This window comes from Erythrolamprus reginae, chromosome 7 (genome assembly GCF_031021105.1).
Source record: "Erythrolamprus reginae isolate rEryReg1 chromosome 7, rEryReg1.hap1, whole genome shotgun sequence".
NCBI classification, from domain to species: domain Eukaryota; kingdom Metazoa; phylum Chordata; class Lepidosauria; order Squamata; family Dipsadidae; genus Erythrolamprus; species Erythrolamprus reginae.
In genome coordinates this window covers 80,255,389-80,373,467 of record NC_091956.1, presented here as the reverse complement: position 1 = coordinate 80,373,467, position 118,079 = coordinate 80,255,389, and the positions used below count along the sequence as shown (strand labels likewise).

The window sequence follows — 118,079 nt, the reverse complement described above, 5'->3', positions numbered from 1 at the left end:
AAGTAATCGCCGACAGGCAGGACGTTACAGCATATGATCTTGTGGGCAATACTTAGATCTTGTTTGATTGTCCACTAAGATTCCAAGATGCCTCTCACAGTTACTGCTATTAAGCCTGGTTTCACCCAGTCTAAGACTTTACTTCATTATATTGAATATCATTTTGTTAGGTAACAGATATCTCAGGGCTTTTTATTTACAATTTTGGGGATCAAAATAATTAATTGAAATACGAGCACAGCCGATTAATAAATCTAGACCCAACATATAATTCAAAATTTCTTTATTTGGAAAAGCGCCTACATAACAAAGAAAAATTTAAAGATCTAAAACCATGTATGTAGCCTTTATTTATTTAGAAGACAGAGAGATCTATGATTAAAAAATAAGAGGGCAATATTTCTACACCTGCAGACAGTAATCTAATTAGCCAAATATGAATATATGTTTTAAAGTTTGTGCTCATAAAACTTCCCATACACTAAAATGAGTTTCTTTTATATCCATTTGGTCCACGAAGATAAAGTAGAAGGACAAAACACCATCATATGTTGTTATAAAAATTGCAGATTGGTACATCAGCAATTTCAGAAAATATTCTGTAATTGGTTTTCTTCAGCTCAGCAGCTTAAAATGTTAAGACAGTCCGGATGCTGAAATAGAGAAATAAGATAAATATGAGTTTTGTTCTTAATATTAAAGAGCATTACTATCATTTCATGGTCTCCTGTAGTGACCCAACCTGTTTGTTTGTTTATTTATTTATTTATTTTGTCCAATACACAAAGAGGGTTTAGTGGGTATATATCTATATACACATAGTAAAATACATGATGAAGGTTATAGAGGAGATACTCATAGTAAAATATATCTAAGAAAGAATAGAAAAGAAGATATAGGAATAGAACGTATCAATGAAAGAATAGAAGAAGAGATATAGGAATAGAAGAAAGGTATAGGAGATATAGGAGAGCAATAGGACGGGACAGAAGGCACTCTAGTGCACTTGTACTCGCCCCTTACTGACCTCTTAGGAATCTGGATAGGTCAACCGTAGATAATCTAAGGGTAAATTGTTGGGGGTTTGGGGATGACACTATGGAGTCCGGTAATGAGTTCCACGCTTTGACAACTTGGTTACTGAAGTCATATTTTTTACAGTCAAGTTTGGAGCGGTTAATATTAAGTTCTAGAGATCTTTCATTTATATACTTAAAAGTAACTGCATATAATCATTCTGGGAATGAGATCGGCAGATCCTTAAGTTCCATGGAAATTTCTCCAGATATGTCCAAGTATTTTCTGTTTTTAGTGATCACAAGTTACTTACCGTTTACCGCATTACACAATTTATTCACCTACGCTTATTCATCCTTCCTTGACAGATATGATTCACGGGTTTAGTGTTTCCTATAATTTCCTTGCTGAACATGTTTTCTTAATGTCAAGATTAAATCTAAGATTCTATGTGCAAATCCTATCCCTGAATGTAGGTGGGTGCAGCGACTAATTACCTAATTATTTCCATGTTACCACTCTCCACAGAACTTCCTTTCTTGGATAAGAAGTGGAACTATTACCACTTCCTCTTCTTCTTCTTCCTCTTCCTCCTCCTCCTTGGAAAACTCAATTGCCCTGCTGTCTGAAACTGCACGACCCTAATTAATTTCACCCTCATGGTCCATCTAGTCTGCCCTTATACTATTTCCTGTATTTTATCTTACAATGGATATGTGTTTATCCCAGGCATGTTTAAATTCAGTTACTGTGGATTTACCAACCACGTCTGCTGGAAGTTTGTTCCAAGGATCTACTACTCTTTCAGTGAAATAATATTTTCTCACGTTGCTTTTGATCTTTCCCCCAACTAACTTCAGATTGTGTCCCCTTGTTCTTGTGTTCACTTTCCTATTAAAAACACTTCCCTCCTGAACCCTATTTAACCCTTTAACATATTTAAATGTTTCGATCATGTCCCCCCTTTTCCTTCTGTCCTCCAGACTCTACAGATTGAGTTCATGAAGTCTTTCCTGATACGTTTGAGGCTTGAAGGGCTGATAGTAATAAATAGCAAAAGGAGGACAAAGAAAAGAAACAGAAGGGCATTATTACCTTTTTCCTGACCGCAGCAGATCCAGCCCTTCATTGATTTTCTCAAAAGGCAATGTATGAGTGATCAATGGATCCAAAACGAATTTCTTCTGCATGAAATCTGAAACCAACTTGGGGACAGAGTCTTTGCTCTTCCACCCTGGAAAAAAAGATTGATCACAATGCATTATTATTATTATTATTATTATTATTATTATTATTATTATTATTAGTGTCTGTAAATGATGTACAGGGGGTGGACAAAGAAATGGAAACCCCTTGGAGATCCAGATTTGGAATCCAGATTTGTGAAGCTCCCTTTGAACAGTTTTTGTGGAAACTGGGTCCTGTACGTGTCTATTGAGCTCTGCAGTGATTTTAGGAGCTGCGGGCTTGCGATCCCTTCTAACAATTCGCTTGAGAGTCCGACGGTCTCTCTCAGACAACTTCGACTTTCGACCAGACCTGTGCTTGGCTGAGGACATTTTCCCTTCTCTTTCAAAAGCAGTCATTACTTTTGAGACATGACCTCTTCAAACGCCAAACATTCGGGCACTTTCTGTTACACTAGCGCCTGCCACTCGAGCACCAACAATTTGGCCTCTTTGAAAGTCTGAGAGTTCTGCAATTTCTAGAAGGTTATAACCAATTTCCTTACATTTCTGTTAAAGATAGTTTAAAAAACATATGAATTAACAGAATTTTAAAAAACATTAAAATATGTCAAGTTTTGATTGATTTGAACATGTTCAAACATTATGATGACCAAAAGTCAAGTGTTTCCATTGTTTTGTCCACCCCCTGTATGTTACAAGCAGCGATACATCATTACTCCATCCACTCTACAGCCCTGACATAGCTCCCTCAGACTTCCACTTGTTTGGGCCATTAAAGGATGCCATTTGCGGAAGACATTTTGAGAATGACGGAGAGGTGATTCGCACAGTGCAGAAATGGCTTCGTGACCAGAACAAGGAGTGGTACCGACTGGGCATACACGCCCTTGTGTCTCGCTGGTGGAAGGCCATAGAACGGGATGGAGATTACGTGGAAAAATAGGGAGTGTGGAAGAAACACCATTATTTCTTGTGTGTAAGTTTCACTGTGTTCAATAAATAATTGTTGAAGAAAAAAAAAGTGGTGCATTACTTTCTAGGCGACCATTGTATATTTTATTTATTTATTTTGTCCAATACACAATGAGGGTTTTAGTGGGTACATATCTATATACACATAGTAAAATACATGATGAAGGTTATAGAGGAGATACTCATAGTAAAATATATCTAAGAAAGAATAGAAAAGATATATTAATAAAACATATCAATGAAAGAATAGAAGAAGAGATATAGGAATAGAAGAAAGGTATAGGAGATATAGGAGAGCAATAGGACAGGGGACGGAAGGCACTCTAGTGCACTTGTACTCGCCCCTTACTGACCTCTTAGGAATCTGGAGAGGTCAACCGTAGATAATCTAAGGGTAAAGTGTTGGGGTTTGGGGATGACACTATGGAGTCCGGTAATGAGTTCCACGCTTCGACAACTCGGTTACTGAAGTCATATTTTTTACAGTCAAGTTTGGAGCGGTTAATATTAAGTTGAAACCTGTTGTGTGCTCTTGTGTTGTTGTGGTTGAAGCTGAAGTAGTCGCCGACAGGCAGGACGTTGCAGCATATGATCTTGTGGGCAATACTTAGATCTTGTTTAAGGCGTCTTAGTTCTAAACTTTAACATATTTCACGTGAATATCCACATATCCTCAAATACACAATGAATATAATTAGGCCTTGAACTGACATGGAGGAATGTTCTCGTATAATAAATTAAATAAATTTTTGTGTTACATTTCACACTTTTTACCATACCTCCAAAGACACATCCTTTCCAGGTGCGGCCGGTGAAAAGCATCAGTGGATCATAAGTGATCTTAGATGCATTTGGGGGCACCCCCACAAGGACGCTGGTCCCCAAATTCTGATGGCAAGAAGCGAAGGCAGCTATCTAAGAGCAAAGAAACAAACCAAAGATGCACACTTTACATATTCATTCATATTTTTACATTTCATATATTGTTCTTCAACTACTTCCATTTTTTGTACAGATTACAACCACGCATTGTAATTGTTTACTGTGAGTCACCCTGAGTCCCAGGAGAAGGGTGACCTCTGAGAAAGGAGGAGAGATCAATTGTAGATAGTCTAAGGTTAAAGGTTTTGGGGTTAGGAGTAGAAACCACAGAATCAGGTAGTGCATTCCAGGCGTTGATTACTCTTTTGCTGAAGTCGTATTTTTTGCAGTCAAGTTTGGAACGGTTGACATTTACTTTAAATCGATTTTGTGCTCATGTGTTGTTGCGGTTGAAGGTGAAGTAGTCGTTAACAGATAGGACATTTTGGTATATGATTTTATGAACTATAACTAAGTCGGAACAGAGACGACGGAGTTGTAAGTTGTCTAAACCAAGAATTTCAAGTCTGGCGGTGTAAGGTATTTTGTGATAAGAAGAGGAACGAAGGACTCTTCTTGTGAAATATTTCTGGACTCTCTCAATTGTGTTGTTGTCAGATATGCAACGTGGGTTCCATACAGGCGAGCCGTATTCTAGGATTGGTCTGACAAATGTTTTGTAAGCTCTTGTTAGCAGTTCAAAATTACCAGAGAAGAAGCTGCAAAGGATTAAATTAACAACTGTAAATTGTTACGATAATTTTTACTTACCATGGTTTCAGTGCGTCCAACCACTTCAAAAGAATAGTCTACCCCTTCACCGCCAGTCATGTCAAAGAGCACTTCATTGACGGGCTTCTGGAAATCAAGGGGGTTGATACACTCCGTGGCTCCCATTTCTTTAGCCTTAGCAAATTTATCTTTGTTGATGTCCACTCCAATGATTCGGGAAGCTCCAGCTGCTTTGCAGCCCATGACCACCGAGAGACCAACTCCACCCAAGCCAAAGACAGCACAGACAGAACCAGGCTCTACCTAGAAAATCATAAGGTCAATACACATTGAACAATTTTTTAAAAAATTATCTGAACAAGACTTAGAAAAGTAGAAAAAAATACTAATGCAAAATACAAAAAGGAAAATAAACCACAGTGATTCATTTAAACGTGGAATAAAAGGTTGTAAAATTGGGCATGACTCATTTAAGAACCACTTTGCCTAGCAGTGGAAATTCTGGTCCCAATTTTGGTCGTAACTCAAGGACTATTGCAGGTAAGCATCCTTGCACAGTGGTACTTCTACCTACAAATGCCTCTACTTACAAACTTTTCTAGATAAGAACCAGGTGTTCAAGATTTTTTTGCCTCTTCTCAAGAACCATTTTCCACTTACAAACCCGAGCCTCTGAAACTGTAACCGGAAAAGACAGAGAGAAGCCTCCGTGGGGCCTCTCTAAGAATCTCCTGGGAGGAAACAGGGCCGGAAAAGGTGGGGAGAAGCCTCCGTGGGGCCTCTCTAAGAATCTCCTGGGAGGAAACAGGGCCGGAAAAGGCAGGGAGAAGCCTCCGTGGGGCCTCTCTAAGAATCTCCTGGGAGGAAACAGGGCAGGAAAAGGTGGGGAGAAGCCTCTGTGGGGCCTCTCTAAGAATCCCTTGGGAGGAAACAAGGCCGGAAAAGGCAGGGGGAAGCCTCTGTGGGGCCTCTCTAGGAATCTCCTGGGAGGAAACAGGGCCGGAAAAGATGGGGAGAAGCCTCCGTGGGGCCTCTCTAAGAATCTCCTGGGAGGAAACAGGGCTGGAAAATGTGGGGAGAAGCCTCTGTGGGGCCTCTCTAAGAATCTCCTGGGAGGAAACAGGGCTGGAAAAGGTGGGGAGAAGCCACTGTGGGGCCTCTCTAGGAATCTCCTAGGAGGAAACAGGGCCAGAAAAGGAAGGGAGAAGCCTCAGTGGGGCCTCTCTAAGAATCTCCTGGGAGGAAACAGGGCCGGAAAAGGTGGGGAGAAGCCTCCGTGGAGCCTCTCTAAGAATCTCCTGGGAGGAAACGGGACCAGAAAAGGTGGGGAGAAGCCTCCATGGGGCCTCTCTAGGAATCCGGTTCTTATCTAGAAAGGTTCTTATCTAGAAAGGTTCGTAAGTAGAGGCGTTCTTAGGTAGAGGTAACACTGTATATGTTCTCGAAATCAATGCTGTAGGGCAGAGGTGTCAGACTCAAAATCTGAGGGCTGAATCCGGCTCGCGGGGTGCTTTGAGCTGGACTGAGGAGCTACCTGGAAACAGTGAAGGACTGGGCCACGGTGTTTATGCCATTGGGAACAGAGCTCAGCAGGGCTGCACATGGCATTCACAAACTCCATTTTCGCTGGCAGAGGGTTTATTATTTTATTTATTTATTTTATTAATCAGATTTCTATGCCACCCTTCTCCTGGGACTCAGGGTGGCTCACAGTAAACAATTACAAAGCGTGAAGAAATCTCTAAATACAGTAGTACCTCTAGATACGAGCTGATCTACATGCGAGGATTTCATGATACGAGCCACGAGGGGAGAGACATTTCTGTTCTATTCCCGAGCTCAAATTTGGGATACGAGCTGAGCGTCCACTAGGTGGTGCAAGAATCCTTGCTTTTGGTTATCTCGGAGGGGAAAAACAACTTGTTCTAGATACGAGTTGCCTCGAGATACAAGCTCCCTTATGGAACGAATTAAACTCGTATCTAGGGGTACTACTGTACTCTAAAAATCTCAATACTAAAAACACATAGAAATCTAAGTTAAGTTATATTCTAAACTCCCTATCCATTAAAAAAATCAATCATCCGTATTCATCCTATAATTCTTCAATCATAAGCTGGGGCAGATGTTAAAATTTCTGTGGCTCCGGGCCTGTCGGCAGAAATGCATTTTCAAGGCCTCACAAAAGACTAGGAGGGTGGGGGCGGTACAAATCTCGGGGGGGGGGGAGTTGATTCCAGAAGGCCAGGGCCACCACAGAGAAGACACTTCCCCTAGGCCCCACCGGATGGCATTGCCTGGCTGATGGGACTTGGAGAAGGCCAACTCTGTGGGATCTAACCGGTCACTAGGATACATTAAGGCAGAAGACCATCTCGTAAGTTGCAGGTGGCAGCCAAAAACAGAGCTAGGGCCCATTTTTGCTTGCAGAGCACTCGGGCCACCACAGGCGCCCCTGACAGTGACTTTATTTATTTATTTATTTATGTATTAGATTTGTATGCCGCCCCTCTCCGAAGACTTGGGGCGGCTAACAACAATATAAAAAGACAATGTAAACAAATCTAATATTAAAAACAATCTAAAAAACCCCAATTTAAAGAACCACTCATACATACAAGTATACCATGTATAAATTCTATAAACCTAGGGGGAAGGGAAATTTCAATTCCCCCATGCCTGACGACAGAGGTGGGTTTTAAGGAGCTTGCCAAAGGCAAGGAGGGTGGGGCAACTCTGATATCTGGGGGGAGCGGGTTCCAGAGGGTCGGGGCCGCCACAGAGAAGGCTCTTCTCCTGGGTCCCGCCAAATGACATTGCTTAATCGACGGGACCCAGAGAAGGCCAACTCTGTGGCACCTAACCAGTCGCTGGGATTCGAGCGGCAGAAGGCGGTCCCAGAGATATTCTGGTCCGATGCCATGAAGGGCTTTATAGGTCATAACCAACACTTTGAATTGTGACCGGAAATTGATCGGCAACCAATGCAGACTGCGGAGTGTTGGTGTAACATGGGCATACCTTGGGAAGCCCATGATTGCTCTCGCAGCTGCATTCTGCACAATCTGAAGTTTCCGAACACTTTTCAAAGGTAGCCCCATGTAGAGAGTGTTACAGTAGTCGAGCCTCGAGGTGATGAGGGCGTGAGTGACTGTGAGCAGTGACTCCCGGTCCAGATAGGGCCACAACTGGTGCACCAGGCGAACTTGGGCAAACGTCCCCCTCGCCACAGCTGAAAGATGTTTCTCTAATGTGAGCTGTGGATCGAGGAGGACGCCCAAGTTGCGGACCCTCTCTGAGGGGGTCAATAATTCCCCCCCAGGGTTATGGACGGACAGATGGAATTGTCCTTGGGAGGCAGAACCCACAGCCACTCCGTCTTGTCTGGGTTGAGTTTGAGTCTGTTGACACCCATCCAGACCCCAACAGCCTCCAGGCACCGGCACATCACTTCCACTGCTTCGTTGACTGGACATGGGGTGGAGATGTACAGCTGGGTATCATCCGCATCCTGGTGATACCTCAGCCCCTGGATGATCTCACCTAGCGGTTTCATGTAGATATTTGAGCTGGCGACGCCCACTCTGCCCCCTGAAGGTCAAACCCAACCCTGATGCGGCGCTCAATGAAATTGACTTTGACATCCTTGCTTTAGGACTTACCTTAGCTGTCTGTACGGCTGCCCCATAGCCAGTCGAAAACCCACAGCCAATCAGGCAAACTTTTTCCAGCGGGGCTGATGGATCGATCTTGACCACTGCGTTCTCATGCACCACAGTGTATTCGGTGAAGGTGCTGGTGCTGATGAAGTGATGGAGGCTCTTTCCTTTGCACGTGAATCGGCTGGTGCCGTCCGGCATTAAGCCACTGCCTGAATTAAGGCTGTAAAACAACAACAACAAATAAATAAATATACACAGAGAAAATTGATGGCTTCGGCCTAGGTTTAACAATCATTCAATTCAATTCAATTTATTAGATTTGTATGCCGCCCCTCTCCGAAGACTCGGGGCGGCTCACAACAATAATAAAAACAGTATATCAATGGAACAAATCTAATATTAAAATTATATTAAAAAACCACAACAATTTAAAAACCATACAACACATACATACCAAACATAAAATATAAGAAAGCCTGGGGGAGGTGTCTTAATTCCCCTATGCCTGGCGATATAGGTGGGTCTTGAGTAACTTGTGAAAGACAAGGAGGGTGGGGGCCGTTCTAATCTCCGGGGGGAGTTGATTCCAGAGGGCCGGGGCCGCCAGAGAAGGCTCTTCCCCTGGGGCACGCCAAACGACATTGTTTGGTTGACGGGATCCGGAGAAGGCCAACTCTGTGGGACCTTATCGGCCGCTGGGATTCGTGCGGTAGAAGGCGGTTCCGGAGGTATTCTGGTCCAATGCCATGAAGGGCTTTAAAGGTCATTACCAACACTTTGAATTGTGACCGGAAACCGATCGGCAACCAATGCAGGCCACTGTATATTTTCACATGCACATCTGTCCAAGTTGAGTCCTAGCTGAAGCAAAGGTGAGTTTTAAAAAGGCAACCGGACGGTGCTGTTATTTTTTTTCCTTTTCCCTTGAGGAAGAAGAGGTTTTGCTTCCCATCTAAGAAGCTTCATCAGTTCAGCCCTGATGTTTGTGTGTGTGTGAAGGTGCTCTCTAAGGACACTCACAGAGAGAGTGACAACAACCAGAGGATTGCAAAGAAATATAATTCTCCCAGCGCCACCAATAGTGGGGTGCTACCGGTGTGGTAGTGGATTGCGTAATGTGCACGCAACCGCTCTGGTGGCAGTCCTATGGGCATCGCCATCTTTTAAAAAAAAATTTCATATTTTTTGCTTCGTACGCAGGCACATTATTTGAATCAAAAAGGACAAATGATAGACGGCATTATTTGTTGAGGAGCACAGTAACATTTTAAAGTTTCGTACTGAACCCACAAGGTTCAGTATGATAACAGATTAGGCAAGTTGCTCAATTTTCTTTAATTGCTGCAAAATGATTTAAATGATTAAAGCGTTTATGGGTGAAAACATACTATTTAATTTTCTTATTTTAAAAGTAATTAAGGATCATACTAAGGTATTAGAGAAGGAAGGACAAATTAAAAACTATTAAGTATTCAATAAATAGTGCATAAATTTCTTAGATCTACTTTTTGATAGTTTTTATGACTGGTTTTTAAAAATCATATTAAAACCTAACATTTTAGTATAAAAATACAGTATGTTTTACCAGAGAAAACTTTTCTTTTAATTAACTGTCATTAATACCTGTGCCACTTAATAAATATGCCTTTTCCAAGGTTGATTAGCTACTCTTGAGTTTTCATTAATATCAAGTGTAAATAACATTGATGTAATCTTGTGGTAAGGTTTAATAAAGATATCAATTATTTCAAGGAAATAACATTTGGATTAGAGATAATTTTGTTTACTGTTCATCGGTAGTACATATCAGCCTTATCTGAATAATAATGTGATAAAATATTTTCTGTCGTCTCACCTTAGCTGAACTCCTAATGTCATAATGGCATATAGAATTTTCATATCTTTTGAGACCAGTAAAATATTTATTTATTTTACTTAGACAAGAGAACGATTGTTCATGTCTTATTCTAGTATTAAAATATGCACCACTAACATTCTAATTGTGTTCATCTATAAATTAATGAATGCAAGTTGCATATTAGCTGTTTTCACATAAAAATATCTCAAAGTGGTTTACAGAGTCGCCATGATGTCCCCAACAATCTGGGTCCTCATTTTACTGACCTTGGAAGGTGGAAGGATAGGTCAACCTTGAGCCTGGCGAGATTTGAACTGCCAAATTGCAGGAAGCCAGCAGTTAGCAGAAGCAGCCTGCAGTACTGCACTCTAACCACTGCGTCACTGCGGCTCTTAGTTCATTCCTAAATAGAATTTCTGAATCTGCCGGGGTAGATCATGCAGAATGCATCTGCGAGAGCTATCATGGGCTTTCCTAAATTTGCCCATATTACTCCAACACTCCGCAGTCTGCATTGGTTGCTGATCGGTTTCCCGTCACAATTCAAAGTGTTGGTTATGACCTATAAAGCCCTTCATGGCATCGGACCAGAATATCTCCGGGACCGCCTTCTGCCGCACGAATCCCAGCGACCAGTTAGGTCCCACAGAGTTGGCCTTCTCCGGGTCCCGTCAACTAAACAATGTTGTCTGGCGGGACCCAGGGGAAGAGCCTTCTCTGTGGCAGCCCCAACCCTCTGGAACCAACTCCCCCCGGATATCAGAGTTGCCCCCACCCTCCTTGCCTTTCGTAAGCTCCTCAAAACCCACCTCTGTCGTCAGGCATGGGGGAATTGAAATTTTCCCTTCCCCCTAGGCTTATAGAATTTATACATGGTATGTTTGTATGTATGATTGGTTCTTTAAATTGGGGTTTTTAAGATTATTTTTAATATTAGATTTGTTTACATTGTCTTTTTATTGTTGTTAGCCGCGCTGAGTCTGCGGAGAGGGGCGGCATACAAATCTGATTAATAAATAAATGATTAATAAATTAATTGTAAGATTAATACAATGAAATCCTGGAGGGAAGATATCAGAGAAGGGGATACTCCGATTTTTGTCCAGCCAAGTTTTTGTATACTAAATGCAGAGATGCTATTCAATGACAAGAGTGGCTGGATCTACAGACTGGTAGTGGGAAGAATATTACTTTTTAGTTCGGAGCTCAAAATTTTTAGCCAGCTGCTGTTCTTCAGCTCCTCCTCAGGGGATTAATTCTCTAAGACTCTTAAGTAAAATTAGAGGAATGTTACGCAATAAATCAGAGTTATGAAAGTTAGCAAAGGAATTCTTACTTGCGGAGACTTGCAACATCCTTTTTGAACAATTGCCTGTGGCACATGCTGTTGTTGAAAAACTTAATTGATATGTAGAGCGTGTTAACGGCTTTGATTTCCTTTTGTATATTCAGAGTGCGTGTTGGATAAGAGACAAAAGAAGGTCACTTTGGGTAACATTCTAGAACAGGGGCGTCAAACTCAATTTCATTGAGGGTTGCGTCAGGGTTGTGTTCGGCCTTGGGGAGCTGGGGTGGGCGTGGCCAGGGTGGGCATGCCCAACTCAATACAATTTATGACGGGAACGTCGGTGGTGGTCTGTTGTTTATGTCTGTGAAAATGGGCTCCTGATCTCCATTTTCGTGTGCGACGACCTCCCACCCAGCCCTCTACCAGTGAAAATGGAGAGCTCCATTTTTGGCTCCGATGGGCAACTGCAACCTTTTGCCAGCGAAAATGGAGCTCGAGAGGGCCACAGCAACCCTCCCAAGCTCCATTTTCACTGGCAGAGGCACCATGGGCTGGTCCTTTGCTGTTTCCAGGGTAGCCCCTTTGGGCCAGAACAAAGCACCCTGCAGGTGGCGTCCAGCACCCAGACTTTGAATTTTGCACCCCAGTTCTAGAACAATTTGAGATTGAGCCTTGGTGGCGCAGTGGTTAGAATGCAGTACTGCAAGCTGCTTCTGCTGACTGCTGGCTGTAGTTCACCAGTTCAAATCTCACCAGGCTCAACGTTGACTCAGCCTTCCATCCTTCCGAAGTGGGTAAAATGAGGACCCAGATTGTTGGGGGCGATATGCTGATTCTTAAACCGCTTATAAAGGGTTGTAAAGCACTGTATTATTATTATTATTATTATTATTATTATTATTATTATTATTATTATTATTATTATTATTATTATTATTTATTGGATTTGTATGCCGCCCATCTCCGCAGACTCGGGGCGGCTAACAACAATGATAAAAAACAACATGTAACAATCCAATTTAATAAAACAACTAAAAACCCTTATTATAAAAACCAAACATACACACAAACATACCATACATAACTTGTAATGGCCTAGGGGAAGGAATATCCTAACTCCCCCATGCCTGGCGACAAAGGTAGGTCTTGAGTAATTTGCGAAAGACAAGGAGGGTGGGGGCCGTTCTAATCTCCGGGGGGGAGTTGATTCCAGAGGGATGGGGCCGCCACAGAGAAAGCTCTTCCCCTGGGGCCCGCCAAACGACATTGTTTGGTCGACGGGACCCGGAGAAGGCCAACTCTGTGGGACCTTATCGGCTGCTGGGATTTGTGCGGTAGAAGGCGGTTCTGGATGTATTCTGGCCCAATGCCATTTAGGGCTTTAAAGGTCATTACCAACACTGTAAAGCAGTATATAAGCGTTATTGCTATTGCCCTGGATTTATTTTGAAGCTACAGTTGATTTGCTGTTGTTAAAAGTCACAACTCCCCCTTTAAGTCTCTCATGTTGTACTAAAAGCAATTGATCTCTTATATAAATATTGTTCAAAATTCAGTTAGAGGTATATGAAAAATGTATCCATGTAATGAATATTAAATCCAGACTTAGATTAGACCCACCAAAGTCATTGAAGTATGATATAAATTAGTAATTAATAACTAAAGCTCCGCTGATTATAATAAATCTTTGCTTGGGAGCCAACCCAAAGACAAAATATTGATTCCATTTAGAATTATTCTGAACTGGGCCATTTAAAGTAATTTCAATCATAAGAAAAAAAAAGAATATATTAAAATACTGGTTTTGATAGAAAAAGAAAAGAAATGGAAGCTCACTCGTTTGAAGAACACAAGTTGCCTTTGGAACTCTTACAGCATCTGCATTTTCCACATTGTGGAACAAAAAGTGGAATTACTGTATCTCCTAAAATAAAAACAAATACTTAGAGTTAGTGTGATTCAAACCCAGAGCTATATCAATGAAACAAAATACTACTGAATGGTGGTGGTATTTTCAGTTGATTTGGGATCCATGCACAAAATACTCTGAAAATAAGATGTTTAGAAACATAGAAACATAGAAGACTGACGGCAGAAAAAGACCTCATGGTCCATCTAGTCTGCCCTTATACTATTTCCTGTATTTTATCTTACAATGGATATATGTTTATCCCAGGCATGTTTAAATTCAGTTACTGGGGATTTACCAACCACGTCTGCTGGAAGTTTGTTCCAAGGATCTACTACTCTTTCAGTCAAATAATATTTTCTCATGTTGCCTTTGATCATTCCCCCAACTAACTTCAGATTGTGCCCCCTTGTTCTTGTGTTTGATTTTGATTGGCTATATTCTGTGGTTACACTTTTATGCATTTTTAAGTACAGTAATATATGTCCTCTAGTTAGAGATAGATACCAAAGATTAGGAGATAAACCAAATGCTGATTTATTTTCAAAGAAATGCTAGGATTAGCATAACAAAAACTTTTTCAATTATTTTTTAAAAAATTCATTTATAAACTTTAAAAACAGCCAAGCAAAACAAACAAATAAAGCACTATACGATACAAGATAAAACAAAACGATACATGTACACATTTATATGATAAATGTTATTTTACAGTACTGTACTTATATCAACAAATATGCTCATGCCCTCATCACCTCGAGGCTCGACTACTGTAACGCTCCCTACATGGGGCTACTTTTGAAAAGTGTTCGGAAACTTCAGATCGTGCAGAATGCAACTGCGAGAGCTATCATGGGCTTTCCTAAACATGCCCATGTTACTCCAACACTCCGCAGTCTGCATTGGTTGCCGATCGGTTTCGGGCCACAATTTATGACCTATAAAGCCCTTCATGGCATCGGACCATAATATCTCCAGGACCGCCTTCTGCCGCACAAATCCCAGCGACCAATTAGGTCCCTCAGAGTTGGCCTTCTCTGGGTCCTGTCGACTAAACAATGTCGTCTGGCAGGACCCAGGGGAAGAGCCTTCTCTGTGGTGGCCCCAACTCTCTGGAATCAACTCTCCCCAGATATCAGAGTTGCCCCCACTCTCCTTGCCTTTCGCAAGCTCCTTAAAACCCACCTCTGTCGTCAGGCATGAGGGAATTGAAATTTTCCCTTCCCCCCAAGGCTTATAGAATTTATACATGGTATACTTGTATGTATGATTGCTTCTTTAATAATAATAATAATAATAATAATAATAATAATAATAATAATAATAATTTATTGGATTTGTATGCCGCCCCTCTCCGTAGACTTGGGGCAGCTAACAACAATGATAAAAACAGCATGTGACAATCCAATAATAAAACAACTAAAAACCCTTATTATAAAACTAAACATACACACAAACATACCATGCATAACTTGTAATGGCCTAGGGGGAAGGAATATCTCAACTCCCCCATGCCTGGCGGTATAAATTAGTCTTGAGTAGTTTACGAAAGACAAGGAGGGTGGGGGCAGTTCTGATCTCTGGGGCAAGTTAATTCCGGAGGGCCGGGGCCACCACAGAGGAGGCTCTTCCCCTGGAGCCCGCCAAACGACATTGTTTAGTCGACGGGACCCAGAGAAGGCCAACTCTGTGGGACCTTATCGGTTGCTGGGATTCGTGTGGTAGCAGGCGGTTCCGGAGGTTTTTTAGATTATTCTTAATATTAGATTTGTTTACATTGTCTTTTTTATTGTTGTTAGCCGCGCCGAGTCTTCGGAGAGGGGCGGCATACAAATCTAATAAACAAACAAACAAACAAATATTTAATGCTTATTTACTAATTTAACATAATTCTACTATCGTCATGTAGAAATTAAACAAAAGGAATGCCCAGTCAATGCAAATGCAGTTTACTTGATATAAAGACTATAAAGAAAGCTAATCATATGTTCACTCTAGGACAAAACATTTATAAAAGCTGTTTTGTCTCATAAAACAGATTTATATAATAATCCTGGACACTGTTATTACTTTTTCAGAACATCGCATAGCAGAACAGGGTGTTCTACTAAGAAGGCTGTGTGAACATGCCAAGGGTGTGATCTGGGCCAGATTTCGGTGTCTTTGCATAACTCATCCCTTCTTGGGCCCCAATTTTTCTCATACCGGGTTTCACACAAGTTACTCCTTCTCCAATACTCTCCACAACCCCAGCGGCTTCGTGGCCCAGCACCATTGGCAGAGGCATCGCAAAAGCACCACTGATCACGTGTTCATCGGAGCGGCAGACCCCCGTGGCCAAAATCTACGAAACGTAACAAGAAAACAAAACAAAAAGCCATGAATTTAAGTTTCTAGATCAGGGGTGTTGAACGGGATTTCTCTGAAGGCCGGGTCAGCACTGTAGATCTGATGGGAGAGACAGGGCAGATTCCTCCTGCAGCACCCTGCTGGTCAAAATGGTCTACAGGGAGGGCTGTGCCCTGTTTTGGGTTTGGACGGCCTCCTGTAGCACCTTGCCAGCCCAAATTTTTTATTTATTTATTTATTTATTTATTTGTTTGTTTGTTTGTTTGTTTGTTTATTTATTTATTTATTTAGTCCAATACACAATGAGGGTTTTAGTGGGTATATATCTATATACACATAGTAAAATACATGAAGAAGGTTATAGAGGAGATACTGATAGTAAAATATATCTAAGAAATAATAGAAAAGAAGATATAGTAATAGAACATATCAATGAAAGAATAGAAGAAGAGATATAGGAATAGAAGGAAGGTATAGGAGATATAGGAGAGCAATAGGACAGGGGACGGAAGGCACTCTAGTGCACTTGTACTCGCCCCTTACTGACCTCTTAGGAATCTGGATAGGTCAACCGTAGATAATCTAAGGGTAAAGTGTTGGGGGTTTGGGGATGACACTATGGAGTCCGGTAATGAGTTCCACGCTTCGACAACTCGGTTACTGAAGTCATATTTTTTACAGTCAAGTTTGGAGCAGTTAATATTAAGTTTAAATCTGTTGTGTGCTCTTGTGTTGTTGTGGTTGAAGCTGAAGTAGTCGCCGACAGGCAGGACATTGCAGCATATGATCTTGCGGGCAATACTTAGATCTTGTTTAAGGCGTCTTAGTTCTAAGCTTTCTAGGCCCAGGATTGAAAGTCTAGTTTCGTAGGGTCTTCTGTTTCGAGTGGAGGAGTGAAAGGTGAAGCAAGACATTTTCAAGGGTGTTAATGTCTGAGATGCGATATGGGTTCCAAACAGATGAGCTGTATTCGAGGATGGGTCTGGCAAAAGTTTTGTAAGCTCTGGTAAGTAGTGTGAGATTGCCAGAGCAGAAGCTACGTAGGATTAGGTTTACAACTCTTGAAGCCTTCTTGGCTATATTGTTGCAGTGGGCTTTGGCACTTAAATCTTTTGTTATTAGTATACCAAGGTCTTTAACCGTGTGGGGATTATCTGTGATAATTTGATCATTCAGTTCAGATTTGGAGTTTAGATTCTTCTTCCCAATGTGTAGGACAGAGCATTTGCTAGTTGAGATTTGGAGTTGCCATGTGTTAGGTGAGGTGGGGCATAGTTTTGATTGCCAGAGGCAGAGTGAACCGGTCCTTTGCTATTTTCAGGTCAGCGCCATAGGCCAGACTTAAGCACCTACTGAAAAGCTGAGATCTTATGACCCATCGCAATACTCATTATTTTGTAGACGTTTTCCCCCACAGCTCGTTACAGTTGTTTAATCCAAAAAATTTATTGCTTTTTGCAGAGCACAGTTTGCGTAATAGAATAAGGAAATTGGGAAATTAAGATATGAAAAGAGATTATAAATCTTGGAATGAAAACCTGATAATGAAACTTTGCTTGGCACTCTTTCTATGTTTGAAAGTTTTCAAGTGGAAAAAAACCCTGATAAATAACAAAGTTTTAGTTTACATTCCAGTCTCTCAACTTCTTGACAATCCGGTTCATATTGCAATCATATAAAGTGAATTTCTTACTTGAGTGTTCTGTATTTGAGCAAAAAAACACCATTGTCTCATTGTGACAACGGAAGACAGTTCCTTGCATTTTTAATAAGTTGCCATATTAAAACATCCCAGACATAGAAAAATGTCAAAAATGGAATGACTGCAAATACAGTGGTACCTCATGATACGAACCCCTCGTCTTATGAACAACCCGAGATACGAACCCGGGGTTCAGAAATTTTTTGCCTCTTCTTACGAACGTTTTCCTTCTTATGAACCCGCCGCTGCCGCTGCCGAGAAGCCCCGCCACCCGGCCTCCTGAACGCGGAACCCAGAAGTTCGACAAAAGTTCGGGTTCGGGAGGCCGCTGAGAAGTCCCGCCGCCTGGCTGTCACCTTTTAAAACAGCCAGGGGGCTTCTCGGCAGCCTCCCGAACGCCAAACCCGGAAGTTTGGGTTTGGCGTTCGGGTTCAGGAGGCCGCTGAGAAGCCCCCTGGCTGTTTCAAAAGGTGACAGCCAGGCGGCGGCTGTTTTTTACGGGTTTTTTTTCCGTTGCACGGATTAATTGATTTTACATTGTTTCCTATGGGAAACAATGTTTCATCTTACGAACTTTTCGTCTTACGAACCTCCCCCGGGAACCAATTAGGTTTGTAAGACGAGGTATTACTGTACTAGAAAACAAAATAGAATTCAAGAACTTGTTTATCTTGGTTGAAATCATGGTTGCACTAAGCTGACCGTCACAAGCTCACTTAGAAAATTAGGTGTGGTATGGCATCTTATTCTTCCTATTGGTAATAATATCATTTGGATATATGCTAAATAGAGGAGGAGAGGATGGTGGAGGAGGAGACTGCGAAGTTGAAAATGGGATTAGCATCCATAAATTAGCGCTATTACAGTGGTCCCTCGATCATCGCGAGGGTTCCGTTCCAGGACCCCAAGCGATGATCGATTTTTCGCAAAGTAGCGGTGCGGAAGTAAAAACACCATCTGCGCATGCGCAGATGGTGTTTTTACTTCCACCGCCGCCCGCCCTTCGCCCGCCCACCCCGTTGCTCGCGCCTGGAGTTTCCCCGCGCGCGTGCCGCCCGCCCGCCCACGCTGTTGCTGGGGCCGCTTCCCAGCTGGGGAGCGGAGCTGGGGTGTCCCCAAGCGCGCGCGCACCGCCCGCCCGCCCACGCTGTTGCTGGGGCCGCTTCCCAGCTGGGGAGCGGAGCTGGGGTTTCCCCAAGCGCGCACGCGTTGCTGGGGCCGCTTCCCAGCTGGGGAGCGGAGCTGGGGTTTCCCCAAGCGCGCGCGCACCGCCCACCCGCCCACGCTGTTGCTGGGGCCACTTCCCAGCTGGGGAGCGGAGCTGGGGTGTCCCCGTGCGTGCCGCCCACCCGCCCACGCCGTTGCTCGCGCTGCCGCTGGGGTCTTACCGGGGCAAGAGGGGGAAGACCCAGGTAAGCCGCCCAGCTTCCCAGCTGGGGAACTCCACCATCTACGCATGCGTGGCCATAGAAAAAAGGCACGCATGCGCAGATGGTGGAGTTTACTTCCGGGTTGAAAACTCGCGAAATAGCCCTTTCGCGATGCTCGAGGACGCGAAACTCGAGGGTTCACTGTATTTAGGTTTACCTTAATTCGGACTTCATGTGCCTTTGGAGGTGCTACTTCAATCTCCTCAATGCTCAGAGGTTTCTTTAGCTCCCAAGCAATAGCAGCTTTGCATTTTATTACCTGTAAATATATATATATCCAGAGGCATGAAAGGATTGACACTGTAACATTTAACCAAGCTTTGGGATTTCCTTTGTTCCATTAATCACTGATATCAGAATTACAACATCTACCCCTTGTAATTCCTAGCCAAAATGACCATTGAGATAAGATAACACACAAGTTTTGCCGGTTGTCATCCAATTTCTTAGACTAGAAGCCAGTTGCTAAACTTAACTTGCATTTATCCATTCTCGATTGTATGCAATCTTTTTGGCTTGGCATTAATACTTTCATACTGTATAGCTCAAATGAATGACTATGGATTTCATTTTCATTTATTTATTGGATTTGTATGCCGCCCCTCTCCGCAGACTCGGGGCGGCTAACAACAATGGTAAAACAACATGTAACAATCCAATTTAATAAAACAACTAAAAAAACATACCATGCATAGCTTGTAATGGCCTAGGGGGGAAGAATAACTTAACTCCCCCATGCCTGGCGACAAAGGTGGGTCTTAAGAAGTTTGTGAAAGACAAGGAGGATGGGGGCCGTTCTGATCTCTGGGGGGAGCTGATTCCAGAGGGCCGGGGCTACCACAGAGAAGGCTCTTCCCCTGGGTCCCACCAAACGACATTGTTTGGTCGACGGGACCCGGAGAAGGCCAACTCTGTAGGACCTTATCAGCCACTGAGATTCGTGCGGTAGAAGGCGGTTCCGGATGTATTCTGGCCCAATGCCATGTAGGGCTTTAAAGGTCATTACCAACACTTTGAATTGTGACCGGAAACCGATCGGCAGCCAGTGCAGGCCATGGAGTGTTGCAGATACGTGGGCGAATCTAGGAAGCCCCACGATGGCTCTCGCGGCCGCATTCTGCACGATCTGAAGTTTACGAACACTTTTCAAAGGTAGCCCCATGTAGAGAGCATTGCAGTAATCGAACCTTGAGGTGATGATTTGAGCATTTATAATTGTTGAAACATGCTACTTTGAAAGACATCTTTGTTTGTTTGTTTGTTTGTTTGTGTGTTTATCTTCAAATCAGTCTTGACTCCTGGTGAATACGTGGTCAAGTCTCTGCAGTTTTCTTGGTAACGTTTTTTAGAAATGGTTTGCCATTGCCTTCTCCCTAGGGCTGAGAGTAACTGACTGGCCCAGAGTCACCTAGATGGTTTTGTGCCTAAGGTGGGAAATGAACTTGTGGTCCCCTGGTTTCTAGCCTGAAACCTTAACTATTACATATAAATTGCTCTCAAAAGGCCTTATGATATTATTTTAATATGTAACTTCTCAGTTTATGCATTTAGCAAGGCTCAACATAGAATCATCTCTTCTTATTCAGGGATGGAAAAATACACTGCTCAAAAAATAAATAAAGGGGACACTTAAACAACACAATATAACTCCAAGTAAATCAAACTTCTGTGAAATCAAACTGTCCACTTAGGAAGCAACACTGATTGACAATCCATTTCACCTGCTGTTGTGCACATTCAACTTTGTACAGAACAAAGTATTCAATGAGAATGTTTCATTCATTCAGATCTAGGATATGTTATTTGAGTGTTCCCTTTATTTTTTTTGAGCAGTATATATAACCGGTAGCTCTCCAATAATTTGACTTTGAAAACACAAATTACGGAAAGGAAAAGTTAGCGTTCCAAAATGGATTCCTTTCACCACAAATCCCTTTGGAAAAGTTTACCCCTGCAGTAAAATCATTGGAAATGTTAGCTGGATCACTGCCTATTATTTTTGAACTTTCACTCTCAAAAGGCTTGGTTTTATTATTGCACAATCAAAATGTTAAATGCTATATTCTTCTGCAAATAAACTTTTTCTTGTAGCGTTGCATTTAATTTCACAATTCAGCCAGCTTTTTCTATCTCTTGCAGCATGCAAAATATGTATTTCTAATGATCACTTAGCTCTTTTCCAGAATTCCATTTCAATCTATTATTTTGGTTTCGATACAAAAGTTATAATCTTTCTACTTTACACATTTATTTTCCCATATTTTATAAACCATGTATATAATTGCAGTTGAAGAGACTACAAAAGCTAACGAAATACAGTACAATAAATAAAACGGTGTCTTTCGCCCCAATGAAAAACTTGTACTGTGAAGGAATCAACAAAAACTTACTTTGCCTGCAGTACTCATGATTCTTTTTTTCTTTTTTTTGAAGTTTTGCTGTTGCAATTGTTCTCTGCCTTCTGTCTGTAGAAGATCAAGAATGGGCACAGGGAGTTTTAGAGAGCTTGCCTTTGACTTATATTGAAAGCTTCAACGGCATAGAGGGTGTAGCTTTTCAATCATGCTCATTAATTCCCAAGGTCCACCCCCGAGCTAAAAAAAGAGTTACTCTTCATTCAACATTCCTTCTCTTGGTCTCTACTCCAACTCAGGAACTGGGTTGCCTGAAAATATTTGACAGCCTTGTAAAATACCCAAATTTGCAAATATTCAAAAAGTCACCTCTTGATTTTGATTCATCTGTCTGCTTTTCTTTTGGGTGCTCTGCTCTTATAATTTATCTCCCTTTCCCTTCCTCAGTAAAAAGCTCCTATGGGTACAGTCAGGCACCCAGAACTGGTAGAAAAAGTTTGGTCAAGTACGCAGAACTGGTAGAAAAAGTTTGGTTAGGTACCCAGAACCAGTAGGAAAAAATTGATTTTTTTTTCTTTTTCTCCCCTTCTGGGCTCTGCAGTAAATGAGGTTGAATGTGTATAATTTTAGAAGAGCTCTCTCTCTCTCTGTGTGTGTGTGTGTGTACATATACATATACATGTACATACAGTTTGTATATTTGTTTGTTTGTTTGTTTATTTGTTTGTTTATTTATTAGATTTGTATGCCGCCCCTCTCCGCAGACTTGGGGCGGCTCACAACAATAACAATAAGAATACACAATGTAACAAATCTACTGGTAATATTAAAAGAAAGTGTCTAAAAACCCGTCATTTAAAAAAGCATACAACACAAACATACCATACATAAACTATATAAGCCTGGGGGGGGGGGGGGTTATCTCCACTCGCCCATGCTTGGTGATATAGGTGGGTCTTAAGCAATTTACGAAAGGCAAGGGGGGTGGGGGCAGTTCTGATCTCTGGGGGGGAGTTGATTCCATAGGGCCGGGGCCGCCACAGAGAAGGCTCTTCCCCTGGGCCCCGCTAGACGACATTGTTTAGTCGACGGGATGAGTACCAGGGGTGGGTTCTACTGGTGCGGTCCAGTACAGGTGCTCTGGTAGCAGCCCGCTGATGATGCAATTTAGGCATGATGGCTCCAGTACCATCTTTCCCAGTCTGTGCACGCCTCCACCTCTTTTTATAATTTTCAGCACTTTTTCCCTGGTTTGGTTGGCTTCTCAGTGTTTTGGCTTGAAATGTTCTTCTGCACGGAAATAGAATTGTGCGGCAGGAGATAAAATGTTGCGATGTGCACCAGTAGCAAAAGGTAAGTGGGACCCACCCCTGATGGGTATAAATGGTCAAGTCAACCCCTGAAATAAACTGAAATATGCCCTTAATTCTCTAGTAGAATATTTACAGGAAGTTATGAAATGTCAGAACTAATAGCTAATATTAAGATGACATTGAGAATAACACTGATGGTATATCCACTTGTTCAGCAAATGCCTCTTTACTAAATAGCATCAAAGTATAACCAAATAAATGATTAAACCTGAAATATCTCCCTCCCTCCGTAATGGGACTTTGGCAGCCATACACCCAATGTAATTATCTACATATTGCAGTAGAGTTTTGCAAGGATCATTCACTTTTTCCTTATTTGGACTGCCATTGGCTGCTTGCCTACTGTGAAACTTAAAATCTACTGAGTTCTTTTTTTTAATGTGATTCTTGTTGAAACTTTTTTTAAAAAAAAGGTTTCTATTTTTTTAAAATAGAAAGAAAGGAAAGAGGAAAAAAACAAGAAATGCAAGAAAAATTGTATCATAGAAGAGAAAGGAGAAATATATATATAGAAAGAAGTGGCTTCCAATATTCTTCACATAATTACTAGACTTTCAATCCTGGGCCTAGAAAGTTTAGAACTAAGATGCCTTAAACAAGATCTAAGTATTGCCCACAAGATCATATGCTGCAACGTCCTGCCTGTCGGCGACTACTTCAGCTTCAACCACAACAACACAAGAGCACACAACAGATTCAAACTTAATCTTAACCTCTCCAAACTTGACTGTAAAAAATACGACTTCAGTAACTGAGTTGTCGAAGCGTGGAACTCATTACTGGACTCCATAGTGTCATCCCCAAACCCCCAACACTTTACCCTTAGATTATCTACGGTTGACCTCTCCAGATTCCTAAGAGGTCAGTAAGGGGCGAGTACAAGTGCACTAGAGTGCCTTCCGTCCCCTGTCCTATTGCTCTCCTATATCTCCTATACCTTTCTTCTATTCCTATATCTCTTCTTCTATTCTTTCATTGATATGTTCTATTCCTATACCTTCTTTTCTATTATTTCTTATATATATATTACTATGAGTATCTCCTCTACAACCTTCATCATGTATTTTATTATGTGTGTGTGTGTGTGTGTGTGTGTGTGTGTGTGTGTGTGTGTGTGTGTATATATATATACACACACATACATTCCCTGGTACAGAGCTGAAGGGATTGGATACTGTAGCCTAGAGGATAATTCTCTGCCTTACAAGGCAAAGGTTGCAGGTTCAAGTCCCAGTGGGTATGGCTAGCTGATGAGGCCAAAATAAGGCCGAAATAGATCTATCCTAGTCTCCCTTAATTTTCAAATTCAGCTTAAACATGTGACATATATATATATATATATATATATATATATACCCCCACTAAAACCCTCATTGTGTATTGGACAAAATAAACAAACAAACAAACAAATAAATAAATAAATACCGGTAAATAAATAAAAATTATGCTTTAATCTCTCTCTGCAAAATAGCATAGTAACACTCTTCTTTCTATAATCTGTCCTATCTAATTATTAAAGCCATAAGTCCCATTTTCTTTAATAGAAACAATCCATAAGAGGATTCTGGTCACTAATAAATGTAAATAGTGCTTATTTTAATCAAATAATTTACCGGTATTTTAATATATCCATCTCAGCAAGATCTGTCCGTTTCACCAACCAATCGTGAGCAAGAGTGAATCTTTCCATCTGTATGCATATAAAATGTTTTGAATTATCCAGTCTATTGTATAACAACGTATTTAATATGGTGTTTTAAAGATTAGAGTTGTGCAATATGATGGTTGAATGCTGAACTAAAGTCTATAAAGAGGAACCTTGCACAGGTCTTTGGAGATTCAAGATGTTGTAGGATCAGTAATGGGCAGCCAAATTTTTTACTGCCACACTGTGGGTGCGGCTTATTTTGTGGGTGTGACTTAATGGTCATGTGTACACAGCGCACTGGTATGGAAGTAGGAGGGCACCCCCCCACATGGGTCTTCACAGAAGCTGACATATGATGTTACAGTATCTGTGAGTTTATCCAGGTCTGCAGAGGTATCTTCAAAAATATTGCAGTCCCTGCAGTCAAAGCAAGCCTGTAGCTTTAGAAACATAGAAACATAGAAGACTGACGGCAGAAAAAGACCTCATGGTCCATCTAGTCTGCCCTTCTACTATTTCCTGTATTTTATCTTAGGATGGATATATGTTTATCCCAGGCATGTTTACATTCAGTTACTGTGGATTTAACAACCACGTCTGCTGGAAGTTTGTTCCAAGGATCTACTACTCTTTCAGTGAAATAATATTTCCTCACGTTGCTTTTGATCTTTCCCCCAACTAACTTCAGATTGTGTTCCCTTGTTCTTGTGTTCACTTTCCTATTAAAATCACTTCCCTCCTGGACCTTATTTAACCCTTAAACATATTTAAATGTTTCGATCATGTCCCCCCTTTTCCTTCTGTCCTCCAGACTATACAGATTGAGTTCATTAAGTCTTTCCTGATAAGTTTTATGCTTAAGACCTTCCACCATTCTTGTAGCCTGTCTTTGGACCAGTTCAATTTTGTCAATATCTTTTTGTAGGCGAGGTCTCCAGAACTGAACACAGTACTCCAAATGTGGTCTCACCAGCGCTCTATATAAGGGGATCACAATCTCCCTCTTCCTGCTTGTTATACCTCTAGCTACGCAGCCAAGCATCCTACTTGCTTTCCCTACTGCCCGACCACACTGCTCACCCATTTTGAGACTGTCAGAAATCACTACCCCTAAATCACTACCCCTTTAACTTTGCCTCTTCAGTCCAAGCCCTCACTGATTCAATTGTTGGTTTTGTGTCTTTAAATCTTTGTCTGTAAGCAGGTGCAAGGTGAGTGATGGAATGGTCAGAGTGGCCCACAGCAGATCATGATAAGGACCGATAAGCATCTTTTGGTGTTGTATAGCGGTGGTCTAAAGTATTCTTGCCTCTGGTGGGGCAATTAACATGCTGAAAATATTTTGGAAGCTCTTTCTTTCAAGTTACCTTTGTTAAAATCACCTCCAACATTAGTGAATCTGGGTATTTGGCTTCAGGCTCCATAATCTGATCAGCTAAAGTTCATAGAACTATATAGGTAAATGTTACGTCTATTTCTTAAGCGACAAGTGCCTGATCTGCAAAAATCTCTATTTGTTTTTTCCCCCCTTGTCTAAATGCTTTCGTAACTTGCAAGCAGCCTGCAATATTGACACAGCCCTTGTTGCTTACATAATGCTTACTCAATGAAAATATCTATATCTCCATAATGAAATGTAAAGGGCGAGAAGAAAGGAAAACAACAAAAGAAAGATTCTTGTTCTGACCAGTTGCAACATGATTTATTAGATCATATTAGCAGCTACAGATGATTTAAAAAATACCAAGAAAAGGGCAATTGACAGTCAGCTATTCAAACTAATCTAAGAGGTTAGATTCATTTTATTTATGTATGTATTTATTTATTTAGTCAAGCATGTACAGTACAGTGATACCTTGTTTTACAAACTTATTTGGTTCTGGGACGAGGTTCTTAAGGTGAAAAGTTTGTAAGACGAAACAATGTTTCCCATAGGAATCAATGGAAAAGCGATTAATGCGTGCAAGCCCAAAATTCACCCCTTTTGCCAGCCGAAGCGCCCGTTTTTGCGCTGCTGGGATTCCCCTGAGGTTCCCCTCCATAGGAAATCCCACCTCCGGACCTTCATAGAATAGAATAGAATAGAATAGAATAGAATAGAATAGAATAGAATAGAATAGAATAGAATTTTATTGGCCAAGTGTGATTGGCCACACAAGCAATTTGTGTTTGGTGCAGATGCTCTCAGTGTACATAAAAGAAAACTATACATTTGTCAAGAATCATGTGGTACAACACTTAATGATTGTCCTAGGGGTCAAAAAAGCAATCGGGAAACAATATTAATAAATCATATACAGTGGTACCTCTACTTAAGAACACCTCTACTTAGGAACTTTTTTAGATAAGAACCGGGTGTTCAAGGGTTTTTTGCCTCTTCTTAAGAACCATTTTCTACTTAAGAACCCGAGCCCGGAAAATTTTCCCAGGAAATTTGAGAGTGGCATGAAGGCCCGGCCAGTTTTCTGCCATTTCCCCTTTAATCCCGGCCATCTCAGGCTTTTCTGGGCCGTCCAGAGCGAACGGAGCATTTTCCTTTCTCTGGGCGCTTGGACAGGGAATAAACCTCTGCCAGCGCCCAGAGAAAAGAAACGCTCCCTTCACTCTGGGCAGCCCAGAGTGAACGGAGCGTTTTCCTTTCTCTGGGTGCTGCCTCAGAGTCCCTCTTTTTTTTTTAAGCCTTAAAGTTTTGGATTTTTTTTTATTCCTCTCACCTCACCTTCTTCCTTCGGCAGCAACTCTCCTCCTCTTCTTCCTCCTCCTCCTCCTCCCATCCAAATTCCGAATTTTTTATTTCTTTCCTAATGGGTTTGCACGCATTATTTGCTTTTTCATTGATTCCTGTGGGAAAAATTGCTTCTACTTACAAACTTTTCTACTTAAGAACCTGGTCATGGAACGAATTAAGTTCTTAAGTAGAGGTACACTGTATGTTAGATTAAAGGTTGCCTCCTTGGGAAAAGATTGACTAAAGATTGTAGTTTTTTGTGTATGATATGACTGTATGTATGTATATTGTTTTTTTTTTAAATATATATATTGGGGTTTCTTGTTTTTTAGACTTTTTAAATGTATTATTGTTATTTTAGATTCTAACTATTAGATTTGTCATTATATATTGTTTTTATCATTGCTGTAAGCCGCCCCGAGTCTACGGAGAGGGGCGGCATACAAATCTAATAAATAATAATAATAATAATAAATAATAATAAACTACTGAAGTTTGCAGATGATACAACAGTGATGGGACTCATTCGAGACAATGATGAATCCGCATACAGACGCGAAGTTGAACAACTCTCCTTGTGGTGTGACCAGAACAATCTAGAACTGAACACACTCAAAACTGTAGAAATGGTGTTAGACTTTCAGAGAAACCCTTCCACCCTTCCACCTCTCACAATACTAGACAACACAGTATCAACAGTAGAGACCTTCAAATTTCTAGGTTCTATCATATCTCAAGACCTAAAATGGTCACCTAACTTCAAAAACATCATCAAAAAAGCACAACAAAAAATGTTCTTTGTGCGCCAGCTCAGGAAGATCAAACTGCCCGAGGAGCTGCTGATACAGTTTATTTATTTATTTATTTTTTATTTATTCTTTGTCCAATATACAATACATATGGAAGAGAATAGACATTAAGTAATATATATGATGATAGAAAGTAAAAAGAAGAGAAGTAGATGGGAGCGAGAGAATATATATGATGTAAGTCTTCGGAGTCTTCGGAGAGGGGCGGCATACAAATCTAAGTAATAAATAAATAAATAAATAAAATAAATAAGAGATAAGGAGAGAATATATATATAGATATAGATATAGATATAGATATAGATATAGATATAGATAGATAGATAGATAGATAGATGATAGATAGATAGATAGATAGATAGATAGATAGATAGATAGATAGATAGATAGATAGATAGATAAGGAGAGAATATATATATGACATATGAGATAAGGAAAGACAATTGGACAGGGGACGATAGGCACATCAGTGCACTTATATACGCCCCTTACTGGCCTCTTAGGAACCTGTTCTACAGAGGAATCATTGAGTCTGTCATCTGCACCTCTATAACCGTCTGGTTTGGTGCTGCAACCCAACAGAACCGACACAGACTTCAGAGGAGAATCAGAACTGCAGAAAAAACAATTGCTGCCAACCTGCCTTCCATTGAGGACCTGTATACTGCACAAGTCAAAAAGAGGACGGGGAAAATATTTACTGACCCCTCACATCCTGGACACAAATTGTTTCAACTCCTTCCCTCAAAACGTCACTACAGAGCACTGCACACCAAGACAACTAGACACAAGAACAGTTTTTTTCCGAACGCCATCACTCTACTAACCAAATAATTCCCTCAGCACTGTCAGACTTTCTACTAAATCTGCACTTCTATTCTACTAGTTTTTCTCATCATTCCTTTCACCCATTTCCTCCCATGTTGACTGTATGACTGTAACTTGTTGCTTATATCCTAAGATTTTTTATTAATATTGCTTTTCATTGCTTATTTGACCCCTATGACAATCATTAAGTGTTGTACCACATGATTCTTGACAAATGTATATTTTATTTTATGTATGCTGAGAGCATATGCACCAAGACAAATTCCTTGTGTGTCCAATCACACTTGGCCAATAAAAAAATCTATCTATCTATCTAATAAATAATAATAATAAATGCAACATAATCTCCTAAGTCCATTTGCTAAACCATCACGGATACGCCTTTAGTGGTTGCCTAGAGGAAGGCTTAGATAGCCACAACATATTGTAGAATATCCAAACTCAGTCACTGCCTGATTTTGTCCGCCTATTCCTCCAAAACAAGATTTGTAAGAGTGAAAAAGCAATTTAGGTATGAAAGAACTCATTGACACAGCTAGGTGGCATTGATTCATAACAGTAGCCAAATCAGCTATGGGTATATTGCAGCCCAACTGGTCAATAGTAAAAGGCTAATGAGATGAGAATGTTGCATTCAAAAGTCAAGGAAACAAAATCTGTTTTGCTAAGCAAGAACCCATCATACATCTGTGCATATGAAAGAAGCTTTTCAAAAGTTTCTGCCAACCAAAACCTACGTAGCATTGTTAATAGAGTAAGCAGTCAATACACCTTTATCTTGAAATATATCCAGTGTTACCAGGGTGCATGCTTGAATAAACTGAACAGGGCATTGTTCATGTTTAATAAAGGGTTATCGGTCTGGTTAGAAGCTACAATATCCATAGCAATACTTTGAGATGTTTCATGCAGGATATAGAATATTGGGGCACTCTGATCTTCTAATAATAAGGTCTTTGAGCGTTGAATATGTAGGGTGCATGTGTTTGTTTATTTGGCACAGTATTAACTGAAAAAACAAACTTGCTGGGTAGATAAAAGGAAATCGATGGGCAAGTTAAATTAATTTTGCGTATGAGGACTTTGCTCTGAGATTAAGTTTCTACTGGAATATATAACAGTATATATTTATTTATTTATTTATTTATTCATTTGTCCAATACACAAATACATAGTAAGAAAAATAGACATGTAGTAATATATATAAGGGTAAAAGTAAACTTAGAGGAGAGGATATATGAAAGAAAGAAAATATATATGATAAGTGAGAGAAAGGAAAGACAATTGGACAGGGGACGAAAGGCACACCAGTGCACTTATGTACGCCCCTTATATGATATATATCAGTAATGTATCCTCCTTCATCAGTTGGAACCAAGTAAGTTTTTACAGCGGAAACTGTGGAGAATTAGCAGAAAATTGATTGCAGTTTTTGATAAAAAAAAATACACTAAATAAAAAATGGTGACCAGTTCAACTCTGGAATATTTGCAAAACATGAAATTGCACCATCTAGTGGTAGACTGTCTTACAGCATTGCTATGGGTTTCCTATACCAGCAATGGGATTTTCTTTATCAGTACAAAGAGATGCTAAATGGAATTTTAGATGAGAGAAGAATAGATTTGTGACATCTTCTGGGAATTCTCAAATAAGGAAGAAGACACAAAGATCAAAGATGGTTTTCTGCCTGCCTTCCAGCCTTGAAGCACATGCTGTTTATTTATAAACAATTGAGTTAATGGAAAAGATACCTAGAGCCATAGTAACACTGAATTATAATCTTAAACAGATTTATTTAAATCAGTGGTTCTCAAGCTGGGGGTTATTTATTTATTGGATTTGTATGCCGCCCCTCTCTGTGGACTCGGGGCGGCTAACAACAGTGATAAAAACCAGCATGTGACAATCCAATACTAAAACAAGTAAAAACCCTTATTATAAAACCAAACATACATACAAACATACCATGCATGAATTGTAAAGGCCTAGGGGGAAAGAATATCTCAGTTCCCCCATGCCTGACGGCAGAGGTGGGTTTTAAGGAGCTTACGAAAGGCAAGGAGGGTGGGGGCAATTCTAATCTCTGGGGGGCGTTGGTTCCAGAGGGCCAGGGCCACCACAAAGAAGGTTCTTCCCCTGGGTCCCGCCAAACGACATTGTTTAGTCGACGGGACTCGGAGAAGGCCCACTCTGTGGGACCTAATGGGTCATCCTATCACCCACTTCATTCCTTATTTGGAAATGGGCTCTGGGCAGCCTTATTTTTTGGCATCTATTTTATTGTTTAAGTACAGTAACCGAATAAATAATTTATGCTTCCAGGAGTAAAGGCCTGCATTTTACCACATTTTCTGTTTACAGTACAGTGTATAAGAAACCATGTACGTGGTCGCAAGATGTCATAAAAGAAGTGATGTGCACAGAATGCTGGGGTTAAAAAAATTCTTGGGTTCCAGTTCAAGGCTGCTGTGTCTCTACTGTTGTTCAGGGAAGTCAAGAACAACGGAAGTAAAGTATAGGTTGAAAAGCTTATCCGATTGCTTGAGACGAGGGTTTCAATGTATTGCAAAAATTGCTTTTCCTCTTCGGAGAACAGTTCAAAATCCGAAAAGCAAAGCATTTGACTGACCTGAAGAAGTAGAATCGGAGAGACTTCATAAGCCCTACATTCCACTCTACGATATGTGATATATGAAAGGTATTTTGATCATATTATATAATATGGTAAGGACTGCTCATTTCTGGTATTGCTTCAGCTTGAGGTTGAAGGGTGGATTTAGACACGGTAGATCCCTCTGGTATGGGAAGCTGTGGAGCACAGCTGATGTTTATTTATTGTTAGAATTGAAAGGGACCATGAAGGCCATCGAGTTCAACCCCCTGCCCAAGCAGGAACCCTATAGCACACCAGTCAAGTGGCAGTTCAATCTTCTCTTAAAAATGTCCAGAGTGTTGGAGTTCACAACGTCCGCTGGTAGGTTGTTCCATTGGTTGATCGCTCTGACCGTCAGGAAGTTCCTCCTTATCTCCATGTTGAATCTCTCCTTGGTCAGCTTCCAGCCATTGTTCCTCGTCCGGCCCTCTGGTGCCCTGGAGAATAAAGTGATCCCCTCCTCTCTGTGACATCCCCTCGTATACTTGTAGACTGCTATCATGTCCGCTCTGGCCCTCCTTTTCTCTAGGCTAGCCATGCCCAGTTCCCTCAGTCTCTCTTCGTAAGTCTTGGTTTCCAATCCCTTAATCATCTTGGTTGCTCTTTTTTGCACCTTCTCCAGAGTTTCAATGTCTCTTTTGAAGTGTGGTGACCAGAACTGAATACAGTACTCCAGGTGTGGTCAGACCAGGGCGTAGTAGAGTGGTATTAAGACTTCCCTGGTCTTGGAGTGTATTCCCCTGTTGATGCAGCTTAGGATTGTGTTGGCTTTTTTAGCTGATGTGTCCCAGATATGTCCCACAAGGCTGCACCAGGAGTGAAATTCAAATTTTTCCCCTACTAGTTCTATGGGTGTGGGTTGGTTGGTGTAGCTTAATGATCATGTGACTGTGTTGGGCGTGGCTTGGTGGTCATGTGACCAGGTGGTTGTGTCCAACTCAACTTCACTCACGTCAAGGGGTGCCTTGCCTGGCTCCTCCCGTCCCAACCATTCCTTGTCACACCCAACTTCAATGTATCTATAGTTCTGTAAAAATGTTGTTCACCTTTTTTTCAACTGTATTATCTATATACTATATATTTTTATTTATTTTTATTTATTTGTTTTGTCCAATACACAATAGTACACAATATCATCAAAACTTCATATCATAATTACATATTTTCCAGCTCAGGGACATAGCAGGCTTGGATCACTACCGCTTCTAGCGAACCAGACCTCCAAGTTACTACTGGTTCTATAGAAGCAGTCCAAACCGGAAGGAACCCACCTCTGCTTGATGCATGCGAATGTTGATTAGTTTGATGTACAGTGATACCTTGTCTTACAAACTTAATTGGTTCCGGGACGAGGTTCTTAAGGTGAAAAGTTTGTAAGACGAAACAATGTTTCCCATAGGAATCAATGGAAAAGCGATTAACGCGTGCAAGCCCAAAATTCACCCCTTTTGCCAGCCGAAGCGCCTGTTTTTGCACTGCTGGGATTCCCCTGAGGCTCCTCTCGATGGGAAACCCCACCTCTGGACTTCCGTGTTTTTGCAATGCTGCAGGGGAATCCCAGCATCACAAAAATGAGCGCTTCACTGGCAACTGAAGTCTGAAGGTGGGTTTCCCAGCGAAGAGAGCATCAGTGAAAACACAGCATCGCAAAAACACCGAAGTCCTCGAAACCCCACCTCCGGACCTCTGTGTTTTTGTGATGTTGCGATTTCACTGAGGCTCCCCTCGCTGGGAAACCCCACCTCCAGACTTCCGTTGCCAGCGAAGCGCCCGTTTTTACGCAGTTGCATTCCCCTACTTGGATTCCTCTGCAGCATCACAAAAACATGGAAGTCCGGAGGTGGGGTTTCCCATGGAGGGGAGCCTCAGGGGAATCCCAGCAGTGCAAAAACGGGTGCTTCGCTGGCAACAGAAGTCTGGAGGCGGGGCATCCGAGCGGCGGCGGTGGGTTTGTAAGGTGAAAATAGTTTGTAAGAAGAGGCAAAAAAGTCTTAAACCCCAGGTTTGTATCTCAAAAAGCTTTTATGACGAGGTATCACTGTATATGACTCTTTATTCCTCTCTGTGTCCAGCATGAAAGATCCCTCCAGAAGATGCTGTAGCTACTCCTTGCCCCGTGAATAACTGCATGGGCAAAAGCACAGCCTTAAGATGAATATCAATTTCCGACAACAGCCTGAACTTCAGCTGAACTACAAAGGAAGCGCCAGGCAAAATTCAAATGAGCAAAGAGGAGGAGCTTATTTCGTTTGTAGACACTCCCCACATCCCAAAAATGTATGTCACATTAAAGGTAAGGCTTCCTTGTGCCCCACATCCCATGCGGCGAACTGTATCATAACTCCATTCTCATTTATGTTTTCTTCTATCGTCTGAGCTTATTCGTCCATTTGATTTGTTAATTTATATGGCCACATGTCTCATAATAAACCAACATTGGTTTGCTGTCTCTTAAGATGAAACACAAACAATAGTAGTTTAATCTATTTGTCAACAGTTATACTAACATTGAAGAAAGGGTGGTATAGAATTGTTAAAGAAGGGGTGCAAAAAGAGGGACAAAATGAAATGTGAATGGCAAAAATTAAAACATTTTGACATCATCTTTCGGCTGTGGCGAGGAGGGCGTTTGCACAGGTTCGCCTGGTGCACCAGTTGCGGCCCTATTTGGACAGTGAGTCATTGCTCACAGTCACTCATGCCCTCATCACCTCGAGGTTCGATTACTGCAACGCTCTCTACATGGGGCTACCTTTGAAAAGTGTTCGGAAACTTCAGATCATACAGAATGCGGCTGCGAGAGCCATCGTGGGGCTTCCTAGATTCGCCCACTTTTCTGCAACACTCCGCGGCCTGCACTGGCTGCCGATTAGTTTCCGGTCACAATTCAAAGTGTTGGTAATGAACATTAAATCCCTACATGGCATTGGGCCAGAATACATCCGGAACCACCTTCTACCGCACGAATCCCAGTGGCCGATAAGGTCCCACAGAGTTGGCCTTCTCCGGGTCCCGTTGACCAAACAATGTCGTTTGGCGGGCCCCAGGGGAAGAGCCTTCTCTGTGGCGGCCCTGGCCCTCTGGAATCAGCTCCCCCCAGAGATTAGAACGGCCCCACCCTCCTTGTCTTTCGCAAATTACTCAAGACCCACCTTTGTCGCCAGGCATGGGGGAGTTAGGATATTCCTTCCCCTAGGCCATTATGGTATGTTTGTGTGTATGTTTGGTTTTTATAATAAGGGTTTTTAGTTGTTTTATTAAATTGGATTGTTACATGTTGTTTTTTATCATTGTTGTTAGACGCCCCGAGTCTTCGGAGAGGGGCGGCATACAAATCCAATTAATAATAATAATAATAATAATAATAATAATAATAATAATAATAATAATTTTCTTAAATAATTAAACTGCATTGTTGAATTGTCCCATGGCAAGGTGGCTGTGGTGTGTTGGCCCATCCTCTCCATGCAACCATGACAGCAACTACAGCATAGTCTTAAAATTCCTAATAGGCTCACTGGCCCCCAAAAGATTGCCTGCCCATTGTACCAAACTCAGTCATGGGCCTGAGAAAATATTAAAGGCTTGTTTTCTTACTCAGGACTAAATGATGCACCTGTCTGTTTTGTACGGGACCGAGGATACAACGAAGGGAATTTAATCCTACCCGGCCTGGCATACAACCAGCCTTACAGGCAACATGGAAGCACCGCCGATAAGATTTTTCCCAATAATGCTTTGCCAGGATTGATACCAGAGGCAGTCGGAACAACTCTGCCACGTAAGTAATGCACATGTCTGCAAAGTCATTGAGCTTTGAATCCTTCCGTACAAGATTAAAATCTGCGTTTTTCTCTATTTCGTCTTAAATTTTGACATCTGTATTAATTTTTTCCAAGCTTTCAGAAGAAATGAATAGCTGAAGATTGTCTAGATCGGTGTTTCCCAACCTTGGTAACTTGGAGAGATCTGGACTTCAACTCCCAGAATTCCCCAGCCAGCATTGGCTGGCTGGGGAATTCGGTGAGTTGAAGTCCATATCTCGGTCATGTCCCCCCTTTCCCTTCTGTCCTCCAGACTATACAGATTGAGTTCATGAAGTCTTTCCTGATACGTTTTATGCTTAAGACCTTCCACCATTCTTGTAGCCCGTCTTTGGACCCGTTCAATTTTATCAATATCTTTTTGTAGGTGAGGTCTCCAGAACTGAACACAGTATTCCAAATGTGGTCTCACCAGTGCTCTATATAGTGGGATCACAATCTCCCTCTTCCTGCTTGTTATACCTCTAGTTGGGAAACCAAGGGAGCGGGGGGTTTCATGCGCACATGCACAGGTTGGGACAGCATAGGAAGATCATGTGCACAGGGGATACACAGGATATGGGACATGTTCTGCAGGCTCTCTGGTAGCAGCCTCCCGAAAATTCAAGAGTACAAATTGCAGACACACACGTTTGAAAATTCAAAACAATGTTCTTTATCACAAAATTTAAAATAAACTAAGCACTCTTTTTATATTGCAAAATTTCCCTTAAGCGGTCATTAAGTACTTAGCTAGCATCTGTGAAGAAACTTCACACGCCTTCTTCTTCCAACAAAGTGAGACACATACACTCACTCTGCTTTGGTTTCAAAGGCATGAAAAATCAACAAACAAAGTCCAGAAAACAGCAACGCATGATTCCTGAAGAACTGCGATCAGATACTCTTTCACAATGGCCAAACCCACAAGCTGCTATTTATAGCAGCAGCCCTAATTATTGGAGCCCCACCCAACCACAGTGGCCTCATTTTCTCTTATAATAATCCTTCAGTTGTTTTCTCTTATGCATCACTCTACGCATGCGTGGATGTGTCATTAATTCTTATTCAGAATCCAAGGATGATACAGATAATTGATCTCCTCCTGGGCTGTCTGCCAAACTCCCCTCTTCCCTGTCACTGATGCTTCCTTGGTCAGAGAAGGGGCTTCATTGGCAGATTCCATCGGGAGCAAAACAGGCCTACGGCATGTGGATGTCTCCCCCACATCCACCTGCACATTCCTTGGGGCAGGAGCTGGGCCAGAGCTAACCACAACAGGAAATGTGGGAGAGCATTGAATTATGGGTGTGGATGCATTCACAATAGCATGTGTCCACACGCTCTCACAGCACCCAAGGAAAAAAGGACAGTAGCATCATTGTCCTAAGGAAATAAGATGCAGAAGCGACTAAAAGGCCAGCTTAAAAACAGGATCTGCTTAGTTTGCGTTGTGGTGAATTACAGCAGATTTGCAAAAAGGTGTGTTCACTAGCAGGTATGTGTTATTATCACTATAATATTGCACATTGGAATTTCCCAATTAATAAAAATATAACATATTGCTGAATTTTATCAGTAGGAGTGTAATTCGCGGTGCATCCTTTTAAACCTCAACGTCAATATTTTAGAAACTTTCATTATATTCCAGATCTCACTAAAGATGAATTTGCGGAGTTGAGAAATAAAGCAAGGAACACGCCCGTCTTAAGGAAAAAGGTGAAGGGTCCCCTGCTTCCATTATAATGGCTTACGAGGAAACTATTTGTCTATAAATTGGTTTAATTATAATTAAGCTAATCAGGACTTCTTGTCTTGGGTTGCATACAATTATTAGTGCCTAATGATCAGGCCACCCAAATAGCCTGATTTGAGCAATACTTCTATGCTATAGAAATGATTGGAGAAAGAGATGATTTTTTAAAAAAAAATCAATGTAGCAACTGTGGGAGACCCAGTTTGGTGTAATGGTTAAGACAGTGATGGCAAACCTATGGCATGCATGCCATAGATGGCACATGGAGCCATATCTGCTGGCACACGAGCCATTGTCCTAGCTCAGCTCCAACATGCATGTGGCCAGCTGATTTTTGGCTTCTATAGAGGCTTTGGGAGGGCATTTTTGGCTTCCAGAGAGCCTCCAGGGGGATGGGGAGGGCGTTTTTACCCTGCTCGGTTCCAGGGAAGCCTTTGGAGCCTGGGGAGGGCGAAACACGAGCCTACTGGGCCCAGAAGGTGGGAAACAGGCCATTTCTGGCCTCCAGAAGGCCTCCGTGGTTGGGGGAAGGTGTTTTTACGCACCCCAGGCATTGAATTATGGGTGTGGGCACTCACACATGCATGATAGCACAAATGCACACTCTTTCAGCACCTGAGGAAAAAGAGGTTGGCCATCACTGGGTTAAAGGATCAGGCTAGAACAGGGATGTCAAACTCGATTTCATTGAAGGCCGTGTCAGGGTTGTTTTCGACCTTGGGGCGCTGGGTAGGTGTGGCCAGCTCGATGTCACTTGTGTCGGGGGCACCTATGGCGGCCTGAATTCTGTTTTCACTGACTGAGGGCTACAGGAAGCATATCTGGAAGGCTTTTAAAAGCTCACTTGTGCTGTCAGGCGTGGGCCATTGAGATTTTTAGCATTTAATAATAATAATAATAATAATAATAATAATAATAATAATAATAATAATTTATTGGATTTGAAAGCCACCCCTCTCCGTAGCCTCGGGGCGGCTAACAACAATAATAAAAACAACATGTACAATCCAATAAAAAACAACTAAAACCCCTATTATAAAACCAAACGTACAGACAAACATACCATGCATAACTTGTAATGGCCTAGGAGGAAGGGCTATCTCAACTCCCCAGTATAAATGAGTCTTGAGTAGTTTACGAAAGACAGGGAGGGTGGGGGCAGTTCTAATCTCCGGGGTGAGTTGGTTCCAGAGGGCCGGGGCCGCCACAGAGAAGGCTCTTCCCCTGGGGCCCGCCAAATGACATTGTTTAGTCGACGGGACCCAGAGAAGGCCAACTCTGTGGGATCTTATCGGTCGCTGGGATTCGTGCGGTAGCAGGCGGTTCCAGAGGTAATCTGGTCCAATGCCATGTAGGGCTTTAAAGGTCATGACCAACATTTGCTCCGGCTGTTAAGTTTGAAGTTGATTGGGGCATGAATGAGTGTGAATGTTTATGTATAGTTTTAAATGGGTTTTAGATGAATTGGGTTTTTTAATTATTTAATATTGAGCTTTGTATTTGGATTTGTTTTTATATTTTGTATGTGTATCGTATGGAGCTCCACCCCAAAGCATTCAATTTTCACTGAAAGATATTGAAAGAAAATGCATAAGCCATGCCCACAGTGTGGTAGTAAAAAATTTGGTAGTCCTTCACTGTTCTGTTTGTGTAATGCTTGATCATCAGGATGAACCTCTGACAAAATATTTAGAAGACCGTCCACAAACTAGGACTTCTCCAGACCTCCATCTTTTCCCTCTTCAAAAAACGCATCATAAACAAAACTTTAAGGAAAATATGAATTATAGCCCGCACTATCTGGATCAAGAAATAAAAGTAAGATACGATCAGTAAGTGGTTCTTCTATATATTATAAGTTAAGATGAATTAAAATATGTTGGCCAAAGAGGAATGATGTTTGAAAGAGTTGATTGAAGGAATATTCCCTTCAAACAGTAGATTATACCAGGATGTATTCTGCAGTAAACTTATTTTTCTTTGAATTGCATTGTTGCTACTTAATTGAAACTAACAGTAAAAACATGCAGATGGTCGATGAAATTATTGGGTATTGAATATAGATAAATGTTTAAACTTCTTTAAAACCCATAAATTTCTCAGGGCAGCTTTCTCCAAGCACAATGTCCTACGTTTACATAGACTAAACTGCCAAAACTCACCAGTGGACATGATAGAAGAACTGAACTCCACATGAATGAAGGCTGGTTCAGACTGGTTCACCCGAACTGGTAGTGACCAGCTGGTGATGTCATAATGATGTCACAGAACTGGTTTGGTCCATGGGGGCCACCACCTTTTTTTGGATTTTTTTTCATACAGCATTTGTTAATAATTTGAACTCCTGTCTAGCTTAGTAAAAACCCAGTCAAGGATAAAATCAATAGTGTTCTAAAATAAAATAAAATAAAATAAAATAAAATAAAATAAAATAAAATAAAATGAAATAAAATAATAATAATAATAATAATAATAATAATAATAATAATAATTTATTAGATTTGTATGCCGCCCCTCTCTGAAGACTCGGGGCGGCTCACAACAATGATAAAAACAATATTATACTGGCACAAATCTAATATTAAAAATCTAAAAACCCTATCATAATTAAAAACCAAACAGCACATACATACCAAAAATAAATTATAATAAGCCTGGGGGAAAGATGTCTCAAATTCCCCATGCCTGGCGGTATAGGTGGGTCTTAAGTAGATTACGGAAGACAAGGAGGGTGGGAGCAGTTCTAATCTCCAGGGGGAGTTGATTCCAGAGGGCTGGGGCCGCCACAGAGAAGGCTCTTTTTGAAAATGTTGTATTGAATTGGGACATTTAAAAGATAGAGTTGTACATAGGACAAAACTACCATCTAATATGATTATCTTGATTCTAGGTCCTAGAAAAACTCTGTGACATTTTACAGACAGATACCATTGGAGGGATTCAAAAATGGTTAGCCAAGGCAAATGTGAAAGGTAAGAGAATACATAGTTGCACATCAGGTGTTTTGTCTGCTGATTGTATCATAGAAACATAGAAGACTGATGGCAGAAAAAGACCTCATGGTCCATCTAGTCTGCCCTTATACTATTTCCTGTATTTTATCTTAGGATGGATATATGTTTATCCCAGGCATTTTTAAATTCAGTTACTGTGGATTTATCTACCATGTCTGCTGGAAGTTTGTTCCAAGGATCTACTACTCTTTCAGTAAAATAATATTTTCTCATGTTGCTTTTGATCTTTCCCCCAACTAACTTCAGATTGTGCCCCCTTGTTCTTGTGTTCACTTTCCTATTAAAAACACTTCCCTCCTGAACCTTATTTAACCCTTTAACATATTTAAATGTTTCGATCATGTCCCCCCTTTTCCTTCTGTCCTCCAGACTGTACAGATTGAGTTCATGAAGTCTCTCCTGATACGTTTTATGCTTAAGACTTTCCACCATTCTTGTAGCCCGTCTTTGGACCCGTTCAATTTTGTCAATATCTTTTTGTAGGTATCAATTGTTAAGTTTGTTTTAAGTGCACAATACACTTTGAAAAGTATTTGGAAGACGTGCTTTTGAAGGCTTTGCTATTCCTTAAAGCCACACACCCGTTTTCAGGTTTTTACATGAACTGCTACTGCTAACTGCTGTCTTTAATGAGCTGGCTCCTTTAAGTTAATGTGGCTATTAAAGCAGCCGCTTCTTTTATTTTCAGTCTACCAAATGGGAAGAATCTGCATCTCTTATTTCATTTATTATGAAAGAGCCGGGGTGGCGCAGCAGGTAGAGTGCTGTACTGCAGGCCACTGAAGCTGACTGTAGATCTGTAGGTCAGCGGTTCAAATCTCATCACCGGCTCAGGTTGACTCAGCCTTCCATCCTTCCAAGGTGGATAAAATGAGGACCCGGATTGTTGGGGGCAATATGCTGGCTCTGTTAAAAAGTGTTATTGCTAACAAGTTGTAAGCCGTACTGAGTCTAAGGAGAAGGGCAGCATAAAAATCAATCAATCAATCAATCTATCAATCAATCTATCAATCAATCAAACAAACAAACAAACAAACAAATTTAGAGAGGATAATTATCACTCCTACATCCTTTTAAGTCATATCAACTAGAGCCTTCGGAGAGGGGCGGCATACAAATCTAATAAATATTATTATTATTATTATTATTATTATTATTATTATTATTATTATTATTATTATTATTAAAGAAACAGATCTGATGCAGTAGACCGGGGTGTCAAACTTGATTTCATTGATGGTGCATCAGGGTTGTGTTTGTCCTTGATAATAATAATAGTAGTAGTAATAATAATAATAATAATAATGATAATAATAATAATAATAAATAATATTTTATTAGATTTGTATGCCGCCCCTCTCCGCAGACTCGGGGCGGCTCACAACAATAATAAACGGTATACAATAAACAAATCTAATAATTAAAAGAAAAAATATCTAAAAGCCCATTATATAAAACCATGCAACACAAGCATACCACACATAAAACTATATAAGCCTGGGGGAAATGTTTCAATTCCCCCATGCCTGGCGGTATAGGTGGGTCTTAAGCAATTTACGAAAGACGAGGGTGGGGGCAGTTCTAATCTCTGGGGGGAGTTGATTCCAGAGGGACCGGGCCGCCACAGAGAAGGCTCTTCCCCTTGGGCCCGCCAGATGACATTGTTTAGTCGACGGGACCCGGAGAAGACCAACTCTGTGGGACCTTATCGGCCACTGGGATTCGTGCGGCAGAAGACGGTCTCGGAGGTATTCTGGTCCGATGCCATGTAGGGCTTTATAGGTCATTACCAACACTTTGAATTGTGACCGGAAACTGATCGGCAGCCAATGCAAGCCACGGAGTGTTGGAGAAACGTGGGCAAACCTTGGTAAGCCCACAATAGCTCTCGCGGCCGCATTCTGCAAAGCTTATCTTTTAAAGTGCCCCTATATCTTTGGTATTTCAGAGAAAGAGTTTGTATCCCATTTCATACACTCCGATATGACCAGCCGGGATCTGTTGTATTATAAGCCAACAACCCAGATTGAAAGTGAAATTCCAAACATTCAGGATTTGCTGAGAGGTCAGAAAGGAACACCTTTTGACGGTAGCCGTGTCAGGTAAAGTCGCAAAAAGTACACAAGGAATGGTGTTTGCACCAAGGAAGCATCTACTGTAGCCTGCTTATATGAAAGTCTATGGCAGAGATATTCAAACTTGGCAACTTTAAGAATCATGGACTTCAACTCCCTAAACTCTGGGACTTGAAGTCCACAAGTCTTAAAGTTGCCAAGTTTGGGGACCCCTGGACTATTGAGATTATCAGGTATCCGGGGTCATATTTGTCCCTGTTCTGTCGGGCTCTCTGGTAGACTCCTCCCAAAAATTCACAGGTACAAATTTCAGAGACACACTCGTTTGAAAATTCAAAACAATGTTCTTTATAATGAAAATTCACTTAAACCAAGCCCTCTTTTGGTATAGCAAAGAGCACTCGTCTCCAAACAAACTGGTAATTTGTACAAGTCCCTTATCAGTTCTGTGATACTTAGCTTGCAGCTGTGAGGCAATTCACAGTCCTTCTTCTTTCACAAAGTGAAACACACTTTGCTCTGGTTTAGTTTCAAAGCGGGGAAAAATCAGCACACAAAAAGTCAAAGTCAGTAAAGCAGTCAGGAAACACAACGATGAGATAATCCTCCACAATGGCCAAACCCACAGGCTGCTCTTTATAGCAGCCTCACTAATTACCACAGCCCCACCCAACCACAGGTGGCCTCATTTTCTTTGATAATAATCTCTCAGTTGTTGTTGCCTATGCATCGCTCTCCGCATGTGTGGCTGTATCATTAACTCTTGTTCTGAATCCAAGGAGGAGCTAGATAATTGATCTCCTTCTGAGCTGTCTGCCACACTCTCCTCCTCCCTGTCACTCATGTCTTCTTGGTCAGAGGAGCCTTCATCAACAGATTCCACCGGGGGCAAAACAGGCCTGCAGCATGTGGATGTTTCCCCCACGTCCACAATCCTTGGGGCAGGAGCTGGGCCAGAGCTAACCACAACAGTCCCAAGGTTCTTTTTCAAGAAGCAAATGGACATTCTGTTTTTTCTTTGAAGACATTCAGAACTGAAGAAGCTTCTTGGATGAGAAGCAAAACGTCTTCCAAGTAAAACCAGAAAGTCAGTTGTCTCTTGCAAAGTCCCTTTGGGACTCTTTGTTTGAAGCATTTCAGGACTCCTGGAAATAAAATTTAATGACAGACCATCTTAATAGCTTCTCGGTTTTAAGAGAAAGGCAATAGTTAGTGGAATGGGAGGGTGATTCTCTCTGAAGACTCAAACTTGAGAGTTTCAAGTCTTTCCCCTAGACTAGAAAGTCAAAAAACATCTATCTATTAACCCACATTGGTTGAGTGTGCTAGATCAGTGTTTTTCAACCAGTGTGCCGCGGCACACTAGTGTGCCATGAGACATGGTCAGGTGTGCCGCGAAGCTCAGAGAGAGAAACAAGAGAGATAGAAAGAAAGAAAGAAAGAGAGAAAGAAAGCAAGAGAGAAAGAGAACAAGAGAGAGAAAGAAAGCAAGAGAGCAAAAGAGAGAGAGAGGGAGGGAAGGTGGGAGAGAGAAAGACAGAGGGAGGTAGGGAGAAAGAGCAAAAAAGAGAGGAAGGCAGGGAGAAAGAAAGAGGGATGGAGAGAGAGAGAGAAAAAAAAAGGGAGAGAAAGAGGGAGGGAGAGAGAAATAGAGCAAAAGGGAGGAAGAGAGAGAAAAATTTTTTGTCCAAACTTTTTTTAGCCCCCCCCCCCCACCTCAATGTGCCCAAGGGCTTTGTAAATATAAAAAATGTGCCATGGCTCAAAAAAGGTTGAAAATCACTGTGCTAGATCATAGTCCTTAACCTTCAATAAAAACGCCTTTACCTTACAATGGATTGATTTGGGTTGATAATATTTCAAGGCAAGTAACTTTGACACCATCAGTAGTTATTACTATAAATCTTACAGTAATTACCTACTATGGGTAAACTTATGATTCATTGTCCAAGAAGTGTGCACAAAAAGAAAATATAGTGATTTTTACGAATGTGTATGATGCCTCTTTGCTCCAAGTTCTGCCCCCTTTGATAAATAATCAATCATGATGTCACAAGCATATCCCAAAGGGGATGAGCTTGAAAGGGATGCTGTTTTGTCATTTTTGTATTCAAAAAGCAGCGGCAGCTGAGCCAGTCTCTGAAATCAAGTAGCAAATGGGGAAATTAGCCAAAGAGGACAATCTCTCACCAGTGAATATCTAAGAGAAGACTACTTTACCCATTAAAAGAATACATATTTTTCTGCTCAACTCCCATTTATTTATTTATTTATGTATATATATATATTTTCCTAGAATCCTTTTTTATTCAAGTCACACTAAATTTAATGTTAGATTTTTACAGAATGGTTAAACAATCTTATTTCCACTTAGGACTGCAAGCCAAGGATCGCTAGTCAGCAAAGGATCAAGACCAGGTAAATATATATTTTGGTCCTACAAACATTAACTCATACATATTTGTTCTGTCGGGCTCTCTGGTAGAATCCTCCCAAAAATGCACAGGTACAAATTTCAGACACACACACACGTTTGAAAATTCAAAACAATGTTCTTTATAATGAAAATTCACTTAAACCAAGCCCTCTTTTGGTATAGCCAAGAGCACTCGTCTCCAAACAAACTGGTAATTTGTACAAGTCCCTTATCAGTTCTGTGATACTTAGCTTGCAGCTGTGAGGCAATTCACAGTCCTTCTTCTTTCACAAAGTGAAACACACTTTGCTCTGGTTTAGTTTCAAAGCGGTGGAATATCAGCACACAAAAGGTCAAAGTCAGTAAAGCAGTCACGAAACACAACGATCAGATAATCCTCCACAATGGCCAAACCCACAGGCTGCTATTTATAGCAGCCGCACTAATGACCACAGCCCCACCCAACCACAGGTGGCCTCATTTTCTTTGATAATAATCTCTCAGTTGTTGTTGCCTATGCATCGCTCTCCGCATGCATGGCTGTATCATTAACTCTTGTTCTGAATCCAAGGAGGAGCTAGATAATTGATCTCCTTCTGAGCTGTCTGCCCCACTCTCCTCCTTCCTGTCACTCATGTCTTCTTGGTCAGAGGAGCCTTCATCCGCAGATTCCACCGGGGGCAAAACAGGCCTGCAGCATGTGGATGTCTCCCCCACATCCACAGTCCTTGGGGCAGGAGCAGGGCCAGAGCTAACCACAACACATATTTAAAATTTTGAATACTGACGAAAACAAAATCAGGTTGCTATTGGGAGTCTGCATAATTGACATATGTATAACTGCTTATGCAGTGCATCATTTAAGGCAGCTTTTTCATTTGATGTGTAAACTAGTGTTTTCTGAAAATGTATTTCAGATACAGAAAGAAGTTATTTATTTGCAAACAGAGGGAAAATAGATGAACAGGAAGAGAACCTGCCCAGCACCTCTGCAAAACACTCGAGTGACCTTCAGTCTGATTTCCCGACCCAAAACAGCACCCACTTGTTATATCGCAAGGCTCGATTTAGAAAAACTTAATTCAGGAGGAATTCTTCACACCTGTTCCTGTCCTGAGAAGTCTATGAAAACGAGCACAATATTTTCTTGGAAGGTAGCGTGTAGTGAATCGGACAGTGACCATCTGATCTAAGCCCAAATCGTGAACATTAATACAGTAATGAAAATGCTAAATACAATTAATTCACCTTTGTAAGAGTTCGCAACTTATGTTTGAAGTTTGTAGAAGACCTAACTAACATTCCCATTCTGTCAGAATACAAATAACAAAGTAATTCGTTTACGTATGACTTTCAGAATTTTAAATGCACTTTTCACTGAGGATTAACTCCAAGAAAGATACGAGTCTAGATTTAATAATTTAAATTATCTCCTGTTTTGACCATTTAAAATGGGTAATATTGTTGTCTATTAATCCAAGAAACTTTTTGCTTCATCTAATGTCGTTTTAATGTTTAGATTTTAACTTTTAGATTTCAACAATTGTATGCTTTATCATTTCTCTTTTCCAGCGGTGCTACCTTAAAGCTATCTCAATGATACGTTTCAGTATGCCCATAATAGCTTATCAATCCCAAAATGGCTTGAATGTCTCTTTGTTTTCTAGAGGGGCTGGGTGAATCTCAAGTATCACTTGATGATACATGGAATTTTGTTGTATGCTGCACACATCTTTAGGGGATGAAAAGTAGTTTAGGAGAATGAAAATAGTAGCACTATTTTTTAAACACAATTTTAACTCATCTCTCTCAGTGTTTCCCAACCTTGGCAACTTGAAGATATTTGGACTTCAACTCCCAGAATTCCCCAGCCAGCAAATGCTGGCTGGGGAATTCTGGGAGTTGAAGTCCAAATATCTTCAAGTTGCCAAGGTTGGGAAACACTGATCTAACTAAATTGGATTGTATATCTTTGTGGACAAATCCGAGTCAACTCTGCAGAAGCTTCATACTCAAAGGGATTATGTCTTCTGGAAAAGCGTACCACGAGATGGGGAAGGCGTAGGCAAAGTTGGCTCTTCTATGCCTTGTGGACTTCAACTCCCAGAATTCCAGAGCCAATCATGCCAGCTCAGGAATTCTGGGAGTTGAAGTCCACAAGTCATAGAAGAGTCAACTTTGCCTCCTCCCTGGGATAGGGAGAATAATGCTTAATTTCAAATTCTAGCCAAGCTCCTTGTATCCCAAAGCTTCATTTGTGTAAGAGGATGATCAGTGCAATATTGGAATATAAAATGAGCTTTAGGCAGTCGATAATAAAATCTTCAAACTGATTTTAACACGGTCTTCAGGCTTGCTTGGCAGTAATGCAGAACAGTGTGTGTCTGTGCATATATAGTGTTCTTTATAATGAAAATTCACTTAAACCAAGCCCTCTTTTGGTATAGCAAAGATCACTCGTCTCCAAACAAACTGGTAATTTGTACAAGTCCCTTGTCAGTTCTTAGATACTTAGCTTGCAGCTGTGAGGCAATTCACAGTCCTTCTTCTTTCACAAAGTGAAACACACTTTGCTCTGGTTTAGTTTCAAAGCGGGGGGAAATCAGCACACAAAAGGTCAAAGTCAGTAAAGCAGGCACGAAACACAACGATCAGATAATCCTCCACAATGGCCAAACCCACAGGCTGCTCTTTATAGCAGCCTCACTAATTACCACAGCCCCACCCAACCACAGGTGGCCTCATTTTCTTTGATAATAATCTCTCAGTTGTTGTTGCCTATGCATTGCTCTCCGCATGCGTGGCTGTATCATTAACTCTTGTTCTGAATCCAAGGAGGAGCTAGATAATTGATCTCCTTCTGAGCTGTCTGTCCCACTCTCCTCCTCCCTGTCACTCATGTCTTTTTGGTCAGAGGAGCCTTCATCATCAGATTCCACCGGGGGCAAAACAGGCCTGCAGCATATGGATGTCTCCCCCACATCCACAGTCCTTGGGGCAGGAGCTGGGCCAGAGCTAACCACAACATACAGCAATGTATAATTTAGTCATATTTGTGTAGTGTATATTAGCGGTGGAGACCTTTTGAGAGCTGTACACAACAAAATTTCATTTTAATATATGCCGATTAATGTACAAAGTGACAAAGTTATTCCAAGTCTAAAGTGGGAGACAGCAAGTTCTAGACCTGCCTTAGTGGGGTGACCTTGGAGCCAATCACTCTCTCAGCCCTGTACATCTCACAGGGTTATTCTTGTGGACAAAATAGAAGATGATGTGTTGGCTATATGGACCGTACAATATGACATTGACCCTATGTCAACCCTGAGCCATCTTGGAGCTTCACCTGCAGAATCCTGATACCCTAAATGTTCACAAGAAATAGCTGGGGTGGGGGGAAGAATAATTCTGGAATGGACAAGTCCAAAGTATCACGCAACTGGAAAAAAAAAATCTGCATGGAGGATTGGAAAAAATTGCTCCCAGTTGATATCAAAGACCTCTGTCCCAATGCACGGTGATTTATTTATTCTAGCTTAACACTGTGTGTAGAAAATGAATGCCCCGTGTCCTCCAGTTCCTCTTCCACCCAATATGCGTGGACACCTGCTCCTCTGCTCACTTTAGTTCTCCACCAAAAGTAGCAGAACCAAAACAAGCTGTGAGATAGATATGAGAGCTATACCCATGTCTATTCTAGTGTGGTGGTTATGTTTCACTGTACTATAATAAAGTGTTATGGGTGTACTCCAAGCTTTCTCCAGACATTAACAGCTGAGTCTGCGGTCTTCAGGATCCTGTATGTCTCAGTCTATGGAAAAAAAGGCAAATAGGCTACTTTAAACAGTCGTGTATCCATGTCGAACACTTCATAAACGGCTTCAGAAATCCACCAAATATTCCCAGGCGTGTATTTATACCATTTATTCAAGGGAACTACTAAAAATGTTACTGGAGATTAGTTGCTGCAAAAGATAGCAAACCTTCACAGCATTGGGAGAGAAATACATGATAAAATTGTTTCCGAAAAAAACTATTATTCACAAAATAGAAACAGAAAGTGTATAAGCATCCTGATCTAATGACAACCTCTAGTAAAGGTAAATTTAAAACAGAAAAATACAAAACACATGACACCTGAAAAAGACAAAACTGGAAAATGGCTCGTTTTGCCAATTCTTTGGGGCACCAACATAAATTTATTTGTAATAAACTTTCAGTACTTTTTTTTTTAAAGAAAGATGTTCATTCTTGTTCTTCCAGAAAACATTGTTTGTGCTGTCCAAAATATCTGATTATTTTCTATTTCCTACTTCATAGTTTTATAAATAACTCAAGGCAGTGAACCAGAGGTGGGTTCTTCCTGGTTTGCCTGAACCGGTAACAAGCCACTGGTGATGTCACCATGTCATGGAACAGGTTCGGTGGTTGTGGTGGCTGTTGCAATCTTCTTTTTCTTGAATTTTTCCCCAAAGGTTTTTTTCTTCTTCTGCGCATGTGTGGAAGCAACGTTACTAGCACTACGCATGTTTGTCACCATTTTTATGGCTTTTTTGGGGGGGTTGGAGTAATTTTTGCAACTGTGCACCCACACAGCATGGGAGGAAGCAAACTGGCAGAGAATTAAGTTAGAACCCACCCCTGCAGTGAAGGTACCTAATATTTCTTCTTCCTCCTATTTTTTCCGCGACAGCCCTATGACATGGTTTGAGAAAGAGTGGCTGGCCCAAAATTACCCAATTGCTTTTCATGCGTAAAAAACTCTTTCTTTATGATAGGAAAAATAGTGTTTACATGGAGGGGTCTGTAATATGGTAAATGATTTAGCTTTACTAGATAAATGGTCAAAGCAATGGAAACTGCAGTTTAATGTTTCCAAATGTAAAATAATGCACTTGGGGGAAAAGGAATTCTCAATCTGAGTATTGTATTGGCAGTTCTGTGTTAGCAAAAACTTCAGAAGAGAAGGATTTAGGGGTAGTGATTTCTGACAGTCTCAAAATGGGTGAGCAGTGTGGTCGGGCGGTAGGAAAAGCAAGTAGGACGCTTGGCTGCATAGCTAGAAGTATAACAAACAGGAAGAGGGAGATTGTGATCCCCTTATATAGAGCGCTGGAGAGACCACATTTGGAATACTGTGTTCAGTTCTGGAGACCTCACCTACAAAAAGATATTGTCAAAATTGAATAGGTCCAAAGACGGGCTACAAGAATGATGGAAGGTCTTAAGCATAAAACGTATCAGGAAAGACTTAATGAACTCGATCTGTATAGTCTGGAGGACAGAAGGGAAAGGGGGGACATGATCGAAACATTTCAATATGTTAAAGGGTTAAATAAGGTTCAGGAGGGAAGTGTTTTTAATAGGAAAGTGAACACAAGGACAAGGGGACACAATCTGAAGTTAGTCGGGGGAAAGATCAAAAGCAACGTGAGAAAATATTATTTCACTGAAAGAGTAGTAGATCCTTGGAACAAACTTCCAGCAGACGTGGTTGGTAAATCCACAGTAACTGAATTTAAACATGCCTGGGATAAACATAGATCCATCCTAAGATAAAATACAGGAAATAGTATAAGGGCAGACTAGATGGACCATGAGGTCTTTTTCTGCCGTCAGTGTTCTATGTTTCTACCTTCTGATACTCAATTTAGATTTAAATAGCTTTTTCAAGGTTTAAATAGCACATCAAGCCACAAGTTTTGCATACCCTATTTCCATCCCACTTTCTTTCCTTCTTGTTGCTTCTAGATGAAAGCCATTTGGTTTTAGAATCTACATTTGCTTATTGTACCGGTATATATACCAAGCTGCATTTGAGTTAAATGAACAATAAATAAAATAAAAACACTGTAGGAATCCAGTATAACATGTAACATTTTTCTGCTAAAACCTAATATTCAAGCAACGTGTTTAATTTTATAAACCTCCAGTCATTTCACTTCATTTCAAAAAAGACTAAAATATATAGAAACAGTTCAACTACAGGGGATAATTAATTCAACAAATTAAACAACTTTGATCAACTTTGAATACTATTTACTGGCTGTGTTTGTGTGTGTGTGTGTGTGTGAGAGAGAGAGAGAGCGAGTGTGAGAGAAAGAGAATATTTGTTATTTTAAATTTCACATAACATTGAATAAGATGAGCAAAAAGGAATTTCAAGTTTAAAAGCATATTACACCATTCACACAATTTATTTGGTCAGCTTGAGCCCCATGACAAAACTTAATTCTAATTAGCTTCTAATTTTGATATTTGCTTAACTTCTTCAATCATAGGAACATTCCTTAACTTGTGTAAAACTTGTGTAAAATTTCAAGCTTTTGGAACATAACTGAATTTCATAGTGATTTTGAACTTCTGAAAACTAAGTCATTTTGAAGCAGCACTTATTTTTTCATCATGCCATGTCGCATTTTAGCACGTAGGAAATAGGCCTTTGTGAACATTTAACAATTTTAATATTGTCAATGAAGAACTGTAACCATTAAAAAAAATATCACAGTGAACCTGGGGTGGAGTTTCTTCTTGTATTCATTTTGCAACACAGATGTTGTGAAAACCTAGCTTCTTCCTACCTGAGCCCTGGTTGGGGGAGAAACATATACATTGGTAACTCCTTACACTGTCTTAGACAATGTCAGTAGTGTAATAAAAAGCTGCTTTATAGGTTATGTTTCATTTCCATTCTTACTGCAGAAATTACTAAGCATGCCCATAATGCAAACTTGTAGTTGGGTTGTATCAGCAAAACTGAAATGTAAAATAAACGTCTGTTCCCATTTTTACAAGCACAGGAATCAAGAAAATCTGAATTAAAACAAAAAGCCTTAAAGAAATGCAAAATTGCTCTTCATCTTTGTAATCTACAATTCTAGTTGCAGTTGGATCTTGTCAATGTCTTGCATTTAACCAAATAAAAGATCTCAAATATTACAAACACGAAGCAAAGAAAATTATAAACAAGAAAACGTTATACTTGAGTTTCAATACACATTTCACCCAAGTGAAAGTTTACTGTATTACAATTAAAATTCTACTGTGAGGTTCAGAATAAAAAAAACAAATCGTCTCTAACGAATATTAAATAAAAGATTAAGAAGGAAAATAAATATTGGCAGCATCATTGGAAATCTAAGCTCCTTCAACATTTTTTTTTTCATATTTAAATGCTTTAAAATGTTTTATGAGTAAATGAACAGCTTAAACTTGGTAATAAAAATCTAGTGTTTGAAACCAAGAGAGGAGGTATAGATAGCATCATCTCATAAATTCCAAAGTTGGAAACTTTCTGTCTCTCGTCACGAGTAGCGTTTTCACGGACATTTAGCTCCTTTCAGAGACTTCACCTTGAATAATTCCTGTCCCTTGCTGCTTGCATGGGGAGGCAACAGCCACCTCGCTTGCTTCGTTCAGCAGTTTGGCTCCTTTTCGCTGTGGCAAAATAGTAAAAAAGGCTTCTTCCCAGTTCTTCTTTTCCAGATATGCCAAGATGATTTCAAATACTATGAGAAAAAGAAAACCACTTTTAAAAAAAGAAAAAGAAATATTTGATAAGGTAAGAAAAGTAATAAAACATTATTTGAAGCAGTAACTACAAAAAGAATGTCGCTTGGCGGGACCCAGGGGAAGAGCCTTCTCTGTGGCGGCCCCGGACCTCTGGAACCAACTCCCCCCCAAAGATTAGAATTGCCCCCACCCTCCTTGCCTTTCGTAAGCTGCTTAAAACCCACCTCTGCCGTCAGACATGGGGGAATTGAGATCCTCTTTCCCCCTAGGCCTTTACAATTCTATGCATGGTATGTATGTATGTTTGGTTTTTTTATATTAATGGGTTTTTAATTGTTTCTAACATCAGACTACTATTGTACACTGCTTTATTGTTGCTGTTAGCCGCCCCGAGTCTCCGGAGAGGGGCGGCATACAAATCAAATCAAATCAAATCAATCAATAAATCAATAAAATAAATTAAATAAATAAATAAATAACTAAATCAATCAATCAATAAATAAAATAAAATTAAATAAAAAAATCAATCAATCAATCAATCAATCAATCAATCAATAAAACAGCCTTGTTTTGCACATATTATCTGACTTATATATTGTTACTAATAATTTATTTATTTATTTATTTATTTATTAGATTTGTATGCCGCCCCTCTCCGTAGACTCGGGGTGGCTAACAACAATAATGAAACAGCATGTAACAAATCTAATATTTAAAATAATTTTAAAAACCCTTATTTAAAAACCAAACATACACGCAAACATACCATGCATAAAATTGTATAGGCCTAGGGGGAAGAGAATATCTCAGTTCCCCCATGCCTGACGACAAAGGTGGGTTTTAAGGAGCTTATGAAAGGTGAGGAGGGTGGGGGCAATTCTGATCTCTGGGGGAAGTTGGTTCCAGAGGGTCGGGGCCGCCACAGAGAAGGGTCTTCCCCCGGGTCCCGCCAAACGACATTGTTTAGTCGACGGGACCCGGAGAAGGCCCACTCTGTGGGACCTAACTGGTCGCTGGGATTCATGCGGCAGAATTATTAAATAGGAAAGATGGCAGCACGCAATTGTTCTTAAGGGAGAAGTAACTATTTTTTAATGTTTTTCTCCCTGAATTCCATAATATGACAAAACATTTTAAATCACACATCTATAAAGAGAATTGATGTTTAAAAGCAGATGAAAACATAGTTCTAAAAGGGATACATTGCAGTTAATCTAGGTTGCAGGTAAGAAAAATAGACTCGTCAAAATAAATTCAATTTTTTTAAACATCAAATTGAATTTGTAGCCTGTGTGTTAATGGGTAATTGATAAAACAGCTTACTCTGGAAATCAGTTTGCAATATGACCACTATAGCTAATGTCTACGGAGTCGGGCGGCATACAAATCTACATAATAATAATAATAATAATAATAATAATAATAATAATAATAATAATAATAATAATAATGTATGGCTAAGGGCAGGAAAACCCTTCCACTGCATTATTTCTGGGAGTATGTAAATAAAAACCAGATCGTAACTGCTTCAAGTATACCCAAGCATTTTCCTGATTTCTACTCTGTCCAAAAAATATCTCATCAAAATTTTCTTCTGGTTGTTATGTTGTACAGTACTGCCTTTTTTCCTTGTTGGGGTGTACTGTAGCTTTCCTGTCCCAATTATCTTTAATATGATTTGAACTGTAACTAACAGTTGCACTAAACAACATGAAGAATGAACTAGGAAAACATGTAAAACAGGTGCATATTGTGAATAAAATTCATTCATTCATTCATTCATTCATCATTTATTCAGTGATGCACAGTGACTATTTAATCGATTACATTGATAATATGCAACTATTACCAGGAGCTAACCGTTCTCCAGGATTTTGAGAACTAGACAAGTGGCTACTGTAGAAATTTGTCAAAATATTCATTATCTATCAGAAATCACAATTAGAAATGGTAATTGCTCCTGACATTATAAAACATAAATGATTCCTTTACAAAACATAGAATCAAAAATAAAGGGGGGAAACTTGTTAAAACAGGTGCATGTTGTGAATAAAATTAATTAATCAATCAATCAATTAATTCATTGATACAGTGACTATTTAATCAATTACATTGATAATATGCAACTATTACCAGGAGCTAACTGTTCTCCAGGATTTTCAGAACTAGACAAGTGTCTACTGTAGAAATTTGTCAAAATATTCATTATTTAATCAGAAATCACAATTAGAAATGGCAATTGCTCCTTACGCTATAAAACATAAATGATTCCTTTACAAAACATAGAATCAAAAATAAAGGGGGAAAAAATAAAATTTATTCTTACCGTGATTGACTGCCAGAACTTTCCTGCTGTTCATTTTCACAAAGTTTCCTAGGGGGAGCTGTGCGTGGCTTATACCTTGCTCTTGTGCTCTTTTGTACGTAATTCCCTGTAAGCAAAATAAAGAAAATGACTATTCGTTATTAATCTACATTGCCTGAGATGATCAGGTAATTTATTTGTATTGAATTCATCTTATTTTTGCATAATAAAATATAGGCATCACACAGTCTTACAGCATGATTTAGACATGTTTCATATTATGCAGCATTGATTTATAAAATATACCAATTATTAAGCTATTATATATAGTCTAAAAAATTTGAAAAGCGCGCTGCTTTCCCGGAAAACCGGCTTTCCTGGCCAGCACAGGGCTTGCCCGGGAAGCTGGCTTGAGCCTTGTGCCGGTCAGCAAAGCCGGCTGCCCGCCGGAGACGTGGAGAGAAAGAAGGGAAAGAGGAGAGGAAAGAAGGAGGGAGGGAGGGAAGGGAGAGAAAAGTGAACGAGAGGGAGAGAGAAAGGGAGGAAGAGAGGAAGGAAGAGATAAATATAAAGGGAGAGAGGGAGAAAGAGAGGGAGGGGAAGAGGGAAAGGAAGGAAAAGAGAGAGAGAAAGAGAAAAAAGTGGAAGGAAGAGAGAAGGAAAGAAAGGAAGGGAGAGAGAGAGAGAAGATAGGAAGGAAGAGAGAGAGTGAGAGAGAGCAAGAAAGAAAGAGTGAGAGAGGAAACAGGAAGGGAGAGAGTGAGTGTTTTTTTCCTCAAGGTGACACACCACCCGAGTTATGCTTGGTTTTTTGGCGAATTTTGACACACCAAGCTCAAAAGGTTGCCCATCACTGGTCTAAATGCTGATAAAAGACTTCACTTTTATTTTCATGGCTTGCATACCAAGTTAATCAATTAACTGATTATGTCTTCATCAAAATAAACAACTTCTTTATGAACTGAACCAGTTACCAGAGCTGATATGGAGAGAAACAGGTCAAAAGGTTAATTAAAACACTGGCTTTTTTTCTTAAACTGTGCACAAATTTGCTGTGTTTGTCAAATCCACTCTATGCTATAATCTCATTTCCCCAAATATTGGACTCACGTTTTCAATATCGTCCCAAAACTACCCATATTAATAAATAGCTGGTGAAGCTTAAAAAAATATTATCCCTAGACTGTGACTTGAAGGCAAATCATCTGATACCCATAAAAACTATACAAGCTTTTTAAAGAAACAGTAAGAGGATGACAAATGATAATGGACATAGCAACCATTCAACAGCTTGCCATATTTACACATTCTACAGATTTTCCTGTAAATCTATGCCTATGTATGCTATAAATAGTTTTATTAGACACTTTTATTAGACACTAAATTCCTTTGGCATTTATTTTTAATGCTAGCAATACAATAAACGTGATTAAAATAACAGAATGTGTACTGGATGAAATACTAACTGCACAAATGCACTGCTGATGTGTTGTATTTGTGTTATGGAGCATAGATGTATTGTGACAATATGCTTTGCAGTGACTATAATAAAGACTTGCAGTGTGACATAATTTTCACTTAATTATGGAATGATATAGATACTTTTACTTGAGTGAATAGTGTTATTAGTATCCAATACTAAAACAGCTAAAAACCCTTATTATAAAACCAAACATACATACAGACATACCATGCATAAAATTGTAGAGGCCTAGGGGGAAAGAGTATCTCAATTTCCCCATGCCTGGTGGCAGAGGTGGGTTTTAAGCAGCTTACGAAAGGCAAGGAGGGTGGGGGCAATTCTAATCTCTGGGGGGAGTTGGCTCCACAGGGCCGGGGCCGCCACAGAGAAGGCTCTTCCCCTGGGTCCCGCCAAACGACATTGTTTAGTTGACGGGACCCGGAGAAGACCCACTCTGTGGGATGCGTCCAACCTCTAATACAGTTTATTAATAGCTAACAGTGAATACATTTTTTCAAGCACATTATAATGAATCCTCTACCTTGTGATGATTGTGATCAACCAAGCCTCCAATAACATATGCTTTCGATTCGTCTAATTCACTCAGGACATCTGGAGAATCTGAAGTAAGGTAAACGAGATCTTCTTTTTTCACCAACTCACTATAATGAGCCGATTTAATCTGAATATCCTTCAAGACACAAAAAACAAACCAAACGCAAATTACTTAGAACTGCAGATTTTTCACTACTTTGAGAATATATTCTATGCCTGCACGAAGAAAACTGTGTATCATATTTTTCAGCGTACAAGACACACCTTAGACTTAGGGAGGAAAGTAAGGGAAAAAAATTTCTGCCTCTGCCTCCCATCATCTGTCGCACGAATCCCAGCGGCCGGTGAGGTCCCACAGAGTTGGTCTCCTCCGGGTCCCGTCGACCAAACAATGTCGTCTGGCGGGACCCAGGGGAAGAGCCTTCTCTGTGGTGGCTCCGACCCTCTGGAATCAGCTCCCTCCAGAGATTAGAACTGCCCCTACCCTCCTTGCCTTTCGTAAACTCCTTAAAACCCACCTCTGTCGTCAAGTGTGGGGGAACTGACACATCTCCCCCTGCCTATGTAGTTTTTGTGCATGATATGACTGTATGTATGTTTTTTATATTGCGGTTCCTTGCTTTTAGATTTTTTAAATGTACAATTGTTATTTTAGATTCTAATTATTAGATTTGTCATTATATATTGTTTTTATCACTGTTGTGAGCCGCCCCGAGTCTGCGGAGAGGGGCGGCATACAAATCTAATAAATAAAATAAAAAAATAAAAAAATCCATTAATATTCATCTGACTAGCGTCCTTAGCAAATAGCCTAGTCAGTTTCAGCACATTAGACTGATTCACCATGAGCAGCCGATTGGCGGGTGGATCAGCCTTCCGGAATATCTCCAAACAGCTGTTCCCGGAGGTGAACTTTAGCAACAGGTTTGCTGGTTGTGAACGTGCAAATTCACTAGCTATGCTCACACCTGCCTCGTTGGAGCAGATACGCAGCTTCAAAAATGCAGCTGATGGTGACAGGGCGCTCCAGTGGCTACAGCAGGAGACGTGCAGAACCGATCCAAAAAGGCAGCAGGGGTTCCGGGTTGCTATTTTGGCCTCTGAGCCTTGCTTTTTCACCTTCCAAAAGTTCTGTTTGGGAGGGGCTGCCTCCAAAAACTCAATTTTGGGGGGAATGGTCCGTGGCAATCCCTGCAGCCTACAACAGGTATAAAAAGCAATGCATGAAGGCCGAAAAATGGGGCCAGGGATGGGCAGGACCCGGAATGGGTGCGTAGCCTCGCTCTGTTGCTGCCGGGCGGGCACGTGCCCTTTTTTTTGCTTCTGCGCATGTGCAGCATCTGGAATCTTGCTGTGGCCCCTAGAGCGACAGCTGGCAAAAGCAGCTTGTCCCAGCTCCGGCCACGCGCCTGCTCTCTCATGTCTCAAGGGAGAGATGCCTGCAGTGCAGGAGAGTGCAGAGCAGACCGCATGGCGGGAGCTCGGGGCCACCTGGCCTGCTCCCCACATCATGCTCTTGGTGCCCCTGCAGGTCATGCACTGGAGCAAAGTAAGGGCTGGCCAGGCTGCTCACAACGCGGTGGGCAACGGCAATGCAGAGCGGGTGCTGGGAGGAGCCACCATGAGAGATGTGGGGGGAGAACGGCGGTGAGTGGGGCAAAAGGCAGTGGGGCACAGCGGGCAGACACCATGAGAGGCGCGGGGGGCGAATGGTGGGGGGCAGCAACGAGCAGCCACTTACCTTATTTTTGCCTATTTCCAGGTTTTTTCGCTTCTGCGCATGCGCAAAAGCCGAATCCTGTGCAGAGCGTGCATGCGCGCTCCGGGCTCGTTCTGGTAGGGATGGGAATGGTAGCCTGTCCCTGGGGGTGGGGTGGGGAGGGTAGAGTGTGTCTTATACTCCAAAAAATACAGCAACTATCAGGAAAGGGTTAGTAATGCAATGCAATGAAAGTATCATCATTTATCTGAAAAGATTAATATCTATATCATATATAGAATATTGGAAAGATTAGCTTAAATGAAGAAGGCACTTATTTGCAAGTCAATCAGTCATCATAAAATATAGGCAATCTTTGACTTATGACTGAGCTCAACATTTCTGTGGCTAAGCAAGACAGTGAAATACATTTTGCCTCATTTTATGACCTTCCCTGCCCCTGCTGTTGTGAATCACTGCAGTTGTTGTTAGTAACATGATCAAGAAACGAATCTGATTTCCCCACTGACTCTCCATCAGAAAGTCTCAAAGCGTGATAACATGATCTTGGAGAGACTGCAACCCCCAAAATACATGCCAGTTCCTAGGCATTTGAATTTTGGTCATATGATCATAGGGAAGAAGGAAATGGTCATAAATGTGAAGTCATAAGTCACTATTTTCAGTGCTGTTGAAATGTCAAATGTTCACTAAAAGACCTATTATAAATTGAGGACTACCTCTGCATCAGTAGTTTCATTTTACTGAAGTTCATAGATCAGCAATGTGACAAGTGATAATGTTGAGACCGTCCCTGTCAAATTCATGCATTGGTAAGAAATCGATCCAATTTTTTAAATTGTAATAGCTAAAATTAAAGTTATACTGTATACTTAAAATGCCAGTACAGTAGTCCCTCGCTATACCGCGCTTCATCTACTGCGGCTTCACTTCATCGCGGGTTTCTGAGGAAGTCGATTGGCAGATTTAAACAGCCCGCCGAACTCGATCGGCAGGTTTTTCCAAAAAAAAAATAAATCTAAAATTGTAAATACTGTATTTAAATACTGTATCTAAAATAAATACTGTGTGGGAAGGGTTTATAAACACTTAAAACAATGAAAACTTACCAAACAATTACAATATAAATACTTAAATAAGTACTATCAGTCGATAAATTCCCCATCGCGGATTTCACCTATCGCGGCCAGGTCTGGAACGTAACACCAGCGATAAGTGAGGGACTACTGTACCTTCCAATTTATCCATCCCTTGTCTGTTTCATTCATGTTGTCCTTCAGCTGGCCTCCGTGACTGGTCAAGTAAAACTAGGAAATAAAAATGCATGCTCCGCTTATCATAGAAGTCTAACTAGTACAAAAAAAAGAATACCTAACTATAATCAGATCGATACAGAAATATAACACACACACTCTATGTTCTTGTTAAATTTAACTCTTGCTATCTTTACGTTATAATTTATATAACTTTAATTAATTTTCTTATCTATATAATATGAAATAATTAAACTAGTAATAAAATATAAAAAAACCAACACTTTAATATTTGTAATATTGCAAAAATACTCTGTGTTTATATTATTTTTAAACTATTACATTCTATCTATTGCTATCATGTTATAGATTAATTAAAATTCACTTATTTAGTATAACTAAAAAAGAGGCACATTGTTATATTAATTTCTAAATGTTCTTTCATGCATACATACAATTAACCTTCCAATTAATAAGTTCAAATAATTATAAATTCTTACTTAAATTATTTTTATGTATGCTAAAAATGCAAGTATAATAATAATAATTATGTTATGTTAAAATATCTTTCACATGTATTGAGTAACACTAAGGAAATCATCATAAGGTTATTTTGAGGTTACCTGGATTGACATACCTGTACAGGATGAAGTGCTTTACGGTTTTCTGCATAACACCTCTGAATTTGCTTGTGAAGTTTCTTGACATCCTGTATACAATACAATTTGTTTTTATACTGTTCTTCAGAGAAAGCACCACAAAATGCTTTAACCAAGAGACTCAGAGAGACGCTAAAGAGAAAGAAAGGAAGCTTTTAACCAACAGAAATTACTTCTAAAACATGTACCTGAAGAAAGCACACTAAAAGTATAGAGATTTTCTGAGCTTGCTCTATTTCCTTTTACTAGCTCATCACTGTAAAAGTTATCCAGATGAAGCCAACAACCTGGTTTAAGATATCTGGGGACCAATGCTGTATACATGATCAAGTATGTTATGGCTTCGGAGTGATAATAATGATGCACAATTCTTTCCGGGACTTGCCTAATTTTAAATATATTAGTAAAATATATTTTTTCTAAACTTATTGGGGATATTGTCAAATAAAACTAACATATGAGAGCCAGTCTGGTGACATTTTATTTATTTATTTTATTTATTATTTAGATTTGTATGCCGCCCCTCTCCGCAGACTCGGGGCGGCTCACAAGTGAAAAAACAATCTACAACAAATCTAAATTACTGTTTAAAAATATTTAAAAGACCCTATATTCTAAACACACATACATACAAACAAACAAACAAACAAACCATTCATAAATTGTATCTGCCCGGGGGAGATGTTTCAGTTCCCCCATGCCTGACGACAGAGGGGGGTCTTAAGGAGTTTACGAAAGGCAAGGAGAGTAGGGGCAGTTCTAATCTCCGGAGGGAGTTGATTCCAGAGGGCCGGGGCCGCCACAGAGAAGGCTCTTCCCCTGGGGCCCGCCAACCGACATTGTTTAGTTGACGGGACCCGGAGAAGGCCCACTCTGTGGGACCTAATCGGTCGCTGGGATTCGTGCGGCAGCAGGCGGCCTCGGAGATATTCTGGTCCAGTGCCATGAAGGGCTTTAAAGGTCATAACCAACACTTTGAATTGTGACCGGAAGTTGATCGGCAACCAATGCAGACTGCGGAGTGTTGGTGAAACATGGGCATACCTAGGGAAGCCCATGATTTCTCTCGCAGCTGCATTCTGCACGATCTGAAGTTTCCGAACACTTTTCAAAGGTAACCCCATGTAGAGAGCATTACAGTAGTCGAACCTCGAGGTGATGAGGGCATGAGTGACTGTGAGTAATGAGTCCCGGTCCAGATAGGGACATGATAAAGGAATCAAGCTAGAAAACATAAACCATGGGTTCTAGTTGGGCAAGACATTTCCAAAAATCACACCAACAGAGCTTGAGTTCTGTAGCAGAGTTCCTCAGGGGGAAAAAAAGTGCCAGGAATAATTTAAAATGTTACTGTTATTTCGAACAGTCACAGTCTGCAGTCATTAACTGCAAACATTAACATGTCCAATGATCATTCGATCATTCAACATGATCGAAACATTTAAATATGTTAAAGGGTTAAATAAGGTCCAGGAGGGAAGTGTTTTTAATAGGAAAGTGAACACAAGAACAAGGGGACACAATCTGAAGTTAGTTGGGGGAAAGATCAAAAGCACCGTGAGAAAATATTATTTCACTGAAAGAGTAGTAGATCCTTGGAACAAACTTCCAGCAGACGTGGTCGGTAAATCCACAGTCACTGAATTTAAACATGACTGGGATAAACATATATCCATTGTAAGATAAAATACAGGAAATAGTATAAGGGCAGACTAGATGGACCACGAGGTCTTTTTCTGCCGTCAGTCTTCTATGTTTCTATGACCTGCATCTTGGGAATTTTGGAGAATAACTACAAACTGTAAATGATTGCAACGAGTTGACAATGACTTGTCATAATCTTTCAGTCAACCCCTCTTTCCATCAATTTAAGCCATTTGGAATTGCTTCTTAAATATCATTTCCATTTACCTTTAATTCCATTAAATTGTCAAAACTGCAGTCTATTATAAGTCGAAGTGCACTAGGAACAATATCCCGACGGATACGTTTCCTGACATTTCCTTCGCGGTTTGATTCCAGCTGAGACTGGCGCTCCATTTTTCTTTTCAAGCGTTTTTCTTTACGTTTTTGCCTGAAATGGAAACAAAACATTACTATATTTACTCAGTGATATAACATAGGCCAGTGATGGCAAACCCTTTTTTCCTCGGGTGCATCCATCCATCCATCCACCTTAGTTCTGAACATTTTCCATAGGAGAAACTGCAGAGGAATAAAATAAATCAGCCCCAAAGTGCCTAATCACAAAACCCATCCTTTTTATAAGAAACAAGCCATACTTGCGCAAGACTCTTTGTTCTTCCCATTGTTTCTGTTTTATTAGCTTCTTTCTTTGTCTTTTTGACATAGTTTCAATATTCTCCATCTTTTCCAGTGGCAATTCCTTAATTTCTACCTGGGCAATGTTGCACTTAACTTTTTCCTCTGTATCAGTAACACTGGTTGTTTTAAAGTTTTCTGGTGGCATTCTTGAAGACATGAGCTTCAAAGAAAAAAACCCCCAATTTGATTATTAGAAAGCTCAATCCAAACAGAATATATATTATTATTATTTAAAAATTGTGCCTAAAATATATTTAAAACTGTTGCCTAAAGCAGTTAAATATAAAGATTCTCTGCCTAATATACACATTATAAAGGGGAAAAAAATCCTTATTTCATAATTTAAAATGCATTCACAAATACATAAAATGCCAATAAACAAGAACTAGTACAAATTCAAGACATTTGTGATTGAAATAAACAGATGACCCAAAGCTGATATAGTACTTTGGGGGATTATAATAAAACAGGAAAGTCACAGATGTTAATTATCTTGATACATTCCAGTTTGCAACAATGTAATAGTTACTATTTTATTTTCAGTTTAAAAATTATCTGGATAATATCTCCATTTCAACTTCAACTCCCAGAATTCCTCAGCCAGCAAAGCTCCACCAAACTCAGCAAAGCTGGCTGAGGAATTCTGGGAATTGAAGTTCACAAGGCTTAACATCGCCCAAATTAGAGATCCTTGCCGCACGGAGTCTTCGGAAGCAGGCCGGGACTACAACTCCCGTCATGCCCCATCCAACATGGCTGCTAGTGAACGCTAAGCTGGGCAAAATCAGTCTCGGCTGTTAAAACCGATGGGGGAGGAAGGCTGAGGAGGAACGTGACTTCCCGACCGACCGAGCAAGAAGGAAGGTTCTCTCTCTCTCTCTCGCCGTCTTACCTCGCAGTCCAGCGCACGAACCAGGAGCAATGGCCACCGCTCGTAGGACCAGGAAGCCGGGCTAGCCCCTTCCCTCCGCACGCGCCGCTGACGCCTGAAAACCGCAGTGGCACCCTTCGACGCGGACTAATGACGCAATATCTCAACCTCGTGATTTAGTAGGCGGGGTTGTGGCGGGAGAACTCGCTTTTGCGGTTTTTTAAATACTGTACCGTCATTTGTCTTTTGGGAGGAGGTGTGTGTGCGTGTGTGTGTTAAAAGAATCATTTTAATTTATTTTTTTTAAAAGACCATGGCGCCTTTTAAATTATTGCCCTACAAACGTTTGTCCGCGGGAGCTGAAGAAGTTATTTCACATCTGCTTCAATAATCCAGATGTTATTTGGATGTACATAATTGATAAAGACACTAATGGAGAATACTGTCGATAGTAAAGCAGATTTCAAAAATGCTCTTGGCATGCATTTATTTAATTAATTAATTAAATCAAGTACATATTGGTAGTATACAAAGATAACAATGTTTATATACATGATACTAGTAAGACAGAAACTACTTCAGCTTCAACCACAACAACACAAGAGCACACAATAGATTTAAACTTAATATTAACCGCTCCAAACTTGACTGTAAAAAGTATGACTTCAGTAACCGAGTTGTCGAAGTGTGGAACTCATTACCGGACTCCATAGTGTCATCCCCAAACCCCCAACACTTTACCCTTAGATTATCTACGTTTGACCTCTCCAGATTCCTAAGAGGTCACTAAGGGACGAGTACAAGTGCACTAGAGTGCCTTCCGTCCCCTGTCCTATTGCTCTCCTATATCTCCTATACCTTTCTTCTATTCCTATGTCTCTTCTTCTATTCTTTCATTGATATGTTCTATTACTATATCTTCTTTTCTATTCTTTCTTAGATATATTTTACTATGAGTATCTCCTCTATAACCTTCATCATGTATTTTACTATGTGTGTGTGTGTGTGTGTGTGTGTGTGTGTGTATACACCGACTAAAACCCTCATTGTGTATTGGAAAAAATAAATAAATAAAAAATAAATAAATTAGGACAGGGGACAGTAGGCACCCTGGTGCGCTTATGCACACCCCTTACTGTGACCTCTTGGGAATGGGGTCTTAGGAATCTGCAGCATTAATGCCTGATTAGAAAGCCTTTGCCATTCAAATATTTTCAATGAAGAGAATTTAGACTTATTTCATAGGTTGCAGAAAAATGTTATTTTGTTATTTATTTGTCAAGTACTATTGGTTGTATACAAAGATATAACAATATAACAACATGATACTAGTAAGAGAAACATTAGGACAGGGGACAGAAGGCACACTGGTGAGCTTATGCACGCCTCTTACTGACTTCTTAGGAATCTAAGGCAAACCTTTTTTTCCTCAGGTGCCGAAAACACACGTGCCTGGGTTATTGCGCCTGCATGAGTGCCCACATCCATAATTCAATGCCTGGGGACAACAGAAATGGCCTCCCCCCCAAGGACCTTTAAAGGCCTGAAACAGCCCATTTCCCAAACTCTGGTGGGCCTGGTAGGCTCATTTTTTGCCCTCCCCAGTCTCCAGAGGCAAAAATGCCCTCCCCCATCCCACCAGAAGCTCTCTGGTAGCCAAAAATGCCCTCCCAGAGCCTCCAGGTGAGCAGAAAATTAGCCTGCCAGCACGCACACGCACATCCAAACTGAGCTATGGTAACAGCTCATGTGCCAGTATATATGGCTCCATGTGCCACCTATGGCACCCGTGCCATAGGTTCGCCATTACTGGTCTAAGGGTAAAGTTTTGAGGGCTAGGTGTTGATACTACAAAGTCAGGCAATGAGTTCCATGCATCAACTACTCGGTTACTAAAGTTGTATTTTCTGCAGTCTGCTCCTTAATCTGAAGCAGATTAAAAACAAAAATGAATATATAAAATATACCTTTATAGAAAATATTGCTACATAGAAAATATTGCTACATAGCTGGATAGGTTTCTTATAGAACTCAGCATGACACATCACATTTTTAATCATTGGATCTTTGGGGACTGATGGATATACAGTGTTCCCTCGATTTTCACGGGTTCGAACTTCACGAATAGGCTATACCACGGTTTTTCAAAAAATATTAATTAAAAAATATTTCACTGTTTTTTTTCTATACCACGGTTTTTCCCGCCCGATGACGTCATACATCATCACCAAACTTTTATCTGCCATTGCTGATATTTTATTGCAAAAAAATATATATATATTGTTAACAAATAATTATGTTTATAAATATCAGGATCACTAAGTGTCTTATTCAATTGTGAGTACCAGTAATAATGGTGAATAAATGGGAATGGTAATTTAGGGGTTTAAAGTGTTAAGGGAAGGCTTGTGATACTGTTCATAGCCAAAAATGGTGTATTTACTTCCGCATCTCTACTTCATGGAAATTCAACTTTCACCGGCAGTCTCAGAACGCATCCCCCACGAAAACCGAGGGAACACTGTATTTGTAAAAAGATAGATTGCAATTGCCAGATTACTACAAATGGTCATTGCAATTTACTGATAGTTGTCATCAAAAAGGTTACATCTTAAATTGGATTAATCAATGGCCTGAGGCCATGCAGAGGCCTCAAATCACAGAACTGTGATCTCTGGAGCTCTGACTTTTAGTGGGTGGCTGATGAGAAGGCTAATGCTGCTATTTATAGCAAGAAATTAAAGTGGTTTCTGCCAATGGACAGCAATGATTGGCAGAGGGTCATTGGGACAGAAGTAAAAGGGCAAAGGAGAGAAATGTGTGAGTGCATGTTTGAAAAGGTCCCTGCCTGTTTGCATATCCATAGTGATATGTTCTTGACAAAACAATATTACCCACACTCTTCTTACTGTAATACATAGTAATTTTCTCTTTGGCTGTAGTTTTTATTTCCTTGGCTGGAAATAAAACTCTTTTGTATTGATAGTAGTAGTGGTATATACAGGACAAGTTTATAAACGACATTTCCCCCACTAAACATTAAAATGAGGCTTGCGAGAAGAGTAGAATAAGATGTGGGTTTTTAAAAAAAAAATCAGTTTGGTCCAAGAAATCGTAATTATCTTCATTACATGATAATGGAAGGAGTTTTATGGCTTGGACTCTGGAAATTTATGACGGAGATGGGACTTTAACCCTGGAATGCTGGCCAGCAAGACTAAAATGAAATGTATTGAAAGGAAAGGCTTGTTTAGGTCAAAGAGAACAGTATCGTTTGTATGAACAGCAATCCTGGAAATAGGAATCTGTTTGTTCTCAAAAGGCACTTTGATGTTCCCTGGAATAAAGCATTCTAATTTACCTTTCAATTAATAGAAGCTAAAATATCTTCCAACTCAGCATTAAAGTCTTTTGGGATTTGGGCGGCATATAAATTTAATAAAATAAAATTTAATAAAATAAATTAGAAGTGTGCTGAAAAATCTAAAAATGGCATTTGTTATGCCTATGGATATGAGTTGTTAGAAACAATAGGATGGGGAAAACCATCCCCCCCAATCCTCCCTCCCAATGGGGCAAAACTCACTTAATAACTGTCTTGTAATAAAGGTTTAGAGCTCAATTGTGATAGTAAATGAAGGACTACCTCTAATCTTAAATTCTTGAGAAAAACTCAATGCCAACACCTGCTAAAAACCTGGAAGATGTGACTTTCATTGTTGTGAACAAATAGTAATGCAATTTACTTGGAACAGCCTTATATCCTGCTACAATACATAATACCATCAAATATTTATTTATTTATTATTTATTATTTAGATTTGTATGCCGCCACTCTCCGCAGACTCTATAATAATAACAACAGTTGGAAGGGACCTTGGAGGTCTTCTAGTCCAACCCCCTGCTCAGGCAGGAAACTCTATACTACTTCAGACATGGTTGTCCAACATCTTCTTAAAAACTTCTAGTGTTGGAGCATTCCTAAGTCTTTAGGAAAGGTTTAACTGGTGGATGAAAATGCCAAATCCAGTCTAAACATCAAACTGATAAAGTGACCAATCATAATGATAAAATGTTTATGCTTCCTAACTCAGCAGCTTTGAGTTATCAATAGTTTGGAACTATCTGAAGTTAGTTGGGGGAAAGATCAAAAGCAACGTGAGAAAATATTATTTCACTGAAAGAGTAGTAGATCCTTGGAACAAACTTCCAGCAGACGTGGTTGGTAAATCCACAGTAACTGAATTTAAACATGCCTGGGATAAACATACTGTATATCCATTGTAAAATAAAATACAGGAAATAGTATAAGGACAGACTAGATGGACCATGAGGTCTTTTTCTGCCGTCAGTCTTCTATGTTTCTATGTACAGTTATTAGTTAAATACAAAGTGTACGTGACTATTATTTGGTTCCCTGAATGCTGCAAAACAAGTGAAAACAGTTTTTCAAAGTGTCTGTTTTCTGTTAAAAATTAGGAGTAAGACAATGGCATGATAAAAGCATTAGGGCAAAAACAGGCAGGACAAAGTATGTTTTAAAGTTCTTAAAGATATAATGCCACACAGTGCAAAGATTTAAAAGTTAATTTTTCATGAAGTTTATAAATCATATGTCATTTGCGATAATCCCCATTGCATTTACAAAGTTTAAAAGAAATTGGGCAAACATACATATCCTACAGTGGATAACATCTGTACATCTTTTAGCATGTAGTAACAAAACCTTAAGAAAAGAATAAAATATTTAAGCACGAATTACCTGTTTTCAATAATTAACCAGAAAGCCTGCTAATGAACTTAGTACCCAAGTGTGGAGTTTGGAATCTGACTCTTACTACATCTAGATAAACACCATTGTGGCAGATAGAAGACTTCTTTGTACATTTCATTTCAATCAGAACAGTTAACTTCACAATTTCCTTACATTATTTCCACTATGATAATTTGTACCTTATGTGAGCCAGCTATGGTTCTTCTCACGGTGCTGTTCCCATGCATTATTTCTACATATTCAGCATCAGTCAAAGGTAAGTTGCTTTAATCTTCTGACTTGCATTAATAGATGTACATCTGCCTTTTAATGAGAGAATCTACCTTGTAGATTTTACTTATACAGATCTCTTATATCTATTTAAATTGGAACTGGATGGGTGGGCATTGGATTTGGTATTGTGTACTGTACTGTTTTTTATTATTGTTGTGAGCCACCCCGAGTTTGCGGAGAGGGGCGGCATATAAATCCAATAAACCTAACCTAACCTAACCTAGATACTTTTGGATTAAATGGGAAGTGAGGGTTGAGATGGGGGAGATTACGTTAAATAGATTGCTTTGTGAGTTATCAATAGTTTGGAACAAATTAGGTCTTTCTTCTTATGGAATCTGGATTTCTGCTTTAATACTGAAACTATTCAAAGGAATCTACTTAAAAATGGTTTTAGAAAATAGTTTTTCTAATCTGGGCCAGATCTTTTAAACCAATGGGAATAATTACTGAACAGTTTTCACTGCCAGTTATTAATGTCTTGTGTGTTCATGACCAATAGTTAACATATTTGCTTTTCAGGGCGTCAAATATTAGTTGGTTTTGCAAAAATTGTTGACGATGCCTTTATCTTAATAAAGAAGGGAACTTTATTTCCACTTTTTGTGTGAATTAACTATATGTACATTTGCACATGCACATTTAAGCAATAATGTAAATATAATATATCTCATAGAAACATAGAAGTCTGACGGCAGAAAAAGACCTCATGGTCCATCTAGTCTGCCCTTATATTATTTTCTGTATTTTATCTTAGGATGGATATATGTTTATCCCAGGCATGTTTAAATTCAGTTACTGTGGATTTATCTACCACGTCTGCTGGAAGTTTGTTCCAAGGATCTACTACTCTTTCAGTAAAATAATATTTTCTCATGTTGCTTTTGATCTTTCCCCCAACTAACTTCAGATTGTGTCCCCTTGTTCTTGTGTTCACTTTCCTATTAAAAACACTTCCCTCCTGGACCTTATTTAACCTTTTAATATATTTAAATGTTTCGATCATGTCCCCCCCTTTTCATCAAATACTTCAACTGCTATCCAGCAAATTTTTTTTCAATTTGCCTTCTTATATTTTTTTCACATTGGACAGAAGTAATACAGAATTAGAATACAATACCAGGGCAGCTTTTCTTGATCTAAGCTATTTACAGCAAGATAGTTGTTTAGCAAAATGGAGTGCACAGTCTTCTTTAATTCACCATCCTGTCAAGTATCTTGGAATGTCCTGTTAAAACAATGATAGTTAACCTGCTTGGGGAAAAGGAATCCTCAATCTGAGTATTGTATTGGCAGTTCTGTGTTAGCAAATACTTCAGAAGAGAAGGATTTAGGGGTAGTGATTTCTGACAGTCTCAAAATGGGTGAGCAGTGTGGTCGGGCGGTAGGAAAAGCAAGTAGGATGCTTGGCTGCGTAGCTAGAAGTATAACAAGCAGGAAGAGGGAGATTGTGATCCCGCTATATAGAGCGCTGGTGAGACCACATTTGGAATATACTGTGTTCAGTTCTGGAGACCTCAGCTACAAAAAGATATTGACAAAATTGAACGGGTCCAAAGACGGGCTACAAGAATGGTGGGAGGTCTTAAGCATAAAATGTATCAGGAAAGACTTAATGAACTCCATCTGTATAGTCTGGAGGACAGAAGGAAAAGGGGGGACATGATCGAAACATTTAAATATGTCAAAGGGTTAAATAAGGTCCAGGAGGGAAGTGTTTTTAATAGGAAAGTGAACACAAGAACAAGGGGACACAATCTGAAGTTAGTTGGGGGAAAGATCAAAAGCAACATGAGAAAATATTATTTTACTGAAAGAGTAGTAGATCCTTGGAACAAACTTCCAGCAGACGTGGTTTGTAAATCCACAATAACTGAATTTAAACATGCCTGGGATAAACATATATCCATCCTAAGATAAAACACAAAAAATAGTGTAAGGGCAGACTAGATGGATCATGAGGTCTTTTTCTGCTGTCAGTCTTCTATGTTTCTATGTAAAATGTTAATGGCATAAACTGTTTAGATACTGGGTCTATCGATGGCTATATTTGGAAGGAAGGGGTAGTCAAGCCCATCAGTCCACATGAGTATAAGATAAACAGCTGCTTAATGCAAGAGATCAAGATAGAATTTCTAGGTTTCAAGATGTATGTCTTTATAAACAGAACTACCGGTATGTTCCTTTCACTTTGGAAGTGGGATATTGAGCAGGCATTAACTACAACATTTCCAAGAGATTTAAAACACGTATGCTATGGAAAGCCAATTTATAGGACTGCTTCTGTTCAGCGATTAGATTGAAAATGAACTTGGCTGATACATTTAAATAGCTCACTGGACGAAATGATTGAATGTTTGCCTTATACTATTTCCTGTATTTTATCTTACAATGGATATATGTTTATCCCAGGCATGTTTAAATTCAGTTATTGTGGATTTATCTACCCTGGAAGTTTGTTCCAAGGATCTACTACTCTTTCAGTAAAATAATATTTTCTCATGTTGCTTTTGATCTTTCCCCCAACTAACTTCAGATTGTGTCCCCTTGTTCTTGTGTTCACTTTCCTATTAAAAACACTTCCCTCCTGAACCTTATTTAACCCTTTAACATATTTAAATGTTTCGATCATGTCCCCCCTTTTCCTTCTGTCCTCCAGACTATACAGATTGAGTTCATGAAGTCTTTCCTGATACGTTTTATGCTGAAGACCTTCCACCATTCTTGTAGCCCGTCTTTGGACCCGTTCAATTTTGTCAATATCTTTTTGTAGGTGAGGTCTCCAGAACTGGACACAGTATTATTCCAAATGTGGTCTCACCAGCGCTGTATATAAGGGGATCACAATCTCCCTCTTCCTGCTTGTTATACCTCTAGCTATGCAGCCAAGCATCCTACTTGCTTTTCCTACCAAGCATCCTACTTGCTTTTCCTGTTAAATAAAAACTTTTTTTTTTAAAGAAGAGAAGCAAGTACAGAAGAAACCACAAGCAAGAAATTATCTGTTTTACACTGTGCAAGGATTGTAGCAAGGGACTACAAACTCACTTTAGCAGGGTTTTTCCATGGTTTTTTCAAAGTTGCTTAATAAAAATACTGTACAGTGGAATATCTTGCAGTAAGGCCACCTTTGCAAGAGGTTTTAAGGACAAGGCTTTTCATAATTGCTGGGTATCATAATGAAAGCGGATGAGTCAATTTTAAAAACCCAAAGCACTTTATACTTTTTTTTAATTTTTATATTTTATTTAATCCCATTGTCATGTAACCGATTAAATTTTAGGACTAAGGGCACAGTGGCCCCTTGCTTACTGCACCCAAAAAGGAATAATTGGTTCAAGTCTAGCCAAAAGCATGGTCCTCATTGACAAAGATTTAGTTCCAGTTCATTAAAAGAGGTGATAAGGAAGGCACATTGAACTTTGTTCTGAGCAAGGAGGTCAGGTAACTTGGCTACTAACCAAGTGTAGATACTCTCAGGTGAAATGCATTTTTTAGATCATTTCTGAATGGAGTTTGGCACCTGCTTGCCTGACAGTTTGCAAGGAGGGAGAGATGAGATAGTATCTTGACATCCTCATCAGTACTGGGTTGTAAAACCCGTTACTACTGGTTCACATTCATACGTCGCTACAGAGCACTGCACACCAAGACAACTAGACACAAGAACAGTTTTTTCCTGAACGCCATCACTCTACTAAACAAATACAGTGATACCTCGTCTTACAAACGCCTCGTCATACAAACTTTTCGAGATACAAACCTGAGGTTTAAGATTTTTTTGCCTCTTCTTACAAACTATTTTCACCTTACAAACCCACCGCCGCTCCTGGGATGCCCCACCTCCGGACTTCCTTTGCCAGAGAAGTACCCGTTCTTGCGCTGCTGGGATTCCCCTGAGGCTCCCCTCCATGGGAAACCTCCGGACTTCCAGGTTGCCAGCGAACCACTTGTTTTTGCGATGCTGGGATTCCCCTGCTGGGACTCCCCTGCAGCATCGCAAAAACACAGAAGTCCGGAGGTGGGGTTTCCCATGGAGGGGAACCTCAGGGGAATCCCAGCAGCGCAAGAACCGGAGCTTCGGCTGGCAAAAGGGGTGAATTTTGGGCTTGCACGCATTAATCGCTTTTCCATTGATTCCTATGGGAAACATTGTTTCGTCTTACAAACTTTTCACTCATCCTGGAACCAATTAAGTTTGTAAGACAAGGTATCACTGTAATTCCCTCAACACTGTCAGACTTTTTACTAAATCTCCACTTCTATTTCTACTAGTTTTTCTCATCATTCCTATCATCCTTTTCCTCCCACCTAGGACTGTATGACTGTAACTTGTTGCTTGTATCCTAAGATTTTTATTAATATTGATTGTTTCTTCATTGCTTATTTGACCCCTATGACAATCATTAAGTATTGTACCACATGATTCTTGACAAATGTATATTTTTCTTTTATGTACGTTGAGAGCATATGCACCAAGACAAATTCCTTGTGTGTCCAATCACATTTGGCCAATAAAAATTCTATTCTATTCTGTATGTTTAGCTTACTTGCTGCAAGTTGTCATCAGCAAACCCTGCTGTGTGGGGTGTCCATCCTTTTCACTCAGCTGAATGACAACTGAGCTTTCTGCCTAAGTCTTAAAGTTCAGTCCTTTCAAAACCTTTCATAGTGTGAGGATTTACTGAAGAATTGCTTCTGGATACATGCGCCTACTCAAATGCTGGCATAATCTTCCATTGACCTTTTCTGAGTGTCCCTGTTGAGTGACAGCAAGGTGAGGGGCTTCTCGCTGTGGATGTCCTCTCCAAAAACATCCTAATCATTTTTTTTTAATTTCCCAAAGTCAATTTATCTTGGATCTTACTTCAACGGGGTGCTTAGATTTCTCTGTTTTTAAACGTAGTTGCTTCTCTTTTATTTGTCTTCTGTAATATTTATTTTGACATACGGTTATATATATTGCTCAAAAAAATCAAAGGGAACACTTAACCAACACAATATAACTCCAAGTAAATCAAACTTCTGTGAAATCAAACTGTCCACTTAGGAAGCAACACTGACTGACAATCAATTTAATATGTTGTCAGCACATTTAACTTTTTACAGAACAAAGTATTCAATGAGAATATTTCATTCATTCAGATCTAGGATGTGTTCTTTGAGAGTTCCCTATATTTATTTTTTTTGAGCAGTGTATATATTATGATGTGGTTGGATTTTAAGGTCCTTTTGAAACTTTGGATTTTTTTTTTAATTTCTGGGTGAACATATTTCAGTGGGTAATTAGAAATCATCTGAATAATTAAAAAAATTAGGAGGGAAATGCAATTTATATACCTTCAGTGAGGAATAGATAGTGGCTCCTGGCAAGTTAAAAAAAAAATGTCCATGGCTGAAACCCTGAGCCCCCCCCCCCTTTTTTTTTTGCACATTAAAAAGGTTGGGGATTCATTTGTGCTATCATACGACCCTGGAAATAAATTCTGTTCGGCCGGTACTAATAGACTAAATTCCTTTTGAAAGCAGTTTTGAAAATATGTCGCATTTCATTCATGCTAGTTTAAAAAAAAAGAATCATGTATAATACAGTGTTCCCTCACTTTTTGCAGGGGATGCGTTCCTAGACCGCCCGCGAAAGTCGAATTTCCGCGAAGTAGAGATGCGGAAGTAAATACACTATTTTTGGCTATGAACAGTATCACAAGCCATCCCTTAACACTTTAAACCTCTAAATTGCAATTTTCCATTCCCTTAGCAACCATTTAGATTATTAAACAACCATGTTTATTTATTAAAGTTTATTAAAAAAAATTTTTTATTAAAGGCGGACAAAAGTTTGGCAATGACATATGACATCATCGGTGGGGAAAAACATGGTATAGGGAAAAAACCCGCAAAGTATTTTTTAATTAATATTTTTGAAAAACCGTGGTATAGACTTTTCGCGAAGTTCGAACCCGCAAAAATCGAGGGAACACTGAAAACCCTCCCACATTTTTTTAAAAGTTTCTGTTGGAGCCATTCATTGTTTACAGTGGGAGGAAAAATGTACACTATCACATTCTAAGCAACGCATTCCTTAATTTCCTGCCCCAGATGGGAAAATTAGGATGGCCTTTTGCTTTTCCAAGAAGTACCTTTCTGTTAGTGTGTTTTTCTCCAGTTGGAGCAGCCCAATTTAAACTTTAAAAGAAATACAGGACAAAGCAGTGATGCTAAAATAGAAGCCAGTGTCCAGAGAACAGATCGTCTAGTCACAGAGTACCCCACATAAATGAAATGCTATTATTATGCTGTAGGTCTAAGATGGACCACTTTGAGAAAAATAATGTGTTTAGAACTAGTTGTGAAATGAGGTTTTCAATGCTTTTTTCTTTTAAGTGCTTTTTGTTCCATTTAAATAATAGAAAACAGAGTTGGAAGGGACTTTGTAGGTCATCTAGTCCAACCCCCTGCCCAAACAAGAGACCCTACACCAGTGACGGCTAACTTTTTGGTTATTGGTAGTGATGGGCGAACCCAACGGTGTTCGGGTTCGGCACGTTCGGATGAGCTTTATGCAAAATTCAGATGAACCCGAACTCGAACCCGAACGGGGAATCCCTCCCATGAAGAGATTCCGGGGGCGGAGCTTTGACGTCATCGGCAGGTTGCTAAGGACGCCAAGGTAATCACTTCCTAGATTCCATGGAATCCAGGAAGTGATCACCTTGGCGTCCTTAGCAACCTGCCGGTGACGTCAAAGCTCCGAATGCCGAACACGACCCCGAACTTTGCCCGAAGTTTGACAAAATTTTGGGTTCGCGTTCGGCATACTGAACGCCGCAAAATTCAGTACAGACCCGAATTGTGCGGATTCGGTTTGCCCATCACGTGATAACAGCACATGCATGCCAGCACCCATAATGCAAAGTGTGCCTCACATGTGCATGCGTGCACAACACCCATCCATGCTCCCCCCCATGTGCTGGCCTCCAAGCTGAGCTTGGTATTTCCTCTGGGGGACAGGGAGGCCATTTTCGCCCTCCCCAGTATCCAGGAAAGCCTCCAGTGCCTGGAGAAGGCAAAACATAGGCTCAATGGGCCTACCCAAACGTCCGGTAGGCCCACTGGGCCTATTTTCCGGTCTCCCTAGGCTCCAGAGGATTTCCTGAACACAGGGGAGGGAGAAAATGGTCTCCACGGTTCTCTGGAAGGCCCAAAATCAGCTGGCCAGCGCATGCATGCACACTGGAGCTGATGGCTCATGTACCGGCATATATAGACCACATTTGGAATACTGTGTTCAGTTCTGGAGACCTCACCTACAAAAAGATATTGACAAAATTGAACGGGTCCAAAGACGGGCTACAAGAATGGTGGAAGGTCTTAAGCAGAGGTCTTCAAACTTGGCAACTTTAAGACTTGTGAACTTCGATTCCCAGAATTCTCCATCCAGCATAGCTGGCTAGAGAATTCTGGGAGTTGAAGTCCACAAGTCTTAAAGTTGTCAAGTTTGGGGACCCCTGGTCTTAAGCATAAAACGTATCAGGAAAGACACAATGAACTCAATCTGTATAGTCTGGAGGACAGAAGGAAAAGGGGGGACATGATCGAAACATTTAAATATGTCAAAGGGTTAAATAAGGTTCAGGAGGGAAGTGTTTTTAATAGGAAAGTGAACACAAGAACAAGGGGACACAATCTGAAGTTAGTTGGGGGAATGATCAAAGGCAACATGAGAAAATATTATTTTACTGAAAGAGTAGTAGATCCTTGGAACAAACTTCCAGCAGACGTGGTTGGTAAATCCACAGTAACTGAATTTAAACCTGCCTGGGATAAACATATATCCATCCTAAGATAAAATACAGGAAATAGTATAAGGGCAGACTAGATGGACCATGAGGTCTTTTTCTGCCGTCAGTCTTCTATGTTTCTATAGCTCCGTGTGCCGCCTCTGGCACGCATGCCATAGGTTCGCCATCACGGCTCTACACCATTTCTTATTTTTAATATTTTATCACCTCTACTTTCTTTAGTTTTTGACCAAAAGTGGACAGGAAAATATAGCGCACCCCCCCCCCCTAATACTTTTCTGTACATGTCTATACTGTCCTGTATGTGTGTGTGTGTTGTGTGTGTATCTCACAGAAATGGCTAATATCCTCTCCTTGCTATTTAGGGTAATTTGTACATTGGCCCAGGGGAAGCGCAGAAAAGCTAAAGGGCAGATAGCAGGTGGGGAAGTGGATTTGGAGTGGCAAACTGATGTGGGCTCTGATCCAGATCTGGATTACAGCAGCCGATTGGGGTTCCAAACAGCTGCTTTTCTTTTTAAAGAAATGAAGAATAAAAGTAGCAGCGTTAAACATTTTCAAACATGTCATAAGTATAATGTTTAATTCAGCAATATGCAATTATATGGAAGCACGAAGAAGTCTCCATTTTTTTTCTATTAATCTGCACTGAATGATATTCCCTTAATTATATTTGTATTACCTCTGCAATTATAACATCAGCTGTACAGTTGCAACCTTTGGACTATAGCAGAACTTAAAGTCTGTCTTTAAAAAGACTTTGTGATCTGATAACGATAAATGCAGAACATTAAATGAGCCCGATTATATAGATACCTAATGTTGCCTTCACTACATTTTATTAATTTATTATAAAAGAATATGTTTGTGCATTAGAATGATCATATAATTGGGCGAAAGGGAACCCAAATTTATCATGGCCACTTGGTGTTATAAGATGGAATACTTTCTATGACAAGTTTGGCCATTGCGTTCAATTTATTTTGAGAGTCTTAATTATGTATGTACTGTATGTATGTAAGTAAGTAAAAAAAATTAAGACTATCAAAACAAATTTGCAAATGCCTAGAATCACAATTGAAACAACACAGTTGCTTTTGTGATCAAATAGACTTTAATTATCATATTTTGATTGATTATGTATGTAATATGTTTCTATATTAAAAGTATATTTCTATATAATAAGCATAATATAATAATATAATAATAATAATAACAACTACTATTATTATTACTGTTACTGTTACTATTATTATTATTATTATTATTATTATTATTATTATTATTATGGCACCGGACCAGATTATCTCAGGGACCGCCTTCTGCTGCACGAATCCCAGCGACCAGTTAGGTCCCACAGAGTGGGTCTTCTCCGGGTCCCGTCAACTAAACAATGTCGCTTGGCAGGACCCAGGGGAAGAGCCTTCTCTGTGGCGGCCCCGGCCCTCTGGAACCAACTCCCCCCAGAGATTAGAATTGCCCCCACCCTCCTCGCCTTTCGTAAGCTTCTTAAAACCCACCTCTGCCGCCAGGCATGGGGGAACTGAGATACCCTTTCCCCCTAGGCCTTTAAAATTTTATGCATGGTATGTCTGTCTTTATGTTTTGTTTTATAATAGGGGTTTTTAACTGTTTTAATATTGGATTGTTATATGCTGTTTCTATTACTGTTGTTAGCCGCCCAGAGTCTATGGAGAGGGGCGGCATACAAATCCAATAACTAACTAAATAACTAAATAGCTAAATAGCTAAATAACTAAATAACTAACTAACTAACTAACTAACTAAATAACTAAATAACTAAATAACTAAATAACTAAATAACTAAATAACTAAATAACTAAATAACTAAATAACTAAATAACTAAATAACTAAATAACTAAATAACTAAATAACTAAATAACTAAATAACTAAATAACTAAATAACTAAATAACTAAATAACTAAATAACTAAATAATAATAATAATAATAATTATTATTATTATTAATTAGATTTGTATGCAGCCCCTCTCCGAAGACTCAGAGATTCTATCAGATTACAGCAGAAAATACAATGCAATAAACAGCTTAATATTTTCTCCAAAATGCTTGCTGTTTTTGGGGTATAAATAGTGAACTAATGCCGTAAGACACAGCAAGTGTAAACGTAGAGTCAGCTAATGGTTAAAACTGCATGTGTTGTCTATGCCAAGAGTACTAATAAAAGGTACAGTCCCTGACAGCTGTCTCAGCTCAGGCAACATAGCTTTCTCTATTATACAGCAACATGAGTTAATTATAGAAAGTTGTAATGACAGACACTAAAATAGTTATTCAAGTTGCATGTACTCATTTCTCTCTGCAAACATGTTTAGATAACAGAGGCACACTGCCTTACGTGAGAATCTCAACATACTCCACTAAAACGTATATCTAGGGAAATCTACCTTTGAATAAACTCTGCAAATGTATCAGAAGGAGAATAACATCCAATGGAAAGCAATGTATGTGTCAAAGTGGTGCAGATGCAAATAGATACCTATTAATTAAACAGTCGTGTTTAACTGTGCATTAGCATTATTAAAATTATTATTTGTCACAGTTTATAATCGGGTAAAATATATCAAATTATTGTAAGATACTCTAAGCCATAGATCAAACATAGCAAAGAGGAAATTCTTAAAAAGATAAAGCAAATCTAAAAATAAATTAACAGAGGATAAACATATTAGAATTTTTCTAACCCAGGTTGTATTAAGATACAGTGGTACCTCTACCTAAGAAGGCCTCTACTTATAAACTTTTCTAGATAGGAACCGGGTGTTCAAGATTTTTTTGCCTCTTCTCAAGAACCATTTTCCACTTACAAACCCGAGCCTCCGAAACTGTAACTGGAAAAGACAGGGAGAAGCCTCCGTGGGGCCTCTCTAGGAATCTCCTGGAAGGAAACAGGGCCGGAAAAGGTGGAGAGAAGCCTCTGTGGGGCCTCTCTAGGAATCTCCTGGGAGGAAATAGGACCTCCACCCTCCCCGTGGTTTCCCAAATCGGACACATTATTTGCTTGTACATTGATTGCTATGGGGCAAATTGCTTCTTCTTACGAACTTTTCTACTTAAGAACCTGGTCACGAAATGAATTACAGTAAGTTCGTAAGTAGAGGTACCACTGTGTGTGTGTGTGTGTGTGTGTATGTGTGTGTGTATATATATATATATTTTATTTCTGTGGTCTTTATGCATTGGCAAAATACCCAATGTAGTTTCAAATATAGAATATTGCCATGTAGTTTAATGCATGAATATGAAAATAAATAAGCATAGGAAGCAGAGAGGAAAATAAACACATTTAGATGTACTGTATTCATATATTTCTAACAAATGAAATTAGCCACAAGGCTGGGAAGCAATTACAAGGAAGCATCTTAAGGCAAAGTTTCTAGTAAATGAGTGAAAAGATGAAGGCTAAATTGAATGATATACCCAGTTCGGGAGTTACAGTTCTTTGCTGCTACGCCATTCATCCCAATAGACACAACCTCAGCCAACAGCCTTACTACGTTTAATAGTAGGGATGGCCTTGAAATGGATGCATGTGATACAGGTGATATTACTTCCTTTATAAACCCTGCCCCTGCCAGTCATCTGTTGAAACTTTTGCTGAAATAATAGTGTTGAAATACTATTTACAGCACAGCAGATATTTATGCCAAGATATTTCCTTTGATCAACAGACAAAGAGAATGGCTTCCTTCCTTCCTTCCTCCCCATCCATCCATCTATCTTATCTATCCTATCTATCCTATCTATCCTATCTATCCATCTATCCTATCTATCCATCTATCCATCTATCCATCTATCCATCTATCCATCTATCCATCTATCCATCTATCCATCTATCCATCTATCCATCTATCCATCTATCCATCTATCCATCTATCCATCTATCCATCTATCCATCTATCCATCTATCCATCTATCCATCTATCCATCTATCCATCTATCCATCTATCCATCTATCCATCTATCCATCTATCCATCTATCCATCTATCCATCTATCCATCTATCTATCTATCTATCTATCTATCTATCTATCTATCTATCTTTCTTCCTATATCTGCGTAGAGTTTTCCTATATAAAACTGTTCCTGTTTTTAATCCTGGAATGATGGTTTGGGTATGGTTTGGGTATGCTATTCCGTTGTACTCTTTCATTAAAGGTGACTAGTTTTTAAATAGAGTTTTAGTGGAAATATGCTTCACAAAAGTTTATTAAAAAGCATCTAGAAAGACTCTTCAGGTTCAATATGAGGAATCTTGGTGGCGAATTTGATCGGAGTTTAAGAGTTGTCTTAAATCTGCCATATTTAAGCCATGCTTTGGAATTCGGAATATAATATGGTGGCCTTTTGTACTTTAGCTTATCATTAGTGCAACACTTTCTACATATAATAAAAAATTATACAAATTTGCCTATTCCACCCAAGTTATTTTTTTCTTCATATAGGCCACAATACTGGTCCTCGAATAAACAATGACAAATTATACAAATTTGCCTATTCCACCCAAGTTCTCATGGACAGAGTGAGAGGTCTACCCCACGAGAGTGTGGGCTATCGAATTTCCTCTGGGGTGGATGTCAACTTAGTATGGAGAAATCCCAATAATGATGATGACCAGTTGATCAAAGTTGCGGTAAGCGATTATTGTAACATGGTGTTACAAAAGCATTTTCTGATAATTGGGTAATGCAAGTGTAGTTAATGTAAGTCAAGATGTAAAATGTGATTCAATTCTATTTATAGAAAAATAAGGATGCATTTTGAAATTGAAGACATTTAATATTCCACTCTTTACCTAGAAAATGTAGCCCACGATGTTCAATGGTACATGGTGAGATACAGGTTTCAAGATAAGGAGCTATCAGGCTCAAAAGGTCTTAAGCATAAAACGTATCAGGAAAGACTTAGTGAACTCAATCTGTATAGTCTGGAGGACAGAAGGAAAAGGGGGGACATGATCGAAACATTTAAATATGTTAAAAGGTTAAATAAGGTTCAGGAGGGAAGTGTTTTTAATAGGAAAGTGAACACAAGAACAAGGGGACACAATCTGAAGTTAGTTGGGGGAAAGATCAAAAGCAACGTGAGAAAATATTATTTTACTGAAAGAGTAGTAGATCCTTGGAACAAACTTCCAGCAGACGTGGTTGGTAAATCCACAGTAACTGAATTTAAACATGCCTGGGATAAACAGATCCATTGTAAGATAAAATACAGGAAATAGTATAAAGGCAGACTAGATGGACCATGGGGTCTTTTTCTGCCGTCAGTCTTCTATGTTTCTATGTTTCTAAAATTAACAACTTAGTGAATTGAAGCCAAATGAGAAATACAGAGATTCTACCTAGAATTTTCCAATATTTAAGGCTCATTGGGGAAGATCTATCAATTACATATGCTTATGTAAATTCTCTTTTAATAGTACAAAGACCAGATGTGTAAAATCACATTATAGTAAATAAAAAAACAAATTAATCATATTATGAGTTAGCGTGCTATGTGAATTCATCATTGTCTTTGGCCAATCTGTATAAGACTAACTGGTTTGCAATAATCACAATAGAAATCGCAGGTTACACATTGGTTTTGAAAAGCCACTTCGAAGTATACAATCAGTATAACAGATAAAATACACAATACATTATGAAAAGTAATTGAAAAAAGGGGAAAATAAGAGGAAATAAACTCCCACTGCAAATTAATTGATTTTGTCCTATTTTATTTGATTGGTTTTTGGTGTTTTTTGCCTTTCCAGATTACAGATGTATCGCTTGAAAACGTGAATGAGCGTCCTGTAGCCAAAGACATTTTTCAGCAGAAAAACACCAATAAACTATTTGAAAAAGAGCACCTTGATGCTTTAAAAAGGCCTGTCTTTCTGCATTTGATTCGTGGAAAGGTAAGAGAATAAGTAGAAAGGTTCGTTTTAGAGCAGTGGTTCCCAACCTTTTTTTTTTTTGGCCATGCCCCACCGAAGCATCTCTAAAATCCCCCAAATGACATATAATTCTTACTACTCAAAAAGTGAACTCCTATTCACGTAGAATAGGAGTTCACTCCACTCGAAACAAAATACCCTACGAGACTAGATTTTCAATCCTGGGCCTAGAAAGCCTAGAACTAAGACGCCTTAAACAAGATCTAAGTATTGCCCACAAGATCATATGTTGCAACGTCCTGCCTGTCGGCGACTACCTCAGCTTCAACCACAACAACACAAGAGCACACAACAGATTTAAACTTAATATTAACCGCTCCAAACTTGAGTGTAAAAAATATGACTTCAGTAACCGCCCCGAGTCTTCGGAGAGGGGCGGCATACAAATCTAAGTAATAAATAAATAAATAAATAAACCGAGTTGTCGAAGCGTGGAACTCATTACCGGAATCCATAGTGTCATCCCCAAACCCCCAACACTTTTTTTATTTATTAGATTTGTATGCCGCCCCTCTCTGTAGACTCGGGGCGGCTGACAACAACAATAAAACAATTCAAGACAAATCTAATAATTTAAAAACATTTTTAAAAACCCCGTTATTAAAGCAGACATACACACAAACATACCATACATGAATTGTATAGGCCAGGGGGAGATGTCTCAATTCCCCCATGCCTGACAGCAAAGGTGGGTTTTAAGGAGTTTACGAAAGGCAAGGAGGGTGGGGGCAGTTCTAATCTCAGGGGGGAGCTGGTTCCAGAGGGTCAAGGCCACCACAGAGAAGGCTCTTCCCCTGGGTCCTGCCAAACGACATTGTTTAGTTGACGGGACCCGGAGAAGGCCAACTCTGTGGGACCTAACCGGTCGCTGGGATTTGTGCGGCAGAAAGCGGTCCCGGAGATATTATTATCCATTCCCACACATCCATTCATGTCTTGGATTCTCCATTCCAATCTCATGCCAGGGAGAGTCGGAATGCATCATAGAAAAGCCATTTGAATTGTGTGGGCTACACTAAACCTTCTGGACCTTTCTTGTATTTAACAAATCAAAGCCTGGTGGATCAAAGCCTGGTGAGCCCACTCTATATCAGATCCCATGCTATGATCTCATTGGCGAAAGCTTTACGATCCGAAGATGGAAAAATGGCATTTCAAGGGTGAATGAGAAGGACTTCAAATGATTCATTCATTCATTCATTCATTCATTCATTCATTCATTCATTCATTCATTCATTCATTCATTCATAGAAACATAGAAGTCTGACGGCAGAAAAAGACCTCATGGTCCATCTAGTCTGCCCTTATACTATTTTCTGTATTTTATCTTAGGATGGATATATGTTTATCCCAGGCATGTTTAAATTCAGTTACTGTGGATTTATCTACCACGTCTGCTGGAAGTTTGTTCCAAGGATCTACTACTCTTTCAGCAAAATAATATTTTCTCATGTTGCTTTTGATCTTTCCCCATACTAACTTCAGATTGTGTCCCCTTGTTCTTGTGTTCACTTTCCTATTAAAAACACTTCCCTCCTGGACCTTATTGAACCCTTTAACATATTTAAATGTTTCGATCCTGTCCCTCCTTTTCCTTCTGTCCTCCAGACTATACAGATTGAGTTCATTAAGTCTTTCCTGATAAGTTTTATGCTTAAGACCTTCCACCATTCTTGTAGCCCGTCTTTGGACCCGTTCAATTTTGTCAATATCTTTTTGTAGGTGAGGTCTCCAGAACTGAACACAGTATTCCAAATGTGGTCTCACCAGCGCTCTATATAGCGGGATCATAATCTCCCTCTTCCTGCTTGTTATACCTCTAGCTATGCAGCCAAGCATCCTACTTGCTTTCCCTACCGCCTGACTGCACTGTTCACCCATTTTGAGACTGTCAGAAATCACTACCCCTAAATCCTTTTCTTCACTCACTCACTCACTCACTCACTCACTCACTCACTCACTTACTTTTTTATTTATTTAGTCCAATACAAATTGAAAGTTAAGGAGAATAAAAACGTGTAGTAGTAACTATCAGGGAAGGGATAGAAGAAGAGATATGAGAATAGAATACATCAATGAAGAGTAGAGGAAGTACATATGGATGGGAGAAAAGATATATAAAATATAGGATAGAGTTGGACAGGGGACGGAAGGCACACTAGTGCACTTATGGTCGCCCCTACGTGGCTTGAAAATGTCCCATCATGGAAATAGAATACTGTCCCCAAAGGGATGCCAAAATATATCAATGGAGTGCCATAAAGAGATAATGTATTTATTGTAACCCTTATAAAGAGCCGGGTGGGCAGGAGCTCAGCAAGTTCTAGTGATAGTTGAAAGGACAAAGTCTTGTGGTTTAAATTCAGATGCAGCAGCCAGTGCAAAGATCACTCTATGTATGACACGTCCTGGGGTTATTAATTTCGCTATGGTTCATTTTCGACTTGATTACATAGCTTAGATTAAGAGCCAAGATATATGTTATCTCAGAATTTCTGCTGTGGCAGGCAAAAGAGGGGTTCCTTACTATGAAAGGTGAACATGTCAAGTAAATTTCATATCATGTCTCAATGACTAATCAGGGTACACGATTATTGTCAAATAGAACTAATTATTGGACCAGATTACCTCCGGAACCGCCTGCTACCGCACGAATCCCAGCGACCGATAAGGTCCCACAGAGTTGGCCTTCTCCGGGTCCCGTTGACTAAACAATGTCGTTTGGCAGGCCCAGGGGAATATTAATAACTGTGAAAATAAATTGATGATAAATAATGACTGGAATTTTGGAGGATAGTTTTCAAATTAAAATGTATTCTTATTACAAATTGTCTCCCTCTCTCTTCACCACACTTTCTAGGTTAAAAATTTCTACTGCTATGAAGATGAACCTTCTATTATCAGGAATCTTAAGAGAGGCCTGGCTAGCTTATTTCAAGTACAGCTAAATTCTGGAGCTACAAGCGAGGTACTCTATTCTGTCATGCATGCTAAATGTACTATTTGTTTGTCCTGATTTTAATAAGGGAATAGAATAGAATAGAATAGAATTTTTATTGGCCAAGTGTGATTGGACACACAAGGAATTTGTCTTGGTGCATATGCTCTCAACGTACATAAAATAAAATATACATTTGTCAAGAATCATGTGGTACAACACTTAATGATTGTCATAGGGGTCAAATAAGCCATGAAGAAGCAATATTAATAAAAATCTTAGGATATACGCAACAAGTTACAGTCATACAGTCAACATGGGAGGAAATGGGTGATAGGAATGATGAGAAAAACTAGTAGAATAGAAGTGCAGATTTAGTAGAAAGTCTGACAGTTTTGAGGGAATTATTTGTTTAGTAGAGTGATGGCGTTCGGGAAAAAACTGTTCTTGTGTCTAGTTGTCTTGGTGTGCAGTGCTCTGTAGCGACGTTTTGAGGGTAGGAGTTGAAACAATTTGTGTCCAGGATGCGAGTGGTCAGTAAATATTTTACCCGCCCTCTTTTTGACTCGTGCAGTATACAGGTCCTCAATGGAAGGCAGATTGGCAGCAATTGTTTTTTCTGCAGTTCTGATTATCCTCTGAAGTCTGTGTCGGTCCTGTTGGGTTGCAGCACCAAACCAGACAGTTATAGAGGTGCAGATGACAGACTTAATACTTAATACTTAATATATTCAATTTGTTTAATTTAGGCATCATGAAATTCCAAATTGACCCTTGGTGGTATATATCATAATCAAACAGCATAGGAAAATGAAATAAAAATATAAAAAAACAAAGGGATAAGGAGAATAAAGAACAAGAACAGTTAGGATATTACTCTGGGAGATGACATAACATCATTATAAAAGAAGAGAAAAGAGGGATAGATTTTTGTAAAAAATATACAAGTTTTTTCTAGGTATCCATTCACATTTGGGCAGAAGGCACCTTCTTACAATGTTGAGGACAAAGTTTTAAAGAGCCAAACATAAATGTATATGTCTTATGCATGTGATTATAAGACGCTTGTGATTTCATTAACCCACCACCAGTATGAGATTGATAACTCTGCTGAAGAACCAGATTATTATTACCCTGAAAGTAACGGTTAAGAGCAAGATCAAATGATGTCACAACCATGGAGTACTATATTAACAGTATAAATGTAGCTGTATTCTATTCTATTCTATTACATAACATCTATATTAATATATCATCTTTTTTGGACTGGAGTATAAGACACACCAAGATTTTGAAGTAAAAAAAAGAGTTTTCGCCCTCCCCAGAGTCCAAAAGCCTCCAAGAATAATTAATAAATAATAATAATAATAATAATAATAATAATAATAATAATAATAATAATAATTTATTAGACTTGTATGCCGCCCCTCTCCGAAGACTCGGAGCGGCTCACAACAAATAATACAGAAATACAAATCTAATATTAAAAACAATTATAAAAAACCCATTATAAAACAGTCATACAATCCAAACAAACCATACATAAAATGGAATAGCTAGGGGACCTCATCTCATCCTATTGTAAACTCACTTGAAGAAAACTGGGGAAATCTAAGATAGGAATATAGTTTTGTTTGGTTCTACTCAGCTATAATTTATTTGATAAAACAATTGTTGATAAGTCATGACTCGTTGGGATACAAATACAGCTAATATTTGGTGCTTGGTTTGTAGAGTTTCTGCACAAATGTCAGTTGTAAATTAAACAGAACTATCTGATTCACTTTAGTGTTTAAATAAGGCCCCTTGATGGCCAATGTCAACACACAAGTGCCCTGATGTCATTGTGTCCAATGACATTATAGTACATGTGACATCATTTGCCCTGCTTGTCCTCCTTGTGCAGACATCTTTGTTCCAATTTATTTGAAAATCCAGAGTAAAGGTTAGATTAAGACAGTATAACAATAAAAGACTTATAGAGAACATTTGGACCTCTTCCTGTCTCTTCTTTGATGTCAGAAAAAAAACATGAATCGTCAAATCCCAAGTAAACATTTAGAGTTGTAATGTCAGTGTGAAGAATGTTGACACAAATTAGTCAGTTTTGTTTCTTGTGAACAAATTGTGTGGATCCACACAATATACTCTGTGTGGTTTCTGACCCACAGAGTGGGAATAGTTCATGGCATAATGTAGAATATGCACACACATTCAATTGTGGATTAATAAACAGAAGGGAGTTAAGCAAATAATATCCACACAAGCTGTTATTTTATTTATTTGTTTGTTTGTTTGTTTGTTTGTTTGTTTGTTTGTTTGTTTGTTTGTTTATTTATTTATTTAGTTAGTTAGTTAGTTAGTTAGTTGGTTAGTTAGTTAGTCCAATACACCAGTGTTTCCTAACCTTGGCCGCTGGCTGGGGAATTCTGTGAGTTGAAGTCCAAATATCTTCAAGTTGCCAAGGTTGGGAAACACTGCAATACACAATGAGGGTTTTGGTAAAATACATGATGAAGGTTGTAGAGGAGATACTCTTAGTAAAATATATCTAAGAAAGAATAGAAAAGAAGATATAGGAATAGAACATATCAATGAAAGAATAGAAGAAGAGATATAGGAATAGAAGAAAGGTATAGGAGATATAGGAGAGCAATAGCACAGGGGACGGAAGGCACTCTAGTGCACTTGTACTCGACCCTTACTGACCTCTTAGGAATCTGGATAGGTCAACTGTAGATAATCTAAGGGTAAAGGGTTGGGGGTTAGGGGATGATACTACGGAGTCCGGTAATGAGTTCCACGCTTCGACAACTCGGTTAACAAAATCATATTTTTTACAGTCAAGTTTGGAGCGGTTGATATTAAGTTTAAATCTGTTGTGTGCTCTTGTGTTGTTGTGGTTGAAGCTGAAGTAGTCGCCGACAGGCAGGACGTTGCAGCATATGATCTTGTGGGCAATACTTAGGAGTCTTAGTTCTGAGTGACGTCAAAGCTCCTTTTTCGCCTCACGATTGGCCGACAGCTCTCCGGCTGTTCTGGGAAGCGCCGCCGCCCAGCTGTCACCTTCAGAAACAGCTGGGGCGCTTCTCAGCAGTCTCCCTAACGCCGAACCCGGAAGTTCGGCAAAAGCTTGGGTTCGGGAGAGTGCCAGAAGCGCCCCGGCTTTTTTGGAAGGTGACAGCTGGGCGGTGGCGCTTCCTGGTGCTCTCCCGAACTCGAACTTTTGCCAAACTTTTGCAAACATTTGGGTTCGGGTTTGGTATACTTTGCAGGTTCGGTTCGCCCAACACTAGCTATAGTCCTTCGCTAAGGGTAAATTTGCCTTGGTTAGAAACCGAGTTGCTTTATTGCTTCAGTGGGATGGTTTTTTTATTATTTTTTATTTTATTTATTTATTTATTATTTAGATTTGTATGCCGCCCCTCTCCGAGGACTATTACTTTGGCAATATTTATAATGAAAAGCAGAGACTATGCTTTTTGGAGGGAAAGTTGGTCAGCAAGTCTTTGATACACCAACCTGTTTATTTCATCTATTTTCCAGATCGACATCTGTGGAAAATGCAATGTGACTTATCAAACTCGGCAAAATCAGATCACTAAAGTAAAAGCCCTGAACTCGTGCCAGTTAGAACAGCCAAATGTAATCAACCACAATCAGGTACAGTAGGGTACACAACTTTTCTACAACTTGGTTAATTCTTGTGTTGTAAACTTGGGGTCCAAAGGTTCGAATAATACTAAAGAAAGAAAATATGTGTTTGGGGCAATAAAAGCTAGTATGGTTCAATAAGTACTTTTTAAAATTCCTTAATTATTTATTGATTGTAAAAAATCATATAAACCTGGCGATATGGACAATTGATTGCACTTGATTTGTTTTCTTTTATTTACCATAAAACTACTGTTTATGACTATTCCTTGTTATGATTTAGAACAAGATAAATTCAAATAATTTTATATCCTGCAAACAGTATTAGAAACATAGAAACATAGAAGACTGACGGCAGAAAAAGACCTCATGGTCCATCTAGTCTGCCCTTATACTATTGTTTGTATTTTATCTTAGGGTGGATATATGTTTATCCCAGGCATGTTTAAATTCAGTTACTGTGGATTTATCTACCACGTCTGCTGGAAGTTTGTTCCAAAGATCTACTACTCTTTCAGTAAAATAATATTTTCTCATGTTGCTTTTGATCTTTTCCCCCAACTAACTTCAGATTGAGTCCCCTTGTTCTTGTAAAGAGCTAGATGTAATTTGGAGAGTTAGTTTCTAATTTTATTTAATTATGTATTTTTATTTATATAAAATCATTTTTCAGCTCTTTGAGGTGAAGAAAAAATCAACTTCCGCTCTAATTTATGTACTGGAGGACACCTTCATTAAATCTGTGCGGGCTGAAGAAAACCATATTTTTAATTTGAAATCTCTGCAACTTATTGATGCAAAAGTTATTTCAAAGTAAGGTGGTTTCTTTATCTGTTTTTCAGAAAATTTCCAAAGGTCAAATCCAATTAATAATGCTTTTAACTTTTACCTTTATTGATATCACAAGTAGTATAATTTAAAAACAATGAGAAAACATTTTGAAAACAATATTTTTGTATATAATTCAAGAAGCTTAACATGTTTATTATTGCTGTCACTGTTTTCCATTAATTGGGATTGGAAGTGCTTTGCGAACATATAAGCAAAGCATATCTCTTTAACAGATTAAAACAGATACTTCATTAAAAATCTTGAGTGGCTATCTGGAAATTTCTCCCTAATTGGGGTGAATGCATATAGAGATATACTTTAGCCCCAACCACTCATGCAGACATCCAAGGATGGCTTTCAAAGCAGCCAAACAAATTCTGCAAATGATATAGCTGCTTTAATAATCCAAAGATTATACTGTCTTTCTCAATTGTGTGCCAAAAAAGTGCCAAAGCCCACTGCAACAACATCACTAAGAAGGCCTCAAGAGTTGTTAATCTAATCCTACGTAGCTTCTGCTCTGGAAATCTCACACTACTTACCAGAGCTTACAAAACTTTCGCCAGACCCATCCTCGAATACAGCTCATCTGTTTGGAACCCATATCGCATCTCAGACATTAACACCCTGGAAAATGTTCAAAGATACTTCACCAGAAGAGCCCTTCATTCCTCCACTCGAAACAGAATACCCTACAAAACTAAGGCGTAGTTCTAAGCTTTCAAAACCCAGGATTGGGTCTTGAAAGCTTAGAATTACGACGCCTTAAATATGATCTAAGTATTGCCCACAAGATCATATATTGCAATGTCCTGCCTGTCAAAGACTAATTCAGCTTCAACCACAACAACACAAGAGCACACCACAGATTCAAGCTTAACATTAACCACTCCAAACTTGACTGTAAAAAATATGACTTTAGTAATCGGGTTGTTGAAGCGTGGAACTCATTACCGGACTCTGTAGTATCATCCCCTAACCCCCAACATTTTACCCTTAAACTATCCACGGTTGACCTCTCCAGATTCCTAAGAGGTCAGTAAGGGGCGTCCATAAGCGCACTAGAGTGCCTTTCGTCCCCTGTCCTATAGTGTCTCCTACATCTCGTATTTCTTCTCTATTATATCCTCTATAACCTTCATTGTGTATTATTGTGTATTAGACAAAATAAATAAAATAAATAAATAAATAAATTGTAAGGCATTTCATCTGAACGCTTCAAAGAGCCTGACTTTTTCCTGTTGTTTTCAGGAATCTCAAAGTCCATGGATGATTTATCAAATCTAAACAAGTCCTTCATTTTGTTTTGTTTTGTTTTAATGCTGCAGCTCTACATAATATCTGATTCCTCGTTTGTATGAATTTTATTTATTTATTTTTATTATTTGTTTTTGTTTTGTCAAGTAGCTATTGGTGGTATACAAAGATATAATATTTATATACATGATGCTAGTGAAAGAGAAACATTAGGACAGGGGACGGAAGGCACTCTGGTGCACTTATGCACGCCCCTTACTGACCTCTTAGGAATTGGGAGAGGTCAACAGTGGATAGTCTAAGGGTAAAGTTTTGGGGGTTAGGTGATAATACTACAGAGTCTGGTAGTGCGTTCCATGCATCAACTACTCGGTTGCTAAAGTCGTATTTCCTGCAGTCAAGTTTAGAGTGGTTTACTTTAAGTGTGCTCGTGTGTTGTTGTGGTTGAAGCTGAAGTAGTCGTTGACAGGAAGGATGTTGTAGCAGATGATTTTATTATTTTATTTTTGTCACAAATAGATGTACCCTTGCTTCTTATATACAGGCAGAAACTGGAACTGATGACAACTGAAGCTGGTCCAAGAATGAAGGCCGGGAAGCACGTTGCCAGCATTTTAAAGGCTCTGGATTCAAATTATGTGGCAATTTCTTTGATGGCAGATCCTGTCTCTCTTGAATGCAGAAGTTGTCCATCAGTAAGTCATAAAGAAATACATGAAAAGCAATGTAGCAGTTATGTACTATTAAAAAGGCCATAGCAGAAAAGATACCAGAAGGAATTAGAGAACTTGAGATTACAGTGTTCCCTCGATTTTCACGGGTTCGAACTTCACGAAAAGTCTACACCACGGTTTTTCAAAAATATTAATTAAAAAATACTTTGCGGGTTTTTTCCCTATACCACGGTTTTTCCCGCCCGATGACGTCACATGCCAAACTTTCATCTGACTTTAATAATTTTTTTAATAAACTTTAATAAATAAATATGGTGAGTAATGATCTAAATGGTTGCTAAGGGAATGGGAAATTGCACTTTAGGGGTTTAAAGTGTTAAGGGAAGGCTTGTGATACTGTTCATAGCCAAAAATACTGTATTTACTTCCGCATCTCTACTTCGCGGAAATTCGACTTTCGCGGGCGGTCTCGGAACGCATCCCCCGCGAAAATCGAGGGAACACTGTACTTTATCTGGGAGATATATTTACTGCTACTGTAGTTGTGCTTCTAGCCTAATTCCAAGATTTTGAACTGTACGTGAATAGTTTTGAAGGCCTTATCCCATGGTGCCCTATTCTTCTCCAGCAATTGTACAACTGAGAATTCTATCATTGGTTGGACCATCTCAGGGAAACCTCATTAATAGAAAGTTCAATTATTATTCATCTATCCTTCCTCAGTATAATTGTAGAAACTAAATGTCCATAAATCAGGAGGAATCAACTTTTGGGATTCAGGTCACACTTGGCTTTTAAATGGCATATTGGGGACAGACTCCAAAAATCTGGGGGTTTAACACAAACATGTAAACTTAAGTTTTAAATTTTTAATTGAAAACATATTTAATAATTAACATAATCATGCCTCATATATTTACAATGTTTTTCCTTGCCAAATATTTCATTCAGCACAACTTTCAGAGGAGCTGTAAGCGCCACACACAAGTTTTTGAAAATATGGGCCACATGCAATCCCAAGGTCTTGGGTCATACATTCTTGGTATAAAGCAATATTTAGCATAGGATATATAAGGATGCTCAGCTGAAGTTTATAATCTCCAGCTGTGTCCTGAGCTATTACTACTCCCTTGCCATTCATTAAGGCTCCAGAAATAGCTCCTATCTCAGCCATCATTGCTTCTGTATGCTTAATACAGGTAAGGTGTACTGCTGAAATTATACTAGTGCTACAGTGATACCTCGTCTTACAAACGCCTCGTCATACAAACTTTTCGAGATACAAACCCGGGATTTAAGATTTTTTTGCCTCTTCTTACAAACTATTTTCACCTTACAAACCCACTGCCGCCGCTGGGATACCCCGCCTTCGGACTTCCGTTGCCAGCAAAGCGCCCGTTTTTATGCTGCTGGGATTCCCCTGAGGCTCCCTCCATGGCAAATCCCACCTCCGGACTTCCATGTTTTTGTGATGCTGCAGGGAAATCTCAGCAGGGGAATCCCAGAAGTGCAAAAACTGGTGCTTCGCTGGCAACGGAAGTCCGGAGGTGGGGTTTCCCAGTGAGGGGAGCCTCAGTGAAATTGCAGCATCTCAAAAACACAGAGGTCCGGAGGTGGGGTTTCGAGGACTTCAGTGTTTTTGCAATGCTGCGATTTCACTGATGCTCCCTTCGCTGGGAAACCCCACCTCTGGACTTCCATTGCCAGCGAAGTGCTCATTTTTGCGGTGCTGGGATTCCCCTGCTGGGATTCCCCTGCAGCATCGCAAAAACACAGAAGTCCGGAGGTGGGGTTTCCCATGGAGGGGAGCCTCAGGGGAATCCCAGCAGCGCAAAAACGGGCGCTTCGGCTGGCAAAAGGGGTGAATTTTGGGCTTGCACGCATTAATCACTTTTCCATTGATTCCTATGGGAAACATTGTTTCATCTTACAAACCTTTCATCTTAAGAACCTCGTCCCGGAACCAATTAAGTTTGTAAGACAAGGTATCACTGTATTTGGAATTAGCATCTGCTACTATTGCTTAATGTTCTGTCTGGGTTTTCCCAGACCTCAACACCAACTGAAAAAACAGCCAGACACTCTGGTAAAAGCCAAAAGTATTTTATAGCTGGAAAAAATAAGCACAAAGGAAAACCTGTCTTCACAACAGACAGGCTATAATACGTTGCAGCAGGGTCCTGATGTCCAGTCAATACCACAAGCTTCTTGCTGGCACCCCCCCCCCCAAGGTTTCAATAGTCCAAGGCACAAACCAGGATTGTAAGCCACCAATCTCACGAATCTCCAAGATAAAACTCCACAAGCCAGGAAGGGTGGGTCCGCCTTTTATCCTTTCCCAAGAGCACCACACCCAAACCCAGCTGTGACCCCTAATGCTGGAAATACTTAGCCAATTGAGTCCGTCTCTGAGTAGCTCTCCTTTGTCGCATATCTATGATGTCTTGAGCATTTTCCCCTAAGGAATCCAGGCTGCTTGCTGGGGAGAGCTCCCCCTGGTGGGACTCTGGCTGTCCTTCTTCTTCAGCCTGGGATTCCTCTTCCTCGTCAGTCTGCACCTCCTGTTCCTCAGCCTCTCCCTCTGAGCTGGAAACCGACAGAAGGTCAGCCATTCCCGGAGGGGTCCCAGACTGAACCACAACACCTTAATAACCCTAGCCCAATAGAGAGAGGGTATTTCAGCAAAGGCTGAAGCCCCAATTTCCTAGTTAGAAGAGCTGCAATAAACATTGCTGAAAGGAACAGCTGAGCTTTCTCTAAAGAATGCCAGAGATAATACTGGATAACAGAAGTGGCATAACAGAAATGTATATGGTAGTATTGGTCAAAATATTCACTCAGCCGCTCTGTACTGGACGTTGTTTGAACATTCAAACTTCTTTTTCTACATGACAGACAAAATGTTTCAAAGAGAAAAATCAGACTTTTGAAATTAGACATCTGAAGATTTAAAATAATACCGGTACCAATATTGTAGGTTTATATACGGTATATCTATTCAAAAGAAGATTTTATGGAATGGGATTTACTTCTTAGTGAAGCGTATAGCATTTATTTATTTTTTATCCAGAAGAGTGTGAATGTACTTGATAATCAAATTGTGTCAAGTGGAAAGATAGTTTCTCAATTAAGGGAGACTAGGATAGATCTATTTCGGCCTTATTTTGGCTTCATCAGCTAGCCATACCCCCTCACTGGGACTTGAACCTGCAACCTTGGCCTTGTAAAGCAGAGAATTAACCTCTAGGCTACAGTATCCAATCCCTTCAGCTCTGTACCAGGGAAGGGTTACATATTTTTGTGTTGAATCACCCTGGTATATTGAAGGAACATCACAGCTCCTATTTTGCCTCTTGGCCCAACCCATGGTGCTTTCCAAGGCAGTTAATTTATTAATAGCCGACAAACTATATTGTATATGTGTCACATGTTTGGCTGAATTTGAAAATTAAGGGAGACTAGGATAGATCTATTTCGGCCTTATTTTGGCCTCATCAGCTAGCCATACCCTCACTGGGACTTGAACCTGCAACCTTGGCCTTGTAAGGCAGAGAATTAACCTTCTTTGATAATAATCTCTCAGTTGTTGTTGCCTATGCATCACTCTCCACATGCGTGGCTGTATCATTAACTCTTGTTCCGAATCCAAGGAGGAGCTAGATAATTGATCTCCTTCTGAGCTGTCTGCCACACTCTCCTCCTCCCTGTCACTCATGTCTTCTTGGTCAGAGGAGCCTTCATCAGCAGATTCTACCGGGTGCAAAACAGGCCTGCAGCATGTGGCTGTCTCCCCCACATCCACAGTCCTTGGGGCAGGAGCTGGGCCAGAGCTAACCACAACACAATGTGTATATAGATATACTGTATACCCACTAAAACCCTCATTGTGTATTGGACAAAATAAATAAATAAAATAAATAAATACCAGTCTTCAAAGACTGTGTATCCCTTTTATTTTCTCCTATACCAAAGAAAGTCAAAGCCATTCAAGGTCATTTCTCATATTTAAGCTTCTTTCTCATATTACTTGGTCTTCCTGAGCTGAATTGGCTGTTAATTTGGTTAATAACCTTGGCATTTACAGATCCACTTCTGTGGTTTTTAATTGCACTGAGTCTAAGTTTCGTTTTGGATGACATATCAAGTATTGATTATTATCTTTAAAAATCAGTGTATTTATAGAAACATAGAAACATAGAAGACTGACGGCAGAAACAGACCTCATGGTCCATCTAGTCTGCCCTGATACTATTTTCTGTATTTTATCTTAGGATGGATAAATGTTTATCCCAGGCATGTTTAAATTCAGTGACTGTGGATTTATCAACCACGTCTGCTGGAAGCTTGTTCCAAGGATCTACTACTCTTTCAGTAAAATAATATTTTCTCATGTTGCTTTTGATCTTTCCCCCAACTAACTTCAGGTTGTGTCTCCTTGTTCTTGTGTTCACTTTCCTATTAAAAACCTTATTTAACCCTTTAACATATTTGAATGTTAAATGATCTAGGTTAGCTATTTTATAAATGTGCTGGTTTACTTTCTCATTCCGTCTTTATGATTTTTTCTGAAAAAACTGAAAAAGTCTGATGGGATCAAAAGGCCAAGCCCTCTTTAGAAACCCAGGGTAATGCTGGAAAAGTTTTGGCCTTTCAGCTCTTATCAGAAGAGAGTAGGTAATATACTAGTCCGGTTACAAGCAACACAGAGAGAACAACCTTTTTAAGGGGCAAAGGTTCAAATTGTGTGTCTTCTTGGCAGCTGTTTCAGCAGTGGACGGTCATCCGAAAACAGCTTGAACCAGATAATCTTTCAAAAGCCGATGCCGCAAAAGGATTTTTGACATTTATTGAGAGCCTGAAGAAAGCAACAAAAGAAGAAATCTTACAGCTATTGAGAAATGAAAACAATACAGAAATACTGTGAGTTGCTGGCAATGGGCTTTACACTTTCTGCAGTTAACATCTCCCTTTTAAATTTCAGTAAGCTTTGGAGAAAGATTTATTGTACTTTGTAATGTTATATACCAGTGATGGTGAAACTTCCATCCGCTGTTTTGTACGGCAAGTACAAAAAAATACCATTCACTCAAAGATTTTGCCTTTGTGGCTCAGGAGAGGTGGAGACTGAGGGACACATGCTCCTGCGATGCTCTTTTTATACAGACATTAGGAAAAAACATATGTTGCCACTAATTAATTAATTAATTAATTAATTAATTAATTAATTAATTAATTAATTAATTAATTTATTTATTTACTTATTTACTTACTTACTTACTTACTTACTTATTTACTTATTTATTTACTTACTTACTTATTTACTTATTTACTTACTTACTTACTTACTTACTTACTTACTTACTTATTTACTTACTTACTTACTTACTTATTCATTCGTTTATTTATTTATTTATTTATTTACTTATTTACTTACTTACTCATTCATTCATTCATTCATTCATTCATTCATTCATTCATTCATTTATTAGATTTGTATGCCGCCCCCTTCCGTAGACTCGGGGCGGCTCACAGCAATAATAAAAACAATGTACAGTAACAAATCTAATATTTAAAAATATCTAAAAACCCATCATTTAAAATGACATACACACAACATACCATACATAAACTATATAGGCCTGGGGGAGATGTCTCAATTCCCCCATGCCTGACGGCAGAGATGGGTTTTAAGGAGTTTACGAAAAGCAAGGAGGGTGGGGGACGATCCTAATCTCTGGGGGGAGCTGGTTCCAAAGAGTCGGGGCCACCACAGAGAAGGCTCTTCCCCCGGGTCCCGCCAGCCGACATTGTTTAGTTGACGGGACCCAGAGAAGGCCAACTCTGTGGGTCCTAACCGGCCGCTGGGATTTATGCGGCAGAAGGCGGTGGTGGTGGGCTGCAAAAGGTACAACCACAAGGACCAATCTCTTTATTTATTTAAAAAAATAATTTTTATTATATTACAAAGATAAAAAAGGAAGAACAAATGTATCTTATGTTGAAATGATATGAAATATCTGTACAAAATAATGAAGAAGATAAGTACAATGATTGTATAATCATAAGTATATGTCCAATCTCTTTATTTAATGCTGTTGTAACTATGGCCAGTAAGCAAGGACTACCTGGAATCCAATACATTTATTAAAAATCAGGAAGACACAGCAACATCAGTGTGCTTTAAAATACTTTTTTTATTTCTCTGCTTGTCCTCCATATAGTCCTCAACTAGTTGATGCAGTGGCTTCCACACCTACTTCAGTCTCTCTGGAAGCAATGTTGGATTTTCTGGATTTCAAGAACAAGAGTGGATCTCTCCTTCAGGAACGGTTCCTCTATGCTTCTGGCTTCACTTCCCATCCCAATGAGTTGTTGCTCAGATCTTTAATTGTAAGTTACCTGTGGCAGTCAAGGAAACATGACTATAGTGGAGTTTTTAAGAACATGTTTTTCCACCCTGGAGAAACACCCTTTTCTGGAGAGTGGAACATGAGCTTTTGAAAGTCACCTGGAAATGAGTTTCTTTGAATCAAATGAAATTAGTTTTTGACCAAAGCCTTTGGTTTGAGTTACAGTGTTCCCTCGATTTTCGCGGGTTCGAACTTCGCGAATAGCCTATACCAGCGTTTCTCAACCGGTGTGCCGCCGCACACTAGTGTGCCGCGAGACATGGCCAGGTGTGCCGCCAAGCTTCAGCTGGGTGGGGCGCTGCTGGTACTTCCGTCCTGGGGCTCCCGCTCGCAGCTGTCCCCCGCCTCCTGCTCGATGCCGCAGTTTTCGGCGCTCTCCTGCTGGGCCCCAAAGAAGGAAGGCAGGAAGAAGGAGAGCTCCATTCTTCGCACCTTTTTCCCGCCTTCCTTCTTTGGGGCCCAGCAGGAGAGCGCCGAAAACTGCAGCATCGAGCAGGAGGCGGGGGACAGCTGCGAGCGGGAGCCCCAGGACGGAAGGACCGGCAGCGCCCCGCCCAGCTGGAGCTTCTCTGGCGTCGACGGCAAGTGTCCGATGGGAGGGGGGTGGCCGCAGCGGCCGCAGGCAGTCGCGGGGAGATGGCGGCGAGAGGGATCGCTCTCTCTCTCTCTCATCTGACTGCAAGCGGGAGCCCTGTCGGTGGCGGTTGGACGTGCTGCTGGATGTCGTACATGCTGGCGCTGCGTGCCTGGCATATACGGTGTCCAGCACCACGTCCAGCTGCCGCCGTCAGGGCTCCCGCTTGCAGTCAGCTGAGAGAGAGAGAGAGAAAGAAAGAGAGACATATAAGAGAGGCAGAGAGAGAGAGAAAGAGAGACATAGCAAGAGAGGCAGAGAAAGAGAGACAGAGCAAGAAAGAGAGACAGCAAGAGAGGCAGAGAAAGAGAGATAGAGAAAGAGAGAGAAAGAGAGACATAGCAAGAGAGGCAGAGAGAGAGAAAAAGAAAGAGAGACATAGCAAGAGAAAAAGAGAGACTTAGCAAGAGAGGCACAGAGAGAGAGAGAAAGAGAAAGAGAGAGAGACATAGCAAGAGAGACAGAGAGAGAAAGAGAGAGAAAGAAAGAAAGAAAGAGAGATAGCAAGAGAGGCAAAGAGAAAGAAAGAGACATATAGCAAGACAGTGAAAGAGAGAGAGAGCAAGAGAGAGAGAAAAAAGCAAGAAAGAGATAGCAAGAGAGACAGAGAGAGAGAGAGCAAGGGAGGGAGAAAGACATAGAGGAAGGGAAGGAGGGAGAGAGAAAGAGAGCAAAAAAGAGAGGAAGAAAGAAAGAGGGATGGAGAGAGAGAAAGAAGGGAAGGAAGGAAAAGAGAGAAAGAGGGAGAAATAGAGCGAAAGGGAGGAAGAGAGAGGTTTTTTTTGTCCAAACTTTTCTTTAGCCCGCCCCCCCCCCTTTCAGTGTTCCCCAGGATTTTGAAAATATGAATAATGTGCCGCGGCTCAAAAAAGGTTGGGAAATACTGGCCTATACCACGGTTTTTCAAAAAATATGAATTAAAACATACTTCACGGTTTTTTCCCTATACCACGGTTTTTCCCACCCAATGACATCATATGTCATCGCAGAACTAATATTTTTTGCAAATAAATAACAAAAAAATAATTATTGTTAATAAATAATTATGTTTATAAATATCAGGATCACTAAGTGTCTTATTCAATGGTGAGCACCAGTAATAATGGTGAGTAAATGGTTGCTAAGGGAATGGGAAATGGTAATTTAGGGGTTTAAAGTGTTAAGGGAAGGCTTGTGATACTGTCCACAGCCAAAAATGGTGTATTTACTTCCGCAACTCTACTTCGCGGAAATTCGACTTTCGCGGGTGGTCTCGGATCGCATCCCCTGCGGAAATCGAGGGAACACTGTACTAGGTAACCTCTTAGCTTTGAAGTTTGATGCATGATCTATAGTATTATGATATTGTCTACCACCACCAAAATTCACGATTTTCTTTCTCCAGTTTGAGAGAACTGGGGACAATACTGTAGACAATACTGTAGGACAATACTGTCCACAGCCAAAAATGGCGTATTTACTTCCGCATCTCTACTTCGCGGAAATTCGACTTTCGCGGGTGGTCTCGGATCGCATCCCCCGCGGAAATCGAGGGAACACTGTACACCCAAACCAAATTACCATTAGCAACATGATAAAAATAATGAAGTAGAAACAGGCCTTATGAATAAAACTGAATAACTGCTTGGAATTTTAAAAAATCAGCACCGTTAGGAAAAATGCACCTAAACAGGTGGTTAAAATTCCTCTCCTTCCTGGCATGCAATTATGGTAAGAAAAATATTTGAGGGGTGCAACTTAATGGGATTGCTAATTTTAATGTAGAGAGAAAGAGATGCTTATTCGAAGTTATGAATGGGAAGGGTAAGTTTAAATTTCCCTACCTTTCATGCTGCAATACTGATTTCTCTCCTGATTCTTTATTAAAAACTTTGTTTTAAAACGAAGTTCATTTAAAACTTCGTTTTAAAAGGATAGCCAAAGCTGCTCCATGGAGCAGCAGATCTGGCGTGTTGAGATGGATACCAATCCATCATTGATCCTTTCCCATTCTGCAGAACTGCTCCAATTCTTCATGATAATATTCTCCGCCCCCCCCCCCAAATCACTGGCTATTTTATATTTTATAAAATATTGTCTGCTGCACAGCATGTTAGTAGGTAGGCTGATCCTTCTGGAATCAGGAGAGTTATTCCCGACCAGTCATAAAACAGAACTTGAAACAGTTCCTTGATTAATTACTTTATTAATTTATTCAATTTTTATGAACACCCATCTTAGTTATGTCTCTTGGTGGCTTTTAAGAAATAACAGATAAGAAATACTATAGCAACTTAGATAAAACCAAGTAAACAGCATACTCGGATGCTGTTTAGAGGTACAGTAGTACCTCTAGATACGAGCTGCTCCACATGCGAGTATTCCAAGTTACGAGCCGCGACGCGAGCGAAATTTCTGTTCGACGCCTGAGCTCAAATTCGGGATACGAGCCGAGCTTCCACTAGGTGGCGCAAGAATCTCCTTGCTTCCAGTTATCTCGGCGTGAAAAACAAAGTCTAAAGGCATTTGTTCAAGATGCGAGTTGATCGACTTACGAGCTCGGGTCTGGAACGAATTAAACTCGTATGTCGAGGTACCACTGTACTCAGGTCCCAGGTTTGGCAGAATAGCAAGAGGAGGAGGAGGAGCCTTCATCATCAGATCATCAGAGGAGCCTTCATCATCAGATTCCACCGGGGGCAAAACAGGCCTGCAGCATGTGGATGTCTCCCCCACATCCACAGTCCTTGGGGCAGGAGCAGGGCCAGAGCTAACCACAACAGATTTAAGGGGACAATGCTGACATTGTTGACCTTTCTTTCTTTAATACAACAGAATAAATACAGGAGTCCAATCGCTAACAATGAAGTCAGAGAAATGGTTATTATTATTGCTGGCGCACTTATCCGAAAACTATGCAACCTGGGAGGCTGCAAACTGCCTGTAAGTGTTTTCTAGTTTCCTACGAGAGTCCATGATAAAATAATGCAACACAGGTATTTTTATTTTATTTATTTATTTTATTTCATTAGATTTATAAGCCGTCCTTTCCTGACGGACTCAGGGTGGCGTACATAATAAAGACAATACATTACAATAGAAGACTGACGGCAGAAAAAGACCCCATGGTCCATCTAGTCTGCCCTTTTACTATTTCCTGTATTTTATCTTACAATGGATATATGTTTATCCCAGGCATGTTTAAATTCGGTTACTGTGGATTTACCAACCACGTCTGCTGGAAGTTTGTTCCAAGGATCTACTACTCTTTCAGTAAAATAATACTTTCTCATGTTGCCTTTGATCTTTCCCCCAACTAACTTCAGATTGTGTCCCCTTGTTCTTGTGTTCACTTTCCTGTTAAAAACACTTCCCTCCTGAACCCTATTTAACCCTTTAACATATTTAAATGTTTCGATCATGTCCCCCCTTTTCCTTCTGTCTTCCAGACTACACAGATCGAGTTCATTAAGTCTTTCCTGATACGTTTTATACTTCTTTGGACCCGTTCAATTTTGTCAATATCTTTTTGTAGGTGAGGTCTACAATAAAACTCCATATGAAACAATCTTTCATTCTAGGCCGGAGCAGGATACTGTGGCTCAACAGCCCCAGGCCCACTTGCAAAGCCATGTTTTTAAGGCCTTCCGGAAGCTTTAGATTTAGATTTATTGGATTTATATGCCGCCCCTCTCCGTAGACTCGGGGCGGCTCACAACAATGGTAAACAATACATAGTAACAAATCTAATATTTAGCAATCTAAATTACAGTTTTAAGTTAAAAAATCCAAAAGAACCCCAATATATAAAAAACAAGCACACAATCGAATCATACACAAAAAACTACATGGGCAAGGGGGAGATGTTTCAATTCCCCCATGCCTGACGACAGAGGTGGGTTTTAAGGAGTTTCCGAAAGGCAAGGAGGGTCCTAATTTATTTTATTTATTTATTGGATTTGTATGCCGCCCCTCTCCGTAGACTCAGGGGAGCTGGTTCCAGAGGGTCGGAGCCACCACAGAGAAGGCTCTTCCCCTAGGTCCCGCCAGATGACATTGTTTAGTCGACGGGACCCGGAGAAGGCCAACTCTGTGGGACCTAACCAGTTGCTGGGATTCGTGAGGCAGAAGGCGGTCCCGGAGATATTCTGGCCCGATGCCATGAAGGGCTTTATAGGTCATAACCAACACTTTGAATTGTGACCGGAAACTGATCGGCAGCCAGTGCAGACTGCGGAAGGCTAGGAAGATGGGGGTGAGAATGGGGATAGATGGTTCTATAAAGCTGGAGCGGTCACAGAGAAGGCCCTCCCCCACGGTTCCGCCAGCTGACTCTGTCTGGCCAATGGGACCCGGAGAAGGCCAATCTTGTGGGCTCTGATTGGCCGCTAGGAACTAAGGTAGTCCTTAGCAACTGTTAGAAGTTACAGCGGGCCTTCTTACAATCCATATTTACAACCCAGATTCAAAGTTCTGATGGAGAACCCCGTGTTCACATGACTGAACTTCAAGATCTTGGCAATCAGGCCACAAGCTTTCCCCCAGGCTTTTTTTATATTTATGTTTGGATATTCACAGGTACAAATTTCAGACACATACACATTTGAAAATTCAAAACAATGTTCTTTATAACGAAAATTCACTTAAACTAAGCCCTCTTTTGGTATAGCGAAGAGCACTGGTCTCCAAACAAACTGGTAATTGGTACAAGTCCCTTATCAGTTCTGTGATACTTAGCTTGCAGCTGTGAGGCCATTCACAGTCCTTCTTCTTTCACAAAGTGAAACACACTTTGCTCTGGTTTAGTTTCAAAGCAGGTAAAAAATCAGCACACACAAAAAGTCAAAGTCAGTAACGCAGTCAGGAAACACAACAATCAGATAATCCTCCACAATGGCCAAACCCACAGGCTGCTCTTTATAGCAGCCTCACTAATGACCACAGCCCCACCCAACCACAGGTGGCCTCATTTTCTTTGATAATAATCTCTCAGTTGTTGTTGCCTATGCATCAATCTCCGCATGCGTGGCTGTATCATTAACTCTTGTTCTGAATCCAAGGAGGAGCTAGAGAATTGATCTCCTTCTGAGCTGTCTGTCCCACTCTCCTCCTCCCTGTCACTCGTGTCTTCTTGGTCAGAGGAGCCTTCATCTTCAGATTCCACCGGGGGCAAACCAGGCCTGCAGCATGTGTATGTCACCCACACATCCACAGTCCTTGGGGCAGGAGCTGGGCCAGAGCTAACCACAACAATAGCAAAGCATTGGGTTTGTTTAAAGAGAAGATAATAAAATGTTATGACTGTCATGACATACAACCAAATGAACAAGTTCCATTACAGGTGTAAGTTGAAGACTACCTGTATGTACTTAATGCAAATGTGAAACGTCATTTAAGTTCCTCTGTCTATTACTGACTCCAATTATTAAGTTCCTGTTTGCTTGGGGAAAAAGGACCTTGCTTTCTCTGTGCCTCTGACAATTCCCCTTTCCTTTATTCAATTTATTCAATTTATGCCCCTTATTTTAAATAATGTATTATTTATTTATTTATTTATCAGATTTGTATGCCGCCCCTCTCCGCAGACTCGGGGCGGCTCACAGCAATAATAATACAATGTCAATAAATCTAATATTTAAGTTAATTTAAAACCCCAATTTAAAAACCAATCATACATACTAACATACCATGCATACATTTTATAAGCCTAGGGGGAGGGAAAGTCTCAATTCCCCCAGGCCTGATGACAGAGGTGGGTTTTAAGGAGCTTACGAAAGGCAAGGAGGGTGGGGGCAACTCTGATATCTGGGGGGAGTTGGTTCCAAAGGGTCGGGGCCGCCACAGAGAAGGCTCTTCCCCTGGGTCCCGCCAAACGACATTGTTTAGTCGACGGGACCCGGAGAAGTCCAACTCTGTGGGACCTAACCGGTCACTGGGATTCGTGTGGCAGAAGACGGTCCCGGAGATATTCTGGTCCGATGCCATGAAGGGCTTTATAGGTCATAACCAACACTTTGAATTGTGACCGGAAACTGATCGGGAACCAATGCAGACTGCGGAGTGTTAGTGTGACATGGGCGTATTTAGGGAAGCCCATGATGGCTCTCGCAGCTACATTCTATAATAATCCTTGTGTTGTTTTCCTGACTCCTTTATTATCTCTCCTCCTTATTCTCTTCTGCTTTCTGTTTTCTTTGCTTGACTATTGCTATAGGGTTATTCATCAAGAATGGTCACTGGGTGAGGGAGCATGTCACTTCCATATACTGCAGAGTACAATGGAATGCTCTCTCGGCTATATATAAAAGGCCCCATGTAGCAGCCACAATAGTATTTTGCTCTAAAAATAGCTCACAGATGCTCGCTTCACCTCCTCTACTCCCATCCCAAATTAGACAATCTGCAAACCACATGTGGCTCTCGGAGTAATTTCCAAAACCCTCTACAGAAGATCACTTCAACCTCTGCAAAGAGATTTTGCCATTTTTATTTTTATTTTTTTATTTTTTTATTTTTTTATATTTTTATATTTTTATATTTTTATATTTTTATATTTTTATATTTTTATATTTTTATATTTTTATATTTTTATATTTTTATATTTTTATATTTTTATATTTTTATATTTTTATATTTTTATATTTTTATATTTTTATATTTTTATATTTTTATATTTTTATATTTTTATATTTTTATATTTTTATATTTTTATATTTTTATATTTTTATATTTTTATATTTTTATATTTTTATATTTTTATATTTTTATATTTTTATATTTTTATATTTTTATATTTTTATATTTTTATATTTTTATATTTTTATATTTTTATATTTTTATATTTTTATATTTTTATATTTTTATATTTTTATATTTTTATATTTTTATATTTTTATATTTTTATATTTTTATATTTTTATATTTTTATATTTTTATATTTTTATATTTTTATATTTTTATATTTTTATATTTTTATATTTTTATATTTTTATATTTTTATATTTTTATATTTTTATATTTTTATATTTTTATATTTTTATATTTTTATATTTTTATATTTTTATATTTTTATATTTTTATATTTTTATATTTTTATATTTTTATATTTTTATATTTTTATATTTTTATATTTTTATATTTTTATATTTTTATATTTTTATATTTTTATATTTTTATATTTTTATATTTTTATATTTTTATATTTTTATATTTTTATATTTTTATATTTTTATATTTTTATATTTATTTTTATTTTTATTTTTATTTTTATATTGATTGATTGGATTTGTATGCCGCCCCTCTCCGGAGACTCGGGGCGGCTAACAGCAACAATAAAGCAGTGTACAATAGTAGTCTGATGTTAGAAATAATTAAAAGCCCATTAATATAAAAAAACCAAACATACATACATACATACATACCATGCATAGAATTGTAAAGGCCTAGGGTGAAGAGGGTCTTAATTCCCCCATGCCTGACGGCAGAGGTGGGTTTTAAGAAGTTTGCGAAAGGCAAGGAGGGTGGGAGCAGTGCTAATCTCTGGGGGGAGCTGGTTCCAGAGGGTCGGGGCCGCCACAGAGAAGGCTCTTCCCCTGGGTCCCGCCAAACGACATTGTTTAGTCGACGGGACCCGGAGAAGGCCAACTCTGTGGGACCTAACCGGTCACTGGGATTTGTGCGGCAGAAGACGGTCCCGGAGATATTCTGATCCGATGCCATGAAGGGCTTTATAGGTCATAACCAACACTATAAATAAACAAACAAACAAACAAACAAACAAATAAATAAATAAATAAATAAATGAATGAATGAATGAATGAATGAATAAAAAATAAAATAAAATAAAATAAAATAAAATAATTGTGGCAAGAAAAGTTATAAAATGGGAAACAACTCCCTTAACAACTGTCTTGCTTAGCAACATACATTTTGGGCTCAATTGTGGTCATAAGGTGAGGACTTCTCATATATTGTTCTTGATCCCTAGTTTTCTCTTCATTTCACTACAGTAGGTTTCCCCTAAGGTTCCCTTTGGTGCACTATTAATATAGAGGGGTGGATTCTTTCCAGGCTGTTGTGGAAGCCAAGAAACTGATATTCCAAGGCTTGAACAGAGCAGACAAAGCTGGTGATGTGAAGATGTTCCTCTTGGCCCTGAAAAATGCCATTTTGCCAGAAGCTGTCCCTGTCCTGCTAAAATTCGCTGAGTCGGGAGAAGGTCCTATCAGCAACATTGCTGTTACTGCTCTACAGAGATATGATCATCCAGCCATAACCACCGAGGTAAATAAAAAGTACATGAGGATTCTTAGGTGCATTGGATAATGATTTATTTTTATTTATTTTTATTTATTTATTTTGTCCAATACACAATGAGAGTTTTAGTGGGTAGACATATAGTAAAATACATGATGAAGGTTATAGAGAAGATACTCATAGTAAAATATATCTAAGAAAGAATAAAAGAGAAGATGTAGGAATAGAACATATCAATGAAGGAATAGAAGAAGAGATATAGGAATAGAAGAAAGATATAGGAGATATAGGAGAGCAATAGGACAGGGGACGGAAGGCACTCTAGTGCACTTGTACTCACCCCTTACTGACCTCTTAGGAATCTGGAGAGGTCAACCAGGGATAATCTAAGGGTAAAGTGTTGGGGGTTTGGGGATGACACTATGGAGTCCGGTAATGAGTTCCACGCTTCGACAACTCGGTTACTGAAGTCATATTTTTTACAGTCAAATTTGAAGCGGTTAATATTGAGTTTAAATCTGTTGTGTGCTCTTGTGTTGTTGTGGTTGAAGCTGAAGTAGTCGCCGACAGGCAGGACGTTGCAGCATATGATCTTGTGGGCAATACTTAGATCTTGTTTAAGGCGTCTTAGTTCTAAGCTTTCTAGGCCCAGGATTGAAAGTCTAATCTCGTAGGGTCTTCTGTTTCGAGTGGAGGAGTGAAGGGCTCTTCTGGTGAAGTATCTTTGGACATTTTCAAGGGTGTTAATGTATTCTAGGATGGGTCTGGCGAACGTTTTGTAAGCTCTGGCAAGTGGTGTGAGATTTCCAGAGCAGAAGCTAAATGTCCTTCATTTAGAGCAGTACTTCTCAAATAATGGGGGAGAAGGTGTGGAGCAATGGCAGCGGAAGTGTGACTCCAGGGAACATGTTTTTTTTGCCGTGGGGAATAGGGGCTTTTTGCACCAAACAGTAGCACACAGTACAGAGTAGGAGATACGAAGTGCGTATAACAAACCCTAAAGAGACACCATGAAAAAATATTTAACAGGGATGGAAAGAAAGGAGGAGAGAGACAAAGATAATTAGGCAAACGTAAGTATCCCAAAAGCTAAGATGAGGAAATACAACGAAGTCTATGTAGCGCTTGGTTTCACTGTGACTACAGTGAGAGACGAGGAAAGAACAATATGTTTACTGTGTCTAACAATGTTGGCAGCGGACAGCATGAAGCCAAATAAATTAAGGCGTCACTTAAACGCATTGCACCACAGTCGTGCTGATAAGCCGCTTGAGTTTTTTCAGCAAAAACATGCTGAATATTGCAAGCAGTTGTCCCAGCAGAGAGTTGGGGGGGCGCGCAAAATGTTTACTTCTTTCTAGGGGGGGGGGCATAACAGAAAATAATTGATAAATACTGATTTAGAGAGAGAAGTTGTAAATACAAATACAGTGATACCTCGTCTTACAAACCCCTCGTCATACAAACTTTTCAAGATACAAACCTGGGGTTTAAGATTTTTTTGCCCCTTCTTCCAAACTATTTTCACCATACAAACCCAAGCCGCCGCCACTGGGATGCCCCGCCTCCAGACTTCTGTTGCCAGTGAAGCGCCCGTTTTTGCGCTGCTGGGATTCCCCTGAGGCTCCCCTCCATGGGAAACATGGACTTCCATGTTTTTGCGATGCTGCAATTTTGCTGAGACTCTCCTTGCTGGGAAACCCCACCTCCAGACTTCCGTTGCCAAGCGAAGCACCCGTTTTTGTGCTGCTGGGATTCCCCTGCTGGGATTCTCCTGCAGCATCACAAAAACACGGAAGTCTAGAGGTGGGGTTATATTGTATTATCTAAGATGAAGTTCTATATAAAGGTGAAAAAGAAATGGGATCTGGGACTCATATTACTAGGTTTTCTAGAAATTAACCTCATAGCTTTGAAGTTTGATGCATGATCTATAATACAGTGTTCCCTCAATTTTCGCGGGTTCAAACTTCGCGAAAAGTCTATACCACGGTTTTTGAAAAATATTAATTAAAAAATACTTCATGGGTTTTTTCCCTATACCATGGTTTTCCCCACCCGATGACGTCATATGTCATTGCCAAACTTTTGTTTGCCTTTAATAAATATTTTTTTAATAAACTTTAATAAATAAACAGGGTGAGTAATAATCTAAATGGTTGCTAAAGGAATGTGAAATTGCAATTTAGGGGTTTAAAGTGCTAAGGGAAGGCTTGTGATACTGTTCATAGCCAAAAATAGTGTATTTACTTCTGCATCTCTACTTCGTGGAAATTCGACTTTCGCGGGCGGTCTCGGAATGCATCCCCCATGAAAATCGAGGGAACACTGTATTATGATATTGTCTACCACCACAAAAATTCACGATTTTCTTTCTCCAGTTTGAGAGAACTGGGGACAATAGGTTAAATTCCTTGATAGCTATTGATCCTGATACAATTATTTGAATTTTGATGCCATCCCAGTACACAGAAGGTATAGTATCTGAAGTTAAAAATAAAAAGCTATCTAGTCTCATTTACTGTATAGGTAATATATTTTCTTTCCTTTCTTTTCTTCTATCAGCTATTCAGTGGAATTGACCAGATTATATTTCCACCAGGTGAAAAAAACCATGAACAGGATTTACCACCAGAATTATAAAGTTCACGAGAAGACTGTACGGACGACAGCTGCTGCTATTATCTTCAAGAGCAATCCTTCCTTCATGGAAGTTAAAAACCTCCTCCTCTCCATTGGAGAGCTGCCACTGGAAATGAATAAGTATATGCTTTCCCTAGTCCAAGACATGCTACGTTTTGAAATGCCTGCCAGGTATATCAAGTATCATTGTTATTTGTGTAGCCATGCCGCGATAGAACTGCTCCACAAATATTACTCTTGTACAATGGGATTCACACGACCTCTGTCACATTCGTACTGGGATAAAAAGATCACAGTGAGAGCTTAAAACCGCACTGGCTAGTATTTCTGTTCCTTTGTTAACAGAATAACAGAGTTAGAAGGTTCAATCCCCTGCTCAAGCTGGAGATTTTTATCTTATCTTGTTTTGCTGTTGTGGTGGTTGTAGTAGGAGCGGGAGGTATATGACTATACAAAAGTTAACATGGCTTTAGTCAACAGAATTTTTTTAAAACATCCACATTAAGGCTTGAAAAATGTAATAATAATAATAATAATAATAATAATAATAATAATAATAATAATAATAATAATAATAATAATCCTTGCCTTTCGTAAACAACTTAAAACCCACCTCTGCCGCCAGGCATGGGGGAATTGAGATCCTCTTTCCCCCTAGGCCTTTACAATTCTATGCATGGTATGTATGTATGTATGTTTGGTTTTTATATTAATTGATTTTTAATCATCAATACCAAATTACTATTGTACACTGTTTTATTGTCGCTGTTAGCCGCCCCGAGTCTCTGGAGAGGGGCGGCATACAAATCCAATAAATAAATAAATAAATAAATAAATAATAATAATAATAATGTTATAGTGATCTCGTTTGCTGTGTTGTATTGACATAATAATAATAATAATAATAATGTTGTTGTTGTTGTTATTATTATTATTATTATTATTATTATTATTATTATTATTATTATGTCAATACAACACAGCAAACGAGATCACTATGCTGGATTTCGTATTTCATCACCAGTCGGGCGCTTCCCAAGCACCTAAGACTGCGTGATGTAGCGGCGAATTATGTTTGCTGATCCCAGTAAAGCGGCCTTTTGCAATTCACATGTGGAGATCCTGTCAATTCCGATGGTTTTCAAATGTCCGCTGAGATTCTTTGGCACTGCAGCTCGATTTTTAGATCTTCGTATTTCACTAATTTCTCTAGCGGCTTCTCCATTATTATTATTATTATTATTATTATTATTATTATTATTATTATTATTATTATTATTATTTAGATTTGTATGCTGTCCCTCTCCGAAGACTCCTATCCGAATAATAATAATAATAATAATAATAATAATAACAACAACAACAATAACAACAACAACAACAGAGTTGGAAGGGACCTTGGAGGCAGCAGACCCTACACTATTTCAGACAGATCTGCTTAAACATACAACATCTGCTTAAAAACTTCCAGTGTTGGGGCATTCACAACTTCTGGAGGCAACCGTTCTGACTGTCAGGAAATTTCTCCTTAGTTCTAAATGTTAACTCAGTTATCTGATAGAATAAAGATTGTGTTTGATGACTATGACGGGTTTAAAAAATTAACCAAATTTGGGGTTTACATGATAGTAACAAAATAGGATATATTTGACAGAATACATTACTCTTAAATGTGGCTGGCAAGTTTGTGTTTCATTGTAAACATGGGCTCTATGTAATTTACGGTAACAGAGAAAATAGATTTACACTACAGAAAAATTACTCAATGTAAGTACAATTCTCATATAGGCTGAACTATAGAATTTGAGCCAGCAATTGATGACAATGACGTATGCAGAAAAATAGGAGTTTGTAAGAGTGAGGTTATTTTAGTGCACCTTTCAGCAAATAACCATATCTCTTTAATCAGATTAATTTCTTAAACAAATTACACTATCTTTATCTCAAAAGAAGGTTGTCAGTATGGGTTTCATGTCAAATAATTCTATATGAAAGGCTATTACTAAGATGTATCTCTGGTATTTTATTGTAGAGGGGAAATGTTTTCTTCTCCAATAGAAATATTCTTTTTGTTTTTCAGCAAAATGATCCGTAGAGTCCTGAAGGACATATTGATTCATAACTATGACCGATTTTCAAAAATGGGTTCTTCTTCGGCCTTCTCTGGCTACCTAACACGTATGTGATGATCAAAATTAATATTAGATTAGCATTTCTTGATTGTTTTGTCAAAATTGCAACTACAACATGTAACTCTGTTTAATTAAGGTGGCCAAGTTCTATCATCTACATACAGCCTGGATATACTGTACTCTGGTTCCGGTATCTTAAGGAGAAGCAACATGAATATCTTTCTTTTCAACAAATTTGCCCAACTTCATGCTAGCCAGGTATGTCTCATGCACTATTAAAATAAAAACATCAGAAAAGAGCCTAGCGTGCTCTTTTTGATCGAGTCATTACAAATTGACCATGGAATCAAATTAAATCAGATCATGCTTTTTGTGCCAATGGTTTAGAATTGCTGTAAACCTTATGCACCCATAATATTTCTCTTCTAATCATGAAAGCAGTTTGGAAGATGAACAGCTTACTATTGTCCTCTTCATTCATTACGTGGTAAAGGTCCTGCTCATCATCCAGATGTTTGAGTGGTGATGTTTCAGGTTGAACCCAAATCTGTGTGCTCTAAGCTTCCTTTGTTCATTTTTCCATCCTTGGAGAAGGTGGATTATCTGGACCCATGTCCCTTGTATTCTTGCTTTCTTTTAGGTGATAATTGAAGCTCAAGGTTTGGAATCTATTATAGCTGCATCTGCAGATGAAGGAGAAGAAAATCTTGACTCCTTTGCTGGTTTGTCAGCAATCATGCTTGATGTTCAACTCCGTCCAGTTACCTTTTTCCAAGGATATAGTGATTTAATGTCTAAGATGTTCTCAGCCACTGGAGAACCCATGAATGTAGTGAAAGGGCTCATCCTTCTGTTGGATTTCTCACAGGTATGTACTGTGAAATGTATGTACTGGAAACCTATATTCTAGTTGTATGTGACATTTTTACTCCAAATGTATGCTTGTAGTAATAACGTTTTTACAATATTTATTATTTGAAATATTTATTTGGCTTCGTGGACCTTCTGAAGACACTTTGAGAACCACTGGTCTGGACCAAAAATATCAAAAAGGAAGTTGCATGAATAGTGCTGAGGGAATTGATGTTTCGTTTCTGTGCAACATGAAACTACTGTCTCAAGAACAGTTTTTGTTATATTAAAATAATGTACTTTGAAGTGTCTCTCTGCGTAGCTGCCCTACAATCTAAGCTTCATCTATGGACTTTCTGTTCTCGAATCTCAATTGGTTGGGTAGCCTAGCTGCATGGAGTGGAGATATTTTTGCTTACACCAAAGGGAAAACTCAAAAAGAGAGACAAAGTGCTAGAGACAGAAAGTATTTGTTATCATAGAAACATAGAAGTCTGACGGCACAAAAAGACCTCATGGTCCATCTTGTTGTACTGTTTTACTGCTGTTGTTAGCCGCCCCGAGTCTGCGGAGAGGGGCGGCATACAAATCCAATAAATAATAATAAATAATAATAATAGTCTGCCCTTATACTAGTTTCTGTATTTTATCTTAGGATGGATATATGTTTATCCCAGGCATGTTTAAATTCAGTTACTGTGGATTTATCTACCACGTCTGCTGGAAGTTTGTTCCAAGGATCTACTACTCTTTCAGTCAAATAATATTTTCTCACGTTGCTTTTGATCTTTCCCCCAACTAACTTCAGATTGTGTCGCCTTATCCTCCTAAAACATTACTAATTTGAACATGTACTAGATAAGGAAGCAATATTATATTTCTTGGAGAAGGGCGGCTTAGAAATCCAAATGAATGAATGAATGAATGAATGAATGAATGAATGAATGAATGTTCTTTTTTTGTTCTTAGGCTATCCAGCTGCAATCTGGGCTGATTTGCAATGCTGAATTCAAGGGAGGTATGACTATTGATGTATCGGGAGGAATGGAATTCAGCCTTTGGTACAGAGAATCCATAACAAAAGTTAAAAACCGGTAAGACATCTAATTTACTTCTTGATGGAGATATTAAATGTCATCATCAACAGGAGGGATTTTGAATTTAGTTAAGGGTAGGCAATTTTAAAACACTTTAGAAACGTCGATCCTTGGTTGAAAGAGTACTTGCACGAAACGTGCCTCCCAATATCAATTGCAAACTGATGAAGATGAAATGAAAATTTCCTCCATTTGATTGTCAACTTGCAAGTGGTGTTTACATGGTTTGTATGGCAATACAGATGTTAACAGAGTTAGCAGGGACCTAGATATTCTGGTCCGGTGCCATGAAGGGCTTTATAGGTCATAACCAACACTTTGAATTGTGACCGGAAACTGATCGGCAACCAATGCAGACTGCGGAGTGTTGGTGTGACATGGGCGTATTTAGGAAAGCCCATGATAGCTCTCGCAGCTGCATTCTGCAAGATACCAAACAGTTTGTCTAAAACTTTTCAGTTGGAGGAGATATTATTCCAATATAATACCATTCAATTTTTGACCCTTTGTGTCCCCTCCCCCCCCCTCATTTTTGTTTCAGGGGAGCTGGAGCTATGGTTGGTCACTTCGTTGTGGATGCTATGTTTGTGAAGGCTGGCCTGGAAACCACTTCTGAAATCGAAGCAACGTTGGATTTTGTCACCACTGTGAAATTTTCACAATACCCATTTTTAGTCTGTATGCAGATGGATAAAACCGAAAGTCCATTTAGGTAGGGAACAACTAAAAATCTTTCTTTCTTTCTTTCTTTCTTTCTTTCTTTCTTTCTTTCTTTCTTTCTTTCTTTCTTTCTTTCTTTCTTTCTTTCTTTCTTCCTTGGATTTGTATGCCGCCCCTCTCCGTAGACTTGGGGCGGCTAACAACAATGATAAAAACAGCATGTAACAATCCAATACTAAAACAACTAAAAAACCCTTATTATAAAACCAACCATACATGCAAACATACCATGCGTAAATTGTAAAGGCCTAGGGGGAAAGAATATCTCAGTCCCCCCATGCCTGAGGGCAGAGGTGGGTTTTAAGAAGTTTACGAAAGGCGAGGAGGGTGGGGGCAATTCTAATCTCTGGGGGGAGTTGGTTCCAAAGCGCTGGGGTCGCCACAGAGAAGGCCCGGTGCCATGAAGGGCTTTATAATGGTTTAGGTTTATTGGATTTATATGCCGCCCCTCTCCGCAAACTCGGGGCGGCTCACAACAATAATAAAAAACAGTACAGTACATAATACCAAATCCAATGCCCACCCATCTAGTTACAATTTAAATTAATAAATTGTATTATACACTATAATCATGTCATTACTATTTTTTTTTGCAGGCAATACCTAACAAAATATGAAAGTCTTCCTTCCGGAAAGCCATTCGTCTCTCGGAAAAGAAAAGTGAGCTTGGTGGCAGGGTCTGAATACCCCCTTCACCAAGAAAATTCCCACATGTGCAGGGAAGTTTTCGGTGACCAAGACAATTTTTCGGAAACTTGGTTTTGAAATAGGCACCTGATCTTGCATTTCACCAAAATCCTGGCACGTCCTGCTACCTTCATTTTAGGGCCTAAACCTGTAATGTACAAGTCTCTGAGAACTTTATCGCATCGAACTTTAAGAAGTCCAGGATTGAGTCTTGTGCACTGTTTACATATTTACATATATTTAAAAGATTTGAGGTTATGTTTGTAACATGTTAGGAATACAATTTATTTGACATCCAGATGTTCATTAAAGACCGTTAGAAGTGATGGGACATAATTCTGCTTGGATCTCTTAAGAACGTTTTCTGTTGTTTAAGAGGAAAAATAACCTGGGGGTGAGATACTTGATGGAATTGAAGTTTTAATCAGTTCCTCACTGTCTTCTGTAATTTAAAATCACTCCCTACACCCCATTCAAAATTGTTAGCCTTGGACAGGAAAAACAAATACAGTGATACCTTGTCTTACAAACTTAATTGGTTCCGGGATGAGGTTCATAAGGTGAAAAGTTTGTAAGACGAAACAATGTTTCCCATAAGAATCAATGGAAAAGAGATTAATGCGTGCAAGCCCAAAATTCACCCCTTTTGCCAGCTGAAGCCCCCGTTTTTGTGCTGCTGGGATTCCCCTGAGGCTCCCCTCCATGGGAAACCCCACCTCCGGACTTCCGTGTTTTTATGATGCTGCAGGGGAATCCCAGCAGGGGAATCCCAGCAGCGCAAAAATGGGTGGTTCACTGGCAACAGAAGTCCGGAGGCGGGGCATCCCAGCAGTGGCGGTGGGTTTGTAAGGTGAAAATAGTTTGTAAGAAGAGGCAAAAAAAATCTTAAACCCTTGGTTTGTATCTCGAAAAGTTTGTATGACGAGGCGTTTGTAAGTTGAGGTATCACTGTAATACTGTATGTGTTGTTTTACCTCTCTGTACCTTAAAGAGATTTCAACAGCCATTGCATTGACTTAATTGGAGTAATTTTAGAGCTGCTAGTATATTTTCTCTTAGGATCACAGGGATCATTGCAGAGCTTATATAGTTCTTGACTGCAAACCTTTCCACGCTAGGGAAATTCCTTCCGAAAGCTATGCATTTTAGGCAGGATTGCAAAGAAATACATCCGGAGAAATGACTACAACATTTCATTGTAAATACATACAAGTTAAAAAGCAAATTTTAGTGTAAAAATTTTAAAATAACTATCAATTTTGATAACGACAGAAACTGGAAAAAAAGCTAACAGATTTTTACAGTGAGAAAGAAACTGAAATTTGAAACGTTTAAACAACAAAAGGAAAAAAGATGCAATACATCCAATCAGAAGTTTCCTTTTCTCATATTTATTTTCTTTAAGGATTAATAGCATTTGGTATTAGAAGTCAAACACAGCAAATATGTAAACCATACAAAATCTATGTTCATTATGAGAGTTCTTGAAAATTACTCAATAAAACAAACACTATTTAAACATATTTAGGTTGCCCTTCTCAGCTATTTTACACTCAGTTTTGAGAAATCGTAACTTTAATGGAAGCATTAAAAAGTGGCTGCTGATTAGATGGATGGATAGATAGATAGATAGATAGATAGATAGATAGATAGATAGATAGATTGAGAGATTATGGCTGTTGCCTCTCTCTCCCTCCCTCCCCCCTCCTCTCTCTCTCTCTCTCTCTTTATATATACAGTATATATATATATATTTGTTTTCGTAGATTTTCACGCCTGATGATGGTGAATGTGATTTCACCGAAACGTCGCATAGACATGCAAAATATTACACAGGGCAAAACCCGAACTCAGAACAATCGTTTCGGTGAAATCACATTCACCATCATCAGGCTGAAGTTCCAAGCTTCGTGCTGTTGTAAATATGGAATATCCATATTTACAATGAGGTCGTCAAAACGTCGCCAGAAATTTCTAAATCCTACACGGGAAGAAACCAGATATATACCAAGACCGTCATATATATATATATATATATATATATATATATATATATATATATATATATATGTCACATGTTTAAGCTGAATTTGAAAATTAAGGGAGACTAGGATAGATCTATATATATATATATATATATACACATACATACATACATACATACATACATATATGTATGCAGATTGGTCTGAGTTCGGGTTTTGCAAAATATTACACGGGGAAAAACCCGAACTCAGCACAATCTACATATATATATATATATAAAAAACATTTGACACACACACACACACACACACACACATATATATATATGTAGATTGTTCTGAAGATGATCAGTGAGACCTCGTCGAAACGTCGCCAGAAATTTCCAAATCTTGTTCTGAGTTCGGGTTTTGCCCTGTGTAATATTTTGCATGTCTATGCGACGTTTCGGTGAAATCACATTCACCATCATCAGGCTGAAGTTTCAAGCTTCGTGCATACACACACACACACACACACACACACATATACTTTGCTGAAATTGCTTGAAGAATTCTTAGTACAATCCAACCAAGATGTGTTATTTTTGCAGTGTGTAGACATGTTTCTGGAAGTCTCATTCGTCTTAATGGTTTCAACAGGTAGTTTTTTAAACAAGAATATGTTTTAGATACTAGTTACCTGTTGAAGAATAATTATAATTTTTCAGAAGTATTCAGCTAATCTTGCTCATTAGTAAATGTATTTTAAGATTGCAGCTAAGATTTAAGTTAGCAACTCATGTGTTCATAATTTATCTTTATTTTAACTTTTATATGCATAGCGTCTGTTTGAAAAGAGGGTGGGAAGACAGTGGCGTTTGAGAACATTAACTTTCCTCCCTCTAAGTCAAAACCTGACTCCAGTGTAAACAAACATAATCCAAGATGGTGCTTTGTCAATATCTTCTATGTTGCAAGTAATAATATGATGGTCATCCATCACAAAACTAGAACAGAAACCAGGAGAAAAATCAGAGATCAAGAATATAATGTTTTTCCTCCTCTTTCTTAGTTTATTATGGCTTTATCGTAATCTTTCCCATATGTTAGGTTGGAAATTGATGTATATGATGTAAGGACTTGTAATATTTTGACTTGACTAGAAAACGTCCGACCCTCCCTTGTTTGAGAAGTACAAAATATAATTAGCTTTAAATTAACCCATCTATGTAATGAAATAAATTTTTGTGGCTTCCTTCTCCCTTCATTTTCTAATAAAAGTACCTTATGTGGAATTGCCCTCAAATACTCATTTCAAAACTGAGAGTGTAATGAGTAAAAAAAGAGTGTATCTGAATTGAGGAATGTTTAGACATTCAGGGAGTAGCTAAAGATCACTAGATCCCACTAACAATGCAGTTTCCTCGCAT

The 118,079-nt window shown here is 39.5% G+C and overlaps 4 protein-coding genes across 4 annotated transcripts; 2 read left to right on the top strand and 2 right to left on the bottom strand.

The window, feature by feature from the left end:
• Positions 1-266: 266 nt before the first annotated feature.
• LOC139170565 (alcohol dehydrogenase 1) lies at positions 267-21,548 on the bottom strand. Its single transcript, XM_070757958.1, has 9 exons — positions 21,361-21,548; positions 19,128-19,229; positions 15,695-15,833; positions 13,417-13,504; positions 8,435-8,654; positions 4,812-5,075; positions 3,959-4,094; positions 2,113-2,251; positions 267-653 (listed from the first exon to the last, which is right to left on the bottom strand). The coding sequence occupies exons 1-9, from the start codon at positions 21,376-21,378 to the stop codon at positions 629-631; spliced, it is 1,131 nt and encodes a 376-aa protein (XP_070614059.1). The 5' UTR covers positions 21,379-21,548; the 3' UTR covers positions 267-628.
• Positions 21,549-33,451: 11,903 nt separating this feature from the next.
• On the top strand, positions 33,452-45,661 carry C7H4orf17 (chromosome 7 C4orf17 homolog). Its single transcript, XM_070757957.1, has 8 exons — positions 33,452-33,659; positions 34,968-35,147; positions 36,821-36,888; positions 38,594-38,743; positions 39,816-39,897; positions 41,888-42,041; positions 44,389-44,432; positions 45,348-45,661. Exons 1-8 carry the CDS (start codon positions 33,518-33,520, stop codon positions 45,509-45,511), a joined length of 984 nt encoding a protein of 327 aa, XP_070614058.1. The 5' UTR covers positions 33,452-33,517; the 3' UTR covers positions 45,512-45,661.
• Positions 45,662-50,298: 4,637 nt separating this feature from the next.
• TRMT10A (tRNA methyltransferase 10A) lies at positions 50,299-63,288 on the bottom strand. The gene is made up of 8 exons (XM_070757956.1): positions 63,114-63,288; positions 62,179-62,381; positions 61,808-61,970; positions 59,875-59,946; positions 59,217-59,291; positions 56,251-56,400; positions 54,269-54,374; positions 50,299-51,938 (listed from the first exon to the last, which is right to left on the bottom strand). Exons 2-8 carry the CDS (start codon positions 62,376-62,378, stop codon positions 51,760-51,762), a joined length of 945 nt encoding a protein of 314 aa, XP_070614057.1. The 5' UTR covers positions 62,379-62,381; positions 63,114-63,288; the 3' UTR covers positions 50,299-51,759.
• Positions 63,289-67,944: 4,656 nt separating this feature from the next.
• Positions 67,945-115,011, top strand: MTTP (microsomal triglyceride transfer protein). Its single transcript, XM_070757973.1, has 18 exons — positions 67,945-68,122; positions 80,429-80,616; positions 81,739-81,882; positions 84,782-84,889; positions 88,406-88,522; positions 89,187-89,326; positions 91,146-91,296; positions 96,035-96,195; positions 97,497-97,665; positions 101,134-101,241; positions 106,369-106,581; positions 109,157-109,368; positions 111,278-111,375; positions 111,466-111,587; positions 111,970-112,197; positions 113,151-113,275; positions 113,820-113,990; positions 114,595-115,011. The coding sequence occupies exons 1-18, from the start codon at positions 68,032-68,034 to the stop codon at positions 114,761-114,763; spliced, it is 2,715 nt and encodes a 904-aa protein (XP_070614074.1). The 5' UTR covers positions 67,945-68,031; the 3' UTR covers positions 114,764-115,011.
• The last annotated feature ends 3,068 nt before the right edge of the window (positions 115,012-118,079 follow it).

Coding starts and splice junctions, on each gene's coding strand:
- LOC139170565 (XM_070757958.1), bottom strand. Junction 15,834..19,127: donor CACATGAAGTCCGAATTAAG/GTAAACCTAAAT, acceptor TACGTTTCGTAG/ATTTTGGCCACGGGGGTCTG. Junction 4,095..4,811: donor TTGGACGCACTGAAACCATG/GTAAGTAAAAAT, acceptor CTTTGCTCTTAG/ATAGCTGCCTTCGCTTCTTG.
- TRMT10A (XM_070757956.1), bottom strand. CDS start 62,378: ATGTCTTCAAGAATGCCACCAGAAAACTTTAAAACAACCAGTGTTACT. Junction 56,401..59,216: donor AGGGATGGATAAATTGGAAG/GTACAGTAGTCC, acceptor TGTGTCTTGAAG/GATATTCAGATTAAATCGGC. Junction 54,375..56,250: donor TTGATCACAATCATCACAAG/GTAGAGGATTCA, acceptor TTTTGCTTACAG/GGAATTACGTACAAAAGAGC.
- MTTP (XM_070757973.1), top strand. CDS start 68,032: ATGATAATTTGTACCTTATGTGAGCCAGCTATGGTTCTTCTCACGGTG. Junction 91,297..96,034: donor AATGCAGAAGTTGTCCATCA/GTAAGTCATAAA, acceptor TCTTCTTGGCAG/CTGTTTCAGCAGTGGACGGT. Junction 109,369..111,277: donor CGTTTTGAAATGCCTGCCAG/GTATATCAAGTA, acceptor TTTGTTTTTCAG/CAAAATGATCCGTAGAGTCC.
- C7H4orf17 (XM_070757957.1), top strand. CDS start 33,518: ATGAATATCAATTTCCGACAACAGCCTGAACTTCAGCTGAACTACAAA. Junction 38,744..39,815: donor ATCTGGATCAAGAAATAAAA/GTAAGATACGAT, acceptor TCTTGATTCTAG/GTCCTAGAAAAACTCTGTGA. Junction 44,433..45,347: donor CAGCAAAGGATCAAGACCAG/GTAAATATATAT, acceptor AATGTATTTCAG/ATACAGAAAGAAGTTATTTA.